Source organism: Daphnia pulicaria, chromosome 1 (genome assembly GCF_021234035.1).
Source record: "Daphnia pulicaria isolate SC F1-1A chromosome 1, SC_F0-13Bv2, whole genome shotgun sequence".
Taxonomy (NCBI): Eukaryota; Metazoa; Arthropoda; class Branchiopoda; order Diplostraca; family Daphniidae; genus Daphnia; species Daphnia pulicaria.
This window is the reverse complement of record NC_060913.1, coordinates 6,747,668-6,891,846: the sequence shown is the minus strand read 5'-3', so window position 1 is coordinate 6,891,846 and position 144,179 is coordinate 6,747,668. Positions and strand designations below refer to the sequence as shown.

Sequence of the window (144,179 nt, the reverse complement as noted above, 5' to 3'; positions counted from 1 at the left end):
GCACGCCAGTGCACGCTCGAGCACGTCAATGCACGCCAGAGAACGCCAGTGCACGCCAGTGCACGCCAATTCACACCAGAGCACGCCAGTGCACGCCAGAGAACGCCAATTCACACCAGAGCACGACAGAGCACGCCAGAGAACGACAGAGCACGCCAGAGCACGCCAGTGCACGCCAGAGCACGCCAATTCACACCAGAGCACGCAAGTGCACGCCAGAGCACGCCAGTGCACTCCGGAGCACGCCAGTACACGCGAGCATGCCAGTGCACGCCAGAGCACGTCAATGCACGTCAGAGCACGCCAGTAAACGCCAGAGCACGCCAATTCACACCAGAGAACGCCAGTGCACGCCAGAGTACGCCAGTGCACGCCAGAGAACGTCAATGCACGCTAGAGCAAGCCAGTGCATTCCAGAGCACGCCAGTGCACGCCGAGCAGGCCATAGCACGCCAGAGCACGCCAATGCACGCCAGAGCACGCCAATTCATAGCAGAGCACGCCAGTGCACACCAACTCACACCAGTGCATGCCAGAGCACGCCAGAGCACGCCAGAGCACGTCAATGCACGCCAGATTAAGCCAGAACACGCCAGAGCACGCCAGAGCACGCCAGTGCACGCCAGAGCACGCCAATTCACACCAGAGCACGCCAGTGCACGCCAGAGCACGCCAGTGCACGCAAGAGCACGCAAGTGCACGCCAGAGCACGCCAGTGCACGCCAGAGCACGCCAATTCACACTAGAGCACGCCAGTGCACGCCAGAGCACGTCAATGCACGCCAGAGCAAGCCAGTGAACGCCAGAGCACGCCAGTGCACGCCAGAGCACGCCAATTCATACCAGAGCACGCCAAGGCACGCCAATTCACACCAGTCTATGCCAGAGCACGCCAGAGCACGCCAGAGCACGTCATTGCAAGCCAGAGAAAGCCAGAGCAAACCAGAGCACGCTAGTGCACGCCAGAGCACGCCAATTCACACCAGAGCACGCCAGTGCACGCCAGAGAACGCCAGAGAACGCCAGAGAACGCCAGTGCACGCCAGAGCACGCCAGTGCACACCAGAGCACGCCAGAGCACGTCAATGCACGCCAGAGCAAGCCAGATTACGCCAGAGCACGCCAGAGCACGCCAGTGCACGCCATTGTACGCCAGAGCACGGTAGAACACATTAGAGAACAGCTCAGCACTTGAAGTTGCTATAATATTTTTTTCACTTGTTAAAACCAATTTTTTTATTACAGGATGTGTAAATCAATGTCAAGTACACCATTTCAAGTCTATTGAATCAATAAATTTATAGAGCAAATCATGAACAAAAAGTTTTAGAAAAACGCACATCACAGAACTTGAAGTTTTAAAAATTATTCAAGTTATTTTAGTTCTATTGTCGGGTAGTGGATTTTTATTGTAAAGCACTTGAGTTCTGCATAGCAGAGCACGCCAGAGCACGACAGAGCACGCCAGAGCACGCCAGTGCACGCCAGAGCACGCCAGTGCAAGCCAGAGCACGCCAGTGCACGCCGGAGCACGCCAGTACACGCGAGCACGCCAGTGCACACCAGAGCACGTCAATGCACGCCATAGCACGTCAGTGCACGCCAGAGCACGCCAATTCACACCAGAGCACGCCAGTGCACGCCAGAGCACGCCAGTGCACGCCAGAGCACGCCAGTGCACGCCAGAGAACGTCAATGCACGCCAGAGCAAGCAAGTGCACGCCAGAGCACGCAAGTGCACGCCAGAGCACGACAATTCACAGCAGAGCACGCCAATGCACGTCAATTCACACCAGTGCATGCCAGAGCACGCCAGAGCACGCCAGAGCACGCCAGAGCACGCCAATTCACACCAGAGAACGCCAGTGCACGCCAGAGTACGCCAGTGCACGCCAGAGAACGTCAATGCACGCTAGAGCAAGCCAGTGCATTCCAGAGCAGCCAGTGCACGCCAGAGCACGCCAATGCACGCCAGAGCACGCCAATTCATAGCAGAGCACACCAGTGCACATCAATTCACACCAGTTCATGCCAGAGCACGCCAGAGCACGCCAGAGCACGTCAATGCACGCCAGATTAAGCCAGAACACGCCAGAGCACGCCAGAGCACGCCAGTGCCCGCCAGAGCACGCCAGTGCACGCAAGAGCACGCAAGTGCATGCCAGAGCACGCCAGTGCACGCCAGAGCACGCCAGTGCACGCCAGAGCACGCCAGTGCACGCCAGAGCACGCCAGTGCACGCCAGAGCACGCCAATTCACACTAGAGCACGCCAGTGCACGCCAGAGCACGTCAATGCACGCCAGAGCAAGCCAGTGAACGCCAGAGCACGCCAGTGCACGCCAGAGCACGCCAATTCATACCAGAGCACGCCAAGGCACGCCAATTCACACCAGTCCATGCCAGAGCACGCCAGAGCACGCCAGAGCACGTCATTGCAAGCCAGAGAAAGCCAGAGCAAACCAGATTACGCCAGTGCACGCCAGAGCACGCCAATTCACACCAGAGCACGCCAGTGCACGCCAGAGAACGCCAGAGAACGCCAGTGCACGCCAGAGCACGCTAGTGCACACCAGAGCACGCCAGAGCACGTCAATGCACGCCAGAGCAAGCCAGATTAAGCCAGAGCACGCCAGTGCACGCCATTGTACGCCAGAGCACGGTAGAACACATTAGAGAACAGGTCAGCACTTGAAGTTGCTATAATATTTTTTTCACTTGTTAAAAACATTTTTTAATTTCAGGATGTGTAAATCAATGTCAAGTTCACCATTTCAAGTCTATTGAATCAATAAATTTATAGAGCAAATCATGAACAAAAAGTTTTAGAAAAACGCACATCACAGAACTTGAAGTTTTAAAAATTATTCAAGTTATTTTAGTTCTATTGTCGGGTAGTGGATTTTTATTGTCAAGCACTTGAGTTCTGCATAGCAGAGCACGCCAGAGCACGACAGAGCACGCCAGAGCACGCCAGTGCACGCCAGAGCACGCCAGTGCACGCCGGAGCACGCCAGTACACGTGAGCACGCCAGTGCACGCCAGAGCACGTCAATGCACGCCATAGCACGTCAGTGAACGCCAGAGCACGCCAATTCACACCAGAGCACGCCAGTGCACGCCTGAGCACGCCAGTGCACGCCAGTGCATGCCTGAGCACGCCAGTGCACGCAAGAGAACGTCAAAGCACGCCAGAGCAAGCAAGTGCACGCCAGAGCACGCAAGTGCACGCCAGAGCACGACAATTCACAGCAGAGCACGCCAATGCACGCCAATTCACACCAGTGCATGCCAGAGCACGCCAGAGCACGCCAGAGCACGTCAATGCACGCCAAAGCAATCCAGAGCACGCCAGAGCACGCCAGTGCACGCCAGAGCACGCCAGTGCACGCCAGTGCACGCCAGAGCACGCCAGTGCACGCCAGAGCACGACAGTGCACGCCGGAGCACGCAAGTGCACGCCAGAGCACGCCAGTGCACGCCAGAGCACGTCAATTCACACTAGAGCACGCCAGTGCACGCCAGAGCACGTCAATGCACGCCAGAGCAAGCCAGTGAACGCCAGAGCACGCCAGTGCACGCCAGAGCACGCCAGTGCACGACAGAGCACGCCAATTCACACCAGAGCACGCCAAGGCACGCCAATTCACACCAGTCCATGCCAGAGCACGCCAGAGCACGCCAGAGAACGTCATTGCCAGCAAGAGAAAGCCAGAGCACGCCAAAGCACGTCAATGCACGCCAGAGCACGCCAGTGCACGCCAGAGCACTCCAGTGCACGCCAGAGCACGCCAGTGCACGCCAGAGCACGCCAGTAAACGCCAGAGCACGCCAGTGTACGCCAGAGCACGCCAGAGCACGCCAGAGCACGTCAATGCACGCCACAGCAAGCCAGAGTACGCCAGAGCACGCCAAAGCACGCCAGTGCACGCCAGAGCATGGTAGAGCACAGCAGAAAACAGCTCAGCACTTGAAGTTGCTATAATATTTTTTTCACTTGTTAAAACCATTTTTAATTACAGGATGTGTAAATCAATGTCCAATACACCATTTCAAGTCTATTGAATCAATAAATTTATAGAGCAAATTGAAACAGAACGCTCGGTCGACTCCCGTTTTTCTGTAACTTTCCCTTTCTACATGACAATCTCTAACGTCGACTACTAGATGTCGCTTCCGCTATACTCCATCTCATACCAGAGGAGGCTGCTACCATTTGAATCTACCGCCAACTCGCTCCATCTCTGCCGCCAACGTGCCCCATCTGCCGCCAACTCTCCCCATCTCTGCCGCCAACTCTCCCCATCTCTGCCGCCAACTCGCACCATCCCTTTCCCTTTTTACTATCCCTTTTCCCTTTTTGCTATATTAACTTTAGGCGTACTTTTATCTTTTATGACACTATATAAATATATTTTCCTTTTTCCTTCAACGCTTTTAAATAGCAAACTCCCTTTTCGTCCGTCTCCGCTCTGACCATGTTTTAACGTGTCTGCTCACGTTTCCCTATACTATCCTCTCTAGGCCTAAACATGTCTGCTCCCTATACTTCCTCTCTAGGCCTATGCTAACCGTGCAGCCAGAATTAGTATAAAAACTGTATGTAAATGTTATTCTGCACTGCATTTTCCCACGGCATTCACACTACCATTGTGTTCCAGTCGCACTCTCCTTTTTGGTATTGTATTAGTTATATTTTCCCTTGTGCTCAGTGCCTGTTATTTAAGATAAGTGCCATTTTCCAACTGTACCTCGAAACTTGCCGTTTCTCGACAAGCCTAACCGCTCAGCCCGCTACCACATTTTCTCCATAAAAGTAGTATTGTCTCACTTATTTATCGTCTCATTTTTTAATATTATTAGTTCACCTTATTGTATGATCTGTCCGTTATCAATACATTGTTTAGCCTTAATTATTCCCGTCGGTCTTAGACACTTTACTTTGACATTGTGAGTAAAGTCGCCTCATAGTATTTAAGTTCTTCGTATCGGTGACACAATGATTGTGTTGGGTCAACCTTTACATCTGGTGGCAGCGATTTTCGAACTCACTTACAATGTCATCGTACGGTGCTAGGCCTAAGACTAAAAGTATTTTTCGTAAAAACTTGGAAGATTTAAACGATATTTCTACTGATAAAACTGTACCGATTCTTCCAACTAAACTTCCTCTTTCTGTCCCAATTACTTCCACTCCGCTCGCATCTACCGTTCAAAAGCGCCAAACAATAGACACTCGTGTTATTAATAGACCTACTCGATCAAATAAGAATTATGTCAAATTAAAAAGTATTCCCGATCCTGAATATTTGTTTAAACGAAACGTAAATAAGGGAACTTCAAAATCTTTTGCTGAAAAATTCGTTAGTTTTTTTCCCCGTCGCCGAAAAAATCTAAAGTTGAATCGACTATTTCTCCGATTAAGAAGCTTGCGTTTAACCGTTCCATTTCTCCAAAAGAAATTGAGCCGATTATTTCTGTTCCTTCAGTAAATTAATCACCAGAGACCGTTCAGTCTAATCATACTAGTGTGGGGCAAATAAGTAAAATTAAAAAATCTTCTGGCACAACCGATACTATTATTGAAATACCAGAAGATCTAACTGTAAACGAAATTTCAAATTTTCCTGTTAAAAATACTGAAAATAAGACAATTTTTATTCAAAATAACGCGGAGATTTCAGTAACTAATCACAATTTAATCACGACTTCTAACGGCATCGACTGTCAATCAGCTGTCGAAGAAGAAGATTCTTTTTTTGAAATTCTTAATCGTATTGGTGGATTATTACGCAAACTTCCCCCCACAGTTTTGCCCACGCCAGTAGCGTTTAATAATTCGACTATCGAGGCCATTCATAACCCGATAACTTACACACCGTATATTCATTTCGATAACGTTATAAGTGAACTGGGAAAGCATAGTATCGCTATAGGGGGAAAGGGAGAATCAGTTGAGGATATTATCGAATTTCCCGTTAAACAAACAATTTCCCATGGAAACGAGGACGGCCAAAATACAATCAATTCGCAGCAAATACGAGTATTTGGTGACGAACGAACTGAAAAAGTCCCGCCCAAATTACTCGACGAGCTCAGAGATAATAAAGTCAATTACGGTTATCTTGAAGAAGGGGCCAGTAGTAACAGATATTTCCCCACTTCGGGAATTTTTCAAAACAGCTATCAGGAATCCGTTCGACCGATTTTCCCACTTCCCTCTTCCTCTTCCGGTTTTCCAAATCCTCCCGAGATTTATCCGTTTAAACGACAAGCCGACGGGGACTTGGACTCGAGCGTTAGAAAGGACAGACCTTTTAGCGAACCGTTTAGCTGTATATGCGAATCGTGTAGTGACCGAGCTAATAACGATAATCGAATTCATCAACGTGACTTGGGAATTCCTACAGGAAGTGGGGATATTCAATACCAAATTAGAAACGATCAGTCGTGTTTGGGTCCCGAAACAGCAGGGAATTTTCTCTCTTTACCACCCACTCAAACAGCTATCGTCGATATTGAGTTGTCACCACCACGCAGCGAAAGAAAATTTAATTTTGCGTTACAATCTGACAATCAACACAATAAATCTGAGCGATTGCAGTATTCTCCCGTAATTTTTGGGAGCGAATTTACTGCGCCTTTTCAGCCTAATTATCCAAGATCAGGAGTGCATTCTTCCGACATCGACACTTCCAATTATCTATCAGGCGCTTGCGCGACAAGCGAAGTTAATAAAAAATCCCCAGACGAAGAGACAGTATCAGACAAAGTATTCTGCAACAATATCGGCAGATTCGACTCGTTCGCTGCACGAACAGAAAGCAGAATTCCAAATACAGATAGAGACTTTGTTGAGAGAAATTGCAACGCCGAGCAATAAAATAGACCAACAGAGCCCAGTAAAACTAGCATCGAAAATACAAGTTACGGGGGGAAAGAAAGAATCGATAAAGGGAAATATAACAAGGAGAAAATGGCTGCCGATTCCACTCGCCCAAAACCCAGCTTTTTCGAGCAACATCGAACATTCGATGAACCTCCCCGTAGGGCTAGAAAGGAAGGAGACTATGAAAGAAGAAGCAACGAAAGAAATCCCAGCGGATGGGCAGGTAGAGGAAGTAATGATTATAGACCAAGAGAGTCTGACACACAATCATCAGATACCGACGAATCAAACTTTTTCGTTGAATATCAGCCATCACGTGACACTATTAAAAGCCTCAAACCAAAAGGCAATAATAATCCTTCTTCAATAAGAAGCCATTCTCCCAAAAAAGCTAGTAGTCCCAATAGACCAAGCCAAAATTTTTCGGATACTCATAAAGGAAGGGGAGCTATGACCATGTTGAATCAGATTCAAAATTATACTGGAAGTCCAGCTGTTCGTTTTGATCGCTGGATTAAATTATTTGACAACGTAGTCGCAATGTCAAATTGGAATAACGCAGATATAGTCAATATGCTATCGACTAAAATGTCAGGAGAAGCATACGACCTATTACAGAATATAATGGAAAGTGGCACCCAAGAATATAGTAGTATAAAATCCTATTTCCAAGAAAACTTTCATGGCGACGAAGATTCCGACTATTATCAGACTAAATTCGATGAAATACAAAGAAAGCCTAAAGAAAATATTTTAAACTACGCGTTTCGTTTAAAAACAATATATCAGCGCGCTTATCCTTCAAACAAACTTGAGTCAGCGGAAGAAAAGGCGACTCAGCTACGTTTTCTCCGTCAGAAATTTTTGCAAGGCCTAGAGCATGAGCTACAACATATTGTACGCTACAAAAAAGTCTTTTCTTTTGAGGAACTTCTGGCAGTAACTCAGAAATATGCGAAAAGAGTACAGTTAGACCAGCACAGCAAAGACCAAAAAGTATTTGTCAACGCAGTAGCAGCTAACGATCAGAAAGATTCTCTCATAGTTCAGGCAATAGAAAAACAAAACGAAGCAATTTGTGCCAACCAGTCTTAAAATGGGAAATAAGCCTGCGGAGGCAAATGTATATAATAATTTGGTCCAAAATTCAAATTTTGATAATCGATTGGACCGATTAACTGAATCGATCATTGACCTTCGAGGCCTAATGCAAGCAAACATGGAAACAAATATTTCTCTTAATCAGAATAGCGTTTGGCAATCTAATCAGCAAAATCATCAAACCTCCGCTCCCAGAAATAATTTTAATAAGCAACGGCCAAACACTAGATTTCAACAACCCGTCGGGAGGGAAACATATCTTTTTGACAGTCAGCCTTCCCATTATCCAAATCCATATTTTCCACCGTTTGACTTTTCCCTCCAACCCCCTGTTCCGCAATTTCCGCAGCCTCTCCGCACTTTCCCTCAGGCTATTCAGCAGCCAACCCAGCAAACGAATCAACGGTTTCAGCAACCGCCCCGTCCTTTTCAGCCCCTCCAACCAACGTTTCAGCAACCAATTCGCCCACAGCAAAGTGGAATGAAATGTACAAACTGCGGGTTGACAAATCATAACATAGAAACATGCTACCGTAATCAACGGCAGGCCTTGGATGCAAACGTTTGCTTTTATTGTAAGAATACTGGCCACAGGACTAATGGATGTCCGAATAGACCAAATATTATTCGACCGGCGCCGCCTGGGTTTTTACAGACTCCGGGAAACGCGTAAGGGCCGACTGTAATAGGGCAGTCGAAATTAGGCCACAATTTCCCCAAAAACCTAGACTAATGGCACAAGTTACCGCTTTCAGCAAAAATTCAGCACCCCGTATTTCTATGAAAATTTTTAATTATCCGTTTAAAGCCTTGTTTAACACGGGCGCAGCAAGAAGTCTGCTCCACATAAATGTATTCAATAAAATTGTTTCGGACCAAATTAATTGCTCTGAATCAGGTGCGATGTCGCCCCAACAATTAATTTGCTCCGAATCAGATGTCGATTTGTTCGATATCAATAATAAGCCCTTATTAACAAAAGGTGTTATTACTTTACCAATCGTATATGGTAATCATGTATTAAATCAGGAATTTATCGTCACGAACGGTATTTCTGAGTTATGTGTAATCGGTCAAGATGCCGCCATTAATCACGAATTTGTGTTCGATGGCCGCTCAAAGACAATATTTTTAGCCCGCGATAAATCAGAGGATCATTTGATTGTTAATCAAGGGGCGTGTGTATCTGTTGAAAAAGAAATATCTGAGACATTAATGACCTCGGTCGGAAATGTTAGGATACTCACTCACCTCTCAGGTGGTGGAGGCTGAGATTCAAGGGCAATCCGATGTGATAGCTCCCCTCTCAATCTTTTTATTCTCTCCTAATGCACAGTTGCCGGAGGGAATTTGCATCCAAAGTTTCGTTAATAATGTTAGTATAGACGGGAAATACCTCATAGAGCTGGAAAATAAAAATAATCAATCGATTCTATTGCCAAGGAAATTTATTCTTGGAACTATTGAGTTCTCTTGTCTAATGGTGGGGAAAGTCTCCACCAGCTGGCAATCAGCTGATGCCGAGCAAGAGAATGATATTAAAATTAAATAATCAAAGACTGATCCAGATGTAGATACTGAATTTAAAGAACCTATTGCTGAATTATTGCGCGATTTTCCGAAACTTTTTGCGACGGAAAATTCTGAACTTGGTAGTACTGGGTTGATAAAACATTCAATTGACACCCAAGGGAAAGGGCCTATTCGACTTCGTCCCTATCGGACGGGGAGGAAACAGAAGGAGGAGCTAGAGAGACAAATTAAGGAAATGATGGCTACGAATGTTATTCAACACTCCACCTCTCCGTGGGCGGCGCCAGTTATTTTAGTTGAAAAGAAAAGTGGAGAACTTAGATTTTGCATAGATTATCGTAAATTAAATAGTTTAACAAAAAAAGATTCTTTTCCTCTTCCGCGCATCGACAGTACGTTGGATAGACTTTATGGGAAAAAATTTTTCACTACACTTGACCTTGCCTCAGGGTATTGGCAGATTGAGTTAGATGACCCGTCGAAAGAAAAAACTGCTTTTATCGTAGAAAACAACCTTTATGAATTTATTAGAATGCCTTTCGGGCTTTGAAATGCGCCAGCCACCTTTCAAAGAGTAATGAATTATATTCTGAGAGACGTCTCGGGAGTTAAAGCTTTAGTCTATTTGGATGACATCATTATTTATTCCGATACGTTCGAAAGCCATATTGAAGATATTAGAGAAGTTTTTACATTAATACAAAATGCGGGATTAAAATTAAAATTAAAGAAATGTCAATTTATAAAAAATCTGTTAAATATTTGGGTCACATTATTTCACGAGATGGAATAGGCCCAGATCCAGAAAAAATAGAAAAGATAACTAATTATAAAACGCCGGTATCAGCCGACGAAGTACGATCGTTTTTAGGGCTTGTTGGTTATTATAGGCGCTTTATTCCAAATTTTGGCACAATAACACAACCTTTAACGGCAAAAACACATAAAGATGCGTTAAAAAATTCTTTTATTTGGGATGATATTGACCAAAAGGCGTTTGACACGCTGCGTACTTGTCTCGTCACGCCTCCCGTTTTGGCATATCCTGATTTCAACCTTGAATTTCTATTATTTACTGATGCATGCGATTATGGAATCGGCTCAGTTCTTTCACAAATACAAGATGGTGTTGAGAAACAGATCGCTTACGCTAGTAGACAGCTAAAGCCGTCGGAGAAAAAATATGCTACAGTAAAAAAAGAAGCTTTAGATTACCGTCGTATTTTCTATTAAACATTTCCGTCACTACCTGCTTGACAAACCTTTTACCGTCATTAGTGACCATCGACCCTTGCAGTGGCTGGAAAATCAAAAAGATAATAATGGGAGATTGGGAAGATGGGCTATTTTGCTTGCGGGCACTAATTACAAAATAAAGTATAGGCCTGGCCGTATTCACCAAAATGCGGTTTGCCTTTCACGCCTTCGCGTTTCTCATATTCGAATAGAAAATTCAGAAATTGATATTTGGGCTAGCCAAGCAGCTGACCCCCTTTGTCAAGCAATAAATAATTATCTTGAGAATGGAGTTCTCTCGGAAAAAGACGACAAGAAACGGCCTATATGGGCGAAACAAATTGAGCTATGTTTTGTAAAGAATCGCATACTCTATCGGATCGATGAACCGATGGAAAAAAGTAGGCGAAATTTGCCTTGCCAGCAGGTCGTTCTTCCCCTCATTCTTAGGCCTACTATTTTAAAAGAAATGCATGATAGCCCACTTTCAGGAGGTCATTTAGCATTTTTACGCACTTATTTAAAAATTAAAACTAGTTATTATTGGCCGACAATTTTGCCTGATGTAAAAGAATATTGTAGAACTTGCGAAATATGTATCGCCAACTCAAAATCTAAGCTGTGAGCTTATCTTTTTCCTCATGAGTTAGCTAAAGCTCCATTTCAGATAATTGGTATAGACTTTTTAGGCCCAATTTCCCCCATCTCGCCAAACGGTAATAACTGTATATGTGTAATGACTGATTATTTTACTAAATTCGTGACGGCAGTCGCTTTGCCTGATCAAACGGCTCGCACAACTGCGGAATGTATATATAAAAATATTGTTCTAATGCACGGACCGCCTCTGGCGCTTGTATCCGATCGAGGCCCAAATTTCACTTCTAAATTAATGAAATACTTTTGTCAAAAGTTAAATACTGAACAACGTTTTACTACATCTTATAACCCAGCTAGTAATGGGGAAACCGAGCGTTTTAATCGTACTATGACGACAATGTTACGAAAAGAATAAGTTGACGGGCAGCATGAAAATTGGGAGGATGTGTTGGGTGAAGTATGCTTTGCATACCGTTCATCAATACATTCTTCTACAAATGAGAGCCCGTATTACAAGTGTTTTGGTCGCGATGTCAACTTTCCCATTAATAAAATTTTAGGGGCGGTCCCAGAACCAGTCCCCTCCTCTAATTACGTCGATTCCCTTTTGGAAAGACTCCGCTATAGTTTTCAAAGGGCGCATGAATATAATGTAAAAGCGCGGGAACGACAAAGAGAGCAGTACAATAAGCGGGCTTTACTTCATAATTACAAACCGGGCGATAGAGTTTTACTAGATATAAGGGAAGTAAAAAAAGGCGATAATAAAAAATTTACTTCCAAATTTAAGGGCCCGTACAGAGTTATCAAAGTAAATAATAATCATACAGTCGAAATAGCTGATAGTTCATTTCAAATTAAACTTGTGCATAGTAATAGACTTAAACCTTTGTTCGAAACGATGTTATGGACTGATGAACCCATGCCTGACATGGAGTCAACAGTCGAACCGAGAGAACGTTTTCGTAAACAAATAGCCACTCAGACTGATTGGGATTCCCATGATGAATCTGATATTGAAAGTATTGAGGAAAATAACTCTGTTGATCCAGTAGAGACTGAACCTGCTCTTGATTTCAATCCCCCTGTAATTAATATACCTAGTAATGATATTTCAGTCGAGCTAAACGACGACGTAGATATTCCTCTTTTCAATCAGCACGAAATAAAATTTGATAACCCACCCGTAAACATACCTCACCCCCGTCCCTTATCTCCCGTCGTCACAATTATTAACAATAACGAAAATATTCCAAACCCTTTTGAACGTCCGCGTTTACGACCGAGGTCGGCTATCAAGCCGAAATCGCGTTTAATTGCGGAAGTTTAGAAAAAAAATGTATTAGAAAGATATGTTCAGTATAGTTCTTCACAAAAAAAAATAGAATCAATATGCATACTTTTGAAAGTATGAAGTGAAAAAAAAAATTCTCTTTTCCTGTAGTCGGGTATTCACGGCCCATATATAAGAAAAAATATCAGTCAAAAACCATTTCAACAACAAAAAAATAACTTCTAAAAAACAGAAAAACTAGAACTAACAAATACTAGAACTAACAGAATTTCAAAAAAAAATCAAAAGAAACAATCCATTACTGGGTTTTGCACTTTTTTGCTATGCGCTAAGCCAGTAAATTATAACTCAGTTGCTAAGTGCTTCAAAATTTGAATTTGTAAAAAATTATTCAATTTGGTGTAGATTTAACTTGTAGCTTATCAGGGTATTATTTTATCATAAAAAAAGCAAACAAAAAAAAATAAACAGTAGAAAAAAAATGATTAAAGTAAAAAGAATAATCAAAATATATTTTAAAAAAATAGCAAACAACAACAAAAAATGTATGCATACTTGCCATTTACAATCAAATGCATAGCGATACCTGACCAAACGAAACAAATCAAAACAAAAAAAAAACAATAAAAAAAACACCCTACTATCCATGCAATCTCATATATTCACATATCACTTTCACACAAATCACGTCAATGAACTTGGAAACATTTTTCTCTTTGTAATCTTTTGGGAGGATATATATTTATATGCACATTTTTCCACATCTCTCAACACACTCCTCCACTCGTCGAAAGCCGAAAAGATACTAAAATCCATATGTCCCATCGGTATATTGTTTACTTCCTTCACCCTCCCATCATCCACCGATAAGTTCGCGGAAAAAATGTCCAACTCCCCAGACAATTGCCTTTTTACCTTCTCTATTTTTCTCTTCCGTATTTTGGTAAAACATTTTTGGGGAAAAAGGAAACAGCCAGGTGTCCTCAATATAGTGTTAATTATACCTTTCACTTTTTTTTTCTATGATAAAAATATGTCCTTTTTTTTCGCCTTGTTCTTTTCACGGCTCTCTTCCCCGCCCCCTTCCTCTTACTATTTTTAACTTACTTATTTATTATTACTTATTCCTATACTTAAAATTCCTTTACTTACAACTACGCTGCATATGTTAAACGCGTATTCCATTAATCCCAAATCATGTTGCTCCTCATCATTATTAACTGTTCATCAAAGAAAACGATTTAATTCGCATCATCCGAAGAACAACATCACATCAAACATGCGCACGTAGTGCTAACAGCACCGGATGTGTCAGCTATTCAGTGCACACCCATTCCTGTCAAATTTACTACTGAAATCACTATTTGTGGCGCACAGCCTCGCTTCAAAAAATTTCACTGTCAGCCGGACCGGATGGGAACTGACAAATTTCACTTCTTGTTATTGAACTAGCGGGACAGTGAATTTTAATGATCGTCTCCACGCCTTTCGCAATAATACTTGGGAGCCTGTTGAGACTTCTCTCGTCGTTCCTCGACGTGATTTGGCAGACGCTTTTCGCTACACTGATGTTACTTTCTTCGAATATCATCAACGTTCAAATCCTGCGTATGCTGACTCACAGACCAGCCCAATGGATATCATAGCCGACCTGACGGCCTCAATCAACGAACATTCTGCAAAAGGACCTTCACAAGATACTACCATTGGTGCATCCAACATCATTGCTACGGCGATTGAAAAAACCAACACAGCTTTTGGGAATTTCCGTCTCTTCCTTCTTATCGTCACTCTAATTTGTGCCCTTATTTTCGGCGTGCCCATTGGCATCGCTACAAATTGTTGCGGAGCTTTGAGACTGCTGCAATATTTAAGAGAAAAATTTGACCACTTCAAAGAATCTTACTATTTGGATGATGATCAGAATCATTCCGAATACGATCCGTCTGCTGTTTAGATTCCGTGACGTAATCTCATAGGGCCGGGAGCGATGTAACAGAACGCTCGGTCGACTCCCGTTTTTCTGTTACTTTCCCTTTCTACATGACAATCTCTAACGTCGACTACTAGATGTCGCTTCCGCTATACTCCATCTCATACCAGAGGAGGCTGCTACCATTTGAATCTGCCGCCAACTCGCCCCATCTCTGCCGCCAACGTGCCCCATCTGCCGCCAACTCTCCCCATCTCTGCAGCCAACTCGCACCATCCCTTTCCCTTTTTACTATCCCCTTTCCCTTTTTGCTATATTAACTTTAGGCATACTTTTATCTTTTATGACACTATATAAATATATTTTCCTTTTCCTTCAACGCTTTTCAATAACAAACTCCCTTTTCGTCCGTCTCCGCTCTGACCATGTTTTAACGTGTCTGCTCACGTTTCCCTATACTATCCTCTCTAGGCCTAAACATGTCTGCTCCCTATACTTCCTCTCTAGGCCTATGCTAACCGTGCAGCCAGAATTAGTATAAAATCTGTATGTAAATGTTATTCTGCACTGCATTCTCCCACGGCATTCACATTACCATTGTGTTCCAGTCGCACTCTCCTTTTTGGTATTGTATTAGTTATATTTTCCCTTGTGCTCAGTGCCTGTTATTTAAGATAAGTGCCATTTTCCAACTGTACCTCGAAACTTGCCGTTTCTCGACAAGCCTAACCGCTCAGCCCGCTACCACATTTTCTCCATAAAAGTAGTATTGTCTCACTTATTTATCGTCTCATTTTTTAATATTATTAGTTCACCTTATTGTATGATCTGTCCGTTATCAATACATTGTTTAGCCTTAATTATTCCCGTCGGTCTTAGACACTCCACTTTGACATTGTGAGTAAAGTCGCCTCATATTATTTAAGTTCTTCGTATCGGTGACACAATGATTGTGTTGGGTCAACCTTTACAAAATCATGAACAAAAAGTTTTAGAAAAACGCACATCACAGCATTTGAATTTTTAAAAATCATCAAGTTTTTGAGTTCTATTGTTGGGTAGTGGATTTCTATTGTCAAGCACTTGAGTTCTGCATAGCATTGCACGCCAGAGCACGACAGAGCACGCCAAAGCACGCCAGTGCACGCCAGAGCACGCCAATTCACACCAGAGCACGCCAGTGCACGCAAGAGCACGCCAGTGCGCGCAAGAGCACGCCAGTGCACGCAAGAGCTGGCAAGTGCACGCCAGAGCACGCCAGTGCACGCAAGAGCACGTCAATGCACGCCAGAGCACGCCAGTGCACCCCAGAGCACGCAAGTGCACGCTAAAGCACGCCAGTGCACGCCAGTGCACGCCTGAGCACGCCAGAGCACGCCATTGTACGCCAGAGCACGGTAGAACACATTAGAGAACAGCTCAGCACTTGAAGTTGCTATAATATTTTTTTCACTTGTTAAAACCATTTTTTAATTACAGGATGTGTAAATCAATGTCCAGTACACCATTTTAAGTCTATTGAATCAATAAATTTATAGAGCAAATCATGAACAAAAAGTTTTAGAAAAACGCACATCACAGCACTTGAAGTTTTAAAAATTATGCAAGTTATTTGAGGTTATTGTCGGGTAGTGGATTTCTTTTGTCAAGCACTTGAGTTCTTCATAGCAGAGCACGCCAGAGCACGCCAGTGCACGCCAGAGCACGCCAATTCACACCAGAGCACGCAAGTGCACGCCGGAGCACGCCAGTACACGTGAGCACGCCAGTGACCGCCAGAGCACGTCAATGCACGCCAGAGCACGCCAGTGCACGCCAGAGCACGCCAGAGCACGCCAGAGCACGCCAGTGCACGCCAGAGCACGCCAGTGCACGCCAGAGCACGCCAGTGCACGCCAGAGCACGCCAGTGCACGCCAGAGCACGCCAGTGCACGCCAGAGCACGCCAGTGCACGCCAGAGCACGCCAGTGCACGCCAGAGCACGCCAGTGCACGCCAGAGCACGCCAATTCACACCAGAGCACGCCAGTGCACGCCAGAACACGCCAGTGCACGCCAGAGCACGTCATTGCACGCCAGAGCCAGCCAGTGCACGCCAGAGCACGCCAGTGCACGCCAGAGCACGCCAGTGTACGCCAATTCACAGCAGAGCACGCCAGTGCACGCCAATTCACACCAGTGCATGCCAGAGCACGCCAGATTACGCCACAGCACGTCAATGCACGCCAGAGCAAGCCAGAGCACGCCAGAGCACGCTAGAGCAAACCAGTGCACGCCAGAGCACGCCACTGCACGCCAGAGCACGCCAATTCACACATGAGCACGCCAGTGCACGCAAGAGCACGCCAATTCACAAAAGAGCACGCCAGTGCACGCCAGAGCACGCCAGTGCACGCCAGAGCACGCCAGTGCACGCCAGCGCACGCTGGAGCACGCAAGTGCACGCCAGAGCACGGCAGAGCACGCCAATTCACACCAGAGCACGCCAGTGCATGCCAGAGCACGCCAATTCACACCAGAGCACGCCAGAGCACGCCAGAGCACGCCAGTGCACGCCAGAGCACGCCAGTGCACGCCAGAGCACGCCAATTCACACCAGAGCACGCCAGTGCACGCCAGAGCACGCCAGAGCACGCCAGAGCATGTCAATGCACGCCAGAGCAAGCCAGAGCACGCCAGAGCACGTCATTGCACGCCAGAGCACGGTAGAACACATTAGAGAACAGCTCAGCACTTGAAGTTGCTATAATATTTTTTTCACTTGTTAAAACCATTTTTAATTACAGGATGTGTCAATCAATGTCCAGTACACCATTTCAAGTCTATTGAATCAATAAATTTATAAAGCAAATCATGAACAAAAAGTTTTAGAAAAACGCACATCACAGCACTTGAATTTTTAAAAATTATTAAAGGTTTTTGAGTTCTATTGTCGGGTAGTGGATTTCTATTGTCAAGCACTTGAGTTCTGCATAGCAGAGCACGCCAGAGCACGACAGAGCACGCCAGAGAACGCCAGTGCACGCCAGAGCACGCAAGTGCACGCCAGAGCACGCCAATTCACACCAGAGCACGCCAGTGCACGCCAGAGCACGCCAGTGCACGCCAGAGAACGCCAGTGCACGCCAGAGCGCGCCAATTCACACCAGAGCACGCCAGTGCACGCCAGAGCACGCCAGTGCACGCCAGAGCACGCAAGTGCACGCCAGAGCACGCAAGTGCACGCCAGAGCACGCAAGTGCACGCCAGAGCACGCCAGAGCACGCCAGAGCACGCCAGAGCACGCCGGAGCACGCAAGTGCACGCCAATTCACACCAGAGCACGCCAGTGCACGCCAGAGCACGCCAATTCACACCAGAGAACGCCAGTGCACGCCAGAGCACGCCAGTGCACGCCAGAGCACGCCAATTCACACCAGAGCACTTCAATGCACGCCAGAGCAAGCAAGAGCACGCCAGAGCACGCCAGAGCACGCCAGTGCACGCCGAAGCACGCCAGTGCACGCCAGAGCACGCCAGTGCACGCCAGAGCACGCCAATTCACACCAGAGCACGCCAGTATACGCCAGAGCACGCCAGAGCACGTCAATGCACGCCAGAGAAAACCAGAGCACGCCAGAGCACGTCAATGCACGCCAGAGCAAGCCAGTGCACGCTAGAGCACGCCAGTGCACGCCAATTCACGCCAAAGCACGCCAATTCACACCAGAGCACGCCAGTGCACGCCAGAGCACGCCAGAGCACGCCAGTGCACTCCAGAGACGCCAGTGCACGCCAGTGCACGCCAGAGCACTTCAATGCACGCAAGAGCAAGCCAGAGCACGCCAGAGCACGCCAGAGAACGCCAGAGCACGCCAGTGCACGCCAAAGCACGGCAGTGCACGCCAGAGCACGCCAGTGCACGTCAGAGCACGCCAGTGCCCGCCAGAGCACGTCAGTGCACGCCAGAGCACGACAATGCACGCCAGAGCAATTCAATGCACGCGAGAGCACGCCAATTCACACCAGAGCACGCCAGTGCACGCCAGAGCACGCCAATTCACACCAGAGCACGCCAGAGCACGCCAATGCACGCAAGAGCACGTCAATGCACGCAAGAGCACGTCAATGCACGCCAGAGCACGCCAGTGCACGCCAGAGCACGCCAGTGCACGCCAAAGCACGCCAGTGCACGCCAGAGCACGCAAGTGCACGCCAGAGCACGCCAGTGCACGCCAGAGCACGCCAGTGCACGCCAGACCACGCCAGTGCACGCCAATTCACACCAGAGCACGCCAGTATACGCCAGAGCACATCAATGCACGCCAGAGCAAGCCAGAGCACGCCAGAGCACGCCAGTGCACGCCAGAGACCGCCAATTCACAACAGAGCACGCCAGTGCACGCCAGAGCAAGCCAGTGCACGCCAGAGCACGCCAGTGCCCGTCAGAGCACGCCAGTGCCCGCCAGAGCACGCCAGTGCACGCCAGAGCAATTCAATGCACGCCAGAGCACGCCAATTCACACCAGAGCACGCCAGTGCACGCCAGGGCACACTAATTCACACCAGAGCACGCCAGAGCACGCAAGTGCACGCCAAAGCACGGCAGTGCACGCCAGTGCACGCCAGAGCACGCCAAAGCACGCCAGTGCACGCCAAAGCACGCCAGTGCAAGCCAATTCACACCAGAGCACGCCAGTATACGCCAGAGCACGTCAATGCACGCCAGAGCACGCCAGTGCACGCCAGTGCACGCCAGTGCACGCCAATTCACACCACAGCACGCCAGAGCACGCCAGAGCACGTCAATGCACGCCAGAGCAAGCCAGACCACGCCAGAGCACGCCAGAGCACGCCGGTGCACGCCAGAATACGGTAGAGCACAGCAGAGAACAGCTCAGCACTTGAAGTTGCTATAATATTTTTTTCACTTGTTAAAACCATTTTTTAATTACAGGATGTGTAAATCAATGTCCAATACACTTTTTCAAGTCTATTTAATCAATAAATTTATAGAGCAAATCATGAACAAAAAATTTTGAGAAAAACACACATCACAGCACTTAAATTTTTAAAAATTATTCAATTTATTTTAGTTCTATTGTCAGGTAGTGGATTTCTATTGTCCAGCACTTGAGTTCTTCAAAGCAGAGCACGCCAGAGTACGACAGAGCACGCCAGAGCACGGCAATGCACGCCAGAGCACGCCAATTCACACAAGAGCACGTCAATGCACGCCAGAGCACGCTAGTGCACGCCAGAGCACACTAATTCACACAAGAGCACGCCAGAGCACGTCAATGCACGCCAGAGCAAGCCAGTGCACGCTAGAGCACGCCAGTGCACGCCAGTGCACGCCAATTCACGCCAAAGCACGCCAATTCACACCAGAGCACGCCAGTGCACGCCAGAGCACGCCAGAGCACGCCAGTGCACTCCAGAGACGCCAGTGCAAGCCAGTGCACGCCAGAGCACTTCAATGCACGCAAGAGCAAGCCAGAGCACGCCAGAGCACGCCAGAGCACGCCAGTGCACGCCAAAGCACGCCAGTGCACGCCAGAGCACGCCAGTGCCCGCCAGAGCACGCAAGTGCCCGCCAGAGCACGTCAGTGCACGCCAGAGCACGACAGTGCACGCCAGAGCAATTCAATGCACGCCAGAGCACGCCAATTCACACCAGAGCACGCCAGTGCACGCCAGAGCACGCCAATTCACACCAGAGCACGCCAGAGCACGCCAGTGCACGCAAGAGCACGTCAATGCACGCCAGAGCACGCCAGTGCACGCCAGTGCACGCCAGAGCACGCCAGTGCACGACAAAGCACGCCAGTGCACGCCAGAGCACGCAAGTGCACGCCAGAGCACGCCAGTGCACGCCAGAGCACGCCAGTGCACGCCAATTCACACCAGAGCACGCCAGTATACGCCAGAGCACGTCAATGCACGCCAGAGCAAGCCAGAGCACGCCAGAGCACGCCAGTGCACGCCAGAGCACGCCAATTCACACCAGAGCACGCCAGTGCACGTCAGAGCACGCCAGTGCACGTCAGAGCACGCCAGTGCCCGCCAGAGCACGTCAGTGCACGCCAGAGCACGACAATGCACGCCAGAGCAATTCAATGCACGCGAGAGCACGCCAATTCACACCAGAGCACGCCAGTGCACGCCAGAGCACGCCAATTCACACCAGAGCACGCCAGAGCACGCCAATGCACGCAAGAGCACGTCAATGCACGCCAGAGAACGCCAGTGCACGCCAGAGCACGCCAAAGCACGCCAGTGCACGCCAGAGCACGCAAGTGCACGCTTGAGCACGCCAGTGCACGCCAGAGCACGCCAGTGCACGCCAGAGCACGCCAGTGCACGCCAGAGCACGCCAGTGCACGCCAATTCACACCAGAGCACGCCAGTATACGCCAGAGCACGTCAATGCACCCCAGAGCAAGCCAGAGCACGCCAGAGCACGCCAGTGCACGCCAGAGACCGCCAATTCACACCAGAGCACGCCAGTGCACGCCACAGCAAGCCAGTGCACGCCAGAGCACGCCAGTGCCCGTCAGAGCACGCCAGTGCCCGCCAGAGCACGCCAGTGCACGCCAGAGCAATTCAATGCACGCCAGAGCACGCCAATTCACACCAGAGCACGCCAGTGCACGCCAGGGCACACTAATTCACACCAGAGCACGCCAGAGCACGCAAGTGCACGCCAAAGCACGGCAGTGCACGCCAGTGCACGCCAGAGCACGCCAAAGCACGCCAATGCACGCCAAAGCACGCCAGTGCACGCCAATTCACACCAGAGCACGCCAGTATACGCCAGAGCACGTCAATGCACGCCAGAGCACGCCAGTGCACGCCAGTGCACGCCAATTCACACCACAGCACGCCAGAGCACGCCAGAGCACGTCAATGCACGCCAGAGCAAGCCAGACCACGCCAGAGCACGCCAGAGCACGCCGGTGCACGCCAGAATACGGTAGAGCACAGCAGAGAACAGCTCAGCACTTGAAGTTGCTATAATATTTTTTTCACTTGTTAAAACCATTTTTTAATTACAGGATGTGTAAATCAATGTCCAATACACCATTTCAAGTCTATTTAATCAATAAATTTATAGAGCAAATCATGAACAAAAAATTTTGAGAAAAACACACATCACAGCACTTAAATTTTTAAAAATTATTCAAGTTATTTTAGTTCTATTGTCGGGTAGTGGATTTCTATTGTCCAGCACTTGAGTTCTGCAAAGCAGAGCACGCCAGAGTACGACAGAGCACGCCAGAGCACGGCAATGCACGCCAGAGCACGCCAATTCACACAAGAGCACGTCAATGCACGCCAGAGCACGCTAGTGCACGCCAGAGCACACTAATTCACACAAGAGCACGCCAGAGCACGTCAATGCACGCCAGAGCAAGCCAGTGCACGCTAGAGCACGCCAGTGCACGCCAGTGCACGCCAGTGCACGCCAATTCACGCCAAAGCACGCCAATTCACACCAGAGCACGCCAGTGCACGCAAGAGCACGCCAGAGCACGCCAGTGCACTCCAGAGACGCCAGTGCACGCCAGTGCACGCCAGAGCACTTCAATGCACGCAAGAGCAAGCCAGAGCACGCCAGAGCACGCCAGAGCACGCCAGTGCACGCCAAAGCACGCCAGTGCACGCCAGAGCACGCCAGTGCACGTCAGAGCACGCCAGTGCCCGCCAGAGCACGTCAGTGCACGCCAGAGCACGACAGTGCACGCCAATTCACACCAGAGCACGCCAGTATACGCCAGAGCACGCCAGAGCACGTCAATGCACGCCAGAGCAAACCAGAGCACGCCAGAGCACGCCAGAGCACGCCAGAGCATGCCAGTGCACGCCAAAGCACGGTAGAGCATGCCAGTGCACGCCAGAGCACGGCAATGCACGCCAGAGCACGCCAATTCACACAAGAGCACGTCAATGCACGCCAGAGCACGCTAGTGCACGCCAGAGCACACTAATTCACACAAGAGCACGCCAGTGCACGCCAGAGCACGTCAATGCACGCCAGAGCAAGCCAGTGCACGCTAGAGCACGCCAGTGCACGCCAGTGCACGCCAATTCACGCCAAAGCACGCCAATTCACACCAGAGCACGCCAGTGCACGCCAGAGCACGCCAGAGCACGCCAGTGCACTCCAGAGACGCCAGTGCAAGCCAGTGCAAGCCAGAGCACTTCAATGCACGCAAGAGCAAGCCAGAGCACGCCAGAGCACGCCAGAGCACGCCAGTGCACGCCAAAGCACGCCAGTGCACGCCAGAGCACGCCAGTGCCCGCCAGAGCACGCAAGTGCCCGCCAGAGCACGTCAGTGCACGCCAGAGCACGACAGTGCACGCCAGAGCAATTCAATGCACGCCAGAGCACGCCAATTCACACCAGAGCACGCCAGTGCACGCCAGAGCACGCCAATTCACACCAGAGCACGCCAGAGCACGCCAGTGCACGCAAGAGCACGTCAATGCACGTCAGAGCACGCCAGTGCACGCCAGAGCACGCCAGTGCACGCCAAAGCACGCCAGTGCACGCCAGAGCACGCAAGTGCACGCCAGACCACGCCAGTGCACGCCAGAGCACGCCAGTGCACGCCAGAGCACGCCAGTGCACGCCAGAGCACGCCAGTGCACGCCAGAGCACGCCAGTGCACGCCAATTCACACCAGAGCACGCCAGTATACGCCAGAGCACGTCAATGCACGCCAGAGCAAGCCAGAGCACGCCAGAGCACGCCAGTGCACGCCAGAGCACGCCAATTCACACCAGAGCACGCCAGTGCACGCCAGAGCAAGCCAGTGCACGCCAGAGCACGCCAGTGCCCGTCAGAGCACGCCAGTGCCCGTCAGAGCACGCCAGTGCCCGCCAGAGCACGCCAGTGCACGCCAGAGCAATTCAATGCACGCCAGAGCACGCCAATTCACACCAGAGCACGCCAGTGCACGCCAGGGCACACTAATTCACACCAGAGCACGCCAGAGCACGCAAGTGCACGCCAAAGCACGGCAGTGCACGCCAGAGCACGCCAGTGCACGCCAGTGCACGCCAATTCACACCACTGCACGCCAGAGCACGCCAGAGCACGTCAATGCACGCCAGAGCAAGCCAGACCACGCCAGAGCACGCCAGAGCACGCCGGTGCACGCCAGAATACGGTAGAGCACAGCAGAGAACAGCTCAGCACTTGAAGTTGCTTTAAATTTTTTTCACTTGTTAAAACCATTTTTTAATTACAGGATGTGTAAATCAATGTCCAATACACCATTTCAAGTCTATTTAATCAATAAATTTATAGAGCAAATCATGAACAAAAAATTTTGAGAAAAACGCACATCACAGCACTTAAATTTTTAAAAATTATTCAAGTTATTTGAGTTCTATTGTCGGGTAGTGGATTTCTATTGTCAAGCACTTGAGTTCTGCAAAGCAGAGCACGCCAGAGTACGACAGAGCACGCCAGAGCACGCCAGTGCACGCCAGAGCACGCCAGTGCACGCCAGAGAACGCCAGTGCACGCCAGAGCACGCCAGTGCACAACAGTGCAAGTCAGTGCACGACAGAGCATGCCAGTGCACGCCAGAGCACGCCAGTGCACGCCAGAGCACGCCAGTGCACGCCAGAGCACGTTAGTGCACGCCAGAGCACGCCAATTCACACCAGAGCACGTCCATGCACGCCAGAGCACGTCAATGCACGACTGAGCACGCCAGTGCACGCCAGAGCACGCCAGTGCACGCCAGAGCACGCCAGTGCACGCCAGTGCACGCCAGAGCACGCCAGTGCACGCCAGAGCACGCCAGTGCACGACAGAGCATGCCAGTGCACGCCAGAGCACGCCAGTGCACGCCAGAGCACGCCAGTGCACGCCAGAGCACGCCAGTGCACGCCAGAGCACGCCAGTGCACGCCAGATCACGTCAATGCACGACTGAGCACGCCAGTGCACCACAGAGCTCGCCAGTGCACGCCAGAGCACGCCAATTCACACCAGAGCACGCCAGTGCACGCCAGAGCAAGCCAGTGCACGCCAGAGCACGCCAGTGCCCGTCAGAGCACGCCAGTGCCCGCCAGAGCACGCCAGTGCACGCCAGAGCAATTCAATGCACGCCAGAGCACGCCAATTCACACCAGAGCACGCCAGTGCACGCCAGGGCACACTAATTCACACCAGAGCACGCCAGAGCACGCAAGTGCACGCCAAAGCACGGCAGTGCACGCCAGAGCACGCCAGTGCACGCCAGTGCACGCCAATTCACACCAGAGCACGCCAGAGCACGCCAAAGCACGTCAATGCACGCCAGAGCAAGCCAGACTACGCCAGAGCACGCCAGAGCACGCCAGTGCACGCCAGAATACGGTAGAGCACAGCAGAGAACAGCTCAGCACTTGAAGTTGCTATAATATTTTTTTCAATTGTTAAAACCATTTTTTAATTACAGGATGTGTAAATCAATGTGCAATACACCTTTTTTTTAAGTCTATTGAATCAATAAATTTATAGAGCTAATCATGAACAAAAAGTTTTAGAAAAACGCACATCACAGCACTTGAATTTTTAAAAATTATTCAAGTTATTTGAGTTCTATTGTCGGGTAGTGGATTTCTATTGTCAAGCACTTGAGTTCTGCATAGCAGAGCACGCCAGAGCACGCCAGAGCACGCCAGAGCACGCCAGTGCACGCCAGAGAACGCCAGAGCACGCCAATTCACACCAGAGCACGCCAGTGCACGCCAGAGCACGCCAGAGCACGCCAGTGCACTCCAGAGACGCCAGTGCAAGCCAGTGCACGCCAGAGCACTTCAATGCACGCAAGAGCAAGCCAGAGCACGCCAGAGCACGCCAGAGCACGCAAGTGCCCGCCAGAGCACGTCAGTGCACGCCAGAGCACGACAGTGCACGCCAGAGCAATTCAATGCACGCCAGAGCACGCCAATTCACACTTGAGCACGCCAGTGCACGCCAGAGCACGCCAATTCACACCAGAGCACGCCAGAGCACGCCAGTGCACGCAAGAGCACGTCAATGCACGCCAGAGCACGCCAGTGCACGCCAGAGCACGCCAGTGCACGCCAAAGCACGCCAGTGCACGCCAGAGCACGCCAGTGCACGCCAATTCACACCAGAGCACGCCAGTATACGCCAGAGCACGTCAATGCACGCCAGAGCAAGCCAGAGCACGCCAGAGCACGCCAGTGCACGCCAGAGCACGCCAATTCACACCAGAGCACGCCAGTGCACGCCAGAGCAAGCCAGTGCACGCCAGAGCACGCCAGTGCCCGTCAGAGCACGCCAGTGCCCGCCAGAGCACGCCAGTGCACGCCAGAGCAATTCAATGCACGCCAGAGCACGCCAATTCACACCATAGCACGCCAGTGCACGCCAGGGCACACTAATTCACACCAGAGCACGCCAGAGCACGCAAGTGCACGCCAAAGCACGGCAGTGCACGCCAGAGCACGCCAGTGCACGCCAGAGCACGCCAGTGCACGCCAGAGCACGCCAGTGCACGCCAGTTTACGCCAATTCACACCACTGCACGCCAGAGCACGCCAGAGCACGTCAATGCACGCCAGAGCAAGCCAGACCACGCCAGAGCACGCCAGAGCACGCCGGTGCACGCCAGAATACGGTAGAGCACAGCAGAGAACAGCTCAGCACTTGAAGTTGCTTTAAATTTTTTTCACTTGTTAAAACCATTTTTTAATTACAGGATGTGTAAATCAATGTCCAATACACCATTTCAAGTCTATTTAATCAATAAATTTATAGAGCAAATCATGAACAAAAAATTTTGAGAAAAACGCACATCACAGCACTTAAATTTTTAAAAATTATTCAAGTTATTTGAGTTCTATTGTCGGGTAGTGGATTTCTATTGTCAAGCACTTGAGTTCTGCAAAGCAGAGCATGCCAGAGTATTACAGAGCACGCCAGAGCACGGCAATGCACGCCAGAGCACGCCAATTCACACAAGAGCACGTCAATGCACGCCAGAGCACGCTAGTGCACGCCAGAGCACACTAATTCACACAAGAGCACGCCAGTGCACGCCAGAGCACGTCAATGCACGCCAGAGCAAGCCAGTGCACGCTAGAGCACGCCAGTGCACGCCAGAGCACGCCAGAGCACGCCAGTGCACTCCAGAGACGCCAGTGCACGCCAGTGCACGCCAGAGCACTTCAATGCACGCAAGAGCAAGCCAGAGCACGCCAGAGCACGCCAGAGCACGCCAGTGCACGCCAAAGCACGCCAGTGCACGCCAGAGCACGCCAGTGCACGTCAGAGCACGACAGTGCCCGCCAGAGCACGTCAGTGAACGCCAGAGCACGACAGTGCACGCAAATTCACACCAGAGCACGCCAGTATACGCCAGAGCACGCCAGAGCACGTCAATGCACGCCAGAGCAAACCAGAGCACGCCAGAGCACGCCAGAGCACGCCAGAGCATGCCAGTGCACGCCAAAGCACGGTAGAGCATGCCAGTGCACGCCAGAGCACGGCAATGCACGCCAGAGCACGCCAATTCACACAAGAGCACGTCAATGCACGCCAGAGCACGCTAGTGCACGCCAGAGCACGCAAGTGCACGCCAGTGCATGCCAGTGCACGCCAGTGCACGCCAGAGCACGCCAGTGCACGCCAGAGCACGCCAATTCACACCAGAGCACGTCCATGCACGCCAGAGCACGCCAGTGCACGCCAGAGCACGCCAGTGCACGCCAGAGCACGTCAATGCACGACTGAGCACGCCAGTGCACCACAGAGCTCGCCAGTGCACGCCAGAGCACGCCAATTCACACCAGAGCACGCCAGTGCACGCCAGAGCAAGCCAGTGCACGCCAGAGCACGCCAGTGCCCGTCAGAGCACGCCAGTGCACGCCAGAGCAATTCAATGCACGCCAGAGCACGCCAATTCACACCAGAGCTAGCCAGTGCACGCCAGGGCACACTAATTCACACCAGAGCACGCCAGAGCACGCAAGTGCACGCCAAAGCACGGCAGTGCACGCCAGAGCACGCCAGTGCACGCCAGAGCACGCCAGTGCACGCCAGTGCACGCCAATTCACACCAGAGCACGCCAGAGCACGCCAGAGCACGTCAATGCACGCCAGAGCAAGCCAGACCACGCCAGAGCACGCAAGAGCACGCCAGTGCACGTCAGAATACGGTAGAGCACAGCAGAGAACAGCTCAGCACTTGAAGTTGCTATAATATTTTTTTCAATTGTTAAAACCATTTTTTAATTACAGGATGTGTAAATCAATGTGCAATACACCTTTTTTTTAAGTCTATTGAATCAATAAATTTATAGAGCTATTCATGAACAAAAAGTTTTAGAAAAACGCACATCACAGCACTTGAATTTTTAAAAACTATTCAAGTTATTTGAGTTCTATTGTCGGGTAGTGGATTTCTATTGTCAAGCACTTGAGTTCTGCATAGCAGAGCACGCCAGAGCACGCCAGAGCACGCCAGAGCACGCCAGTGCACGCCAAAGAACGCCAGAGCACGCCAATTCACACCAGAGCACGCCAGTGCACGCCAGAGCACGCCAGAGCACGCCAGAGCACGCCAGTGCACGCCAGAGCACGCCAGTGCACGCCAGAACACGCCAGTGCACGCCAGAGCACGCCAGTGCACGCCAGAAAACGCCAGTGCACGCCAGAGCACGCCAGTGCATGCCAGAGAACGCCAGTGCACGCCAGAGCACGCCAGTGCACGCCAGAGCACGCCAGAGCACGCCAATGCACGCCAGAGCACGCCAGAGCACGCTAGAGCACAGCAGAGAACAGCTCAGCACTTGAAGTTGCTATAATTTTTTTTGTTACTTGTTAAAACCATTTTTTAATTACAGGATGTGTAAATCAATGTCCAATACACCATTTCAAGTCTATTGAATCAATAAATTTATAAAGCACATCATGAACAAAAAGTTTAAGAAAAACGCACATCATAGCACTTGAATTTTTAAAAATTTTTCAAGTTATTTGAGTTATATTGTCGGGTAGTGGATTTCTATTGTCAAGCACTTGAGTTCTGCATAGCAGTGCACGCCAGAGCACGCCAGTTCACACCAGAGCACGCCAGTGGACCCCAGAGCACGCCAATTCACACCAGAGCATGCCATTGCACGCCAGATCACGTCAATGCACGCCAGAGCACGCCAGTGCACGCCAGTGCACGCCAGAGCACGCCAATTCACACCAGAGCACGCCAGTGCACGCCAGAGCACGCCAGTGCACGCCAGTGCACGCCAGAGCACGTCAATGCACGCCAGAGCAAGCCAGAGCACGCCAAAGCACGCCAAAGCACGCCAGTGCACGCCAGAGCACGTCAGAGCACGCCAGTGCACGCCAGTGCACGCCAGTGCACGCCAGAGCAAAACCAATTCACATAAGAGCACGCCAGTGCACGCCAGAGCACGTCAATGCAAGCCAGAGCACGCCAGTGCACGCCACAGTACGCCAATTCACACCAGAGCACGCCAGTGCACGCCAGAGCAAAACCAATTCACATAAGAGCACGCCAGTGCACGCCAGAGCACGTCAATGCAAGCCAGAGCACGCCAGTGCACGCCAGAGCACGCCAGTGCACGCCACAGTACGCCAATTCACACCAGAGCACGCCAGTGCACGCCAGGGCACGCCAATTCACACCAGAGCACGCCAGTGCACGCCAGAGCACGCCAGTACACGCCAGAGCACGCTAATTCACACCAGAGCACGCCAGTGCACGCCACAGTACGCCAATTCACACCAGAGCACGCCAGTGCACGCCAGAGCACGCCAATTCACACCAGAGCACGCCAGAGCACGCCAGTGCACGCCAAAGCACGCCAATGCACGCCAGAGAACGCCAATTCACACCAGAGCACGCCAGTGCACGCTAGAGCACGCCAGTGCACGCCAGTGCACGCCAGAGCACGTCAATGCAAGCCAGAGCACGCCAGTGCACGCCAGAACAAAACCAATTCACATAAGAGCACGCCAGTGCACGCCAGTGCACGCCAGAGCACGCCAGAGCACGCAAATTCACACCAGAGCAAACCAGTGCACGCCAGAGCACGCCAGTGCACGCCAGTGCACGCCAATTCACACCAGAGCACATCAGTGAACGCCAGAGCACGTCAATGCTTGCAAGAGGACGCCAGCGCACGCCAGAGCACGCCAGTGCACGCCAGAGCACGCCAGAGCACGCCAGAGCACGCCAATTCACACCAGAGCACGCAAGTGCACGCCAGAGCACGCCAGTGCAAGCCAGAGCACGCCAGTGCACGCCAAAGCACGCCAGTGCACGCCAGAGAACGCCAATTCACACCAGAGCACGCCAGTGCACGCCAGTGCATTCCAGAGCACGTCAATGCAAGCAAGAGCACGCCAGTTCACGCCAGAGCAAAACCAATTCACATAAGAGCACACCAGTGCACGCCAGTGCACGCCAGTGCACGCCAGTGCACGCCAGAGCACGCCAGTGCACGCCAGAGCACGCCAGTGCACGCCAGAGCACGCCAGTGCACGCCAGAGCACGCCAGTGCACGCCAGAGCACGCCAGTGCACGCCAGAGCACGCCAGTGCACGCCAGAGCACGCCAGTGCACGCCAGAGCACGCCAGTGCACGCCAGAGCACGCCAGTGCACGCCAGAGCACGCCAGTGCACGCCAGAGCACGCCAGTGCACGCCAGAGCACGCCAGTGCACGCCAGAGCACGCCAGTGCACGCCAGTGCACGCCAGAGCACGCCAAAAAGCACGCAAGTGCACGCCAGATTACGCCAGTGCAAGCCAGAGCACGCCAGTGCACGCCAAAGCACGCCAGTGCACGCCAGAGAACGCCAATTCACACCAGAGCACGCCAGTGCACGCCAGTGCATTCCAGAGCACGTCAATGCAAGCAAGAGCACGCCAGTTCACGCCAGAGCAAAACCAATTCACATAAGAGCACACCAGTGCACGCCAGTGCACGCCAGTGCACGCGAGAGCACGCCAGTGCACGCGAGACCACGCCAGTGCACGCGAGAGCACGCCAGTGCACGCCAAACCAAAACCAATTCACATAAGAGCACGCCAGTGCACGCCAAAGCACGTCAATGCAAGCCAGAGCACGCCAGTGCACGCCAGAGCACGCCAGTGCACGCCAGAGCACGCCAGTGCACGCCAGAGCACGCCAGTGCACGCCAGAGCACGCCAGTGCACGCCAGTGCACGCCAGTGCACGCCAGAGCACGCCAGTGCACGCCAGAGCACGCCAGTGCACGCCAGAGCACGCCAGTGCACGCCAGTGCACGCCAGAGCACGCCAGAGCACGCCAGAGCACGCCAGTGCACGCCAGAGCACGCCAATTTACACCAGAGCACGCCAGTGCACGCCAGAGCACCCCAATTCACACTTGAGCACGCCAGTGCACGCCAGAGCACGCCAGTGCACACCAGTGAACGTAAAGTAAAAAATTAAACATTCCAAAAATTGCATTATTTCCTTTATTTTCTTCATTTTTCATCGCATTCAACAAGAAACATTCAAAAATTTGCATTATTTCCTTTATTATCTTCATTTTTCACGGCATTCAACAAGAAACATTTAAAAATTTGCATTATTTCCTTTATTTTCTTCATTTTTCATCGCATTCAACAAAAAAAACATTCAAAAAATTGCATTATTTCCTTTATTTTCTTTATTTTTCATCGCATTCAACAAGAAACATTCAAAAAATTGCATTATTTCCTTTATTTTCTTCATTTTTCATGGCATTCAACAAGAAACATTCAAAAAATTGCATTATTTCCTTTATTTTCTTCATTTTTCATCTCATTCAACAAGAAACATTCAAAAAATTGCAATATTTCCTTTATTTTCTTCATTTTTCATTGCATTCAACAAGAAACATTCAAAAAATTGCATTATTTCCTTTATTTTCTTCATTTTTCATCGCATTCAACAAGAAATATTCAAAAGATTGCATTATTTCCTTTTTTTATCATTTTTCATTGCATTCAACAAGAAACATTCAAAAAATTGCATTATTTTCTTCATTTTTCATCGCATTCAAAAAGAAACATTCAAAAAATTGCATTATTTCCTATATTTTCTTCTTTTTTCATCGCATTCAACAAGAAACATTCAAAAAATTGCATTAATTGCTTCATTTTCTTCATTTTTCATCGCATTCAACAAGAAACATTCAAAAAATTGCATTATTTCCTTTATTTTCTTCATTTTTCATGGCATTCAACAAGAAACATTCAAAAAATTGCATTATTTCCTTTATTTTCTTCATTTTTCATCGCATTCAACAAGAAATAATCAAAAAATTGCATTATTTCCTTTTTTTATCATTTTTCATTGCATTCAACAAGAAACATTCAAAAAATTGCATTATTTTCTTCATTTTTCATCGCATTCAACAAGAAACATTAAAAAAATTGCATTATTTCCTATATTTTCTTCTTTTTTCATCGCATTCAACAAGAAACATTCAAAAAATTGCATTAATTGCTTCCTTTTCTTCATTTTCCATCGCATTCAACAAGAAACATTCAAAAAATTGCATTATTTCCTTTATTTTCTTCATTTTTCATCGCATTCAACAAGAAATAATCAAAAAATTGCATTATTTCCTTTTTTTATCATTTTTCATTGCATTCAACAAGAAACATTCAAAAAATTGCATTATTTTCTTCATTTTTCATCGCATTCAACAAGAAACATTAAAAAAATTGCATTATTTCCTATATTTTCTTCTTTTTTCATCGCATTCAACAAGAAACATTCAAAAAATTGCATTAATTGCTTCCTTTTCTTCATTTTCCATCGCATTCAACAAGAAACATTCAAAAAATTGCATTATTTCCTTTATTTTCTTCATTTTTCATGGCATTCAACAAGAAACATTCAAAAAATTGCATTATTTCCTTTATTTTCTTCATTTTTCATCGCATTCAACAAGAAACATTCAAAAAATTGCATTATTTCCTTTTTTTTATCATTTTTCATTGCATTCAACAAGAAACATTCAAAAAATTGCATTATTTTCTTCATTTTTCATCGCATTCAACAAGAAACATTCAAAAAATTGCATCATTTCCTTTATTTTCTTCATTTTTCATTGCATTCAACAAGAAACATTCAAAAATTTGCATTATTTCCTTTATTTTCTTCTTTTTTCATCGCATTCAACAAGAAACATTCAAAAAATTGCATTATTTCCTTTATTTTCTTCATTTTTCATCACATTCAAAAAGAAACATTCAAAAAATTGCAATATTTCCTTAATTTTCTTCATTTTTCATCGCATTCAACAAGAAACATTCCAAAAATTGCATTATTTCCTTTATTTTCTTCTTTTTTCATCACATTCAACAAGAAACATTCAAAAAATTGCATTATTTCCTTTATTTTCTTCTTTTTTCATCGCATTCAACAAGAAACATTCCAAAAATTGCATTATTTCCTTTATTTTCTTCATTCTTCATCGCATTCAACAAGAAACATTCAAAAAATTGCATTATTTCCTTTATTTTCTTCATTTTTCATCGCATTCAACAAGAAACATTCAAAAAATTGCATTATTTTCTTCATTTTGCATCGCATTCAACAAGAAACATTCATAAAATTGCATTATTTCCTTGCATTTTCTTTATTTTTCATCGCATTCAACAAGAAACATTCAAAAAATTGCATTATTTCCTTTATTTTCTTCTTTTTTCATCACATTCAACAAGAAACATTCAAAAAATTGCATTATTTTCTTTATTTTCTTCTTTTTTCATCGCATTCAACAAGAAACATTCCAAAAATTGCATTATTTCCTTTATTTTCTTCATTTTGCATCGCATTCAACAAGAAACATTCATAAAATTGCATTATTTCCTTGCATTTTCTTTATTTTTCATCGCATTCAACAAGAAACATTCAAAAAATTGCATTATTTCCATTATTTTCTTCATTCTTCATCGCATTCAACAAGAAACATTCAAAAAATTGCATTATTTCCTTTATTTTCTTCATTTTTCATCGCTTTCAACAAAAAACATTCAAAAAATATAAATATTTGTTTTCTTTTCTTCATTTTTTATTGCATTCAACAAGAAACATTCAAAAAATTGCATTATTTCCTTTATTTTTTCATTTTTCATCGCATTCAACAAGAAACATTCAAAAAATTGCATTATTTCCTTTTTTTTCTTCATTTTTCATCGCATTCAACAAGAAACATTCAAAAAATTGCATTATTTCCTTTATTTCCTTCATTTTTCATCGCATTCATAAAGAAACATTCAAAAAATTGCATTATTTCCTTTATTTTCTTCATTTTTCATCGCATTCAACAAGAAACATTCAAAAAATTGCATTATTTCCTTTATTTTCTTCATTTTTCATCGCATTCAACAAGAAACATTCAAAAAATTGCATTATTTCCTTTATTTTCTTCATTTTGCATCGCATTCAACAAGAAACATTCATAAAATTGCATTATTTCCTTGCATTTTCTTTATTTTTCATCGCATTCAACAAGAAACATTCAAAAAATTGCATTATTTCCTTGCATTTTCTTTATTTTGCATCGCATTCAACAAGAAACATTCATAAAATTGCATTATTTCCTTGCATTTTCTTTATTTTTCATCGCATTCAACAAGAAACGTTCAAAAAATTGCATTATTTCCTTTATTTTCTTCATTCTTCATCGCATTCAACAAGAAACATTAAAAAAATTGCATTATTTCCTTGCATTTTCTTCATTTTTCATCGCATTAAACAAAAAACATTAAAAAAATTGCATTATTTGATTGCATTTTCTTCATTTTTCATCGCATTCAACAAGAAACATTAAAAAATTAGCATTATTTCCTTTATTTTCTTCATTTTTCATCGCATTCAACAAGAAACATTCAAAATATATAAATATTTCCTTTCTTTTCTTCATTTTTTTATTGCATTCAACAAGAAACATTCAAAAAATTGCATTATTTCCTTGCATTTTCTTCATTTTTTATCGCATTCAACAAGAAACATTCAAAAAATTGCATTATTTCCTTTATTTCCTTCATTTTTCATCGCATTCATAAAGAAACATTCAAAAAATTGAATTATTTCCTTTATTTTCTTCATTTTTCATCGCATTCAACAAGAAACATTCAAAAAATTTCATTATTTCCTTTATTTTCTTCATTTTTCATCGCATTCAACAAGAAACATTCAAAAAATTGCATTGTTTCCTTTATTTTCTTCATTTTGCATCGCATTCAACAAGAAACATTCATAAAATTGCATTATTTCCTTGCATTTTCTTTATTTTTCATCGCATTCAACAAGAAACATTCAAAAAATTGCATTATTTCCTTGCATTTTCTTTATTTTTCATCGCATTCAACAAGAAACGTTCAAAAAATTGCATTATTTCCTTTATTTTCTTCATTCTTCATTGCTTTCAACAAGAAACATTCAAAAAATTGCATTATTTCCTTGCATTTTCTTCATTTTGCATCGCATTCAACAAGAAACATTCATAAAATTGCATTATTTCCTTGCATTTTCTTTATTTTTCATCGCATTCAACAAGAAACGTTCAAAAAATTGCATTATTTCCTTTATTTTCTTCATTCTTCATCGCATTCAACAAGAAACATTAAAAAAATTGCATTATTTCCTTGCATTTTCTTCATTTTTCATCGCATTAAACAAAAAACATTAAAAAAATTGCATTATTTGATTGCATTTTCTTCATTTTTCATCGCATTCAACAAGAAACATTAAAAAATTAGCATTATTTCCTTTATTTTCTTCATTTTTCATCGCATTCAACAAGAAACATTCAAAATATATAAATATTTCCTTTCTTTTCTTCATTTTTTTATTGCATTCAACAAGAAACATTCAAAAAATTGCATTATTTCCTTGCATTTTCTTCATTTTTCATCGCATTCAACAAAAAACATTCAAAAATATAAATATTTCCTTTCTTTTCTTCATTTTTCATCACATTCAACAAGAAACATTAAAAAATTGCATTATTTCCTTTATTTCAAAAATTCCGAAAAAATGATGAGAAAAGACGTTTCAGAAGGTGGAGAGGTCCAAGTTCAAAATATCCGAAAAAATGATGAGAAAAGACGTTTCAGGAGGTGGATATTAAAAATTCCGAAAAAATTATGAGAAAAGACGTTTCAGGAGGTGGAGAGGTCCAAGTTCAAATTATCTGAAAAAATGATGAGAAAACACGTTTCAAGAGGTGGAGAGGTCCAAGTTAAAAAAATCCGAAAAAATGAGAATAGACGTTTCAGGAGGTGGAGAGGTCCAAGTTCAAGAAATCCAAAAAAATGATGAGAAAAGACGTTTTAGAAGGTGGATTTTAAAAATTCCGAAAAAATGATGAGAAAAGATGTTTCAGGAGGTGGATTTTAAAAATTCCGAAAAAATGATGAGAAAAGACGTTTCAGGAGGTGGATTTTAAAAATTCCGAAAAAATGATGAGAAAAGACGTTTTAGGAGGTGGATTTTAAAAATTCCGAAAAAATGATGAGAAAAGACGTTTCAGGAGGTGGATTTCAAAAATTCCGAAAAAATGATGAGAAAAGACTTTTTAGCAGGTGGAGAGGTCCAAGTTCAAAATATCCGAAGAAATGATGAGAAAAGACGTTTCAGGAGGTGGATTTTAAAAATTCCGAAAAAATGATGAGAAAAGACGTTTCAGGAGGTGGATTTCAAAAATTCCGAAAAAATGATGAGAAAAGACTTTTTAGCAGGTGGAGAGGTCCAAGTTCAAAATATCCGAAAAAATGATGAGAAAAGACGTTTCAGGAGTGGAGAGGTCCAAGTTCAAAATATCCGAAAAAATGATGAGAAAAGACGTTTCAAGAGGTGGAGAACGTCCAAGTTAAAAAAATCAGAAAAAATGAGAATAGACGTTTCAGGAGGTGGAGAGGTCCAAGTTCGAGAAATCCGATAAAATGAAAAAATACGTTTCAGGAGGTGGAGAGGTCCAAGTTCAAAAAAACCGAAAAAATGAGAAAAGACGTTTCAGGAGGTGAAGAGGTCCAAGTTCAAAAAATCCGATAAAATGATGAGAAAAGACGTTTCAGGAGGAGTCCAAGTGACATATGAAAAATATTTTCTTTGGTATGAGACCAACACTTGGCCGCTTGCATCAGAGCCAGCCGAGGATTGAACCCACCGAGGTTTGAACCCGGACCAACTGAATTCGAATTCAGCACTCTACCAACTGAGATAAGTGACATATCAAAATTATTTTCTTCGGTATGAGACCAACACTTGGCCGCTTGCTTCAGAGCCAGCCGAGCATTGAACCTACCGAAGTTTGAACCCGGACCATCTGAACTCGAGTTCAGCGCTCTACCAACTGAGCTAAGAAAAATATTTTCTTCGGCATGAGACCAACACTTGGCCGCTTGCTTAAGAGCCAGCCGAGGATTGAATCGAGGGTTGAGCCCGGACCTTCTGAACTCGTGTTCAGCGCTAAACCAATTGAGCTAAGTGACATATGCAAAATGTATTCTTTGGTATGACACGAACACTTGGGCACATGCACCAGAGCCATTCGAGGATTGAACCCACCGAGGGTTGAACCCGGACCATCTGAACTTGTATTCAGCGCTCTACAAACTGAGCTAAGTGAACTATGAAATTGTATTCTTCGGAATGAGATCAACTATTGGCCGCTTGCTTCAGAGCCAGCCGAGGATTCAACCCACCGAGGGTTGAACCCGGACCATCTGAACTTGTATTCAGCGCTCTACAAACTGAGCTAAGTGACATATGAAAAATATTTTCTTCGGGATGAGACCAACGATTGGCCGCTTGCTTCAGAGCCAGTCGAGGATTGAACCCACCGAGGTATGAACCCGGACCATCTGAACTCGAGTTCAGTATGAGACCAACACTTGGCCACAAGCTTCAGAGCCAGCCGAGGATTCAACCCACCGGGGGTTAACCCGGACCATCTGAACTCGAGTTTAGTGCTCTACCAACTAAGCTAAGTCACATATAATAATGATATTCTTTGGTATGATACCAACTTTTGGCCGCTTTCTTAAGAGCCAACCGAGGATGAAACTCACCGAGGTATGAACCCGGACCATCTGAACTCGAGTTCAGCGCTTAACCAACTGAGCTAAGTGACATATGAATATATATTCTTTGGTATGAGACCAACACTTGGCCGCTTGCATCAGAGCCAGACGAGGATTGAACCCACCGAGGGTTAAACCCGGACCATCAGAACTCGATTACAAAGCTCTACCAACTGAGCTAAGTGACATATCAAAATTATTTTCTTCGATATGAGACCAACACTTGGCCGCTTGCTTCAGAGCCAGCCGAGCATTGAACCCACCGATGTTTGAACCCGGACCATCTGAACTCGAGATAAGCGCTCTACACAACTGAGCTAAGTCACATATAAAAATTATTTTCTTCTGTATGATACAAACACTTTGCCGCTTGCTTCAGAGCCAGCCGAGGATTGAACCCACCGAGGTATAAACCCGGACCTTCTGAACTCGAGTTCAGCGCTTAACCATTTGAGCTAAGTGACACATGAAAAATATATTCTTTGGTATGAGACGAACACTTGGCTGCTTGCATCAGAGCCAGCCGAAGATTGAACCCACCAGGGATTGAACCCTGACCATCTGAACTCGAATTCAGCGCTCTACCAACTGAGCTTTTTGACATATCACAAATATTTTCTTCGGTATGATATCAACACTTGGCCGCTTGCATCAGAGCCAGCCGAGGCTTCAACCCACCGAGATTTGAACACGGATCATCTGAACTTGAGTTCATCGCCCTACCAACTGAGCTAAGTGACATATGACGAATATATTCTTCGGCAAGAGACCAACACTTGGCCGCTTGCATCAGAGCCAGCCGAGGATTGAACCCACCGAGGGTTGAACCCGGACCATCTGAACTCGAGTTCAGCGCTCTACCAACTGAGCTAAGTGACATATGAAAGATGTATTCTTTGGTATGAAACCGACACTTGGCCGCTTGCATCAGAGCCAGCCGAGTATTGATTCCACCGAGGGTTGAACCCGGAACATCTAAACTTGAATTAAGCGCTCTACAAACTGAGCTAAGTGCCATATAAAAAATATTTTCTTCGGTATGAGACCATCACTTTGCCGCTTGCTTCAGAGCCAGCCGAGGATTGAACCCACCGAGGTTTGAACCCGGACCATCTGAACTCGAGTTCACCGCTCTACCAACTGAGCTAAGAAAAATATTGTCTTCTGCATAAGACCAACACTTGGCCGCTTGCTTCAGAGCCAGCCGATGATTGATCCCACCGAGGTTATATCCCGAACCATCTTAACTCGAATTCAGCGCTTAACCAACTGAACTAAAGGACATATCAAAAATATTATCTTCGGTATGAGACCAACACTTGGCCGCTTGCTACAGAGCCAGCCGAGCATTGAACCCACCGAGGTTTGAACCCGGACCATCTGAACTCGAGTTCACCGCTCTACCAACTGAGCTAAGAAAAATATTGTCTTCTGCATGAGACCAACACTTGGCCGCTTGCTTCAGAGCCAGCCGATGATTGATCCCACCGAGGTTTGATCCCGAACCATCTTAACTCGTGTTCAGCGCTTTACCAACTGAGCTAAGTGACATATGAATAATAATTCTTCGGTATGAGACCAAAACTTGGACGCTTGCTTCAGAGCCAGCCGAGGATTGAACCCACCGAGGTTTGAACCCAGACCATCTGAACTCGAATTCAGCGTTCTGAGCTAATTGACAAATGACGAAAATATTCTTCGGCATGAGACCAACACTTGGCCGCTTGCATCAGAGCCAGCCGAGGATTGTACCCACCGAGGGTTGAACCCGGAACATCTAAACTTGAACTAAGCGCTCTACAAACTGAGCTAAGTGCCATATAAAAAATATTTTCTTCGGTATGAGACCATCACTTGGCCGCTTGCTTCAGAGCCAGCCGAAGATTGAACCCACCGAGGTTTGAACCCGGGCCATCTGAACTCGAGTTCACCGCTCTACCAACTGAGCTAAGAAAAATATTGTCTTCTGCATAAGACCAACACTTGACCGCTTGCTTCAGAGCCAGCCGATGATTGATACCACCTAGGTTTGATCCCGAACCATCTTAACTCGTGTTCAGCGCTTTACCAACTGAGCTAAGTGACATATGAACAATATTTCTTCGGCTCTGAGCTAAGTGACATATGACGAATATATTCTTCGGCAAGAGACCAACACTTGGCCGCTTGCATCAGAGCCAGCCGAGGATTGAACCCACCGAGGGTTGAACCCGGACCATCTGAACTCGAGTTCAGCGCTCTACCAACTGAGCTAAGTGACATATGAAAGATGTATTCTTTGGTATGAAACCGACACTTGGCCGCTTGCATCAGAGCCAGCCGAGTATTGATTCCACCGAGGGTTGAACCCGGAACATCTAAACTTGAATTAAGCGCTCTACAAACTGAGCTAAGTGCCATATAAAAAATATTTTCTTCGGTATGAGACCATCACTTTGCCGCTTGCTTCAGAGCCAGCCGAGGATTGAACCCACCGAGGTTTGAACCCGGACCATCTGAACTCGAGTTCACCGCTCTACCAACTGAGCTAAGAAAAATATTGTCTTCTGCATAAGACCAACACTTGGCCGCTTGCTTCAGAGCCAGCCGATGATTGATCCCACCGAGGTTATATCCCGAACCATCTTAACTCGTGTTCAGCGCTTTACCAACTGAGCTAAGTGCCATATAAAAAATATTTTCTTCGGTATGAGACCATCACTTGGCCGCTTGCTTCAGAGCCAGCCGAGGATTGAACCCACCGAGGTTTGAACCCGGACCATCTGAACTCGAGTTCACCGCTCTACCAACTGAGCTAAGATAAATATTTTCTTCTGCATAAGACCAACACTTAGCCGCTTGCTTCAGAGCCATCCGATGATTGATCCCACCGAGGTTTGATCCCGAACCATCTTAACTCGTGTTCAGCGCTTTACCAACTGAGCTAAGTGACATATGAACAATATTTCTTCGGCTCTGAGCTAAGTGACATATGACGAATATATTCTTCGGCAAGAGACCAACACTTGGCCGCTTGTATCAGAGCCAGCCGAGGATTGAACCCACCGAGGGTTGAACCCGGACCATCTGAACTCGAGTTCAGCGCTCTACCAACTGAGCTAAGTGACATATGAAAGATGTATTCTTTGGTATGAAACCAACACTTGGCCGCTTGCATCAGAGCCAGCCGAGGATTGATTCCACCGAGGGTTGAACCCGGAACATCTAAACTTGAATTAAGCGCTCTACAAACTGAGCTAAGTGCCATATAAAAAATATTTTCTTCGGTATGAGACCATCACTTTTCCGCTTGCTTCAGAGCCAGCCGAGGATTGAACCCACCGAGGTTTGAACCCGGACCATCTGAACTCGAGTTCACCGCTCTACCAACTGAGCTAAGAAAAATATTGTCTTCTGCATAAGACCAACACTTAGCCGCTTGCTTCAGAGCCAGCCGAGGATTGAACCCACCGAGGTTTGAACCCAGACCATCTGAACTCGAATTCAGCGCTCTGAGCTAAGTGACATATGACGAATATATTCTTCGGTATGAGACCAACACTTGTCCGCTTGCTTCAGAGCCAGTCGAGGATTGAACTCACCGAGGTTTGAACCCGGACCATCTTAACTTTTTTTTTTTTTTTTTAATTTTTATCTTCCTTTTTCATTTCATCTTCCTAATTCATTTCATCTTCCTAATTCATTTCATCTTCCTAATTCATTCCATCTTCCTAATTCATTCCATCTTCCTAATTCATTTCATCTTCCTAATTCATTTCATCTTCCTAATTCATTTCATCTTCCTAATTCTTTTCATCTTTGAACTTTTCCTGACCGAACTTTACCCGGACTGAACTCCCTGGGGACTGAATTCCCCTGCTTATGTTTGTTTACGTTATAAATTTAAAAACCATGTTTTAAAATTTGGGTGCTGTTGTATATTTCTTTCTGATTTTTTGAGTGAATTCATAAAGTGCATCATAAAATTGGCTTTCTTTCTTTTTTTCCAGACAATTAGACTTATATTTGCTGCTAAGAATATTGCCTGATTCTGACTGGTTTTAGGGTTCGAAGGAAAGTCAAGTAAATAAATTTGTTGGGTCGTTGGATTAAAATTTTGTTGGTAATAGTTTGAGATTCTCTTCTTAATAAAATTTACTGCTGGTTTTGTTATTCTGCATTCAAATAAGTGATTTACGTTTTCAATTTCATTACATTGGTCACATTTTGGGCTGATGTCTTGCTTGCATTTAATTAGCCTGTCCTTTGTTGTAAGAGCGTTATGTATTTGTAATAACAAATGTTCTTTTAGGTAAGGAGATGGAAAAATGGTTTTGTTGTTGCTATAAATCCAGGTTTGAAATTTGTGTTTGGATATTTTAAAACGATTTTAGGTATTTTTTGCTCTTCTGCAATGAGTAAAGTCTAAATTTCTTTGGATGTTATAATCTGGGTTATGTTTCTTTTCTCATTTAATTTTTTAATTCTTTCTACTACATTTGCTAGAATTTTAGGTGTATTTTCACAATTTGGGGTTTTCCTTACTGGGAATATCTTTCTTTGTCTCAGGCCTAGCCAATAATACATCATTTTTCCATTTTCACTGGGATTTTTCTCGGTTAGATTATTTAGAATAGTTTTTAAAAACAGTGATTGATATTTGGTTTTAGCATTTGTAAAATTCAATCCTCCTTCATGTATTGGGAGGTACAGTTCATTTTTTGCTAAACTTTCCAGTCTGTGTTTCCAAATAAAACGATGTCCTAATTGCTGTATTTTGTCTGTGTGTGTTTTGGGAATTGGCAAAATCTTTGCTATGTGTGAAAATTTTGTTACAATAAAACTATTGAAGAAAATGACTTTTTGTTGGATGGTGAGGAGGCGGTTGAAAGTATTTATAATGCTTTTTTCCATTTTTTCAATAATTTTCGTGCAGTTTTTGTCGATTGTTGTTAAAATATCTTCATACCAGTGTATTCCAAGCATTTTTATGGATTCTTGAGATGTTATCCATGTAACTGGCCACTGGGTTTCAGTTTTCCATGCTCCCAATTTTAAAAGATATGATTTTGTTCTATTAACTTTCGAGTTTGTTGCTTTCTCAAATATTTCTATACAATTTTCAAGTTGTCCGATGTCTGTAAGGTTTTGAATAAAAAAAGCTATGTCATCCACAAAAGCACTGATTTGATGATTAGATTGTGATATTTGTGTTGAATTGATCTTCTTTTTTATGAATTTTAAAAAGGGGTCTATAAAAAGTATGTATAAATACATAGACAAAGGGCATCCTTGTCTAACTCTCCTTTTTAAATAAATGTTTTCTCCGAATTCGTTGTTGATAAAAACTTTGCTGTTTGCATTTTCATACAATGTCTTAATATAATTGATAAAAGTTTCTTCAAAGCCTAGTTTCCTGAGGACTTCAAATAATAATGTTCTATCGACCATGTCATATGCTTTTTCGAAATCTAGACTCACAATTGCTACCCCTCTGTTTTTATACCCCTTAAATTCTGAGATCTCTTCATATTTCTTGTAGTGATTCTGTGATGAAAAATATTCTATAATGTTTCTATATGTTATAAGATTTTGGGTAATGTCTCTATTTTGGATTCCTCCCGTCTGTTCTTCACTAATAATGTTAGGTAATATGTTTTTGAGTCTTATGGTTAAAACTTTTGCTAAAATTTTATAGTCAGAACATAAGAGGCTTATTGGTCTCCAATTTCCCAACTTTTCCTTGGATCCTCCTTTGTGTAACAGTGTTATAATTCCTGATGATTGTGAGGTTTCCTGAAGGTTTTGAAATTTTAAAATATGTCTGTACATGTTTGTAATTTCTTGTTTTAAAAATGGCCAAGCCTTTTTATAAAATTCTATTGGTAGGCCATCTATTCCTGGGGATTTACCTTCTTGAAGTGATTTGATAGCATCCCATACTTCTTCTTCGGTAAGATTTTTTGTAAGTTTATCATTCATTTCTGTGTTTATCATTTTGCCAATGTATTCTAAAATTTCATTTCTTTTTAATGGGTCATGGTTGTTAAGAGAGTATAAATTGTTGTAAAATGAATGAATAACTTTATGTACATCTGGGTTAAGTTTTCCATTTTCTTCTAATTTTTCAATTTTTCTGTTTTCTCCATTTGATTTTTCTTTAATTAGATTTGCTATTGTACAAATTTCATTATTCACTGGGTAGTTCAATTTTCCTCTTATTTGTTTTCCTTCTTCTTCTTTTTTATGAATAGCTTTTAATTTATTTTTAAAATAATAGTATTCATCCATTTCTTTTTTACCCTCATCAATTTCTTTTTTTACTTGTTCTAAACACTTGCTTAACAATTTTTTAACTGTGTTTTATCGTTATTTTTTTTCTTGCAGTATCCTTGACTTAAAATTTTAAAATTTTCCTTTATTTCTTTTTCCCACCATTCTACTATATTGTTGTATTGTGGTAAAAGTGGTTTTGCTTTTAAAATGAACAATTTTATCTCCTCCTGAAATTCTGGGTCTTCTAATATACTGGTGTTTAATTTCCAAATATTCTTTCTATTGAGTGATTGAAGGTTGCTGTCTTTCAATTCCAGTAAAACTGCATTGTGATCACTGTAAGGAAAATTTAGATGCATACATTTTTGAATTTGATTTTTATTTACTTCAGGAATGTATATTCGATCTATTCTAGATTTTCCATTTGGGCTTAAGTAGGTGAAGGAGATTATATCTTCATTTTTTGTTCAGAATGCATCAATTAATTTTAGTTTTTCAATCAAACTTTTTAGTTGATAATTTATTTTTTTTCGAAGTCCTCCTCTGTCTCTTGAATCTATAATGCTGTTAAAATCTCCTAATAAAATGAAATTTTGGTCGCTTGCTTTCAGGAATTTGGGTAAAGCGTGAAGAAAGAATAAGTGCCTGTTTTCTGCCTTTTCATTTTGTGTTGGTGCATAAATGTTTACGATGATAAAATCTTTAAATTTTGCTCTGATGATTCTTCCATCTTCAGCTTTTTCGGTGGAAATCATTTCTAGGTTTTTCTTGTATATAATAATTGTTCCAGATCTGTAGTTTTCAATATTATTATTAATAATTATATTGTAATCTACGTGTAACGTTCTAAATTCATTGATGTTTGTTTCTTGTAAGGCTAAAATATCTGGTTTATATTGACTTATAAATGTGTTTAAAAATTCTTTTTTTGTGTTTGTTTTTATTCCATTGATATTTAATGTGATAATTTTTACCATGTTTTTGTGTGTGATGTTGAGATTTTATAATTACTGGTTTTGTTTGTATAAGTTTGTAAGTAAGATGTAAGGTTGTATAAGTAATATGCGGTTTATATTTTAGGAGGGGTGTTGTCCTCCTCGACTGATTTTTCTTTATTATTTCTATGATACTCTGACTTTTCCCTTCTTTTCTTTTTTTCGTTTTCTTCATTTTCCTCCTCCTCAGTTGAGTTTTCCCCATCATCTTCCACTGTGACAATTTTTTGTTTGACTGAAGTTTTAGAAGGCCTTTTCTTATCAGGCCATTCTTCGTTTAAAATGGATTCAATTTCCATTTCATCACATTTATCCAGATCCTGAGTACCTGGAATCGTTTGGGAATTTGGCCATTCATTGTTTATGGCTTCTTCGGAAGGGGTTCCAAAATCAAGTATGGGATTGCTCCCTTTCTCTAATAATCCATTTTCCCCGCTGCATTTTTCAGTGGCATCATCTTGATCGCCTATATTTTTTTCCCTGAAGCCCTTTTTCTTTCAGCATTTAAGTTTGGTTTTAAACTATGAAGTGTTTTGTATTTTTTCCATGCTTTGTAAATTTGGTTTGATTTTTCTTGATCTTCTGATTCCTTATCTTTTCTTGGGATTTCTTCCCTGTTCTTCTGACTCTTTCTTCTTTTCCTTTCTTTAGTTGTCCATTTCCCTTCTGGGTCTGTTTCTTCGCCATCAGTTTCCACCATTGAAACTTTTCCTTCGTGTTCCTCAATCAAATTTTTCAATTGCTCAAGTGCCGAATTTGCTGCAGAGTTCATTCCTACTGCCTGACTGTATGATTTCCTTCCTGCCTCACAGTTTCTGGCTTCATGTCCCTCTAGATCACAACGGGAACAAGTTTTTGTTTGTCCTGAATATGAGACAGAGTATCTGTTACCCATAACCATAATAAATGATGGGATGTTTTTTTCGATCATCATTTCTACGCAAAGTTTTTCTCTCTTTGTTTTGAGTAACTCAAATATTGGAACTTCAAATTGAACACTTTTTATTTTTCCATATTTTTCTAGAGTTGATTTAATTTCGTTAAGATCAGTTTCGTCTGCCACATATTTTAATTGCACTTTCTTCCAAGGACTTCCAGCATACTGTCATACCATACTGGTATGACATGTATTTTTCCATATTTCTCAAAAGGTATTCCATGGGAATGTCTTTTGAAGAAATTTTCGAAATGTTGCTGTTCTTTAAATTTTGCAACAACACTTTTTGTGTGAAAGTGAAAATCAATAACAGTAAGTTGGTCTTCAATAATTCCTAGCTTCATAAACCATCTATGTATTTCGATTTCAAGAGGAGTGAATTCAAAGTCCTTGAAACTGAAAAACAGAGTTCTTTCTCTTTTGCATTCCATTTTAAATATATTAGACGACAAAAACTGTGAATGTGCAGATTTTGTTTTGTTTTGTTTTGTTGTTGTTTTTTTGTGCAAAATATTAAGGGCTAATATGAGTGTGGTTGTGAGTGAGTGAGTACAAAAAAGTGATTTTTTTTTCTTTTTCCTTTTTTTTTCTTTTTCTTTTTTTTTTCTTTTTCTTTTTAACTCAATTTGAAAAAGGGAAATTTAATGAATTAAAGATGATTTTATGAATCAAAATGATTTAGAGTTAATTGGGAGAGATTGATTTAGAATTTTGGAGAGCTCTAGAAAACCACCTGAACTCGAGTTCAGCGCTCTACCAACTGAGCTAAGTGAAATATGAAAAATATTTCTTCGGTATGAGACCAACACTTGGACGCTTGCTTCGGAGCCAGCTGAGGATTGAACCCACCGAGGTATGAACCCGGACCATCTGAACTCGAGTTCAGTATGAGACCAACACTTGGACGCTTGCTTCAGAGCCAGCCGAGGATTCAACCCACCGAGGTTTGAACCCGGACCATCTGAACTCGAGTTCAGTGCTCTACCAACTGAGCTAAGTCACGTAAATATTCTATATACTACACTTGAAAAAACTTTTTTATGGCAACGCGACAAAAGGGCCGATCGAACACCGATTTTTTTTTTTGATCCCTAAAAATATTTTTTTCTACTTATGAACCATTTTTGAAAAGACCGATGAGGCCTAGAACCAACGGCAAGCGTGAAAATTCTATATACTACACTTGAAAAACCTTTTTTATGGCAACGCGACAAAAGGGCCGATCGAACACCGATTTTTTTTTTATCCCTAAAAATATTTTTTTTTTCTTGTAATGAACCTTTTTTGAAAATACCGACGAGGCCTAGAACCAACGGCAAGCGTGGAAATTCTATATACTACACTTGAAAAACCTTTTTTAAGGCAAATGCGTCAAAAGGACCGATCGAACACCGATATTTACAACATTTTCTTTTACCAAACCTTGTCGTATTGCCTCAGCTTTTTTTCATAAAACGCAATAAAAGACCCTTCAGATCGCATTTTCAGGGTACCACAGTTTACGAACCTTTTCGAACCCCTTTGTTTCAGTTTTTTCATACACAACGCGACAAAAGAGCCTGTCCAACGAGTGTTATTTTATCAAATTTATTTACTCTGTGTGTGAACGTGACATTCTCTTGTTCTTATAATCTAACTCGATTTTTCCTTAGAGTTTGTCACAATGAATGAAATTTTTTGTTCAAGTATGAAGTTTTTCTTAGGGTCTGTCTCACGACCAACAGACTGTTGACATTCACGACGTTCTTTTTGTTCCTGGAGTTGGTGTCAATCTGATTTCCGTCATTTCCCTTTAGAAGAAAGATTTTGCAGTTTCTTTTTCAGGAAAGCTAGCTACGATCACGAGCAACAACAAAATCTTCTTAACAGCATCTCAAGTTAATGATGAACTGTTTAAACTGGATGGCGTTACGGTTTGCAGCGAGTCTACTTGTCTTGCACCCAGTACCACGGCCGCCACTCTCGCTGTTTGGCACGAACGACTTTGTCACGCCAACCGTCGCATAGTACGCACCTTAGCTACCAGCACAGCTATCACTGGCATGGATGTCATCCCTGGTGTCGCCAACTTGAACGACAGCTGTCATGGATGTGAACTTGGCAAATTTCACAAATTACCTTTTCCCATCAGCACAACCGTTTACAAAGCTGTTGGCGAATGTATCGTTTCTGATAGCGTTGGACCCTTTCAAGTCGAATCTGTTGGCGGAGCTCGCTACTACATCTTATTCAAAGGCCTCTTCAGTGGCTACAAAGAAATCTATTTCATCAAATTCAAGTCTGAAGCTGGTTACTGCTTCAATCTCTTCAATACTAAAATCTTCACTGAAACTGGTCATCACATTCGCAAGTTCCGTTGTGACGGGGCCGGCGAATTTGTTAGCACTGAACAACGCACACGATACGCTGAGCTCGGAATTGCTCTCGAGTTCTGTGCAGGCTACACTCCTGAACAAACCAGTAACGCTGAACGTGACCACCGTTATGTTGTCGAAGGCATGAGTAGTGTCCAACAGGGTCGTTGCATTCCTCTGAAGATGTGGGCCGAGTTAACCAACCACACCACCTACGTTCAGAATCGAACCTTACGCTATGGTAAAACTCAAACTCCGTACGAGCTTTGGTCTGGCAAAACACCTGACGTTTCAAATCTGCGCATCTTTGGTTCAGCAGCCTATTTTTGGATTCCTGATGCTCTGCGACAAAAACTCGACCCGAAGGCTAAAAAAGGGGCTTATGTTGGCCAAAGCGGAGAACAAAAAGCCTACCGCATCTACGTAGAAGCCACAGGCCGTACTCACGTAACCTGTCATGTGAAAGTCTTTGAAAGTGAACCATTCAACCGACAACCGAATCGTCACCACCACCCAGCATCGTCCTACCTGACGTCAACCCGGTTCTCGAGCCGTCGGCTTCCATCAAAAAGAAAACTCAACCTGTGGCCCTGCCACCTCGAAAATCGTTGAGAGGACTTGTTCCTAAGAAATATTTCCCAATGAAAACGAAGTCTTTAACTGAATCTTTTCATTCCTTAGCCATGAAATCTCTATCTTTGTTTCTTGAACCAAATAATTTCAAAGATGCCATGACCGGTCCTGAAGCTCCTCTCTGGAAACCTGTTGCTGACGATGAGATTGCTTCTCACTACAAAAATGACACCTGGACTCTAGTACCACTTCCCGCTGGTGCTATCTGCATTCCCAGTTGCTGGGATTTCAAAGCCTTGATTATCTCGATTCCTTTGCTCCTGTTGTGCGTCTTGACTCATTCCGCGTCATTATTGCCATCGCTGCTGGACGCGACTTAGAAATGATTCAAATTGACGTGAAGACCGCATTCCTTAACGGTCGAGTAGAAGAGGAGATCTACATCGCTCAACCTGAAAGTTATATTGTCCCTGGCCATTAAAATGATGTCTGCCGTCTCAACAAGAGCATTTATGGTATCTGTCAAGCCGTAAGGATCTGGTACAAGACCTTACATGACGCTCTTCTCGATTTTGGATTAGTGCAGAGCACCGCTGATCCTTGTGTTTACCACTACTTCACCAAGGAACTCTTTGTCATTTTTGCTTCTTGGGTTGATGATGGATTCCTGACCGGCAACAGTCTACCCTTCATGCACTCAATTATCTCTTTCCTCGACAAGAAATTCGAGATTACCGCTGTCCCAGCCGAACTCTTTGTCGGAATTGTAATCACTCGCGACAGACTTCACAAAAAAAAATTTCTGTCGATTCCACAATTTATAGAAAAGATGCTCACCAAGTTTAATTCGGCCAACGCTCATCCGGTTTCGCAACCTGTGCTCAAAGGCACCCCTCGGCTTTCCAAAGCTTCTTCACCTACCGATCAAGTCGGGCGTGACTCTATGTCTGCCATTCCTTACCGCGAGTTACTGGGGAGCATCTCATACGCTACATGAACCGGCCGTTCTGATCTTGCCTTTTTTGTCAATCAACTGGCTCAGTTCTGTCAGAATCCTGGACCTGAACATTGGAACGCTGGCATTCGCGTACTTAAGTATCTCGCTGGAACCCGCAACCATGGTCTTTGCTTTGACGGTAACACGCCTGACTGGTCTGTCCTCGACGGCTATTCTGATGCTGATCTTGGTGGGGATCCTGAAACCCGCCGCTCAACTTCCGGCTATGCCTTTCGTCTCAGTGGCGGTGCCATTTCCTGGTCGAGCAGACGTCAACCTATTGTAGCTCTATCCACCATGCAAGCCGAATATATTGCTGCTGGCGATTGGTCTCGTGAAGCTGTGTGGCTTCGCACTCTACTTCAAGATCTTGGCTCTGCACAAACCAGTCCAACTTTATTACAGTGTGACAACGAGAGTGCTATCAACTTGGCCTAAAATCCTTTGGCCCACAAAGGTTCCAAGCACATTGACCTACGCCACCACTACTTTCGTTAACTTGTTGAAGCTAAAGTCGTTCGCATCAAACACGTCAACTCCAAAGCTCAATTGGCCGACATGTTAACAAAAGCTGTTGATGCTGGAACTTTCTCGGTTTGTGTATGCGGACTCGGCGTTGGCCCTGTACCATTAGTTGGTATCTAAGCGCACATTCATTTGCTACTGTCTACTCAAAAATCACAAATCAATCTTAATCATTTGCCTTAATAACTAAGCAGTCTACCTGTTCAATACTAATCCTGAAATCTAAATTCTACCTTTGTAATTCCTGTAATACCGTTTCAAATGAAGGGGAGTAATGAAGCCTACTCCGCTTTCCTAGAAGCAGAAGACACTACTCAAACCAAGGCCCCTTGAGGTCTCTCAGCAACCGACGTTTGACAGTGTTCGAGCAGTCGTCAATACGTCGTCGAGTTGTGCCGACTACTCTTGCTCTGTGTCGACTTCTTGGTGTGTCTCTTCTTCACTCGTTCCCTTCTAATCAAGACGTGAATTGTTTTGTCCGTACAAAACTATTGTGTTACAACTTCTTTGTAAGTATTGTCTGCGGCTTTCTAGAGCCCAATCCTAAACAACAATACAAACTTTAACCTTGTCTGATCTTAAACCTTATTATCGATTTGACAAGTTTCAGAGTTTGCGCTTGTCATGATTATATAGTTTTTTATTGTATTTTTTTTTTGTTTTTTCCCTTGTATATATTTGTCAAATCGAGTCAGGAAGCGCCGAATGTTGTCTCCTCACCCCATATATGTATGTGTATGTGTGTGCCCTAAGGGCCTATGTAGTTGTTACCGAGTGAGGGCGTGACGGTGGTAAGCTGGCCAGCGAACGAACAGGTGTGTCAGTTTGACGATCCGCCAGGTAGCGCCCTAACAGGCTGCACCCACAGATCAGTCTCGGTTTTTCTCAATATTTCATTGTTTTTTTGTGTTTTCGGAGTGGTTTTCGTGCAGTTTCCCACACGTAAGAGTGTCGTGCATCTCTTATTGTCTTTTTTCCCTTTTTCCTTCCAGTTTTTCCCCATCTTTTTTCCAAGTTTTAAGTGGCTCATTATCTACTGTTTACGTGCAATGTTGCGCCAGTTCTCACGGGAGGAGCTGATGTCGTTCAACCGGCCGGCGCCACCGTCCATCCCTCACAGTCGTTTCATTCACCTACGCCTCTCCGGCATGTGCCTGTTTCGACTAACAAAGCGCCCCAAGAAGAGAAGACACCGAACCGATCAGAAGCAACACCAACCATCGCAGACGGCCAAGCTCTGTCTATTGAACGCCCGATCAATCGTCAACAAAATTGGGGCTCTAAACGAACTCGTCTCAGACGCCCAACCCGACATCCTAGCCATCACAGAAACCTGGCTCACACTGACAAACATTGATCACGAACTTGCAGCATGCTGTCCATCCGAATTCTCGGCTGTTCACCAACCTTGAGCGTCCAGAAGGTGAGGGGAGTAGCAGTTATCTTCAAATCGACCATCAGCGCCCGTCGACATTCCCACCCACCGTTCAATTCGTTCGAACTGATTGCTCACTCTCTTTCCTCCCCATTGCGATCCGCCTTCTCGTCGTCTACAGACCACCAGCGTCATCGCATTCTGTGTTTCGCGATGAATTCTCATCCCTCCTCGAACAAATTGCCCTTAACAAGCTTCTCATTGTCGGTGATTTCAACCTGAGCATATCCGAGACAAGCCTGACGATGCGGCATAACGATTACTCGACAGCACCGAAGCCTTCGGTCTCTCGCAGCTCGTCACATCAGCGCCCCACGAAGGCGGCTCAATTCTCGACCTTGTTTTCACTAGGTCGTCTGACGACCTCGTGCGTGGCACAAGTGTTCTTGGCTTTTTCAGCGACCACCGACCAGTGCTTGTCTCATTGTCCTGCCGATCACCACGCTTTCCATCTATGCCGATCTCTTTCCGGCGGCTCCGCGACATCGACCCAGAAGCTTTCGTCCACGACATCGAACGTTTGATCATCATCACCGATCCGTCCAACGCTCTTGACGGCCTCGTCGCCCAATACAACGATCCCTACTAACACGGCCCATCCACTTAATGTAAGATGTAGGTAAATATGGGATGAATAGATCCAGGTCGCAATTGGGGGGGGGGGGGGCGGTAGTATAGCGTAGGTATAAATTTATTCGGATCTAGGATGGGATCAAATAAAGAATATTCATCGTAGATCCACCAGCGTATATTCATTAATATACTGATTGTACGTCAAAGTAATATACCCGGGGGTATGATGTTGTGATACCATTTGGTACATACACAGAATGTGCATCACAGGATAACCATATTAGGTACACAGTGGACGAAAAAGCTGAAAAATATCTCAATTTCCGTTACTGCCAAACCTTTGTCCCTAGTTTGTAAGAACAAGTGGTCAAGTGGTCAGAGAAATGAGTTACGGAATTGAAGGTCAGTAGTTCAAATCTGGGGTGAGACTTTTATCTTTTATTTTCTAACAGAAATCCTATGCAAAGATGGATGTTATTTAAGGATACTGTGTATACACAAACCGGTATATTCAAGGGACATACAAATGGTACGTGCGGGGAAGGGGAAATAAGGATCAACATGAAGCATTCCATGGATATGCTGTTTGTATCTCCCTTATCCTTGGGAGTACGCTGCAGTCATATCCATGGTACATCGCTGTGTTAGTAGGGATGGTCTTCGTTCTCTCATCGACAAACATGCACCAGTCGTCACGAAAAACGTCGTTCTCCGCCCATCCGCCCCATGGATCACGGAAGCAACACGGCAGACAAAACGAGCGAAGCGTCACGCAGAGAGGACCTGGCTGAAATGCAGACTCATTGTCCATCTTGAACTTTGCCGCGACAAGCGACGGCAGCACAACTACCTGCTTGCCTCCGAGCGCACGTCCTACGTGTCAACAAAAGTGGCCCACTGTCGGGGCGACAGCAAGAATCTTTTTTCGCTTGTCAACTCTCTGATGGGCACTCAGACCAACCGGGCCGTACCGAATAGAGATTCCGACGCCGTCGCCGCTGCCGAGCTAGCCAATTTCTTCGAAACCAAGGTGTCTCAAATCGTTTCAGCCTCGACACCGCAGCAGACGACGCCGGTCTTTCACCCAGCCCCACACACCTTCTCCAGTCGATGATCCATCTACCTAGCCGATTTTCGCCAGCTCACCACCGATGATGTCCGCGAACTAATTTCCTCTTCACCAAATAAGTTCTGTTGCCTCGATCCAATTCCAACCGTACTACTGAAGCGTTTTATCGATTTTCTCATCTCCCCGATAACAGCCATTTTAAATTTATCTCTCTCCTCTGGAACTTTCCCCAGTGCACTGAAACACGCTTCCATCTCTCCCCTACTTAAAAAGCCTAATCTTGATCCCGACGACCCCAACAGCTACAGACCAGTTTACCTCCCTTTTCTGTCAAAACTTATCGAGAGAGCGATCTTTATTCAACTTAGCGACCATCTCTCCCGTCACGACATACTGCCAGACCGACAATCCGCCTACCGGCAGAACTATTCCACAGAAACAGCTCTTCTAAGCCTGCGAGACGATTTTCAACGGGCCGCCTGTTGAAAATATTCCTTCTTAACAAATAATAAATAGACTACTGTTTATCCCTATTCTAGTATCTACCACCCCTTCCCTAATCTAAGCAGTCTCAGCTCAGACCTTTCTCTTGTCTCCGCTCTCTCTCTCTCTTTGACAGTCACCTATACTGGTTACGACTAAAAAGCTCTCCAAGAAAGTATAAGTACTCTCAGGTTTCTTATCTAACATATTGATCAACCCACAGGTATATGTGTACATGTTTTGCTCTTGTCGTTAGTTATATATATATATGATTGTATTCATTGTGTGCAACTGTATACAGTCGCGGCTGCAAGTTTGTATACCTTGTGCTCAAATACCCGCCTTTTTACTCTGTATTGGCGGGTAGTGTGAGCCTATCACAAGAGAAAGGAGTTGTTATTTTTGCGCATTTTTCCTTGTTAACCCAAACTCCTCTACCCCCCTCTTTTCTTAACTCTACCTTTAAACATCACTAACTATTTTACCGCGAAACGGGAGACGGTTAAGCAACCCTTTTACGGAACGCAAAATGAAATTTACGAACGCTTGATTAGCAAGAGTTCTAGAATTAAACGGTGGCGTGACAGAATAGTGGCAATTAATAGAATTTGTCTATCAGCCTTATTCTCTATTCATTTAGCGTCAGGTAAAAGGGTTGCTTAAGCGTCTGCCGCATCGCGGTAAAATAGTTAGTGATGTTAAAGGGTAGAGTTAAGTAAAGAGGGGGTAGAGGGGTTTGGGTTAACAAAGAAAAATGCGAATAAATAACACCCTCTTTTCTTTACGATAGGCTAAGACTATCCGCCAATACAGAGTAAAAAGGCGGGTATTTGAGCACAAGGTATACAAACTTGCAGCCGCGACTGTATATATGCTATGTGTATTTGTGACAAAAGAACTGCCACTATGGTAGAGCCATATGAATATAGAGAGTCCCTTGCTGAGAAAAAACGGTGTACCTTGTTTATTTTTCAACAGGTTATGGGCCCAGTCCGCAGAACCTGCAGATAAACAAGATGGCAAATGCAAACCAGCAAGAAGGAGAGAACATTTCAAAGGACGTGAGTCACATCCCAAAGTTTAATGGAAAGAATTACCCATCTTGGAAGTATGGAGTATGGCTGCTGTCTCGTCAGCATGGCCTCACAGAGATTGTAGAGAACAACGCCACCAAACCGACTGAAGTAAGATATGAACTACAACACAGTCAATTACAAGCTAATTTATGTTCTGTATTCTCACCAAACAGTGAAAGACCAAGAGGGTGTGGTTACTAATGGAGCTGCCATTGGAGCATGGAATCGAAAGGACATTCTTGCAATTGGTTTTCTGTATGCCACTGTAAACGAGGAGATGAGAGATACACTCATCAACTGTGAAACTGCATCGGGCATGTGGAAACGGCTATCTGACCAGTACATGCAAAATGCTGCCGACAACAAACATCTTCTGAAACAACAATATTTCCAGCTGCAATTCAACTCTGGTCAGGAAGTAATGCAGCATATCACTGCTATAGAATCACTGCCAAAGCAGCTCAAGGACCTAGGGGAACCTGTTCCTGAGATCGACATCGTAAACAAGATTATTTGCACCTTGCAACCCAGTTTTCGAAACTTTCTGTCGGTATGGGCAGCCTGCGTGAAGACGAAAAAACGGTGAGCCTACTCACAACCAGACTTTTGAAAGAGGAAAGAACAAACAAAAGATTTAACAATGGAAGAAGTGATCCCGATGACGAAGCCTTCTTCTCATCACACCACCAACAAAACTCCTTCAGAGAGAGACCACAGAATTATAGAGGCAGCCAACGTGGTCACAGAGGACACAGAGGATGCAGAGGAGGTTGGAGAGGGCCCCCAGAGGCAAAAAGAAGAAAGTTAGAATGTCACTATTGTCATGAAGAAGGTCATTTCATTGCCACCTGTCGAACTAGAATCAAAAACGAGAAAAAATCGCAGTCTCTCAACAATGGATCGCATGCTCACGTGGCAGAACATGAGGAAGATCGAAATAACCAAGATTTCAGCCTTCAAATCTCTACTGAAAAACGTAACGTAAGTTTCTCTGCACGAAGCAATCTCGATTTCTTCGCTGATTCTGGTGCCACGTCCCACATGTCGGACCAACAGCAATTCTTCGACACACTCGAGATGATTGATACAGGGACCTGGACTGTCTCTGGAGTAGGTGGTGTCTCTCTTCCTGTCCGCGGACGAGGCAACATCAGAATCGAAACTACAGTAGACGGAATAACTCGATCTGGACTAATAAAAGACGCACTTTATGTACCAGACCTCGGAACCAATCTATTTTCAATCGGCACAGCAACTGAAAACGGTGCTGAAATTCACTTTAACAACCAGCAAGTCTATTTTTCTCGCCATGGAATCACTTTTATGGTTGGCCAGCGAGCCGGAAGAGGCCTGTATCACCTAAACATCACGGTTGTTCCAAAGGAAAGATCACTGACTGGTAAACATTTAGTAATCAATAAGTTTTTTTTTGGATCTGTATTACCATCATTTCTTCTTTCTTTGGATTATAGCGGAAAATAAGAAGGCAACTCTCAAACTTTGGCATGAACGGCTTTGCCACGTCAGCCTCAACACCATTCAAAAGATGTTTCAAGAAAAAGCAGTCAACGGCCTAAATCTTGAAGTCTGCAGTGACACATCAGCACCACTCTGTGCAGACTGCATGAAAGGGAAGATGACTCGACTACCATTCTCATCCGGTCGTAATCGAGCCAATGAAATAGGACAACTCATACATTCAGATGTATGCGGACCAATACAAGTGGCTTCACCAGGAGGATCGCGATACTATGTGATCTTCAAGGATGATTACAGTGGATGGACTGTAATCAATTTCATCAAACACAAATCCGAAGTGGAAGAGAAGTTTAAGAATTACGCAGCCAGGTTACGTGTCAAAAAAGGAAAATCAGTTAACACCCTAAGAACTGACCGAGGAGGTGAATATGTAGGAAAAAGTTTCAGCGATTGGCTGGACAAAGAAGGAATTCGTCACGAGATGAGCGCAGCCTATACTCCACAACAAAATGGTGTTTCAGAAAGATATAATAGGACCGAAATGGAGTCAACCCGCTGCCTACTATTTGCCAGAAAGGTACACGCAAAACGTTTTTTTATTTTAAGAAAACAAAGCCAAACTATCAGCCAACATGTTTTTTTTAAAGGTCCCATTAGAACTTTGGGCCGAAGCTGCCAATTATTCAAACTACATACGAAATCGAGTGTTTTCAAGTACTGAAACAGTAAGTTTTTTTTATATGTATAAATTGTTGGAAATAGACAAGGATAAGAGTAAGATATTTGCTCAACTAGGCTTCTGTATTGTAACAGGAATTGATTTGTGCCAGCATGTGGGCTTTTCAATTACATAGGTATGTAACACAATAATCTTCCACAATGTGGGCTTCATGTCATATGACATGGATTGAACATAAATATATAATTACCTGAGTCCAATGGACTCGGATGAAATACAAACAGAAGAAACAGATCAATTCAATTTACGCCAGGAACGTGAAAAGGTAAATCAGATTGGAAATCAAAACTCAGGACACAATGTAAATGGTTCTCGATACAGAGATAGCTGCTGAGAAGCAACTTAAACAAAAACCCGCCAGCTACTAGAGCTGGTCTTTGAGAGCTGCTTGTCAGCGTGGTGCCAGGTAGTGTTGGTGATACTGATGTTGATACATCGATATATCACCGAATCGGCATCGTCGGACTGAATATCAAGAATCATGATATATCGTGGTATCATGAAGTATCGAATTAACGCCATCTAGCGGTAAAAATAGAAAGTGTTTTTTTCGTGATTAACTATTTAACTCTTGATCGTTCGTTTTGTCTTTGTCTGTCTACCTGCCCTGATTATCTTCTGCCTATTGTTTGTGTCTGTGATAGGGGTTTGAATTAAAATGTCAGTTCCTCCTCGTCGCACAAGTGCCATATGGCAATATTTCCAGGAAGTGAGAGAGGATAAAAAGTCAAACTGGGTTTGTGTTCTTTGTAAAACTGTAGGTTCTTGCAAGAACACGTCAAATCAATGGAAACATTTAGAACTCCATCACAAAGAGATATGGGAAGAGCTAAAGGGAAAAAAGCAGCCGCCAAAGAAACGAAGGCGGGAAGATGACAATTCCAACAATTTATTGGATAATGATTCTGGGCGGATAGAAGATGATGCCGACGCTGTTCCTTCTACTAGCGATTCTGCCGCTGCCGATGCGGGTCCGTCTGCCACTACTAGTGCTTCTGCCGCACCAGGTTAGATTACAAATCGTCAGTTTGACATTTTTATTATCAAACGTGTTATATGAATATCCGTTGAAATGTTATTTTTCATATTGAAGAATCTGAGCGCTCGTCGTCGCAGTCGTCATTTAATTCCACATATTCTGAGCCTGGGTCGGCACCGTACCCTACAGGTGGGGCTCACATGCAAGCTATTATTCGTGCGCTTGCTCTTTTCATCGTCCGAGGAATGCAACCTCTCTCTCTAGTTGATGATGAACATTTCCGAGCGTTTTTTAAGGCAATCGATCCACGAATAACGCTTCCATGTCGCAGCACTCTCACCAAAACGATTTTGCCGGATCTTTACGCGGAAGCGAAAGCCAAGATGTTAGTGGAGTTGTCTCAAACGGACAATATTGCTTTGACAACAGATTGTTGGACTTCGTTGTCGATGGTCGGTTACATAACTGTAACTGCTCATTTCATCAACGACAAGGTCAAAATGATCTCGCGTGTCCTTACTACACGTATCGTGGAGGAGAGCCACACATCTGAAAATCTGGCAGAAATCTTAAAAGCAATATTTGCGGAATTTAAAATTCCATTGACCAAGATTGTTGCGGTGGTCACGGACAATGCGGCTAACATTGTTAAGACCATCAAGGACATTCTAAAGCTGAAACATGTCCCTTGTTTCGCTCACACCTTAAGTCTCGCCGTCAAAGCGGCCATTCACGATGACCCGCAGTTCTCTGCCCTTATCGAGAAATGCCGCAATATCGTGACTTATTTTCATTCAAGTTCTCACGCTACTACCAAACTAAACATGTGTTGTGGAGGTATGGCGAAGACTAAATTGAAGCAGGACGTTCCCACCCGATGAAACTCGACATTCGCAATGATAAAGAGTCTCTTGGGTAAAATATTTTTTGAATTAATATTTTAATTTGTTCGTGGTTTGGTTAAAATTTTGATTTGTTATTCTAGATTTGAAAACCCAAGTTGACGAGGCTTTGCTGCTATGCCGTAGGGCAGACTTAATGCTTACTGAATGGGAGTGGGAATGTTTGTCCGGTGCCCTTCTACTTCTTTATCCGTGTCAATTCCTCACGGCTGATTTGAGCTCTAGTACATATCCGTCCGTGTCCAAAGTTCTTCCTGCCGCCAAATTATTCAAGGACAAGTTAGAAGCCGTCATCTCTACAAATCATCACGATGCACTCATCGTGATGAGCAGTAATTTGAGGATCAACATCGGTGAACGTCTCATGGAATACCGGCTAAACGTAGTCCACTTGATTGCAACTTACCTGGATCCTCGGTAAGACCATATAAAGTAAAATCAATTGTTTGTTAGTCATTTGTCTTGTTTTTCCTTTAGCTATAAGACAGAGTACCTAGTTAAGGATCTGCCTCGAGTTGGTGCCAGTTGTGCAGAGGAACATATTGCTTACCAAATGAGAATATTGTCCTCATCAACCGCAAATGAGAATGCACCTGTCATGCCCATTCTAACAACTGAAGAAGACATCAGAAGCGCACACAACTCTTTCGTCGACGAAATTAATGCATCCAGGCAAGGTCAAGGACATAACAGCAGCGCAAATGCCATCATCGTCCTCGCAGATTACAAGAAAAGACCGCTTCAACACTGGGATGAAGATCCACTTAAATTCTGGCGTATGGCAAAGAAGGATAGTGTTCTTCTACCTCTTTTCCCTATTGCCACTAAATATTTGTGTGTACCTGCAACATCTGTCCCTTCTGAGGAGCTTTTTTCAGCTGCGGGGGATTTAATCCGAGAAGCACGTAGCAGACTATCACCAGATAACGTAGATATGCTGCTCTTCTTGTATAAGAACGCCTGAGAGTTAAGTTGCCCAATAAGACAGTTAATGATAGAAAGTATATAATAATTTAACAGTCTGCCACATTCAAAGAAGATGACGAAAATTTGAAAATCTTTCATTATGCTCGTTTTCATTCTCCCACTCGTGTCGTCTTCCTCTTTCACCTTTCCGACTGTTATTGATTACATTTATTCTTCTTTCATTTACTACCGATCTTCAACTTTCAAGAAATACCAGAAGGTTTTTCAATGAATAAACTAAAAGCACTCGTCAAACCGATTTCTACTGTATTCGAACTCGAGACTCCCATGTAGGAACCAAATTACATCCACAAAGCCATGAACATGGAGTAGAAACAATCAATGAATGTCACATATTTCCTTTTCTTTGAAATATTTGTCATCTTAATATTTTTATATTCTTTCAAAATATCTTGTAAAATGAAATCGATGTGAATGATTCTGCCTGCACAAGGGATCGAACTTAAATCTTCTGAGTGGAGTGCCGAGATTATACCCACTTACCCATGGCCGTGTACATGCTTTATTAGTTATTTTAATACGTTATTATGTGAAAGCCTAGTATTCTTGATATTTCATGATATTCTTTCAACAGATTTTCTAAATTGCCTGAGGGGATGTAAAATGAATAAACTAAAATTTGACTTCACTTGTCTCTGGATAGATTCGAACCCTGACACCCTGCGTCACAAGCCGAGACTATAGCCATATCCCCATGCCTGTTCGAACAGCTATTTAGTTATTTGAAAGCCATGATATTCAGCGGTTTTTCATGATAATGATTCGACGATATATCATGATACCATGATACTATGTATCGATTAATCGAATATCTTGAAAATCATGAATATCACCAACACTACATGAAGGCAAGAGGATCTGCAAAATTCCCTATCCTTTCCCCATGCAAGAGCCAATCAGAAGAAAAAACGAGGCTGCAACTTCGCCATCTGGCGTTCGATATTGCTTTCTCGTTAGAATGATTAGGTAGCCATTTAATCTTTCAAGTTTTTTACAAATTTTAGGCAATGATAGGCGAGTGGTTAGCGGTGTTCACCACCATGTAATAGGTGTGGCGTTCAATTCTCGATCGGGAGGAAGCTTTTTTTATTTACAGTTTATAAAAAAGGTTGTGTTTCACGGAGTAATTGATTAGAATAATTTTGCGGAAATTATGCAATGTAGTTCTACCCTATTTAGTCGTTTTCCTAAACAACTGCTATTGAACTTAGTACGAAAAAGTGGAAAATTATTTACTTTACAACGAGATTTGCATCTTGAAACACCAGATGGCGAAGTTTCAGCCTCGATTTTTTTTCTGATTGGCTCTTGCCCGGGCAAGGATAGGGAATTTGGCCACACCTCTCGTCTTCATGGCAGTAGATACAAGTCTACAGGCCTTAACTATAGAGTAGGCCATGTTACTATTTCATGATGTCTTCATGAGCTGACTAAATCCATGGACTACTTAAGCCAGAGGACGGGTCACTTCGACAAATCCTATGTCGGCTACCATTTTTTTTTGTTACTTTAAAGAATCGAGCTTCAAAAATGAGCTAGAATCTACTGAATTATCCCTATGCAGGGAATATTTAATTTTGGTGATATTTTAATTAGAAATTGACGTAGGTGTTCGTTAGTTGTCGCTGCCTAGCGGCATGGTCTATGAGGAGATGGTACCGTCACCTTAGTATACCTTAGTAACGCAACGCGTGGTGTCAGTAGCTGCTCTGATGTCGTTTTCTGGACCGTCCGCACTTTCCTTCTCCCCCTCTCCCCCTCTTCCACCCACCCGGGGGATCTCACTTTGAAACACTCCCTCAAAAAACTGTGACGAGGCCTTACTGCCAAATCCTACAAGGAGACGGTATCATCTCCTCATAGACCATACTAGCAGTGATTGTTGCTTGACCACTCTGTGATTCTCTGGTTTTGGTTTTGTATGATTAGGTGCGTCTGCTATCTGTGATTCTCTGGTGATTCTCTGGATTCTGTTTGTTTTCTTTCTAAAAACCATAGAAGAGTTTAGAATTCTTAGCGCTAGATGGAGACAACCAACGAACACCTCTCCCGTCCCCTCAAAATTTTACCGCAAATATATTTTAATTTAACATCTTCACAAGAAAGGTGCTTTGGAGACTTAGAATAGCTTTTTAAATCTCTATCGATTGACCCTTCTTTAAAAATTATGATTAAAAATCCACCCGACAAGCTATAACACGGCGGGATAGGACGAGAGTCCCGTCCGCTAGCTTAAGTAGTCCATGCTAAATCGTGAATTGTCGTCTGCTCTGCCTCGTAGGAGGAGGGGCTTCGGGTAGTTTATGCACGGTTCATCCTTAGCAGACAATACAGTGGCGGTCCAGTCATCAAGCCACCTGATGCAGTGGCCTCATGAGAGGGTGTCACTATTGTTGCGCGATAACGCCCACAAGTCTGCTCTATTCAGACGCAACCATCCCTCACACAAATAAGACACGAATGAAAAATAATCACAGGGGGGGGGGAATCATATGAACTTCATACCGTTTTAACACGACGGAGCCTATCACGGCACCCACATAACGCAATCTCAGCCAAAGGGGGGAGGACGTGCACAGCTTGACGGCTCGAACCAGAGAGAGTGATTCAGAGAGGGTTAAAGAACAAGAAGAGCGGGGGGGGGTCACAGTCGTAACATCTAGCAGCGGGGAAAGGGGCTTGTAGTAATTCCAGCGGGGTATCTGGGATATCCCCACCACATTCGGCCTTTCCTGGCCTGTGACTTTTTCAAGATTCACATACATAACAAACAACAATACCAACAATAATTTCACCCGTGCCAAAAAGGCACTGAACACACATAACACACAAAATAAAGGTTCTCGCCACATCTTAGGCTATTCAAAAAAAATCTGATAAACTAAACTTATAATTAAGCTACACCCAACCCATTTAACCAACACATTTTTACCATTCCCTTCGCATTCATTCAATTCTACTTCTGGGTGGGAGATTCAAAATAAAAGCTAAACAAAAATAGCTCACGGATGGGGGAAACTCTGGGTCGTTGGAGCAAAGCGCAAAAACAAAACAAAAACAAAACCATTGAATAGCTAATTCCGGGATCAGATGACACACATTAATATAAAAATCATAACTATTAATTCAAATCAAAATCTTCAAAGATAGTGGGGAGACGAGAAATTCGTCCGCTTCTTGTTCTCACTGGCGGGCGATTTCGGAATTCAGGGACGGGTAAATGCTGGGCCGGAATCTCTTCCATGACTGGAACAACGGCAACTTGAGTCACTTCGCCTTCACTTCTATTTTTATTGTCGTTTTCACTTCCGGTTGGTTCATCGATCTCACTCATATGCCACTCGTCACTTCTCGCTCAAAATGGCTTTAATTGCACAACATGAGCGATAAACCTTCGTACCACTTTCTTTTTTCTTCTAGACTCGATAAGCTCTTCCACTCGATAAGTGGTTTCTGCCACTTTCTTGACGATCTGGAATGGGCCGATATATTTTGGCAGGAACTTCTTTGTCAATCCTTTTTCTTTAACATCCGACGCACTAGCACCAGGTCACCTTGATGATACGGCTTTGATGCCTTTTTGCGAGCGTTGCACAGCAATTTCGTCCTGTCCTGGCGGCGGATAATGTTAAATCTAACCGCCTTTCTCAACTGTTCCACACGTTTGATGAATCTTCTCCTTGGCACCGGTCCATCTTCCGGCCATTCGAAAAAATTGTTATCCGTTCTACTAGGGGTCGTCCATAGACAAGCTGAAACGGCAAATGCTTCGTTGTTGACTGCTTAGCAGAGTTAATGGCGGACACGGCATCCGACAGCCGCTCGTCCCAATCTCGATGGGTAGGGGAAATAAATCCAGCAATGGCTCTGGTGGCTGTGCGGTTCAGCCTCTCCACTAATCCGTTCGTTTGGGGATGCTCTGCAGTGGCGATGACGTGGCCAATCTTCCATTTGTCCAGATCCGTGGCTAACTCACGGCTTGTGAATGCCGATCCAGGGTAAGAAATAATTCTGTTCGGCACTAAGTGTCGATTGATGATCTCCTTAAGCAGCTTTATCACGTGACATGTGGCTGTACTTGGCACAGCAACCGCCTCGACCGCCGGTGAGATAGTCGATCGCGAACAGAGTATGACGATTTCCAGATGGAGTTTCCAGCAATGGGCCTTGATGATCGATTCCGATCGTGTCGAATGGTCTAGTAGGTGGAGGGATGGGATTCAGAAAACCAACAGGGGCTCCAGTAGGAAAAATGATGAAATTCACATAATGGATGCATGATAATACATATGCGCACACACTCGACTCCATTCGTAGCCACCAATAATTTTCTACTACTCGAGCCAAAGTTTTCTCTATCCCAAAATGATTAGCTTGCGGCTCGTCATGACATTTACTTATTAAATCTCTACGTAAAATTGAAAGGACCATCAAAAGCAATTTCCTACCCGTATTACTTTTACTCTTTTCATAGACAACCCCTTTTCTTAAAACAGAGATCAGGAAAATCAGGGTCTTTTCTGTTAGTTAGGATTCTGTTAGTAATTGGGCGTAATTCTTTGTCCACTTGCTGCAAAAATGCAAGTTTTTTGGCTGTGTAACCATCAGATTTTAATACACAGCTCACGCGATGTTCTGTCGAGGATGTCCGGCATTCCTCCTTTCCGCCAAGATGCCTCGAGAGAGCATCAGCGACCACATTGTTTTTACCTTTAACATGCTCAATTTTAAAATCATATTCTTGAATGCTCAAAATTCACCTTGAAAATTTTCCCGACAACTCTTTCTTGCCCCACAACCATTTTACTGCGGAGTTGTCTGTACGGACGGTAAAAGGGCCTTCCATACACATAACACCGAAATTTTTTCAATGCCCATACTAAGGCCAAGCATTTCAGCTCATTTAAATGATACCTGGATTCAGCGTCAGACAACGCTCTACTAAGAAAAGCAACCGGTTTTACCTCTCCGTCTACTTTTTGAGCAAGGACAGCTCCTAATCCAAAATGACTTACGTCCGTATGGATCTCAGTTGGAAGGCTTTCGTCGAAATGCACCAACACCGGTTCTTCCGATAATAGACGGACAAGGGCACAAACGGCCTTCCTCTGCTTCTCATCCCAATTCCACTTGGCGTTATTTTTTAGCAGAGTAACGAGCGGAGCAGTCAAATGTGAAAACTCCGGGATGATTTTTCGGTAGTAAGGCCCAGGAATGCCCTTAGTGTCTTCACTGAATTTACTTCCATCTTCTCCAAGGCCACTTTCTCTAGGTCTGGCCTTATTCCATCGGCTTTGACTATGTGACCTAAATGATTAACTTCATCTGCTGCAAAAAGACTCTTTTTCATATTAAGGATTAAATTAGCCTTGCCTAGAGCCGTCAAAACCAAATTTAACCTACTCTGATGCTCTTCGAAAGTTTTACCAAAAACAAGAATGTCATCCAAATAGACCAAACATGCCGTCCATTTGAGTCTATTTCAAATCTGATCCGTTAATCTCTGGGATGTGGCCTGCGCATTGGCCAAGCCAAACGGCATTCTTTTAAACTCAAATAGCCCATCGGGCGTTACAAAAGAATTTTTTTACGGTCTTCCTCCGCAACTGGTACCTGCCAGTATCCATTAGCAAGATCTAACGTAGAAAAATATTTTGCACCGGTGAGCCTATCAAAAACATCGTCTATCCGTGGCAGCGGATAAACATCCCTTAGAAATCCTCCGATCCTTTAGAAACAGCATTTAACCTCCTATAATCAATACAGAATCTATACTCGCCGGATTTCTTTTTTACAAGAACTACAGGTGATGACCACGGGCTATTGGACGGCTGAATTACCCCACTCCTTAGCATCTCATTCACCTTTTCGTAGATTATCCTTTTTTCAAACTGTGACATCCTATACGGGGGCTAGTGATTGGACGAGAATTACCGGTATCTATGTTGTGCTGGATATCCAACGCTCTGACTAGCTGGGTCTCTTCGGAAGGGAGACAGCGACGATGCTGGTTCAGCAATTCGAAGACTTTTTCCTTCTCGGCTCCCGATAGATTAGGTCCCGTATTGAGGTCCCCACGAATGGTCGCTCGCAAATATTCTCTCACCACAGCGCAACTCATTCGCGCTGGCTTTGCTGCTCCGTCATTTGATTCCTTTTCCTCTTTCTGTTCCGTTGGAATGACAGCGATTTGAGCATCTAAACCAAGATCAATGAAAATTACACAATTTCTTCGCTTTATGTTTAATTTTACCGATTTTGATTCCAAATTCAACAATGGGACTTTGGCCTTCCCGTTCTTGAAAGAAACTTATGCGGAAGGCACCACCTTGGTTTTTTATGGCTCTGCTTAAAATCCGAACCGCACGATGCCCGTTCCGGTGAAATTAATTGGGATTGATCTTTTTAACATGCGAAGCGATTCGCCTGGAACATCAACGGCCTCCCTTATTTAAAATCTAACGGATCCTTTCCGTCGCACCGCCGGCAAATCTCTAGCCAAATCCTGAAATATTCTTCCGACGGCAGTGATCTTTTTTCTTATTCCGGAATCGATGCATTGGTCTTGGCAATATCAGCTTCCTGCTCTACATCTTTAATAAACACTGGAACAATTTGATTATCCTTACAGACTAAATTTATATTGGCTTTCACCAGCCAATCTATGCCCAAAATCAAAGGAAAGGGGCCATTTCAACAACTGCGGCATTTTCAAGAGACACTTTGGTGTTTTTAAAACAAATTTGTAAAGAAATTTCATCTACTATTTTTACAACCTCATATCTATTCCCCTTATCCCTGGAAGGATACGAGTACTCTTATTTTTTACAATTCGTCTTACTACTGGTAACCTTACTGTTGTTAAGCTGGATCCTGTGTCCAGTAAGGCGTCCGTCTCACCAACTCCTTGAAACGCGGATGACAGGCAGTTGAGTTGGTTGGGACGATTCATCGATTTGTTTTCCCGTCAGCGCTGGCCTAGGCCAGCCGACGGGGCCAGGCCGTTTCCCGCGCCACGAGGACAATTTCTCTTGATGTGTCCGATCGCTCCACACTGAAAGCAACCACGATTATCTGGCTGGTGCTGCATTTGGCTCTGGCCCCTCCCAGCGTCAATCCATTCAGTCGTTCCGTCAATCCAGTGATCTGGTTTCCCATTGACAGCGGTGGTGCTGCAGAAGGCAGGGGTGTCAGAGCTGGTGGTGGATACATCGGCACTGGTGGCAACGTAGACGGCTGAAAAAACGGATTATTTGGAGGGAAGGTGGACACATTTGGCCGTAATGTAGAGAATAACGTCTCAAGGTTTCTTAACCTCGTCATTAATTCGTCGACGTCTGCCAGCGTGTCATTCATCATGGCCACCACGTGTTGCCAATTCGCCAACCCACCAATCAGATACGAAACCTTCTGTGCACTAGTCAAGACATGGGGGAAAAGATCAAGCAAACGAGATTTTTCTACTGCATACGCGATCCCTGGTTTCCCTGCTTTCTGAACTCTTTCTTTGATCAATTTGTAGCACTCTGATGGTGATAAACGTTGTGTAAGGTTAGTCCCTAGCGCAGTGGAGCCTGCGCCTGGCGTAGGCCGGAAAATTAGTGTCGTTTCTATACGCCCCTTAAGTAAAAAAGGAAGCAGAGCGCCAGTGGTGTATAGAAACGACACTAATTTTCCGGTCTACGCCAGCTGATAGAGGTTGTAAACCGTAAATGAAGTCTTCTGCAGTCTCTTATTTCAGAAACTCGGGAAACGAATAAATCTGGGAAAATTCGAAAATAATTCATATCATCATGAAAAACTGACAGTAAATTTATGAAAGGGTATAGTATACACGGTTTGAAAATAAAAATTCCTTCTAGAAAATTAATTATATAAAAAGCAATATGAAAAGCCCATTTGCGCCATATGACAACACGGCCGCCGTCGGAGTGATCCGATACTTTGTGCGCCACTTTTCTAGGCATAAAAAATAGGGGAAAAATCTGAAAAAAATTCAGACAATAGAAAAAACGTAAAATGACATAAATCCCAAGTTTGGTGAATTTATGTCATTTTTTCGATTTTTGCCACCCGAAAAACCCAAATGAAAAATACACGCCGCCTTATGGAACGGCGCGGGGTGATCTCATACTTATGGAGGGGACTGTACTTGGGCTGGATATGGACGAAAAGAATTGGAGATGAAACGGAAGTTGCATACCACGGAATGCATTTGGCGGATAAATGTTTTGAAGTGGATCACGAGACCACTTTACACGAAATACTTGTTAGGTGGCCAGCAAAGCCGCTCCTTGAAAGAAATCCAAGGAGAAGAATACAAAAGATAAAAGCTGAGAGAAAAATCAAAGAATTTGAGACATTATAAATAGCTCGTCTTTCCTAGGTTTCGGAATTATAGATTTTGATCTTAAGTATCTGCCGTAAACGTAAGAATTTTAATTAATTATTCTAAGTATTTTAAATGTGGGAAAAGCATTACCTTAACCGCCTTTTAGTGTAATTTTCAACATCCGGCATATTTATCCTTGTGGTCTCCTTATTCTTCTTCGTTATTTCACCCAGGAAATCCATGATTTGAATTTTTCTAATCCGGCTTCCTTTTTATCGTTCTTAAAATTTGGGCATCATGTCTGGTTGATGATTGTGATAGATTCCACTGTCTTTTTACGGGAGTTTTCCTGAAATTTTCTTCCCGGCCTAATTTTTTGTGTTATTACTGCTTTGCACGGTTCTTGAGGCCATCGAGATGAGTAACGCCAAGTAAATGATTTTCCACTTTCACGTTTTTAAGTGTAGCAATAACTCCCAATATCAGTTGTCATCACTTTTATGATGATTAATTACGTAATTCATTGGGTAATTTAACGTTGCTTTATTAGATCCATCGATGTATATTTTATGCACTGGCTTTGTCGGTGCTTGAAATGAACGTTGCTGTAAAAATAAAAGGAATTAATGAAGAAATTCCACAATAAATTAATTTCCCCTTACTTCCAAAATTGATGCAATTGGTTTTATGGGTGGTTCAGCACGTATATCGTGATTTTTCAAAATTTACCCTCGGAGCAGATGGTTGGGGCAGATCAGCATAGGTCTGTTATCGTAAAAAAAAGAACAGGGTATGCGAGATCTTAGTAAGATGTATAAACAACCTTTATCATAATGAATACTTACTAGAAGTGTCTCTGGTTCGAAAGGACCATTAGGTTAGGCGCGTTACATGCATCGTGTTGGAGCAACAGGCGAAGGAGTAACACATAAATATAAAAGCTGAAATAGCTATAAAAGATAAAAGCTGAGAGAAAAAACAAAGAATTTGAGACATTATAGGTACTAAAGTAGTAATAGGAGATGACTGTGCTATCGGAGATTCTCTTTGACGAGGTAGAGATGGTGATCTCTGCTGATCATTAATAACGACTTATGCTTTGCTTGGCTACAAAGGAGGGATCGATAATTTCTGGACGCTTAGTTCTAACAGCAACCACATCAACTTTGTTGCAATCACGAGTACCACCTGCAACACTTTCCACTGCTTCACCACGGTCTTCATCAGTTCCACTGCTGGTGGCCCGTGTACTTTTCAGATATCGGCCAAACTAGCATTCGTCTAGGAAAAAAGGGGCACGTTAAGAGTTATAAGCATTGATTACTAACTATCGTTTACTCATTATTGGTTACTATTTATGGATTAATAATTAATTAAAGACTTAAAAGTGCTTCCAGATTATCGCTCACGTCATCCGGGCGAATTTCACAGTGGTAGTAGGTAGAAAACTCTTTCCCTGTGCGAGTATCTGGAAACTAAAAAAGACGACTTTGCAACAGGTAAGGGGAACTAGAATTTTACAAACGAGACACCGAAAAAAAAATGCTTTCGGCTGGAAACGACACAATCATAATACGAACATCTAGAAACCGAAGAGAAACCCATGGTGAGTATTATAGTATTTTAGCAGCGCTAGATAGAGACAGCGCTAAAAAAGGGAACAATACCTTTTCTGAAATATAATTTAATTATACAGGAGTAACTTGGACGTGACTTTCTCGTTGTTGCCAATCTATGAATTGCAATGCTGCCTGTCACTCTTCGGGGAAACTATTAGTAGTTATTCAAGGCGAACATCCCTTGGGCCAATTTTTGAAAGCGGTAAAATTATTTTGGTGGTACCGTCAAAGCAAAATGGAATAGTTTTTTCTCTTCACAGAAGTACAGTATGGCACACAAAAATCCGAGGGTGGTATTTTAAAAAATCCATCTGTTGGTGACTTGTATACCTTGTAGTGTTTTGGCTCACTTTGGCGTTATGTAAAAAAAAGAACCCTAAGTTTTGAACGTCAGATATTTTTTGAATCCTCTTCGTGAAATTAGTTTTAAAAAAGATGGTATTTATTTTTTATTCGTCTCATCAGCTTTGTGCAACTGAACTACGACATTAGTCGTGGCTGAATCCAAAAAATTATTACTTTGTCCAGAAATGTTTAGTTCTTATCTCCGAGTAAAAATCTAATAACTAACAAGTGAGAACAAGTGTATAATGAAAATTTATTTAGTGAACCTATATTATGCCTTTTGTCAAGACTATTGAAATCTTAACTGTAAAATTCAGGTTAAGATTTAGGTAAAATCAAAACTGTGAAATAAATAAGTTTTCCCCATTTTGGTGAATTGATTTGATTTGTCGAACAACCACCTTAACCACGGTAGGTTCGTCCTCTTAACCATGCTTAGCAAACGGCTTTCAATGTACTGTAACCACTGTAATAGTATCAATTCTATTCCGTATTAGATATCGAAATCCTTCCAACTTGCCACATAATAATTCCAGTATTTTCCACAAAATTAAAAAAATTCAAATAATAATAATAATAATAATATTGTGAAAATGTTACGGAAACTGATTTCAAATTATCTTGTTAATTTGTCATTAAAGATTTTGATTGATGTAGCAGTGCCAAATATTTACTGCAGATGAGAAATTGAATAAGTACAAATTATGTTACTTCCATCTTCCATCAGGCAACGAAGAATCATGAGATGGCTGAAACAGTTAAAGAAGCAGATATGAATTGCCTCTCGAGCGGTGGAGGTTTTGTGGTTGTGATTACGACCGATGTGATAATTGGTTTCATCACAAGTGCGTCAACTACTGGGGTATGCATTGAATGAATGAAGTAACACAAAATATTGTTGTTTTACTTAATTCATGCCCCCATGACTTCGTTGTTCAAGAATACTCAGCATGAATACTCGCGAAATTATAAATTTGCCAATAAAATTAGTCTATACTCATTAATCCAGTAACGATTATATTTAAAAAAATCTTGTGGACTGGTTTCTGGTGAAAAAAATGCTGAGAACAAACTACAAACAGAATTCTTCAACTTTATACATTGAATGTTAAAGATACAACAGAATGATGTTAATTCATCCATCCTTTCATGCCATATTCAAGAAAGGTCACCAAGAAAACCTGCAGGATTATTAATTAGCAAAATAAATCTGCACCGATTATCTTGTATAGTAATTATACTCAAAATACTGTGTTGTCTGAACTTTTTTAAACTTATTCCTTTTTTTAAATGTTATCGACAAAATAGTGTGTTGTGTTACTTCTTTAATGCCTCCATGTCTTATGCAAAAACACGAGGAAAAAACCTGTAAAATTATTAATTCGTGTGTAAGGAAGTTTTTAAGATCTGATAATTGCTTCCTATATATTGTGAGATCCTTCAAAAGGTTAGTGTACATGGGACTGCGAAAATCAGTTCTATTGTTTGAATGTTGAGAGCTATACCAGTGATCACCAACTGGTGATTTACAAGGCCTCGCCAAACCGGGTAGACATCCATGAAGCAATCGAAAAGCTTTACTACTCGAGTTTGATTGAATGGGTACAGCTGAAAGGCTAATGTTTCCCCATACTTTGTATTAGTTTTAACTAACTATACAGCATGGCTTCTATGAAATAAACCTTTTTACCCCTTATTTATTGCTAGCTTTTTATAACATTTAACAGCCAACCCCCACTCAAGTCGTCCACTCAAGTTCCCACTTATTTTTGGTGGAATAAGCTGTTTCCAGCGAGGAATTAGGAAAAAATTAACTGATGATTCCAGGAATAGGCCCATCCTAAGCAGCATCGCAAAGGCAGGCACGTCGATTTTATCTCTTATAGTTTGGGTAAGAATGTTGAATTAAAATAAAAGCAACAAAACTGAAAGTTTCCCCTTCCGTTTGCATCGCTTTTTTGCCGTATATTATGCTCATAAAAAATTATTGATACAATATTTAGCATTTCTATACCTTTATAAGATTCCAAAATGATTTTTTTTATTACTATTTAAGATGCTTTACCAGATATAATGATTTTCGTAAACTCCCATTTGGGGAATTTTAAAGACATTATATTTATTCCTGCCGTTTGCGTTACATGCACCTTTCGCCCCCCCCCCTAACGTACAGTATCCTGCAAGAAAACCTGACACTGTTGTCAGCTAAAAACGCTGGCAAACCTGTCAGCTTTTTCTGCAACATACTGTACGTCATTTCACTTTTTCCATGTTTCCTGTGTATCAAATCACTCCAGTATTAATACATAAGCCCTTGAATGTCTTGTTAGATAGATTCAACCGGCAATTCACCCGACAATTAAAACTAATTTTCTTTGTTCTTCTGTACAAATAACCTTCGGGATTGGTTAAAATTGTGACTTTTCAAATCTGCTGTTAGTTCAACAATTTTATCAACGGAGCTCATAAATTTCTGGGAGGTATTGTAGATTAGCACTAATTATTGTGGTTTCTTTGTCATTTGCAATGCAGTTATTTTTTGCTGGTTGTTAGTTGAGAAACATCTCTTAAAACTCGGGACCAAAACTCTTCGTGTGTTTCTATTAACTTTCTTTCATGTGTAAAATTGCATGATATTCCTCGGTTGATTCTGAGTTTCTTTTCGCGAAAGACAAAAAATTATTAATAGAAATCCCTCAGTACAATAATTGTGTCGTACGAGAACTGTTCTGATTTAAATCGCATCTGCTCAGAACGCAGTTCAGATTTTCGATAAAATTATGTGCTGTGTTTTGTTCGTCAAAACGATTTGTCAACACAGTTACAAAAACTAATGAAAAAGAGTCTTTTCGAACATATCATGCATTCGTGCATTACGGCTTCATGATTGCAAACTGATATCATAGAGGGTCCCGAATAAACTCTCGTCACAGTGTTCAATCATTTTCTGCATGGCTGTGTTTCAATTTTGCGGATCCTATGACGAAAGAGGCGGCAAATATCCAAGTAGAGGCTAATTGAACCACACCTGGTGTTGACTTTCAAACATACCAGATGGTGATCGGAAAAAAATCTTTAACAGGTAGGTAGTACCACTCACACATTCTGGTATACTTTTGAAATTGCATTATGATTTAGGCCTCAATTGTTAAACTGGACAGCTTAACAACCTCTTCTCTTAACTTGTTCTTTAGTTGAGGATTCCCTTCTACAAAGGACTACAGTGAACTATACATTCGTTTTAGTTTACTATAGTTATTTCTAATTTAGTATGTGTATACCATTGAACTATAGTTTCCATATAGACTTGAATATAAGCATGATTACCTAATATTTAGGAAAAACCATAGTTGAATACAGGTAGCAAATAATATACTTCACTACACTCAACAATGATCGAAAAGTTTTTGAGAAATACCATGCTCATTGTTGAATATTTTTTATTAAGTTGCACCATATTCATTGTCAAATTTCAAATAACCTTATTGTGCATTGTGATTGGAGTTTCTGAGAAATTGGAGCATGCATTTAAGAAACAGTTTTATTTCAGTCAAATGAGTGTCTGAAAAAATCAATACATGGATTTAGATTGGTATGAAATTTAGATGCTAATTTAAGCTTATTTGAAATTCAAATGTAGTACGGTATTTGTAACAAATAATGAGTGTTCGGTTATGTTCCAGAATAATCTTTATGGTCAATAAACATGTATTCAGGTTTGTAAGAAAGTTACAAGTGCACAGTCTTGCCACAAAATCATTTCTCTTCCGATAATTTCCGCTAGGGGATCATCGGTATAGAAATGATCGAAAATCAAATTTTTTAAGAAAAGATTTGATTTTCGATTAATTTTCGGTCATTTTTTTCGATCATTTAGTGACATCTATCAATATACAAGGAAAGCATTTTTGTGTTTTTTCATAGGTATAGAGGGGTGAAATGTGCGAAAGGACAAAGAGATAAGATAGACGGGGAAACTGGGAAAGGTACAAAAACTCCCACATTTGAAGGGAAATGGGTCACAAAATGATCGAAAACAAAAATTCTCAGAAATGATTTTGTGGCAAGACTGAGGGTACTTAAGAAGTATACCGGAATCGTCTGCTACTGATTGCCAGTCATGATTTCTCTCGCTACAAAAACGTCGTGTCCCTATTATCGGTTCATTTGAGGATATTATCCCTTTATCGACATGAGCCGATAAAAGTTTTTAGCTTCTAGACGCAACGTAAACAAGGGTTAAGAGAGGATTCCCTATAGGGATTTTTCCCGACAGGCAATAGAGAGATCCAGAGGATCTTGCCACGGATGTCCCTACGGTCGAAAAAGGGTTATAGTGTATACTTGTGCATTTTGATTGTGCGTGGGTGGGTATGCTCTAAATTCCTCAATTACCCAGCTATTTTTCTTTTGGATCTCTATTTTTTCGATTCGAAACCTGGTTCATTGCCTTGAGAACTCAAACTGTCTAGTGTTTTATTCTTGGATGAGACTGGTGTTCTGAAAGGCCCCTTTTTATATTTTCCCTCTATTAATTCTGATTTTTCTCTTAGTTCATCCCATAATTCATGTTAGTTGGGTCAACAAAGTCAAGTTTGAGTGATTTAATTCCGCCCCGCTGATCGAGCTGTATCACAAAAATTATGACCGTGGTGGTTCCCAATCTGTTGGTGATTCAGAATTTTGCGATGGTTATTCCACCGCATTTCCTTTCATCTCTATCTCTGGGAAGACCTCTTTTGCTTGTTGATTCTTGCCCTGCATGAACTGGGGTGTCGTGACCTCTGGACTCTCTCGCAAAGTATCTTCTGGTTTACGGGTCTTTTGCTCTTCTTACTGTTTCTAAATTTTGCGTTACCCTCATAAAGGGCAACTTTACCACGAAGGTAATTCCGGAAGTAGTTCCGGGCTCCGTTCCACCCATTTTCAGCCCATTTCTTGATCATCACACTGCTACGGTCGAATAGAATAAGACAACCTCAGCGTAGTTTGGTCGTCACGAGACTGAGCCCTAGCTTCTAGCTGTAGGTTCAACAAGGAGGCGCTCTAGCTGCTAAGACGAGTCACAACATGCTCCCACAAACTTTCACAGAGAAGGGAAGCGGACAACAGAAAAACAACAAACTCAAGATCTAAATGAATAATGAAGGCAGCAGTTTACATGAGATAAATATACATAATAATGACGGGGGGTAAAGAGCAACTTGGGAAATGATAGAAAGTAAATGTAAGTTTTAAAGATTGAGGTGATTGGGGGGCTCTGCGTTCACGATGACTGCGTCGCGGGGGGGTCAGATGTCGGGATATCGGTTGCTGGATGTGGAGCGGCTGTTGGGTTCCGCGTCGTGAGGCGGCGTAGGCGGACTTGCTTCGGAGTCGGTTGTACGAAGGGGCATATGCAGCGTGGATGGGACGTAGGAGGCGTTACTTTCGCCAAAGGATGCTCCCGCTAGCAAATATTGCGCAATAAGAGATGAATTTCCTGATGGCTAAAATGACGCTGATTTTTTCCCATAATTTGCTCTTTTCGTCTTGAATGCGGACTTCCGTTCCAAATTTGAGCGGCGCTAAAGGAAGAGCGTATGCGCTCTTGCGACGGTGGTGGCCAGGCGATCACGCTCCGCCGTGGCAGCTTTCCAACAGGGTGCATAAGAAGAATGATGGGCCCGCAGGTTGTGGCCGAAGAAAATCTCGATCGGGGAAGATTCCGTTTTTCCGGGGGTGTTGCGTAGCTTTAGTAGGCCATGGGAAAATGCTACGGTAGAAAAGTCACCGGTGGGAGCGAGTTTAAGCACCAAATTCTCAACGTCAAATTTTTAAAATGAATTACCCATTTATTAAAAAGAAAAACAATTTTATCATGACATGGTAAATGACGGGAACGAAAGGGCACTGATATTTATAAGTCATGGAATAATGCAACAGTAGGGAAATGCACATCGATGCATTATTGCACATAGTTCCACATTTGTTTTATCAAAAGACCACTATCCACATGAAGTCCTATGGTTAAGTGATAATTATTTAGGCTAATAATATTTTGCTAGAAGTGCAATCTTTAGAGTAATATCCCTTCTTTCAAAGTATGTTCATGTCGGGTATGCATTGATGAAGCTATAGGACATCTGTGCTGTATGAGCGTATTATTGAAAGTGTCAAGTTTATAGCAGTTCAAGAGATTGGGGTAGCATTTGAACAATCCCTTATCATATCTGTCAACGACACCGCTATTCTTTCAGCGATGGGATCTAAGTTTTCAAATACCAGAGTTTGAATATGATATTTTCATCAAGGACCAGTAAGAATTATGTTTTAGTTTCCTAACATATGTATGCATGTTTTATCATCCTATGTTAATCTGTATTGTTAATTTTTTCAAATTTTTTTTCAAATTTCTTAACTAATATTCGCTAATATTTATATTGTGATTGTTTTTAAGGTAATATTTCGTAATGCGATCGCAATATTTCGCAATATTTCGAGATGTCGCTTGGCTTACAGAATGTATTCCAAGAAATAAATGGAATTTTGGAACAAACTGTCTGCATGAAAAAGTAGCGATAGGTTTACTTTACCCACTTCAAGCTGTTCAAGGACTAGCTAGAGGTAAATGGGTATTTCAGTTTTGCTATTTTGTTAAAATTATGAGATATTGACTTTTTTGAAGGTATCTGGATTGAGGTGCATGGGTTCGACGCACATTTTATTGGGGGCATTGAAAATTTATTCAAATATATGTAGCACTTTTGGTTCAAAATAATTAGATCTGATCGATTCTTCGTTTAGAATGCCACTGCCAGGAGAGAAGTGAAAGAGGGAAACGGAAGGGCCTATACAGTAGATGAGAGAAGGCCGAGGAATCTCCCGCTTCACGAGTGCTGCCATCTAGGGTGCTGCCATCTAGGGTTGCATGGTTGCATATGAAATCACAACATAAATATGAAAAAAAAAATAATAATAATACCTCTGTGCACCTTTAACCCAGGCTACCCCATATGGAATTTGGTTCGGAGAAAAACCGGATCTGTCACACCTCAAAGCATTCGGCTCACAAGTTTTCATTCATATCCCGGATGAAAAGAGGAAGAAACTTGATGAAAAAAGTATCGAAGATATCCTAGTTGGATACTGTGACACATCTAAAGCTTACAAGATCTGGGATCCAGCAACTCGCACAGTAAAGATCAGCCGTGATGTTAGGATTGACGAGCACGTCATCCCGGAGAAGACATAATGCGACCCCGAACTTGACTCTGAAGTCTCCTTTCTCCGTGTCATGCTACCAGTCTGTCAAATGGAAAACCAAGAACGAGTAGACGCAGACCCTGAAGCAGAAATACCGAACGACCCACCAGCAGAAATTCCAGATGTCGACGTCCCAGTTCACGATGCAGTGCAGTTTGATGACCAACTTGAAGACACACCAATCGAAAACGAACCAGCTGTCGCCAGACCAGACAATATGATACGACGCTCAAGAAGAATTGAAAATCAAAAACGAGGCGTAAGCTTTGTTTCAATGGAGGAATACGACGATCACCCCGAAGAACCAGTTACCTACAAAGGCGCGCTTTCATCCGAGGAGGCACCCCAGTGGAAAAAAGCAGCGGACGAAGAATATTCGTCTTTAATTGAAAACGAAACATGGACGCTAGTACCACTTCCACCAAATCAAACCCCAATAAGAACCAAGTGGGTCTTTACGATCAAACCAGGTCACAATGAAGTCGCAACCCGATACAAAGCTCGCCTGGTACCCAAGGGCTACAGCCAAAGAAGAGGTATTGATTATAACGAAACATTCGCTCCTGTAGTGAAGCACACTTCTCTTCGACTAATCCTAGCCATAGCTAGTAAAGAAGATCTATCTAGATATGTTGCAGTTGGACATCAAGACAGCGTTCCTCTATGGTGAACTAGAAGAGGAACTGTATATGGAACAACCAGAAGGTTATGTCGACAAGGATCAAGAAAATTACGTATGCAAATTGAAAAAATGCATATATGGCCTGAAGCAGGCACCAAGGGCATGGCAAACCAAATTTAACGATTTCCTGTTGAAATTTGGCCTAACACAAAGCTCAGCCGACCCATGCGTACTATTCCGCCATCAAAATGGAGAAGTGACGATTGTTGCAATCTATGTTGACGACGGATTAGTAATGAGCAATAGAAAACCCCTTCTCACGGAAATTACTGAGTACCTTGGAACTCATTTTCAAATTCGATGCCTACCAGTAGATCGCTTCATTGGATTGGATATCGTCAGAGATCGAAGCCAGCGCAAGATATATGTAAGCCAGCATCATCTAATACTGAAAATGTTAAAAAGGTATAACAGTGTCTTCTCCTATCTACATAAATTTTTTTTTTTTTGGTTGGTTATCACTATAAATGGTTCTTCTCTTACTCTTATGTAGATTCAATCTCACTGAATGTAACGCAAAAGTGATACCAGCAGATCCAAACGGCCGACTCACGTCGCTCATGTGCCCCGCTGATGAGACAGCAGCCGAAGTGATGACAGCAGTCCCTTACCGCGAAGCTGTAGGGTGTCTTATGTATGTAATGGTACTTTCCCGCCCGGACATTGCCTTTGCGGTGAGCCAAGTCGCCCAATATTGCCAAAATCCAGGACCAGCTCATTGGAAAGGTGTTCAACGGATTTTCTCCTATCTACATGGAAATTCTCACTATGGACTTTGCTTCAACGGGAATGCAAAAGACGACTTGACCGGCTATACAGACGCTGACTATGCAGGAGATTTAGATACGCGAAAGTCCACAAGCGGATATGTTTTCATCTACCAAGGTGGAGCAGTATCGTGGGCAAGTCGACGTCAGCGGTGTACCTCTCTGTCTACCACAGAGTCAGAATTTTTAGCGGCTTGCGAGACAGCAAAAGAAGCCATCTGGATACAGCGGTTACTCTCGGAAATCAAGAACAGCGAAGTAAAGACCGTCCAAATTTTGTGCGATAACCAGAGCTCAATAAGCCTCATCCGAAATCCCGAGCACCATCAAAAAACAAAACACATTGAAGTAAAATACTTCTTTGTTCGCGATCAGCAAAAATCAGGCAAGATCAAATGTGACCACCCCTTCCCTAATCTAAGCAGACGCTCAGCTCAGACCTTTCTCTTGTCTCCGCTCTCTCTCTCTCTTTGACAGTCACCTATACTAGTTACGACTAAAAAGCTCTCCAAGAAAGTATAAGTACTCTCAGGTTTCTTATCTAACATATTGATCAACCCACAGGTATATATGTGTATACATATATATGTGTACATGTTTTGCTCTTGTCCTTAGTTATATATATATATGATTGTATTCATTGTGTGCAACTGTTTATATATGCTATGTGTATTTGTGACAAAAGAACTGCCACTATGGGAGAGCCATATGAATATAGAGAGTCCCTTGCTGAGAAAAAATGTACCTTGTTTATTTTTCAACACCGCCGCCGACGGAAACGGAACCACAATAGTCCTCCTTGACCTGTCGGCCGCGTTCGACACTATCGACCATGAAGTCCTGCTAGACCGCCTGAACGGATACTGCGGCCTCACTGGCCCAGCACTTAGCTGGTTCACGTTCTACCTCCGTTGCCAAACTCAAGTTGTCAAGATCGGCAGCGTCTCGTCCCAGACGATCGACATCCGTTTCGGAGTTCCCCAAGGCTCAGTTCTGGTCGGGACTCTGCTGTTCGCCATCTATATCTGCCAGCTTCCTTCAGTGACAGGTACCGATGGCGTCATCATCGACGGTTTTTTTCTGACGACACTCAAGCCCGAATTAGACTACCTCTTGCTAAAAATCCCTCTCCTTCATCCCAGCCCACCACCTCTCTCTCTTCTCTCCAAATGGTGCCTCAACTGCGAGCGTTTCTACCTCGAAAATCGAGTCAAACTCAACATCGACAAGACCGTCTATTTCCTCGCTGCGCCTAAAAATAAACTTCACCTCCTCCCCGACACCCCGTTAACGGTTGGCTCTTTGGAAATTTCCCCGGTAACCAAATGTCGCAACCTAGTCCCCGAGTCCTATTCGACGTTGGGCTTACAATGGAGCGCCAAGTAAAAAGTGCCGCAAAATCAGCCTTCTACCACCTCAGGCTCATCGCCCGCATTCGTCGCTTCCTTGACCAGTCAGCCACAAAAGCTCTCGTTCACGCATTCGTGATGTCGCGCCTTGACTACTGCAACTCCCTGTACGCCGGCTTACCCGACAAAACCATAATTTGCCTACAGAGGGTCCAAAATGCTGCTGCCCGGCTCATCCTGCGCAGATCCAAGCGTGACGGTGCCACTCCACTCCTCAAGGAACTAAAATGGTTACCCGTCAAGCATCAATTTCAAAGCCACAACTCTCGCCTTCCGCTGTCGTCTCTCTCCCCCACTCGAACCCGTCTATCTTTCTTCTCTTCTTTCCTTTTACACCCCAGCACGATCCTTAAGGTCCTCTAGCACTACCTCCCTCCTGGTCCCCCGCGCCCGTCTTGCATCATGAGACGAGCGGAAGCATTTATCACGCGCTGCAGCTTAGAGAGCAAAGTGCCAGGAAGACCAGCGAAGAGAGAACAGGCATAGTCAAGAGAGGACAAGAGACTGAACAAGGCACTTTGTAGTAAGAGGACCAAGAAAGCGCCGAACTTTGCCAATACGCCACAAGTGAAAGAAAGAGGACCGACAAATATTGCGAATGTGGGAGGACATCGAAAGATGAGAATCAAAAGTGACGCCAAGGTGTTTGACTTCAGCAGACGGTTGAAGAATGCCGGAGCCCATTTCCAACGGTAGAGGGGCAAGTTTGTGGTCTTGATGAGGTGAGAAGGCGTAGAAGAAAAGACACTTAGAAAGGTTGAGGATGACATGTTGATCAAAAAGCCATCGATCAGTGCGACAAGTCCAGTGACTAAGGTTTGCGATAGCAGCCCGTTGGTCAGAGTGGTTGGTTTTAGAGTGTAGTTGGAAGGTGGTTCGGCCATTTGTGTCATCAGAATACTGATCAATAATGACGCCATCAGTTGCGGTTTGGTCGGGAAGGGCAGAAACCAGAAGAATAAAAAGGATTGCACCATTGACGGAGCCTTGAGGAACACCATAAGGAACTGGAACACTCGAGGAGAAGCAGTCACCGACACGAGCACACTGGGTGCGACCAGAAAGGTAAGATGCAAACCAGAGTAGGGCATCAGCAGCAACGCCACAACGAGTTGAAAGAGAGTCGAGTAGAATGGTGTGATCGATAGTATCAAAGGCAGCTGTCAGATCAAGGAAGCAGACGGCAGTGGCCTGATCGGCATCGACAGTGCAGAGAAGGTCATTGTAGAGTCCAAGAAGCGCTGTCTCAGTGGAGTAATTTGTGCGATAGGCAGACTGACGATCAGGAAGAAGGTTGAAAGCCCCAAGATGAGTAGAGAGTTGGCGGTGGACTACACTTTCAATCAACTTCGAAAGAAAGGAGAGTCCAGCAATCGGTCGATGGTTGGCGAGATCCTCAGGGTCGAGTCCAGGCTTCTTGATGAGGGGTGTGATGACAGCATGCTTTAAGGTGGAAGGAAAGCAGCCAGTAGTGATGGATAAGTTGATGATGAGAGAAATCGGACCGGCGAGAAGGTGGACAAATTTTTTCACCAGTTGTGTGGGAAGAGGATCAAGGCTGCAGGACGTCGTTTTGGAAGAGTTGATGAGTTTGGTAACATCGTCGCTCAAAACCGGGACAAAGCGGAGCAACTGCATGTCGTATCCATGTGTGGAGACGAAGGAGCTGGTAGCTGGTTGCGGTGAGCAGCGAGGAGAACCAGTGTCGGAGTGAAAGCGCGATGTGAGAGCAGAGACCTTGGAACAGAAAAACTGGTTCAGGTCGTCTGCAACTTCTTGGTCACTTGAGCGAGTGGGAAGTGATGGCTTGGTCGTTGAACCCATGAGGTCGCCGACGAGACAATATAATGCGCGCATGTCACCTCGACACTGACGGACTTCGGTGGAGAAAAAAAGAGTTCGAGCAGCCTTGAGCGAGTAGGCGAGCAGATGAGTCTGGAAAATTTCAAAATTAATCGCTAATTGCCGTTCAAATCGAAACTAAAGACCCACCTCCTCCGTATCGCATTTTTCCAATGAAATTTTTTGTTCCAATAACCGATGACTGTACTTCAACGTCATTTGTAGCATGCTTGCATGATAAGTGCGCTATATAAATAAATTTTACATGCATACAGTTGTCTCACGGTTGTCACCTTGTCTCTCTTGTCGTCACTTGTTCTGTCTCCTGTTGGAGACGTACGTATTTGTGTGAGTAACACACTGTAAGACTCTTAAGTTCGTTTGAGTCGTCTAAGGAAGGGTTGAGGCGTTTACCTGGCCACTTCCGCGTGGTGTTAATATATGTGAGTAAAACCCTATCTGTTGTTTTCTTGTTATTATTTATTTATTAGCTACTACTATGCTAAACTAAACTAAGCTACACCACTACACTACACCACACCACACAACACTTTCGACCGACTCGTTTCTTCTCGCTTTCTGGTGACTCACCAACATGCGTGGTTGCCCTGGCGTTGTATGTAGCGACAATGGCACAAATTTATTCGCAGGTGAAAAGGAAATTTCCGAAGGTTTGGCGTGGTTCAATCAAGACAGAATCGAATCAAATTTGGCGAATCGCGACATTGAGTGGCATTTCTCTCCTCCCGTCGCGCCGCACTTTGGCGGTTCATGTGAACGTCTTGTTCTTTCCGCAAAATCCGCATTACGCATCATTCTTGACGGCCGGACGGTGTCCAACAAAATTATGTCGTCTGCCTTAATCGGGGTCGCAACGCTTATGAATGAACGCCCTCTCGAATATTTTCCGGTCGACCCGCAAGATCCAATTCCGTTAACCCCCAATCATTTTACTCTCCTAGAAAGCAAATCCGAATGACCCTCTGGGCGTCATCGATTTGTCAGAAAAACCTTCCACCAAAGGATGGGGAGCAGCTCAAAATCTCATCACTGATTTCTGGTGTAGGTGGCTCCACGAGATAAAAACTTTTCTCGATCAAAATGGACATTTGAATGGAATTTTCTTTCCCGGGACAAAGCGATCCAGACGACAGTCTAGTGGCAAAACCGACACGGTAGAGTTATCTCTCTCCCGATCCTGGCCTTTGCGAGACACAATTCTCATGTGTACCGAACTATATGACCTTTTAGGCCGAGAACCGATACTATAACCACTTCACCTATGGAACTCCTTGACATAGCAAATAGGGAGTACTTTGGGAAGTTACAACGGTGACGACACTTGCAAGATGTGGAAAGGCCGGTGTGTAAATTTCCCCGATTTTGAACAAAGTATTAATACCGGCAACTGTGCTCAAACTTAGGTGTTATGTTTCGCATAGGTTCAACCGTTTTCAGTACAAAAAAATATTTATAAATTTTTAAGCTTAGTTTAATTTAATGAGCTAGTACAAACAATTAATTCTACATGCAATTCCGATTTTTCCTGATTACAAAAAACTATAACAATTGCCAATGCCTTAAATATGGTACTCATATAAGGGCCCATGTTAAAGTAACCCCTCTAGTTACACACCCGGCCAGAGTTGTCAATTCAGAATATTCCAGTGTTCGTCCAATTTTCGCTCTCTCATCAACGCCTACCATAAATCCTATAGGGCTGTTCGACATCTTTTTTAACATTTGTTGCCATCGTGGCAACGCAGCAACTCATGTATTTTCTGTCTGCTACGAGTGACTTGTGCAGTTCTGCGAAATATGAATTTTTTTGAAAAATAGTGGGATGAGTCCCCTAGTAGTTCTTTACTCCAGGCTTAAACTAGTCCATTCAGTTGGCTAATATGGCGTATGAAAATCTCTCAAGTAAAAACTACGCTGATTCGGGGGGAGGGGACAGAATGGCGGGATTAACTTTGAAAATTCGACAGCTAGATGAATCAGAGGCATTTACTATAGTTATATCGGTCTCAACGTTAAAGGCTTCCATAAGCTTTTGTCGTCGTCTTGAATTCCTGCTTGACAACAATCTCTGTCCCCTGGTGGATGTGTAACAACACTATGTCACTACTGCAATGTCATCTAGCAGCTGTAAACCCGTAAGTAAGATAAAAGTCAGTAAGATAAAACAACTTAAAGTTGAGGAAAATACTTAATCGGATATCCTAATTAATATTTTCCCATTACTTAAAATATTGCAAACTATTTTAAAAGCAGCCTACTTGGAAAAAAATAAGTCCCTCCCCCTCCCATTTTTTATTATTTCATAGAGCATTTTATAACCTATCGTTTCCAATAAGTGGAATCATTTTTAAGTTCATCATAATCCCTATAATAATCAAAATAGCTAGCATTGGCTAAATTATTTATTTTCCGAAAAGTTAATTAAAGCTAAAGTTTTGGCATATCGCTCGTATTTTATTTGTTAAGACTAGAGCTAAAATCAGCGATAAACAAAAATAGTTTTTCTCAGCCGCGCCGCCCGCGCGGCATTCATGGTTCATCCAGTCGGCCATTATTCCGTCCCCCCACCCCCTTCAAAATTTTATCCCTGATTTTATCATCAATCCAGTGGGTTGGAATGGCCAGATGTTCATCAGAGCCCCAGAGGCCCGATAGGACTATGATCCGTTTTTCCCCGCTAGAGGATCCGTTTTTCGGAACATCGAGATCAGAGCATAGTCCGTTCTCGGTCGAAGTTTGTGTTGACCGCCTCCGAGAGAATCTTCCGCCATAAGAGACCGATAACCAAAGTAAATGGCTCTGGATGAATACATATCGGGAACAAAATGCTTAGAAAAATCCAGTTTTCAGAAATTTCAAACATATGTCGTTTCAAGACGTTAAAAAATACCCAAAACCAGTGTCCAGAAAACATTAAACGTAAAAGAAAAATAGACAAAATTACCGTTTCTCAAACTACCGTGTGAAATAAAATGACAGCATGTAACTTCACGTAATTTCAAACAAAGAAAATTCCAGCGAACGCGCTCTGGGAATTTAATATTGTATTGGTCCTAGTCAAGACAGAAAAAATGCAATTGGAAGGACATGGAAGAGGTGGGTGACGAGGGATCGCAAACGACTAGCGATCAAATAGGGGATATAGTTGTTGGAATAGTTGTTATTATTAATACAGCCCACGCCCACATGGTACATATTACAGTGAATAATGGAACGGAGGGAGAAGAGTGTTGGAACAGTTGCCAGCCAAGAATAGAAAATTAGACAATTATTGCCTGATTCGAAAATAAACGGGCATCGAGAGAGTGGAATGAGAGTGGAAAATAACGCGCCGCATAGTTTTAGTGCAGTTGCAGCAATGTTGTTTTTGGTTGTTGTTTTGAGAAGCGATGCAGCTGTCGGGTTAACGTTCCTCAAATTTAGTGTTGACTTAAAAGCACTTGCGGTGGACAATAGAAGGTCCAGACTCGTCGTACTCTTGCTTGGAAATCCACATCTGTTGGAAGGTGGACAGAGAGGCCAAGATGGAACCACCGATCCAGACGGAGTATTTACGCTCAGGCGGGGCAATTATCTTGATCTTCATCGTGGAAGGCGCCAGAGCAGTGATCTCTTTCTGCATACGGTCAGCGATGCCTGGGTACATCGTGGTGCCTCCAGACAAGACGGTGTTGGCGTAGAGATCCTTACGGATGTCGACGTCGCATTTCATGATGGAATTGTAGGTCGTCTCGTGGATGCCACAAGATTCCATACCCAAGAAGCTGGGCTGAAACATTGCCTCTGGGCAACGGAAACGCTCATTGCCAATGGTGATGACCTGACCGTCGGGTAGCTCGTAAGACTTCTCCAAAGAAGTGGATGAAGCGGCCGTGGCCATTTCCTGCTCGAAGTCAAGGGCGACGTAACAGAGTTTCTCTTTGATGTCACGAACGATTTCTCGTTCCGCAGTGGTGGTGAAGGAGTAGCCGCGCTCAGTTAGGATCTTCATCAAGTAATCGGTCAAATCGCGACCAGCCAAATCCAAACGGAGGATAGCGTGAGGAAGGGCGTAACCTTCGTAAATCGGAACAGTGTGAGAGACGCCGTCGCCGGAGTCGAGCACGATACCGGTGGTACGACCGGAAGCGTACAGCGATAACACGGCCTGGATTGCGACGTACATGGCCGGGGTGTTGAAGGTCTCGAACATAATCTAAACGTCGAAACGACAAACGTTTTATTATTGCACCTTTACTGCGATCAAGTCGTGAACACTTTTCATACCTGGGTCATCTTCTCACGGTTGGCCTTGGGGTTGAGGGGGGCTTCAGTAAGGAGGACGGGGTGTTCTTCGGGTGCGACACGCAATTCGTTGTAGAAAGTGTGATGCCAAATCTTCTCCATGTCATCCCAGTTGGTGACAATTCCGTGCTCGATCGGATACTTAAGCGTAAGAATACCACGCTTTGATTGGGCCTCGTCACCAACGTACGAGTCCTTTTGGCCCATGCCCACCTACACAGAGAAAAAGATTGCAGTGTTTAAAAAAGTTCGTGATTTCTTTTAAAATTATTTATACCATGACACCCTGATGGCGAGGGCGTCCAACAATGGAAGGGAAGACGGCACGAGGAGCGTCATCTCCTGCGAAGCCCGCCTTGCACATTCCCGAGCCATTGTCAACCACCAATGCAGCAACTTCGTCGTCACACATTTTGTGTTGGTTAGTTGGTTATTCTGGAATCGCAACAAAAAAAAAAAGATGTATAATCAGTCGGTGGTCACAAACAAAAATCTAAGTACAGATCTAGTCGGGAAGACTGACCAACGGAATCGAGAATGCTCCAATGGACAAGAGACTCGGGTTTCTTTTTCCCAGAACATCAGCAGACTAGACTTTCACCCTGCAATTCCCTCACTATTTAAGAAGCCATACTTTTAGTTTGAACTCTTACAAAGAAGAAAAAATTGACAGAAATTGTACAAGAACCTCCTCAAAAGTTTAACTATTATTTCTTTACAGAAAAAATGCGGAAGCGAATTTCTATAGAATCTCCGTTTCTTTTCTTTTTAACATTAACAGTCACGGTTACACTCGGGTAAATCTCGTGCGTGTACGTACTACGAGCGCCGAAACCAGAGATGCCTTTGAGGGTCTTGCTCTGCAACACATGACAAAAATTCTTGAAGACCGTTACATCACATAAAGCGATGTTAAGATTTTACTTGACAGCTAATCTACTTGAATTCGAGTGTTTTTACTTTGCTTTTAAAATTGGACCTCTATTAACAAAATATCTCACAACGTTGATACTAGATTATAAAATTTGGCTAAAAAAGAAATGATAAAAGAAATAGTGTCAAACACAGCTCAAGAACAATTGTGAACCCTCGATTATCAAGAGGCGTCATCAAGCATCAGACTGAGAAAATTGGTTTGTTATGGCAAGTGTCAAATTCTCCTTTATCCAGATGCAAACAGTGATGGTTGTACAAAATTACGTTGCAACACGAATTGCCGTCTTTATCCAGCAAAAATATGCAAATTTTATCCGAGACATGATGAATCGAAACTTACCGAGAGAAAAGTGCTTGTTGGTGAGTAGCCGGTTGGCGAGCTTGTGAAGGCAAAAAGCTTTTTGAAAAGAGGGACGGGGAAGAGAGGGAAGAGGGAGGGAAAGGTCTATGACGCATAAACCAAGTGTTCCAGACAAACGAAATTTTTTCTAAAAATTATTTGAATTTCAAGTTTCTGATGAGTAATTTATATTGTAACATTTAAAACATGTATGTTTTCATTATTTTTATCAATTAAAAGCAGCATTAAATATTTTGAATCATTGAAAAACTGTTGGTTCGAGAGAGTGGAAGCAACCTGGCAATGCTGATTTGGGCATTGTTTTCCATATATGGTAATGTCGACGAATCGGGGATCCGGATTGGTCAGAAAGTAGCCCCACAATTTTCAAACCTACCCGTTTCCCCTATATCTGCCGGCATTACGCCGATTCAGATGTCTAGACTAATGACTCACATGGGCTTGTTGTGATGTCCCAAACCCCATCCACCACCACCGATAGCTGTTCTAGTAAACTGGTAGCGCAGTATTTCTGTATTTACATCATAAATCCTCCCCCTCCGCTCCCTCCCAAGAGTTTTGTTCTCGACAATCCGGATCAATACGGGGTGGGTGTCCAACATAGCCTACGTATACGTCTACAAAGAAACGACGTCTACCGCTGCACGGACCCTTTAAGCTTTAACAGTCGCAACGGTTTAAACCATTAAACAGCTGGTACGGAACTCGGTGAAGTCAACAGTCTTTTGAATGAACGGACTGCTCCATTTACAAGTTCTGCTGTTTACTTCCCCCCAATGTATTCGGCATTATTTCTTATGTCTTAGTGAATTAGTTTATACCATACTTGTGTACATTGTACGGGGTGAAATTGATAATAGGCTACGGCAGTTTTGAAAAGTTGCAGTTTTGAGGCAAAAGCAGTGCAGAGTTCCGCCTCATAAGCTTTTCGAAGTTTTTTTATTTTTAACACAAATTCTGTACCGGTAGCATTTTTTCTTTAAAGCCCTGTGTTATGTGTTTGACTTTCCTGTGGATTTTTTTCATTATTTTTTTTTTTACGTCACGCTCAGTTTAAGTTGGTTGGAGAAGGTTATAATAGTCACCAAAAGATGGCTTGAGTGCGAGAAAGTCTCAGCATGATCTCAGGAAAAACAAATGCGCACAACTTTCAAATGTCTTAGAATTTAGAATTGTTTAATTTAAATTTTTAATGTATTCAATTGTTTTTTTTACTGCCCCCCCCCCCATAAAAAAAAATTTAACGTTTGTCCGCAAAAAAAAGGTTTCGAAATGCTTCACCTTTGTCCTATCTGGTCTAAATAGGAATATTCTCGATCGTTCCAACTTCCAGCAATAACTATTAACTATCACACGTATCGAGTGTGCCATTTGTTTAAAGAGAGCATATCATATTAGGCACAAGCAGACAAGAGAAAAAATGCATTGGTCATGTTGAATAGTGATCAGAAATACAAAGTCTACTGTACAACAAAAATCCAAGGTTAGCACACCGTATATACATTGTTTCGTTCTTTATCGTCATCACGCCATGGTCAAACGACAATTGTTTTCTTATTTTGCCTACAGATAATTCATTTGCAATGTTAACTCAAGAGTTTCCGTATCATTTATATAACATTAATACACATTTTGCTCAGTTTCATTGCTAATTAGTACATGTAATTGTTGAGAATTAATGAAATGAATAAGAACCCGAGCTCAGTTGAAATCTCAGACTTGGACAGGACAGAAACTTGGACTTGAGTCGGATTCCATATAAAAAAAAGCTGCGTGGACGTGGAACCTAATAGTTTTAAGAAGTAATGTCATTGTAAGAGAATAGAAAATATAAAAATACATCGTCATGTTGGCATAAAGATCAGAAAATTGCATAAAGACTTGCACCTAAAAATCAAAGGTTAGCACACCGGAAACATCCCGTCTGTTCTTTATCATCATCACGCAGTCGTCAAACGCCAACTTGTTTCTTATCTTTTCGTTAATTTCTACAAGATAATTTTTATCGTTGTTTCAATTTTTCGTTCTTTTGAAACATGTACACACCTTTTGCTCAACTTTACCGCTAACTCGTATGCATATCATTATTTAAAATGAATTAAATGTTGTACAGAACACGCAGAATTTCGACGTGTCCCGGTTGGACTAACAAGCACTGGTTGGCTCCCAATCCTTGTTTTCTTAATGGTTTCCTCGCGTGACTAATTATGATAACGCTTCGAATCGAACTGTTAAAGGGTGTTGCTTACCTACGACAAATATATTATTGGGCGATCAATATTTATAATGGGAAATCGGCAGACGAATTTATTAGATGGCCAATTGACCACCTACGACGCGCTCGGACATTACAGAATAAAACGGGCAAGGAGAATTAAAAAATTAATAAGAATCGATAAACATTTCTGAGTTGACGGTTTCCCAATATCGTAGGGAAAGAACAATGACAAGAGTCTTTCGTGCCGTTTTAATTGAGATGATGGATCGACGCCCAATCGCCCATATCCCACAAGGAAAAGAATAGAGATGAGTATTACATTTCTTCGGATCACGCACACCAATTATTTAGCCGAGAGACCTCCAGAGAAAAAAAAAATGCGGAAAAGATGTGAATTATTATCGATTACTCACGGCCCTGTAATGTAGAATTGTAGATGGCTGTGTTTACATGTCGGCATGAAGGAATCATAGATATGTTTGATGATAATGGGAGTTGAATTTATACTTCGCTCACGAAGAGTTAAAACAAAAAAAAAAACAAAGCAAAAACGACTGAACGTATCTCTTTTGTTTCTTCTCATACCGATGGGCTGTTCTCACCTGACGACGATGATCAACAACGCCAGGTATAAAATTTACAGTATGACGTGACGAAATCTTAGCTCGAATCGACCCCGCCATTCATTGCGTCAATGTCAAAGGCCACCAAGAGGTGTTGTTCGTTTGCTTATCGTCACCGCGCCCGATTTTTTTGTTAAAGTCTCTCCAGCTTTATTCACTTCACATTTACGCTCAAAAATGGGCATGGTCTGGTGATATTGAAAAGGAATTCATAACGCCTGTCGACAAGACAGAAGGCTATAGCGCGCGCATACATGGGCTGACATTGGATTTCCCCGACAGAAATATTTTGAGAGAGAGAGAGAAAATGATGATACACATACATGAATGTAGAACACATTCAATTTTTAGTCGGTGCCCTGAATACTCCGGCGTGAACTTCGTTTTATATCTGTCCAGTTCGTTCACTAGGCAAATGAATCGGCCAGCCCGGATAGGAGATCGGAGTGGTGTGTTGACTTGTTATGAATTGCTGTTGAAACGCAGCGGGTCGCTTCATAATGTAATCAAAAGTCGTTGATCTTCTCTGGCAGCATTTTTCTCCTTGTTTGTGTATACATATATACTGTGTGTAAACCTTCTACATCTGTCAGCGACTCACAAACGAAAAATGACAAAACTATCGCATAATGGCAGAATAGAAACAAAACGGATGGCCGTTTTCATGCTCTAGTATTTTCTGTGTCTTTCCCGTCTGTTAAAAAAAAAATATATTGAGAAGAAAAAAAAATTTAAAATTTAAAAGAAGATATGCGTGTGGTGATGTTTCCTCGTTTTGAGAGGAGAAATTATCAAGAAGATTTGCTGTCAAAAGTGACGGGTCACCGTTGCAAGACCAAAGTTGAGAGCGCATTTATGTGATGGGCTGATGGCGAAATGACGTGCCGCGTGCTGTTGTCCTCGATATACGTGGGAGTGGGTCGGCTGGGAGATCCAACATTATTATACACAGGTGCATACCTTCAGCCAATTAAAAAAAATCGACAGGGGGTTGGGTCTATTTTGAAAATTCACCGTCCCGCCGGAATGAAACAAAAAATTGGAATTCAAAATGTTATGCAGGTAGATGAGAACTATGTTCGCTATGAAGCTGGCCTTATATCTGTATGTTGACAATTGAAATATTTCTACGGCAATTGAAGAAGAACATTGTTTATTGCGAGTTCACATTTCATCTCCAATCACAATCAGGTAAAAAAAATAATAACTGGTCGTACGTACGTCGATGTTAATAATCCCTTTTGATATGGCGCGAGACAGCTAAGGGGGGGGGGGGGATGTTTTCGTCGACTGCCATCAATTGTTGTGGAAATATAATGACGAAAAGGTCATCCGGATCAAAACACACCACGGGTTTTATATACAAGAAAAGGGTTTCATTTCGTTTCTTTTTCAGAAAGGAAAAGAGCGAGATTTACAGAAAAATCTCCTTTCCCATTGCTTTAACTCCTTTTCCTACCTCCCATGAATAAAATGATGGTACCTTAGTTACAAAGGAGTAACAGGGGGTTGTGTGTGTGGTGAGGGGTAGATCTTTCATCGCGATAGAGATGAAATCACAGAGAATGCCCCTTTTGTACGGTACACAACACATCAGCATATATATTGTTGGGCATACGAAAAATAAGTAAGAAAATCTGATGCAGGTTTCTTGTTGTGGTCGTTGTTGTTGTGTGCAGCATCAGTTTATCAAGGAAATAAGAAAACGAACCGGTAACAAATCTATCGCTTTGGTCACAACAGGACCCATTATATTGCGTGTAACCTGCTGTGTGGGGTACACGGACCCAACGTTTAAAAAAAAAAAGAATCCCCAAAATTCAAAGAAAAGTAAATACGTTTTGGTCTGGCACCGCGCCTTGTGTGTTTCGGCTATTAAACGACGTTCGCAATTTTTTTTTCTCGATTGAAAATACAGGATATTAACGTGAGTTTTCAGTCCTAGTGACTCTGAAAAAGAAAAAAAAAAAAAAAACTGCCAAAAAAAAGAATTATTGTTCCAAAAAAGAATGTATGAGGTACGGTATGCCAGCGAATCGAGATCGTACGTTTTGATAAATCTATACAAACAAGAAAATGCAGTGGATGGATGTAGCGAAAAAAAAAAGTTTTCCCGGACTCGTTGACTCGATCGTGCAGCCGCCGGCGACACTGCTGGCTTGAATCTGTTTCCCAAGCTGCATTTATAAAAAGAGACGACGGCGACGTCGACGATGGATATTCATCTTGAAATTAATTGAACGGTTGGCGTATAGGATGGGAGCTATACAGCGTGCATAGATGCGCAGCATAGGCCGCTGTATAGAAATATGCGCGAGACTGTGGGAAATACCTGCGTGTGCATCCTATTGAACGACACGAAGCCGAAGTGTTATCGGTGTCTTCCTTCCTCTCTCCGGATTGTGTCACGTAGTGCCGGTCGTGATGATCTACTGGTCCACACTCCACAGAGAGAAGAAAAAGGGGGACACGACCTTACCTGACAGCTCATCATCTCTCCTTATCAGCCTCCTAATCTTTCAATGGGGAAAACACAAAAAAAGGTGTCTCGGTTGAGTCGATAGATCGGGCGTCCATTCAAAATATCAGGAAATTGTTTTTCCCACAGCGGCTGGTAACGCTTCGATTCATCCGTCAACTCCTTCATCTATAGGCCTACATCTTAAACGCTTGTGCCCTCATGAAGTCACTCTATTTGACATGTCCATTTTTAACTTGGGATTTCAGATTTCAGTTTTTAACTCCTTCTTCCTCCGTCAAGTGCCATCATCGTTCCGTCTGTAATAAAGGCACTCTGGTTAGATGCTCCATTCCAACAAGATTTATGGTTATTGTGTCGTATAAGGCTGTATAACAGCGGCGAATTGCGTGGCCGCGCGCGGGAGGAATGGATGAAAACGGTTCTTGCGTGTGGGACCGACTTTGGAGCACGCAGGGACCAGCATCAGACTATCCATAATTATATTACATCTCTTGCAATAAATGGTGGAGAGATACTTGGGGAAATTGGAAAGATAGTTATACAGACACCCGCCCATTTCATGCCCAATGCTTCGCGGCGGCATCATCGTCATCCCGCAGTCAGAGAGGATCACATTGAAGAGGGGTCATCATATACGCAGAGAAATGTTCGCTGTTCGAGAGGTCCTCTCTCGCTCTCTGGCCAGCTGCTGGCATGATGATTTTTTACAATATGACTATACAGTATACACGTTCTACATCGATTTCTGTTATGGAAGCGAACAAGCCGCCGCCACTTGGCCGCCACGAACCGCCTCCGTCTAACCGCGCCGAAAAAATGGCCAAAACTCGTTGCATAATTTTGACATCGTCTACAATAAGATATCTACATGCAGGAAACTGATGCTCATTTGTTTTTTGATTTTTTTTCTAAAGCGTAAAATGAAATGTGAGTGTATTTATGTACATAAAATATCAGGTGGAAATATGATGTTGCGTTATTGCGGCTCACGGCTCACACGGGATGACACAGCAAGGATTTCTTAAAAACAATTGAAATTTATCTACGGCAGTTTTCCAGAAATAGAGTCACGTTTCGTCATCACTTCCGTGTCCTGAATTATTAGACACTCCACACCTGACAATATGCAAATAGGCTATGAATAATGCTGCCTTTTGTTTCAATTTATTTTCCAGACAGAATTTTTTGTTGTGTCCCATGATTGGCAAAATGAACAACAGGTGTATGTCTATACTGTTTTGTCATGGTCATGATATTGGCATTATATACAAAAGGCCTTCAAAAGGGGGCTCCACCCATTCGAAAACGGCAGAAGCCCTGAATTCCGAACATACATAAGTTCTTTGACAAACACCAAAAAAAGGTTTACTCTCCCGCCCGACTGTGATGGAAATGATGAACGCGGATTGTCTCACGGAATATACGTGTACATCTTTCTTTTCTTCCTTGTTCACTGTGTAACTCTCACCCTCCTCGGCCCCTAAACAAGACACGCCACACACAGCCCGGTCACCCGGAAAAAAAAAGAAAAAACGGAAAAAATCAAGATTTGGTTTGACTTCTTATTCAAAGAAAAATAAAACACAACAGAGTGGTTACAAACAATACTGAATGTAAAAATGAAGTTATTTCTCTGGAAAATTGTTTAAAAAAAAAAAATAAGAGAAAAATGCGGGTGTAGGTTTTTCTGTATAAGAAACGCAGGGGTGCACGCATACAGTATGTAGTATTATGTATATCCTTTTTTATCCGCTCTTTTTCCCCGGCTGGATGGAATGCGCATCAGGTTCATGCCACCGTGACCAACTTTTTGACGTGTAGCAACGCTGCAGCGTGTGCTTTTCCACTCTCTTACCCAACCACCCCGTATATACTGCACACATGTTATGTATTTATAATACATCCGAGGTTGATTTTTTCGGTTATTTTATCTTCATCTTCTTCTTCTTCTCTCCCACAATCCGATTTCAATAGATCGAGTGGTTTTTCAACTTTGATTTTCTCTTCCCGCTCGCCGATTTCAACATCTCTTAAAAGTCGATGAACATCGGAAACACTCGCTCGTCAAGTCAAGATGGATGGGGATAGATTTTAGCATAGATGCTCTCGAGATTGCCCCCAAGTATAGAGGGGGGGCGAGGCTAAGTAGGGGGCCGTGACCTACTCAGCATCGGTTCCCATCAGCAGCGATCCGTTAGAGACGAGAGTCTAGATTTTTTATTTCAGATTTCTTTCTTTCTTCCTTGTCGACCAAAACACGTTTCATGTTCGCACAATAACGCACGGAGAAGGACAAACGAATGAGACAACAAGACGAGGGTGATATTCCTTCACGGATGCATATATGCCACCCACATATGTGCGACTCTATACGGATAGATGATGGAACGAACGGCAATATCTCAAAAACACAGAAAAGTGCATACACGCGCAGCAACAATAATTTATTGTAACATTGGAGGGGGGAATTTTTGTATTTTTTTAACCGGTATTTTCACGATGCCTTTTTTTTATGAATTGAATAATATGAGACTTTGAAAGCGACTTTTAATGCCGGATATACTTAAAAAGAAAAACGAACGTCTTTTGAGTCTCAAACGGAGAGGAAAATATTCAATAAAATAGGCAGTTATTCATGTCTGTATTTTGGCTGTCGGTGAGGCCCGCTTATATACGTTTCAGATTGCACTCGTGGGACTAAAAGCAACGATTTATTATCCCAACGTGACCACGATGGTTTAAAAAAAAGATAAGACGGAAATAAAAACCTTCTGTCCTCGCTTATATACCATATTTATAGATTCGCGGGAATTATTTGTTTTGTTTGAATGTGTCTTGTGGCAGGTGAGTGGGCGGAGAGGCTATTTAGATAAATGAGCCCTGAAACGAGCTCATTAGAGTCACAGGAACATCCTACCTGTGCATTGTATATGCTGTTGGTATTATTCACGGCCAAACGAGAGACAAAATGACCGTCAATGAAAATCAACTGAATGATGGAGCGTCAGCCAACATTTCCTTCCTTCAAAAAGTAAACCCAAACAAACAAACCTATACGAAAACCAAAAAATGATAGGTTCTGCTGGTGTGTGTACAGCGTTATACCCCGTTATACCGCGCGTGAATGGCAATCGCACAATCTAGGCATGTATGACGTATTGTTGCCTATGGATTTATACGGGACTGTGTGCTGCTGCCCTGCTGGCGCAGTCGCTGCCGTGAGGACCGGTTTCTCTCTCTTATTGAATCAACATTTTGAATGACGTATCACAACATTCAATCAGTCAGCGAGGAAATATATATTCAGTCCCCTGGGTTTATAACCATACAGTATACACACGACGCGAAGAAGAGTGTGTCCATTTTGAATCTTTTTTTCACCGGATTATCTAAAAAGTACTGGTATGTCTGTGCGCACATAGCCAAATATGCGCTGATGCATTTCCCTGCACTTTACACAGCCGAGAGTTCTTGGCGCTTGATCAAATGCGTCACCCACCTGTTTATTCATATATTTTTTTTAAACCCTTTTATAATTTTTTTCTTCTTGTATTTGATTCATTTTGATAAAATTGAAAAAAAAAAACGATATCTGTTTCTCCTTTCAACACATCCGTCTTATTTCTAACCAATTTTGCACCGAAAATTCAATGAAATCCGACACCTGTATGAATGGCGCGCTATTGCCCAAGCTATTGCCTGTAATAAAATCCGAGACTTTCGTGACTTGCGTGCGTTAACTACACATATATTTTAACTACCATAGGCTACGTATGGGGATGTATCCGTTTGGAAGCGCTAATAGCTCAACACTCACCTCACGGTCCAAGTCGAAAATTCTTGGCTTCATTTTGGCTTCTTTTTATAGAAACAATATTCAAATCAGATTCTTTCGCTGGCATCGATAGAACACAGAAGGGGCGAATCATTTTTGTTTTATCGTGCCCGACAATCGCTGTGTGTGTGTGTGTGTTACGAGTTCTTACACATTACAAGGTTGTTTATATGCACTGCGCTCCGACAGCATGCGCTGGATTTGTATAATATTCATTTGCATTAAATCACTAAAGGGCCTGTCGCGGCAGAGATTCTATTCTGTCTGGCCCGGTATACTGACGTGCTGCGATTCTTTCTCGCCTTACATTGCGCTGCTTAGATTTTTTCCCCCGTCTTTCTTGCTTTGCATGGGTCGTTCGGGATTCTTTTTTTTTTTTTTTTTTTTTTTTGGGTTTGCGATGGCAGCAATGGGCGACCACCTCCTGGCGCACGCGGAAGACATAACGACCCTAGGAATTGTGCCCGCACGACGGGAATCTTTTTTTTCCCCCCAATGAAGGAACTTGGTAAAAGACCCAGCCTGTCAAATATTGGCGAGGATTTCTTTCATACGTGTACAACTGTACAACTGTACACACGGGCAGACGGGCAACAAATAAGACGACAGAAGAGAGTCAACATAAGACCGGTCGTGGGAGTCACCAAATAGACTGTGCCAGCAGACACACACAAAAACACGCACATGATATACGACACTCACTCTCGACTCAAAGTACATAAATATATATGCAATGTGAGATGTTTTGCTTACCATTTTTTGTGTGTTGTATCTTGTAAATAGCCAACCAAAAGGAAAAATTTGTAAAAACCGTGAACGCGTCAACCATCGGCCCAGAGATGTTGCCGGTCTGCATAATTTCACGCCGTACAACTCCGATGTTGCACGGATGGAATAAAGGCCAGTCAACATCAATAAATTTCGATTTTTCTTTAACTTTTTTCTTTTTTACCTTTTTTTTTAAAACAGGGCCAACAGTTACGGATCGTATCTGTATACGCGGACTCGTCTATAGAAACGAAAGAAAAGAAAATGCGGAAGAATAGAATCGGATCGTCCGTGTAGCTTCTCGCCGGGACAGACGGACACGGTACGTGAGTCAAAGCTGGGCGAGCAGCAGAAAGAGCGATTCCCTCCAAACGGTTGCATAGGAATGGCTCTCATTACTCTCCATAGTTACTACATAAGTAATCGCCATCATGACGTCGGTTAAGGGCGGCCGGCGGGAGTGCGGATGTGTTTTCTTATCCAAGTTCGTTCCTCGAGTTCTCTAACGGCCAACAGTTATTGCCACCCCTGTGCGCCAACTGGCAGGTGGTACACACACATCGGTAGACTTGAATTTACTATGTTCGTCGAACCCGCGCTGCTAACCGGCCTCTTTTTTTTTTCTTTTTTCTTTATCATTATTCTAGATGGAAAGAAAAGAAAATTGCATCAGAATATTATAAATCTTTCTCGGTATCGGGAAACATTTTCCCGCGGGTCGTGTGTTTTTGTCCCGTGCTTATTATTTAACCTCTTTGGTTTCTTGTGGTTTCTTGCATGATGGAACGCTTGTATTGACCGTCGTCTGCGGTAGGTTTCTTTCTCGTTGTCAATTCGGTAATGGTTCAAGTTATTCCGTTGGTTCATTAATGGCCGTTATTCATTCTCGATCTGCTGTGTTGCTGAAATAAAATGATTATTCAGTTAAGCCGATAGGTCAATATACAGTTAATAAAATAGGCTACGGTAAAATGCTGCAATCAAACTTATATGCGCTTAGAATACTAAATAACGTCTTAAGAGATGCTCCGTGTTCCTTTCGGGTTCTTCTGACAGAACTCCATTAGTATATTCAACATTTTATCTCGTCTGGGACGAGCGAGAGAAAATAGAAGGTAGTGTATTCCTCGATACGATTTGGCCGTTTCTATTTTACTTACTCAATGGAGAACAATTCTTTCGCATTCAGTGTATTTTTAGAGTACTTTTGCGCCCGGCAATCGCCCTCACTTAGAGCGAATACAGGCGTGCAAGTTTATCACGGTAAACCTTCGTCGTCGTTACATCAATGCTGGAAGCTGCCGAGGATTCGAATCCTCGACAAAGCGACAAAAGAATTGATAATGACAAGCGTATGAGATGTGCATGTAGTTTGTTGCTTGGCATTTCTTCGATTGTTGCAGACCGTTCGACATATTTGTTTTTGGCAACGAGATGAAAAAGAAATGCGCTGGGTTTCTATATGGATTCCACAACGCGGTTGCTCAAGCGCCTTATACGAAAAACAGTTAAATCGTCGGCTTTCGTTTCAGCTCGACTTATTTAGTAGTGCGTGCCTGAATTTGGTTGCTTATTCTTTCCCCCAAGCAGCATCCAATCCGAAACTAGAGTTTCGGATACTTTTGAATTCCGAATACTCTCGACTCTATACAAATTTGACTTTCAAATTTCGGGAAGACACACAAACTTCAGCTTGTCAATCTGAATTGAATTTGGTCGGAAATAAAAAGGGGAAAAAGAGTTGTGTATGTAATTGCCAGATCCTCGGCGGAATTGAGCTATACCAGACACCGTAAAAGTGGAATCTCGCGTGCTCTTTCGAAATCAGAGAGTTCACGACTATTTTTGTAGCCCTTTTTGTTGCCCATTGCGAATAAGTGTTTGAAGTGGCCACAGCTGGGCGCCGCATAGTGCCCTCTTCCTTCAAAATCTCTATTGACATTCTTAGAGTAGGACGACGACGAGAAAAGAACCTCTTCGACCAACTCGAAATGAATCGGGGAGTCGAGGTGCCGTGAAATTTCTTATATTGCACTTGGCGGCGCGATCTTTTAAAAAAGAATTTGACTTCATCAAAACTCGAATCTCTCCTCTCTACTCCCGAAAAGGTTTATGGTGAGATAGTCCGAAAGAGATTATTTTTTATACCTCGGCAGTAAACACACTGCAGAGAAAATCACCAACATTGCAAACGTCTAAATTCGGAGGCGATTAATGTCACGCCAATTTATTATGAAATATGTAAATAGTCTGATTTTGTGAGGGAGACAAAACAAAGAGCTCGCGGAGGTTATCATCGCAGTAACATCTGTCTATATACTATGTGTGACGTGCAGCTGGGCAAACGACGGCCTATTATTTAGCAACAGAAATAAGGGAAAATTCGTAAGGAAATTCTTTCCGTCACGTTCAGTCGCGGGAATGATGATGAAACAAAATTGCGTTTTGACAACGTTCCACGCAAGTCGCTGGTTAAACCTTTATGCATTTCCGCAATGATTCCCGAGAGGTGGTAGCTTAGCTATAGGCCAATCAGCCACACGCACAGGACATAAGAAATAATTTCAAATGAAATATAATAATAATGAAAATCTCTCCGTCATTTCAAACTTTACACTGACACTCGTTGAAAGGGCGTGTGTGCCTAGCCGTAAGCAAGGAGGCGGGGCACGGACGTCATCGAATCCCACTTTATCTTGTTTAAATGGAAATTTCTAATTTTCATGCTGTTCTTCTTACATGAAATATGGTTGTAGCAGTTATTTGTGTGGAGTGGATATAACTGGATATAAAAAATCCTTGCGCGTTATATTTGGTGTCTAATGTCTAATTGCTCGTCCGCGTTTTGTCTTCTCGGATTGCGTCCATAGTGATGAAAATGGGAGGTCTAGATGCCTGCCGGGGATTCAGATGCCTGGCAGTGAACAACCATGTACTCACGTCTAGTCTCGACTCTCGAAAGCAATTGATATAGGCCTACCATTGTTTTTACGGACAATTACGGCTGGCAGCTCAATTCTATTTCTTAATTGTTAACAGAATATATCTTTCTCGAAAAGAGTTCTAAATTATATACAGGGTTGAAATTGAACTTTAAAAAAAGCCGTTATACGTGTCAAGAGAGATGCGCTTGAAATTTTAGCGACCATCAACTTAAGGAAACAAGAAAAACGACCGTGATGACAGGGTTCCGCGATGAATAAATGAAAGTCAAGAAAATCGTGAGAGAGAGATGATGAAGAGAGGACCTAAAAACTGACGGCTAAAGTCAACATATTTTTTTTTCTTCTTTTTATTACGGTCGACTGTCGCGAGATCGCTCTTCATTTCGCCATGCTGGTAGTATAGTATATAGTTATGCCGGTGTTTTCGAAATACCCGACCGCTCCTATCGAATCATCTTTATATACTTCTCGTGCGCGCGCTCGCCCAGCCATTAAAAAGAAATTATCTCTTTGTCTATAATAAGGAGAAACGAATAAAACAAGTCCCTTGACGTCCGCGCTCTATACCCTTTTGCCACTTTTCCTGTTTGCTGCGCTGCTATCTGGTCAATTATTAACAAATTCCGGAACTCGTCATCCACTTGTTGAATTTTGGAATTTCCGCAGAAAAGCCTGACGCAACCAAAATGAATATGAGGTCATCATCATTTTGAGTCACTCGAAAAATTTTCGCTATGTTCCTCGGCACTGTGTGTCGCATACATTGTTACCCACAGTGTTGATATTAGCTTCGACATTTATTTCGGGGAATCATTTTTGCCTACATATCGGATTAGGCCAAGTCTAATAAATACGCTCCACGAGTAGAAGGAATTCCGGTTTGAATAATGGGCGATGCGACCCCATTATATGCTACAGTATGCGTCTATCTACCCCCCACCAACACCCGGTGTGTTTCCTATCCATACACTGAATACATCTTCCTTTTTTTTGTGCTATCGACCGCCCGTATCTTCTCGATGATTGGTGTTGTGCATTTTCTCAGGTCTTTTCTGTTGGGGATAACAGTGAAGAGGTACGTGGACGACACTGTTTCTTTTCTCCTTTGAATATCGAAATGTTGTCGTCTGTTTGGGAGCTGGCGTCGACCGGTTTTTTTCGAATAGTCCACCGCGTGTTGCATAGAACATACTTCTGCGCGTTCGATTCACACCCATATGGTGAATACAATATTTTTGAAGAGGCGCCTCTTTGATTTCCCACGCTCCCGCTGCCTGTCTTCGCCTCTCCCTTCTATATACCTTCGTGTATTTAACCATATAACGCAAATTGATTGCCTTTTTCCCGATGAACGTTTATGACAGTGTTAGCTCGGCAGAGAAATTGTTAAAGTTTATTTCTATGGCGTAAACAAAACTTTCAGGCTTCCTATATGTACCGTTTTTCTGTCGACAAATTTTTATTAGCGTTTCGTACAATGCATCTTTGATTGACGTGGCCGGCAAATCCCAATACTATCGACACAGGATGAAATTGAAAAAGAAAATCTTATTTCTTTTTTCTTCTAATTGATGAATTGCTTTGCGGATTTCACTTGCATGCCTGTATATAAGGTTTTCTCATGTTAAGAGAACGAATAGTAGGCGCGGAAGAGTATCCGAATGTTTGACGGAAAACATAAACTCTCGGAATTCTACGGGAAATAATGCACTAAAAAATGTTGACCAGAGAAATCCAATCAAAAAGAGGTCGTTTTAAATGGGTTAAAAAGAGGGCTGGTCCGTTGATCTGTCAAAGAACCGAAACCCATATGTGTGCCATTCCGTTAGCGCGGTGGTCTTCCCATTCCAGGTAGATAGAACATATAAGCGAATACGCACAATTGGCCAATCTAGATTAAAAGGGCAAGGATAGGGGCGGCAGATAGTAGAGGTGGGAAATGGAGACATGGAGAAGGAAGAAGAAATAGAAGACAGGTAGCTCTTGTTAGGAGTTTGTCCGCTACGTATAATGGACCTTGCCCCACCTGTAAGCTCTTGCTGATCCCGTCGACGGATAGGCCGGAATGCAGGTTTTGAAAGCTGTTAGATACGTATACATATCGGACGACTTACTTCCTCATCCGTCACAACGCATTTCATCAGATCCTTTTTTTCTGCGTGATCGCGCACTACTATTTGGAAAATCCAACTAAGCGGTGGAAACAGGCGACCCATATGCCAAAAGGCGGAGTACACAGGAGACGTCCAGCGAAGAGCTCGAAGACTGCCATTGGTCGACGGCGAATTTTTTCTGCCAGTTGTGAATAGAATAGAAGGAGGCGTCAACGAAATCATATTTTTTTTTTAAGGAAAAGAGAAAAATGGGATGTGCCGGAATTCTCGGATTGACGAGCTGAACACCAGGCAGCTTAGAAGGTGTGCCATGTAAAAGTTTATAAGTATACTATCTGAATTGTATGTATACTGCAGTACGTAGTGGTGAGGGTCAGTAGGTCAGTGAGGCCAAGCAGAAGGTATATAAGTCACCTAAGAAACGGCGTACGACACGGTCGAACTCCCAGTCGCCGGCCGAATTCGGAGCCAGCGGGACTATTGAAACCTTCTGCTCAACTTTTTTCGTTTTGGCTATAGCATCCCCCAAAAAACCGTGCTGTTGTTTCAGTTTCAATTTATTGAGAAACTTTCAAATGATGAAGATGAAAGTGAAGTTCGAAAAATGTGTTTGGTTGATGGTTTTCATCGTCATCGTCACTACCGCCGCCGATCCACCAAAAGGTCCGGATCGCGGGAGCGGCCTTAAGATCAATGCAACCGGAAATTCTCCACTGACAGACGCAGGTATTAGTATCTCGACTTCGACTGGTGCACCGACGACAACAAAACCCAACAAATTAAGACGTGACTCTGGACTTTTGACTGACAACGACGTTGACGGTCTACCGGCCATTGTAGAAGGCCCGCCGCAAATCGAATCGGTACTCTATTGAACTTTATTTTTATTCATTGGCACAGCATTTGTTCATTTTCTTTTTAAATCTTAATCTCACTAAAGAAATCATTCTGGTGCTTCATAAATTTCACTTGACTAGATAAAGACTATTGACATTTTTTTTAATGAAAGCACAACCAACCAAACAAGAAATGTTTATTCTGACGAATTGTTGAAAATGGTTTCGTGGCGGAACTTATTATTTCTTAAATATTCACAGAATTAAAATTTTCCGATATTTCTCGTGTACAGAGGCAAGGAAGACTGGCACCGTCCGGATCTGTTCAGACCCACCGATCAAATGTGGCCTACACCAGCAGCGGCGGAGTCAGGTCGCCGCAGGGTCCGACCCGTGGCAGTCCCCGTCCGCCGGCTCCTCCTCCACCCGATGAAGGACCTCTACCACCAGCTCCGCCTCTTGACGTCACCGGTGAGTCTTCATTTTTCATTCCAGCTTTTCCGCTCGAAAAAGCAGCATCCGCACCATCAGATTGTCTTACAAAAAATATTCGTGTCAGCTTCAAATCGTTCGGATACGAAAATGTTTTGTTTAAATCTATTGAAATGTTCAAATTTTTTTTTTTTAATCCCGCCTTTGATTCAAGATAACCCAAGGAGTGACGATATTCTGTTACAATTCATTCAGTAAATTTCTTATTTTAAAGTTACGAGGCCTACAGTTACCGTATCGTTATCATCAAGGCTCAAGGCCATCCTTTTTAATTCATTACCCATGTCCTTGTGCGAGTAGATAACCTATATCCATTATCCATCTCCGGAGTAGAATGGGCGAATTGTTTTGCTCTCCTCTCTGATCTTCGAAATAAATCGAACCTTTTATGGCCAACAGAAATTCGTTGTTTGAAAATGGCATCACGAGAACGCTTTTCGGCCGTTCTTTCCATGCCGGAGGGTTTAGTCGGTTCCAATCCAATCTTCGAAGACAAACCGGCAATCGATCCGATCACGTCGCGAATTTGTCAGATCCAGCCAGCTTCGCGACCCGGCACCTTTCAACTGGAAGTCACCAATTTAGACGCTTGCGGAGTCAAATCTTGCAACCAAAACGGAGAGGTATAATAATGCGCTACTTTTGTTGCTGCTGTTTTAAAAGAGACAAGATCATGTCTCAACGTCGTCTTCATTTTTGTTCCGACAGCCATGGCTCTGCGTGACACTTCGCTTCCCAGTACTAGCCGGACTCAAACTACCCGAAGATGAAATCGTCGAGATTCGGTGCAAACAACAGGACCGAACGGTGGCTGAGAAGAAAGACATTGACTTTGATGGAGAGTACGTATACCCTTTCATAAAAAAAAAAAAAAAAAAAATACAAAGCAAACAAATTGTTTTTCTTTTTCTAAAAAAAATGTGGCGGTATTCTTTTCTTTGTGTCAACTATGACACATTTCTTGACGTCCTTTTTTTTTTATTTAACTGGAAATTTTTTTCTTTGTTATTTCCAAGTCATTTATTTGGTAAGGAATCATCAATTAAAATTTTTGACAGTTTGGATTGATGCATACAAATTATTATGCACGACGGTCAACAATTTTTTCAAGTTTAAAAACGAATTTAATAATGCGATTTGATGTAATGAAACGATAGTACGCGCCTTTCTTATTAGAAGTCGAATTTGTATTTTTCGTCGTGTATCGCTTCAACTTTTGGACCTGCATTTTAAATTTTTCATTGTTGTCTTTTTTCATCTGCGATGAATGGTGATGAGATGCAAATCCATCTGTGACCGTAGATGGATAGATGAACTCCTTTTACAGATTTCTTTATTGTTTCTTTCTTTCCCCCCCTACTATTTTCGTTTGTTTTGCTTTTTTTTCCACTTGCCGTCGTTACGTGTGAATCAGCAGATTTAGTCCAAGAATCGAAGAAAAATCACCCGTGACTTTTACCGGTGGGAAACAAGAATTCCTCTGCGAAATCGGACTGTTTCGACGATTGCCCGGTACGTCGCTATTCTCCCAGAGGATCGGCCCTGGCTCAGCCGTCGAACTTGGCGAGGAGGTCCAGTTGCGCAGCATCGTCCGTTCTAATGACGGTAGAAGTCTTATTTCTTGAATCGGATTTTATCGGAGATTGAAATTGTCGTTTGTTTGAAACAGGATGGTTCTATTCCAAATTAACGGACGTCGTTGTACGTCGTTTGAAGAAACAAACTTCGGCTAGCAACGAAGGATCAGCCATCCTGGTACTACAGGATGGCTGCCGTAATCCGGCTTACAGAGTAAGATTTCTTCGTCGTTTTTCAATAGATTTGATTTTATTCTCTTTTTTTTTCAGTTAAATAATGTTGGATTTTTTAAATTTATTTTAATAGACCATAGCGACACAACATCCGCAAAGAGACGTGCGCTCGTCGTTGCTCAACAATTTCAACTTTCGCGTTTTCCTCTTCCAGGACATGGATGATGGTGACAGTATTGTCATTTCAGCCCGAGTCTTTGCTTGCATCGAAGCCATCGATTGCGCACCTGTACATTTCATTTTTCTCCCATTTTTTTCAAAAAAATTAATAGAAGTTTTAATTTGATTTCATTCATACAAATTAGACGCTGTGCGGAGACGATCGTGGCCAAGGGTTTGGTCGTCGGAAAAGAAGCAGTAGCAGTTGGAACGAGACTCGTGTCTCTGATTCCGAACAGACTGACGGCTCAGGTAAAACTCGTGAAATTCTCATCGAGCAGCTTGTCTTCCCGAATGGGACGGTCGCGTCCGCATCATCTCGACATCTGAAGGGCTGGGAAACCGACCTCGCACTGCGAGTGGCAATGCCCGGAGGTAATCATCTGTCTTATCTGTCACGGGAAAAGCAATTCATCATTATTTATCAATTATTTATTTATCGATAGATTATTATAATGGAGCACGTGCCGTTCCTCTGCATTCGCTAGAAAGCCACTGTTTCCTTTACTTAATGATGACAGTAGGCCTGGGCACAGCCCTGGGTGTGACGACTCTGCTGGTCAGTATTTATTGCATGTGCACCTGCAAGCGCCGTCGAAACAAATCAGTCGCCTCCTCCGAAACACCTTCACGGGCGGTCCAATCTCCCGCCGTTACGGCCGCCGCCTCCACCGCGCTCGAAACTCTGATGATGGAAGCCTGTTACCCGGAGCTGCAGGTGCTGGACGCCCTGTCGCGGACCGTCCGTCAGAAGAAACAAAACGTTCACGACGAAATCATCAAACTTTACGGGGCAGCCGCCGCCGCTGCCGAGGAATCGAAAAAGTCCAACGCCAATGTCTACTCGTCGGAGCCTCGCCCCAGTCTTAAGCAGGTGAAACGTCATCGACAACAAGCGCAGGAGAAGACTAATAACCAAAATGTGACCACAGTGGTCGTGGGCCCAAAAGAACCGCATGGGAGAGGGCATAACGACGCTCTTTACTGGGAGATTGGACAACATCAGCACAGTCATCAAATTCTTCCGCCCACTCCCGTCTGAAGCTCAATCCATGATGTATTACTTATACCTGCATACGCGCAAAAAAGTGTTAGCATCTCCAATGCATTCCAATATTTTCATTTCATTTTTTTTAGTGGGTAAGACAGGGGGATTTGGGAAAGGCATCAAACTGATTGATTGTTAACTCTGGGCTATGTACATAACACGCAATCAGAAGCATCTATTCTGCCCTTTTTCACCTATGCAGGAAAAATTTAGAACAGAAATACGTCTTGACAAAATGCATTTTCAATTGCAAGCTTTTTTTCCGTCTTATTTGATGACCGCGTGACCTCAGCGTTTGTAATGTGTTCCCATAACGTAATTAATAAGATTCTCTCGGTTGTCTTACACACGCATTTTTTTCTATTTATTGCATGTTCACCTCCCACTCGCCATGATTCTGTTCAACGATCCGCAAATGAATAAGAGAAATGAAATACATTTTTAATATTTATGAAAACTGTATTGGATAATAATTGCTCGTTGAAAAAGAGGGGACTGTTATTGTGGAATATAAAAAGAAGGAATGGGAAAAAAACAAAAAAAACATGAGAATAACGTCAGTGTATCGTGCCTATGTGTGCGATGCGATTGTCGTACTGTGATGAGAAAAATATTGGGGGGGGGGGGCGATATATTTGTTAAAAATCCTAAGGCATTATAAGGTAATCATAATATGTATTATAATGGATCCGGGGTGGTGAAAACGGAAGCCACGTGGGGTCCTCGAGGGCTGGAATTCATGTCGAGATTAAAGGCTCGGGTTAACGTTCCTGGTCCGCTTTTCTGGCCGTAAACGCTACGGAACGTCTAATAAATATCACAACAGTTTCCAGTTACAAATGTGTTATGAATAAATTTTACGGGCCCATAAATCATGGCAATAAGTTATTACTAACCACATCGCTAACTGATCCGCTGTGCCGGATCCCGTAAACGGGTTCCGTGTTGGTGATTTTCCTGCTATCAGAGCATTTCGTCCAGCTGGACTGTTTCGTCCGGTAAAAGACGTAAAAGGCGACCAACGTCGCAGCCTGAAGTATTACCGCCACAACAGAAACGGCCACCAAAGTCGATTTTGAACTGCAGTCCAGCGAATCGTCGTCATTGGACGGATCTTGGTTAAAAGACGGCGAGCGCCAACTGGGTCGTCTCCGGTTAGACGCATCGTAATCGTATCCTTCTCTATTTGTGGAGGCTAAAGCTGACGGGAGAATGGCAATGCGGTCTGCTTCCGGTGCTACGATCAACTGTAACTGGAGTGGGACTTCAACTGGAACGTTTTGTCCGGTTTTTGTGGGTTTGTTCATCGGTTCCGTTGTCATCTCTTGAGTAGTTGAGGACGGAATTTTTATTTCATTGTCCTCTGGAGGAATTAAGGTAACCTCAGCGGCGTTTGTCGTAGGAGCGGGACCTTCCGTGCTTCCGGCTGGCGTTTCTGGAGTTGTTTTTCTTTCAACTTTTTCAGTCATCAAAGTCTCAACCGGCGATGAAATGTCCGTAACTTGTTGGCTTGTTACTTCCAGTTGCAATGGAGTTGTCATTTCCGGTTCACTGGTCGACGTGGTGGTATTGGCTTCTCTTCGTCGGCGTCCATACGATTCAAATCCATCGGTGCAACGAACCTTTGATTAAGAGAAACCAATTTAGATTTTCGTTTCGAATGTCTTGCTTAGATTGTTAACAGTGCCCTACTGGTTCGCAACGCTCCTGGCAGAAACCAACGGTAGCGACAAAATTCACCGTTGCCGTTGAAGGGAAACGGAAAGCTTTGAATTCGGCAAAGAGGCTCTTGGTTGTAAGATCCAGTTCTAATGGTGGGAAAACGTTGCCGTCTTTCGGACACCTGGTAATTCACGTTATAAACATTCAAATATGGGTAAACGATGAAAATGATCAATTTCGAAAAGTACCCTGTGGCATCAATGAGTGTCATCACTTCACCATTGTCCGTTCGGGCTTCGACGTTGCGGGCCGTAATGCCAAAAGGTGAACTGGGATCGATTTCGATCCGAAGTGTTAGTAATTCTCCGAGACCGACGACTCGACTTTCTTGCCCGTTGCGTGTCAGTATCCGCATTCTTAGAGATGGAGTAGGTGCCGTGTTGGTCACTACGCTATGTCCCAGTTGCCTTAACGGCGATCTAGGTAGAGATTGGCAAAATAGTTTGAGTTTCCCTTATCGTGTACAAAAAAACAAACAAAAAGAAAAAAAAATGGATAAACAAATAAACACAATCCGAAACTTACGTCACATCAATGCTACCGAGACCGGCTGGACCCACATTGTCGGATCCGTCACGACGATTGCCTGTCGAGCTGTAAGTGATGGTTTGCTCGCTAGCCTCGAATGCGCATTCGACCCGCACGCTGCTGTCGGTGTCTTGCATAATCAACGGACTGTGCTGTACCACGATGTGATTGACATAACGTCCCCGTGACTAAAACCAAATTACATTTACACAAAAGAAAACTGTCAGATAACAAGCAAAAAAACAAATAATAATAAATAAATAAATCATATCAAAGTTGATTACTTGTTGGACAGTTCCGCATTGTCCGGCCAAAGGGACCCTCAGAACCATTTGTTGTTGGCCGTTACCCATCTCGAAACACGACTTTGGGGATAGAAATGTATTTAATTTTTTTTTCTTCAATTCTTTGTACTTTATTTGTTACCTGGTAGTTACCGTTGACATAGACGCGGCCATTGAAGGGGTAACCGAATGCAAGCGTGACAAGCATGTCCGTTTTCGTGCATTCTACTCGCACTTTATATAAATCGGAATAAATTAGTGCTCTAAAAAATCATTTAATTTACAGTAAGTAAATAAACAAAAACAGAATTACTGTTATTGCAGGATGAGCGTTCGCTATAGGTGAAATCTCTGTCCGGAATCAAGACGTTGGCGACGTTGACGCCGCTAAAAGAGACGCTGTCATCCGCGCTGAGCAAACAAACAGGCGAACGCCTTTGTTCTGACACACTGACAGATTTGCAATGAAAGTCTCGCTCCGCGTCGCACATCCTACGGCATTCGGCTAATGCAAGTGTCGGACTTTGCTGGTTTTCAATAGCGATGACGCGATCATACCAGGGTAACATGCGACCAGTCTGATCCGAGTATTCGCAGTGTGGCGGATCTTGAAAATTAATTTTCAAAAAATTATTGAATTGCAATGCCTCATCAATCACGTCTAAGTTATTTCACCTCCAGCGCATTGATTTTCCATATAGATGACATCGGGCGCAGTTGCTCGGAAGCTTCGCATTTGTGTCCGTCGATTCTCTGAACTCATCCGGCAGAGTTTTTCCCGAGGCAGGTACTCAGCCGACCGGCACTGCGAGTTAGGCATGCGCATACAGGCTGCTTGACATTCCTCTTTTGACACGATGCTCCGTGCAACGTGATTGTCAAAACCGTCTAGTTCGTAGCCGTGAACGCGGACAAATGACCAAGCCTTGCCACATCCGGTATCTGCCAATGATTAATTGCATCTAAGCTCCTTCGGGTCACGCTTGCTGTACACGAGAATTTCGAATTTACCTGGTAGACAGGTTTTTTCATAGTAGACGGAATTGGGTGTGAAAGAAAGGGCGGCCGAGTCGGCGGAAGCGGAACGATCGAGGATGTAGCAACGCATTCTCGGTGTTCCACTGGTCCCGTTTCGACTCAAGTCGGGGGAGAATCGATCAGCCATTACGACAACAGATAAACAACGTTCCCGCAGTCGGTCGCATTCCCGTAGACATTCCAATGTCGGACTGCCGTCACCACTCGAGCGAATTTCTTGTCTGATTGAACCAAAATTCTTTAGAAAATCGTGTTACATTTCATTCCATTGAAAATTTTTTCTCACCTTCGCACGCCAACAAAGTCGACATTAACTATCTTGTCGTAAGTCACGGAACCTTTGCATCGCGCTATGTTGCCATCAAACGAATTGGATGTGGGATTGCTATCAGCTGTTAAATAGGAAAATGTGAAATAAAAATTTTAAATCACAATAAAATGCACAACATAATATTAGATGTAAATTTTAACAATACTCGATAAGAACGGCCGATTTGGAACGGAAACAGTGTTATACTGAAAGCCCGAATCGTAGACGCTGGAATCGACTGGACGTCTCACGCCTATGGGTGGCAATCTGAGTACCGGATTGAAGTGTTGTGGTGTGATGCCCGAAGCACCGTTATAAGCATTATTGATCCTGTTGCCAACTTGAGTGCGCGATAAAGCGGCCAGACTGACCCAACCACCCGGATCACCTCCTGGAGGTATAACGCCGGTCGTACCGGGAAGAATTCGGTTGCCCCGGTTATTGCCGCCTAATCCCAGGTGAGCTGTTTCTAACTGCACAGGGATTTCATTGTTGATAACCGTCGAACATTCTTTTTCAGACGACTGAGATCCTCGTTGAACCTGAAAAAAATGAATCATGAAAATGAATTACAACACGGAAGCCTTTTGAAAAAAAAACAAAAAACAAAAAAACAGACAATTCCACACCTCGTAAGCGGGCGAGGCCGAACTACTCATTGAGCATTGCATCAGTCCGAGGACAACGTAGACGGAGAAAGATCGACAACGGAAGTGACGTTCCGAATCACAGGCCGTTTGACAGCTAGCCGCTGTCTGACTCGTACCGGAAACCATTCGATCCGCGTATAAAAGATATCGGTCTGGCTGCAGCGGTGCATAGCGACATTGACGCGAATCTAATACGACATGCGTACGAGAAACATGCGTGTTCATTGAGTGAATTATTTAATTAATTAAAATAAAAAATTATCATTATCTACCTGAGGGAGAGCATTGATTTTCAATGTAATCGTAAATTGGATTCGATTGGAAAGCCCTTGGCTTGGTGTAGCGATCATCCGGACTAAGGTAACATTCTTTACGATTGGTATCGTATGATGCAGAACTGTGCAAAAGTTATGGTATTAAAAATTTGAACATTTTTTCGTTTTAATTTTTATTTAGCCGTTAGTCCGTTACCGACAGACGAAGCGTCGTTCGTCTAGACATCGTTCCGTGCAGCGGAGTCTGGAGATACCGCGGATGATCTCTTGTTCGACACCGCGCATAAAGTATCCCGGTGTCCGTTCGGTACTCCAAACACTGTCGCATCCAACCGCTAATTCAAGGAAGCAAAAATCTAAGTAAATTATTAATTCCATAACTGCATTATAAAAAGTGTCTACCTTGTAGGCAGAGAGATTCGAAATAACCGAAACCGGAATTTGGTCGTAGAAGGAAATTGTCAGAGCCATTGCTACGGGACAATGGCAACTGGACGAACGAGTCAGATGAATCCGACCCGTCGGCTGATTCAATGCCCACGCACGTTTGCTTGATCGAATTGTAATTTATGCCTGAGCAGAGTTCATCGATGTTACACTTGTCAAGGCAGTCAATCAACACGCCCGTCCGTTCAATGGCGGCGGGGGTTGCCGGTCTCAGACTCATGAACCGCGACGTGACAGCCTCATATCCAGTGACCTTTTGATAATGCAGTCGACCAGAACGACATTTTGAAACTAAAACAGATAACAATGAGCGAATGAAATGGCAATAAATAATTGACAAAGAGTTTTACTCGAGGGAATTCGAATGGGTGGATTGTTTTTAGCAGGCAATCGGTCAATGGAATCGCCACCAAACGAACCAAATGATGGGAATCTATTGTTGCCACTATTTACGTCAGCAGCGGTAGCCGAAGGAAACCTAACGATGCCCGTATTGACCGGTGAGTCGGCTGGCATGAAATCGGACATCACGCCAATATCGCTTAGCCCTCCAAATCCACCTTCTCCAGCGAAGAATGAAGCTGAAGAATCATTGCGTTTATTTATCTCATCGATCGTAGCTCTCTTGCTACAACTACGCTCCGTGTAATTTGTTCCAGGTCGGCTCAACAAAGCTGACGGCCCACCTGAAACTGTATAACAGAGAACCAAGGTTAATTTTAGATTCAATTACTAGAATAGTATTGAGCAATACGTACTTCTATCGTCGCTACTGATGAAGCATTGACTGCCTGACGCGTAAAAAGAATAAGCTCGACAGGCGAACGCTCGGTTGTTGGAACATTGGTGTTGGCATTGTTGATCATCCGAGATGTTGGCCACCAGCGAATCCAGGTAGCGAGGATACATATCTACGACGGTCTGGTAAGAACACATCGTATTTCCTATCGAAAAGACTCAATCGTTTTACTAAATGATTTCTAGACAACTAGACCTTCGTTGAAATCACCTAGGCTGACACATTGGTTTTCCAGGTATTCGACTTGACTAGGTGCGTCAACAAAGGCTTCCGGTCGAAGGCGTTTGTCACTTGAACTTAACCGGCATTCAAGGGTCATGGTATCATAGCGAGCAGAACGACAAACGGATCGGGATTCACGTAGGCAGAGCTCTTCGCAGTCGCGTCGGGTAGCTACTAACGGAATGACGCGCTCTTCCATTCCACGCAACTCTTTACCCGGATAGCGCTCAAACGCCCACGCACGGTCTCGACAAGGACCGACATTACCTCGAAGGCAAATCTTTTCAAAGTAGGACATTCCCTCGCGTATGGTCAACTCCTGAGCCCTGCCTTGACTGTTCCGGTCCAATTTAAAGCAACGGCCCTACGGAACATGAATAAATACCAAGTTTACATGACAAAAATGGCTGAAAACGAGAAATCAAACCTGAGCATAGTCGACACTATAAGCTGGACAATCACCGCCCATCTCTAAACAGGTCCGACCACACTCAACTGTGATGCCGCCTCCAGCTGGGTCACCCGTACGAGAACTGGTATCCAGAAATTTCCCTCGATTTATCATATCCTGGCGCGCTGAACGTAGGAAATGGCCTGTCACTTTTTCGAAAGTGAAAATACCATTCTCGCATTGACCTAGAAAATGGATTTTCGAGATGTCAACTTCTCATCGTTGGCCAGGGGAAAATTTAAAAGGAGGACTTACTGATGCTACATAGCTTTTCGGCGTAGACTATAGATTTCTTAGAACTTCCAGAGGGCGTCAAAATTTTTCCGTCCAGTTGTGAGACTATGAATGTTAAAAATTTTAACCAGTGAAAAATGATAGCTGTGACAGACGATGGTACCGGTAGGAGAAGATTGACTAATAGAATCATCACCACTCAAGTAACAACGGTTTTCGTCGGCCGTAAAAGAATACGCGCGGCAGGTAAACACTCTCGCCTAAAAGAAAAAAAATTTATGAAAAGGAGGGCGTTTTATATTTATTGAATTTTAGCAAACATGAATATTTATAAATGTTACCTGATCACAGAGGGATTCGCATTCGCCTTGACTTTGCGCAAATTCCACCTGATCCATCGACACTGTCAGACTTCCGTCAGGTCGCCCGGCGTAACGACAATCAGGTAGTGCTAAGAAAGAATAATTAATACTTAAACTAGATGATTGTCAACGCATTATTTAACTCACTTTTGACGCACTGATTTTCTAAATAATCCCAACTGCCCGCATCCCGACGAAAAGCCAGCGGCTGAGTGCGTCGATCTTCACGGCTCATGCGGCACGTCTGTTCCGACTCGTCATATTCAGCTGATCTAAATGGCCGATCATTAAAAAATAAATAAAAAAAAGGATAAGAATGAAAACGGTTAATACCGGCAGACAAAATTGGTCTGTTCCAGACAAAGACGCTGGCAATCGCTCCGCGACTGGACGCTCTTTTGTTCCATATCATCAAATCCCTGAAGAGAGGCTCCAATAACTCTTTCGAAAGCCCAAAGGCGATCTCCACAGATCGAATTGAAATTGTTCACTGGATAAAATAAAATCCATTAAAAATCAATTACACATTTTTTCCCGTTCACACGAAATCGATTACAACGAAGACAAATCTTCTCAAAATAGTTGACGCCAGCAACGTCCTTTAAATGGTCCTTTCGTTTGACGTCATCAATGTCAATGGACTGACAACGAGATGTCGAGTAATCTAAACCGGAAATACTAGACATTAATCATCTATTGATGATGAGAAATCTTTATAGTCATTTCGCAGGCAATAACAAAAACAAGTTAATGGTGCACAAACCGACAGTGAAGGCAGCACAAGTAGCCGTTTGCTTGCATAACGCGGCACAGTCTCTTGTAACTGCTGTTCCAGGTTGAGAGACGAGTCCTTGTAGATTTGATACGGACTTGAATGCGACTCCAGCTGTTTTTTCATACGTTTCCACTCCACCAAAACACTGGGCTGTACATACACACAGACAACAAATCAAGTTAATATCGCCAAGCAACAAATATTCTTACCCATGAATTTCTACCTCGAGTTTCGGTGACTAAAATCCCCAAACTGCAGAAGAGGATTGGCAAAATTGACATAATCCTTCTTTGGCTAAAACATTTCTGCGAAAGGTACAACACCATCAAAATATCGCTTAACCGGTTGTCTGCAGCGTCTGATACCTTTCTACGTCGCTTGACGGTGAACATTCGTATCCAGTGGTTCAGGTAGTAATCCATCTTGAGCACAGCGGACGGAAGAAAAGGCGGAGGAGAAACGGAATGGCACGACAGGGTCGGGTCCGCAAGACTTACTGTCGCGCTGATGGTAAAAAAGATACGTTTTTAGTCAGGAAGAGGGAAACAGACAAAATAAAAGCTCCCACTGGAGATAGGAAGGGAGCAAAAGAGAGAGAGAGGTAACCGTCACGAGCGATGGGGGATTTGTTGGTCATGATTATCTTTTGTCTTGTTCGTATACTACCGGGAAAGAGAGAGAGAGAGAGAGGCAGAGACAGAGAGTGAGAGGGGAGGTTTGAATTCCCGGGCGCATCAAAGCACGGCATAAACAAAAATAATTCAGAAGGAGACATATAGTGAATCACTGAAGCTAGGATTTTGGGGTGGTTAAATAAAAAGGACTAAGGATAACAACAATAACACACACACACACACAAAACAAAAACATCAACATTCCCTACCGGTCCTTTATGTTGCGTTCAAAAATATGTCCAAAAAAACCACGCCCGTTAGGGAAATACAAGTATGAAGCGCAACAGGCAACTTACATCCGGCTAGCGTGAAGCTTGAACCCATGTAGTTGATTTTATCACGAAGAGTCGAGATAGAGAGGCCGGAAGGATAAAGCTTCGGCTAACGAGCTGGAACCATAGAAAAATCATTGTCAAATTTATGACTGATTCAAACAGATTCTTTCAAAACTAAAACAAACCAAAAAACCCTCCAACTTGTTGATCAAAGAAAAGGATCGAAAGATTTTCTTTGGTTGCTTTTACATTTGCGGAGAATTTTCTCCAAGTGCTTGATGAGAAACCGAAGATCCGTGAGAATTTGAATCACTGGAAATTTGCGTGACAAATCACGCGGGAGCTAACTCCATCCTGTAACGCTATTCGTTCCGTGTACAGTCCGATATGGAGGAATGACACGAACAAGTGAATAACTGACGCCGATCGTGTCTTTTTCGCACTTCGCCCAAGGCCTTGATAACAAATCCCTTTGATGACGGCCGGATGCGCGATTCCTAAAAGGCGATTCGGACAGCAATCAAACGATTTCTTTACACGATGACAGATTCAACCACGATTCAATTAGCCGTGATACACTGGTGTTCAAGCATCGTTACCTTCTTTGGATGCCGAGTTCACCGAGTTGATCGTGTCATCGGTGTCATAACCGCCCACTTCCATCCAACATGATAGTTTTACGACCAGATCCAAAGGAATCACGCAAGCACAAAAAAAAGAGAACGTTGGTCAGTTTCCATCATTAGCGCCAACGCTAGTCGCTCAAATTCTTTCCCAGCTCCCATGACTTACCGAAGAGCAAAACGTATTCATCCGCTGGAAAATGACGCTGTTGTCTAGGTGTAGTGTGGGTTGAAAGTATCAGCACCCTTTGATCCGGATTGTGGGCGAACGCTAGAAAACATCTCTGATTTCTTTCATGGTTAGCTTTTGTTAAGTTCAGCGAATAACAAATCCATCGTATGTTTTAAGTGACAATTTCTTTTGTGGTCGGCCAGTGAACTTGAATGATCAGATGGTTCAATTCAAATTTCATTTGGAAACGAGTTGATTAGGAATAGAATTATTCATGTAAAAAGAATATGAAATGAAAAAGAAAGAGAATTACAGTGAAAGTCTGATGGTACCTTTGTCATCAGAACTAATACATCCGGCCCGGATATCCAAATAATGGGGTGAAATTCATAACAAAATGGCAGAGAAAAAAAAATTACATAAAATGGAAAGAAATATAGCATCACTGGCCAACAGGGATTTTTCGAATCATATTACAGCATGACGTAGCAACCGATGCCCTTAGTATGTTTCCGCTATACTGGTATACTTTACTTTACTTTACTTTATTGTGATTTCTTCTGTTTTAGATTTATCAAATTTACTTATGGATGGTTGGTTCAGGTGTCAACGAATCAATTGATCCATGAGCCCTTACATCCGCTTTATTAAGCACTGCATTATCAGAGTTTTCAATTCATGAGAAAAGAACGCTCCTGGAAAAAAAAGTAAGAAACATGACTTTTGTCTGAATTTAATGGAAGAACTAAGTACCCTCTGTCAGTTTTCGGCGCTTCTAGCTACTCACACTAAATGGAGTCCGTCGTTATACATACCGAAGTTTATTCACATCTTAGTTAAGGTACTTATTCCTACCTACTCATGTGGCAGCAGTTTTCACTGCAAGTTTTATCCAACGTACTTTTCTTTTTAATGGTTTCCACACACTTTTTTTAGAGTACAATTGGGCAGTAAATAAGAAAACTCAAACGAAGCAGAAACTATTGTTATTTTTACGTCATTATCATCATTACAAATTCCTCAATTTGAAATTCCCAACACTTTGTCAAACGTTGCCAAATACGAAAGAATAATTTTTCAATAAATCTCATCAGAAAGAACAACAAACAACGATAATTTTCGATATGGTTTGACAGTTGGACTTCAACGCGTCGCTTCATTCCAACAAGGTACTCATTTAATAAAGAATACAAATGCACTTACGGTAACGTACAGACTTTTGCACCGTTAGTCGGGTGGTAATGATCTTTTGGTAACACAAATTTTTTGGTAACACTATAGATTGCACAACCCATCGAGAATAGATAATTGATAAGACGATTTCAGTACTCCACTTTAAGTAGGGTTACTAAGTTTCTATAAAATGATTATATGATATGGTCACATTTAAATAGCGACTTTAATCAACGGGAACTATGGCAGAATTGATAGAACTTTCATTTTTACATCGATTTGAACTTTCGATTGTCACAACTGCGTCTATAATCGACGGGTACACCTGTGACTTTGGAAACAATTCAAAATAGTCCTGTCGCTGGAGCTGTTTCATTAGCGGTTCAGAACAATTTGTCAAAACAAGAGTAATGCCTCTACTTTTCATTAAATCTTTGTGTAAAGTAGTTAAGATTTTTGTACCGCTTAGATCAACGTAAGACAAAGCAGAACAGTCAAGGATCAGATACTTGATATTCGCTACAGGAACGTCAGGGTTTAAGATTGCGCCACTGGTAAGCAACGTACTTGCAGTTGGATCCAGTGTCCCGTATTTTAATGGCGATACTTCGACATTTGGTGATTCCTTGTCGTGTACGGAAGTGGCAGTACGTGTAACTGATGTTGGAATCCTATGAGAACCTAGATGACTATCTACGACATGCCGAAAAGTCTCGCCGTTTGCAAAGTGAATCGCGCCAGCCTACAAAAAAAGAATAACATTGCTATAGTCTCAAGCTTTATAAAATAAAAGTGAATTCATTACCCAACGGAAAATCTTAATACCAGGAACTTCGACAGCAGCTGAAAAGAGTTCAACGTCGACATGCATTTCAGTTCCTTGCAAATGACCTAGAGTTGCAGCATACGGACGATGTCCACGGTAAATCAGAACAGTAATTGAGGCCACGACTCCGACGAGGAGACCGATATCGATGTCCACAATGACTACCGCTAGGAATGTAGCCATCCAAACAATCGAATCTAGCGGGGAAGTTTTCAGTGCAGACTTAAAATCTCGAAATTGTATGAACATCCCTTTCAGAGCCACGATGATGACAGAAGCTAGAACAGCTAACGGAAGTGATTCGAAAAGAGGGCCAATCCAAAGTAGAATGGTCAACAACAAACAGCAGGACACCACGCTAGCTAGTTGAGTTTCACCTCCGACAGATTCTTGTAACATACTTCGTGAAAGAGATGTTGAGACTGGCATACAAGAGAAAAAAGCGCCAAATACATTTGCAGCTCCCTGAGCAAACAACTCCTGGTTGCTTGATATTTCGTATCCTCGTTTTCGAGCAAAGATCTTGGCCATGGACAAACTGACGGCATAAGCTACGATGGCAACTGGAATCGTGTCAATAATGATGGAGGGAAAGAGCTCGTACGGTGGGCTCCGAGGTGTGGGGAATCCAGTTGGAATATGATTTAGAGTTTTGATGCCGTAGTCGCTAGTCAGATTTCCAAAATATGAAGCCACAGTTCCAATTACGAGAATAATGAGCTCTGTCGGGATGGGGAACTTGATTTTCTTTCCATACCAGGGTTTCAGCCAGTCGTTGTGAACAGCCATTACCGTTATAGCGATGCAAGAGATGACAGCTTCTGCAAGATTGGTTGTGGGAAGAGCACCGAATATTTCAACGGTTGATCGAATGAGCTTAAAAGATCCATTAAAGCGAGGGACTTTCAATCCTAACAGATTTTTCGTCTGTGAGACCACAACGTGTATGGCAGCAGCAGTGGTAAAGCCACTTACAAGGTGGTCGGATAATATGATTCCCAAAATCCCTAACCTGAGAATTCCCATTAATATCTGCCAGAGGCCAACCATAAGACATACAGCAGTTGCCACTTCAAGATTAGTATAGTGGATACTACTTATGTTATCCATTTTGAATGAATGTTCACTTGAAAAGTTGGCATCATCATGGCTACCATACTGGTCAACAATTTTACCAGTCATCAAGGTGGTTACAGCAAAGGTACCTGATTATTTGGGCACATTTCAAATTAAGATTAGTTTGATTTTTTCCCCCCTATGTGAACTTGTTCCTACCAATTGAAATGTGGTGAGAAGTTCCAAGGCACACATAAATCAAAACAGGAAAAAAAGCCATGTATAATCCAATAATAGGTGATACACCACCCAAGAGAGCATAACCCATTCCTAAAAGAAAAAGGGAGAATAGACAATTTTAAAGTATAAACTGGATATTTTTTGTTTGGAAAAAAAAATAGCTTTTTAAAATTAACCTTGTGGTATGTGCATAATTGCAACTGTGCATCCTGACATAATATCCCCCATCAACTGGTCCTTCAATGAATATTTGGACAACCAGCCAATTATTGGAAACAGTCCACACCAAAATTCTCTTGATGCCATTGCAGAACATTGATTGGAACAACTAGTCTTAAGTTGGCTAAACATTCCTTTGTGAACTATTAAAAGATAAAAATCAGAAAGTGAAGTAAAGCTGAGATGAGTTCATACATACCATTTTTATCAACAGGTGGATCATTTTTTTGAAAATTATCATCAAATTGTTCTTGATTGGAGAAAATTTGTCTTTCAACCTTAAGGAGCAGACTCTCTTTTTCATTGGCTACATTATTTTCCATTTTTTTTCAATAGGCTACTATGAATTGATCACAAAATAATACTCTAAGCCGCAATAAAGCTAGAACATTCTTTGGGTTATTGGCACTTACAGGCCAACATTGATCGTGGGATTCCAGTGTAAAGTTGACTTGAGCAGAGATTCACTTAATTTGACTAAAACATTTACACTGTTTTTTTAAGATATACTAGCTAGTTGGCTAATACTTCAACACTGACTTGTATTAAATACTTTTTTGCCCAGCACTTAGCATACATACTAATACAAGCACGGAAATACTATCCAGTCTATACTAAGTTTAAAAGTGCTGAGTCATCTGCAGAAAAGTAAACAATAATAATGATTTAGAAAGAAGGCGTACCCATTCGAACGATAAAACTAATTGGCAAAAAAAAAAGATAACTGTTAATACTATAAATTGTTACTCAGAGCTCTTATCCGCTGATAACTAGGTCGAACACTACAGCTCTTGCTCTCGTGATTGTGAACTTGTGATGATGTCGTCATTTGCTACTTGTTCATATTGGCGACTTGCCGGATAGGCGGATACATGGTATACATAGTGGAAAACGAAAATTTGCATGGGCTCGGGCGATACTAAAACTCGGGGAATGGACTCGGGGTTGCCATTTCCCCTTTCTTTAGCGTTGTCGAATGGGGTCGGGGACTCGGGTAAACAAAAAAAAAAGGCTAAAACTCGAAAAATGGACTCGGGGGTCGTCACGATTTTGTCGTCTGTTCTAGACTGTTATTGTCAATTCTTTTGACATTTTCAGAGCGTTGAGAGCCGTATGACTCGTATGATAAAACAAAAAAAAAAACCAAACAAGTCGATTATAACGCAAGCAAAAAAAAAATAAAATAAATTTGGTCCAAGTTATTATATTATACATTTATTTAAATTCTTTTCCAAATTAAGGTTTTGTTGTTGGATGGCATATCTTCTATTTTCTCTAGTTTTAACCCATATTCACTTGCTACTCTTTTTAGATCATCAATGTCTCTCAAACCCCATTGCTGATCTCGAGCTTTCAAGGATCTGTCAAAATTTATATTGCTCTCAGGACTTATTATACCGTGAAATGCATAAGGTCCATAAGTTAGCAGTACACCTTTTGAACTTAATAGCATACTAGCTTTCTCAAACAGTGACACTGTACATTGCCAAGGGCTAATATGAATCATATTAATATTAATTATCAAATCGTAATTCTGTCGTGCTAAATTCCAGCGATCAACTGAACTTGTGATATCAATAGCTAAAGGTGACAAGATATTTGTTAATCCTGATTCTACTATATACTCTTGAATACTCGGTAAGTTTGAAAGAGTAAACTCTGATGGTTGAAATGTCATGAAAGGCAAGTTCTTGGCAAAGTGAATGACGTGCTGACCGGTACCCGATGAAATTTCCAAACAAAAGAGATTACATCCTTTGCTTTCTTCATAAGGGAGATTTTTTTGCAAGATTTCCAAAATTGGATCTTTATTACGGTCTGCAGATGAAGCAAATAACTTATTATTGCTGCCCATTTTCTGTAAATCAAATTTTGAATAAGAATTAAGTTAGACAACAACAAGTAACTTGAGTACCTTGAGGACCAATTTTTTCGTCTTTAACTTTGCTAGAAAACCCAGAACATGAAATAGTTTGAAGATGATCCCACTGTCTACAGCACTGGATCATTTTTTTGCACTACTGGCAAACAAAATGTTTCCTGATAATTGTATGCTATTAAAGAAAATAAATTAGTAACAAAGAATAAGGGGTCAATTTAATTTAATTGCAGTTACCTTGTAAACACTTCTGAATTTCACAAGCTACTCTTTTGCATGGATCCTTTTTTGGCATTGAACCTACATTGGACGTAATATAAAAAGTCGAGTATTACCACGCCGTTTTCGTTACGCGACGTTGTTTACGTCGTCTATTTCCACGATAAGTTTTCTTGTCAATAAGGCCACTGCTTGTCTATTGACACGAAAGCCTATTGACCCTCTCGTTTTCGTTTCTAGTTTTGGAGATGTGACTTTCGCAACGACATCTTTCGTTACTTTTACTAATTGTTCTGCTATTGCCACGAAATTCAATTGGTCCACTTTTTCCTCTTTTTTCTTCTAATTTTTGAAAATGCAGTTATCGTCTTTCGTTACTTTTGTTGATCGTTCTGCTATTGCCACGATTTTTTCAAAAATTGGATCATCTTTTTCATTGAGCGGCTTTCCGGTGCCTCGCGTCGCTCGTGGGTCTCCCTATATGTCCGGTCTTATTTGCGTTTTTTGAATTATTACTTTTCAAACTAATTTAATAAAACATTTTTTTATTGTTACGTTTTTATATTTTTATTTCTATCTCTAATTTTTGGAAGTATCAAATATGAGTGGCATTCACTTCACTCATGGCTATCTTTTGGCTAGTTCTTGATAAAAAATCTGCATCTTTATTGTTATGCATCATATAACTTCAATTTTTCTGAAAGCCCAAGTAATATTTATTTCGTTTTCTTGGTTTTGAAAACGATTCCGACAATACCCGACAATACCAACCTTGTTGATTACGATTTTTACTTTTGAGTTTAATCTCAGCATTTCTGGAATGGTGCGTAATAGCATGGACTACTTTAACTAAAGGACGGGACTCTTCGCCTATCTCGCCGTGTTAAAGCTAGTCGGGTGGGTTTTTTTTCAGGAGATAATTATTGGAAAACATCAATAATTGCAGTTTTTTTCGCTGATTCCAACTGTGTTAATAATTCTTAGTAAAAAAAATTAATTAATAAGGTATTCTAATTTTACTTTCAGGAGTAGGGGTAATAAGACAAAACGCCGGTGCCATCTAGCAGCCAAGCACCCTAAGCTCTCAAGAATATATGCCACAAGGTAAAAGAGAGTTAGGCAGCTATGCCAAAGCAATAGAGATAAGAGAGTGGTGTCTCTTTCTCTAGGATGCACGAATGGGCATCTGCTTGCAGACTTCCAACATGGTGTATTAGTATGGTGGGGGAACTTTTGTTGGAATCGGCTATCTCGAATGAAGCCAGTTTCCGGACAAGAGGCGGAGCTTAGTGACAAAGGCAAGCCAATTGCAGGGCTGGTCACCTATTCTTGGTTCAATTCTTTGGCATGTCATTGGTTCAATTCTCCAAATTGTCCACCAGGCAGCGCTGATCATAGGTGACCACTGGCTTCAGCCGAGATAGCCGAAGTTCCCCCACCATACTAATACACCATGCTTCCAAGAGCTTAGGAGGTTTGGTTCCTAGATGGCACCGGTGTTTTGTCTTATTTCAAATTTTCGGTTAACCAAATTGAAAATATCTCTATAAAATTAAATTTTAGGTATAGGAACATTAAGTAATGAAATAGTTATTTTTAAATTCTGATTCCGATTTTTCGGGAAAAAATTTTACATGGCCGACATAGGAAATGCCGAAGAATCCCGTCCTTTAGTTAAAGTAGTCCATGATAATAGCCGAAAATGGAGCAGTTACACATCCTGCGTTGCGCATTCTCCGCAAATGCGAAAATCTCATTTGTGTCCAAGCTGGTGTGTGTCGCCTACAGCGTCTTATGGGAAAACCAACTTCTCCTCGGTAAAAAAATTGTTTTCTTATCTATGACTCTGATTTCCCCCCCTTTTCTTCCTAACAGTGAATACTTTATTCATTTCTTTATTACCTAATTTTTATTTCTATCCCCAATTCCATCTGGTTAACTTTTAATTAATTTTTGTTTGTGACTGGTTTTTTTGTTGTCTCCTGTAGCAGAAGAATTTCGTTCGTAGCGTGGTCGATTCTGTCTAGAAACGTCTGCTACAGGAGACGAACAAAAAAACCAGTCACAAACAAAAATTAATTAAAAATTAACCAGATGGAATTGGGGATAGAAATAAAAATTAGGTAATAGAGAAATGAATAAAGTATTCACTGTTAGGAAGAAAAGGGGGGAAATCAAAGTTATAGGTAAGAAAACAACTTTTTTAACGGGAAGAAGTTGGTTTTCCCATAAGACGCTGTAGGCGACACACACCAGCTTGGACACAAATGAGATTTTCGCATTTGCGGAGAATGCGCAACGCAGGATGTGTAACTGCTCCATAGACACATATAGGTTATTTCTGTCTGTGTCACGTTAATCATCGTCATTTTTCGTCTGGTCCTGACGAATTTTTGCAGATTCCTAATAAATAATGCTTCCAATGATTACTGCTGTCCATGACACTTAATTTTTTCCCCATTGTTTCAATTATGCCCATCGGAGAATATCGACGACCGCTAGTAGTACTTAATTTCCGTCTTTTTTTTTACTTCCAAAAAATAAACATTTTTTAGCGTAGTAGCTACTTAATTTCCGTCTGTATATCTTCGAATTATTCTTGCATTTTCTCACCTAGCATCGTTTTCCTTATAGTAGCATTTTTTTCATAATCGTGTTCATTTTCTTAGTAGTACGGCTCATGAGTTTTATTTCGCAACGATTTCTTTCCGAGAATTCTTCCGATAAAACGGTGAAGATTTTTTATGAAACATCATTATCTTTTTCTTGTTTATGCTTTCAGTTTCGTTTTTCCTGTAGTCATAGACACATTGGATCACGCAGTGTGATTTTTTGCTGAAATGAGTTCGATAGTGACATTCCCAAGGAAACTCTTCCACTAGCCGTCGCTTCGAATGTGAGTTCGATCATAGTGGAAATCTCGTGGAAATATTTTATTAGCTCTATCATATCTAAAAGGGTTGCCCTTCGTCAAATTTATTTCACGGAGTGGAAAAGCTTGTGAAAAAGTGATTTTCTTTTAAACTGATACTCGAAACGAGACTCGAAAGTCGTGCTCATCTTTTTCAAGATCTTTTCCGTGTTTGACCTTAGTGAACACGTGCTACACCAATCGTATAAAACCCGGCGAAATTTTGGAATAATTTTGAATGCCCATGCGAGTTTGTTCTCCCGTTATTAAAGAAATGAAGCAGGGTGAACGGCTACTGCAAGCGTACCATAAAGTTCGTTGTGACGGAACCCCGACTGACATGACCGGAAACATAAATTTCACGACGAAAAAATTCGAAACTCGGCGGAATGACCCCGACGTTTATTTTATTTTTCGTGGTAATAGTCGCTGCAAATATTATCGCCACGCAAATTGTAAGCGATTCTTTTCAAAAGGGTAGCTTACAAGCAAGTTACTAGCCTCAGGCACAAATTAATTCATATTTGACAGTTGTACGCCATCTATCCGACGTTTATTTTATTTTTCGTGGTAATTATTAATTAAACACTTATTGCCACGATAAGGGAGACGTTACAGGCTTTCGTGGCAATAAACAGTATTTTATTTGACGTAACGAAAGATTTCGTCGCTATAGCCGTTTGAAAAAAGAATGGTCACGACAACAGAGGACCATTACGCTTTCGTGGCAATAGACAAGCAGTGGCCTTATTGACAAGAAAGGGTTTCGTGGTAGCAGAATATTCCGTCGGTCGCATAACGAAACCCATCGTGCCAATAGATTTAACCAATATTAAAAGGGAGAGATTTTATCACTATTTCAATATTTCATGATGTCATGGTCTATACGCGTGGTGGCAGTAGCTGTAGCCTACTGATGTCGTTTTCTGGACCGTACGCACTTTCCTTCTCCCCCCTCCCCCTCTTCCATCCACCCGGGGATCTCACTTTGAAACACCCCCTCAAAAAGCTGTGACGAGGCCTTACGGCCAAATCTTACAAGGTGACTTTACCATCTCCTCATAGACTTTTTGGTGGGAACGAATATATAAGGCGAGAGAGGCAGAAAAGAAGGAGGTAGAAAGGAAGGAGGTAGAAAGGAAGAGTTAGAGTTAGGGTGACATATTCGGTACTCGCGCCCCTTTTTGCGATACAATGAGCCTACTTACTTAAGTACCCAAATAGGCCAAATAATCTCTTAAATAAGCTCTTTAAGTAGATTTGCACAAACAAGTACATTTTTTTCAGGAGTGCATGTGCATCTCAACTCATTAAGATGCAATTATTACATGCACAAATACATTTTTTACGCTCATTTATAATTTACGTTATTTGTTATGATTGTGAAGATTTGGCAAAAATGTCAAGCAGACAACCATTCGAAATATTGTCACGTTCAGCCTGTTTCGTGTGGTCTAATCATGTTTCCTTTCTTCTATTGTGTCTGCCTGGTGGCCGCTAGATAGTGTTGGTTGCTTGGCTGCTTAGTTAAACCAGATTCGTCCTTCTATTCTTGTCAGAGTTCGCCTGCTGTTGTCCGGACCGGTCGCAAGCTAGTTTGCTCTGTTCTTTTCTGTGCGTGTTCTTTCCCTGTGTGTGTGTGCTTCGCTCTATTGAAGTGTGTGTTGCTCATGTTAGTTTAGATCCACTAGGGGCACCATCGGAGTAGTTAGTAAGTTAGAATAGTGTAGACCGATTGTGTGATTCACTGTCCCGTACTGTGCCAGTGTCGACGGCCAGCGTCTCAGTGATTTACATTGTAGTGTCACATTCAACAAGTGTATTGAAAGCCATTGTGAAATCGCCCGTGACAATATGCTTTGCTAACTTTTTCAGTTACACATTTCTTATAACTTTGAGTTTTATTTCTCAGGCATACGTAATAGTGCAATTGTAATAGTAAGAAAATGGGTAATCCAGTATGGAAACACAGTCCCCCTTGCAAAGCCCATTTATTATTAGTCGAAATATTCGAGAATGGAAAGCTCAATGCAAAAACTACTCCCGAGGAAGCTTTTTTCCTTTCATGCGGAGTTTTCAAAATTTTCATTGGTCGTCTTTTCCAACAATTTTCGCCAGTTAAAGCTACTGAATGGACTTGAGTGTATGTCAGATTTTTTAAAATTTTTTGCTTTTTTATTTCACACACATTCACTTGTATCCTGTTGCAGTAATTGACACAAAGAAAAAATTGACATTAGACGATGCTGCGGGTTGCTCTTCTTCCAACTCGTCTGCTGGCAACTCTACTAAACGGTCTTGCTTTGAGGAAGACGAAGACGGGGTTGAAGATGATTTAGAAGACAGGGATTCGAGGATTACTTTCCATAACTATCCTCTGCTCATCGATATATACCAAGATTCGGAAACCATGGCAGAAAAAGTGTGTGTGTGTGTTTCATTGCCTAGTGGCGTGGTTGAACCTATTCAATTATCGCTTTTAGGCAGTGGCCCGGCTTCAACTACGGCCTCCTTTTGCTACACGTGCCCAAAACTTCTTTACACTGTCGATGGCCTCTTCTCTTCTGAAATGAAAGTCGAAACTGGAAAGCAATCAACAAGTTCAATGATCGTGGGCTTAAAATGCGAATTTAAAATAAATCACAATCACAGCAACGTTCAAAGTATTCCAATGGGAACTAAGAACATAACACTCCCGATTGCAGTCCAACCTTTTCTAATTTTTGGACCAAACATAAAAATGTTTGTTAGTAAGTGAAAAAAGGCCAACTCGAAAAGGCCCTTATTCTTTTTTGGAATTTTGCTTTGACTTTTGTATGGCGCCAACCCAAAAAAATTATTAAATAAAATAAATAAAAATAATAAGAGATTTTGATTTTCTAAGATTTGGTGAAAATCCATTACACCCAAAAAAATTATTAAATAAAATAAATAAAAATAGTGAAATAAAAATGAGTGGTTTTCTGGAAAACGAATTTAATTCGACTTACAAAGTTGGAAAAATAGCGAAGGAGTTATTGTGTGCAGCCTTCCATTCAATGTACAATGTTATGTGTTAAAAAAAAAACATTATTTGACATTGCATTTGCAGATTTCTAAATTTCCATTTGTATTTTTGTTTCTTTGTACAAATAAAAAATGAATAAGGAAAGGACATTTAACTAAATTGCGCTTTTTCCCGTACATCCCTATAGGGCTCTTTACAGTTGTGTTTTCATTTCCCAGATATTTGGCAACGCAGCAGCCAATGTGAAAGCGCAAAACCTACCAGCCAATGAAAAGTGCGCAAAAGGGGGGTCAGCGAGGGTGGCGCAATCCACCCGTTCGGAGGGAGGGGCTTCGCTGCACTTATTACTCTGTCTCGTGTTGTGAGATTGGCTACTGCGCTGCCAAGTGTTCGGAAAACCAAAAAAGGTAACTGTAAAGAGCGTTAAGAGCCCTATAGAGTGGTTCGAGGTTGCCATCTTGGATGGTAATTTTCCCACTTTTGGTGCAACCACAACCCCAAAGCATTGGCATGTTTTTTTTTTCATTAAGCAGAAAGACAAAGGAGAGTGAAAAAGAGGGACTACTGACGACCCCTTTCTTGACGCTGACGTTATGAAAGAGACCACTCCAAGTTAGGGTGTTCTCCCTCATTACGTCAGCCTAAACCTATCAATAGGGGGTGGCCACCCTATCAGACCCCAAAGATCAACAGACTCCCAACAGACCCCAACCCCCTTTCGATAGCTGAAGATTTCGATTCTTATGTGGACATGTGACTGTCAATTATGTTAACAAGGCAGGTGGAACCACGTTGGTCAGTCTCAACGATATTAGCCAGCAAATAATTGTTTCTTTTTCTGAAATCCACTCTATTTCATTGCCTGCAGTCTATCTACCTGGAGCGATGAATTGCAAAGCCATGTTTTTCCACAGCCCGCCAAGACGCGAGCGACTGGATGCTCAACCCGGCAGTCTTTTCGAGAATCAGTTTTCAACGGATTCTAGCGATAGATCTGTTTGCGTCAGCCTGAAATGGACTACTAGAGGAATTCGTGAGCCGAGTGAGCCCAGGGGTTGGCCAAGGCGATCGATGCTTTCAGCTTGGCATTAAGATTGGCATCTGCTGCTAACGTACGCCATCCCGTCGTTTTTCCCTGATCCAGCGAAGTCTGGGGAAAATCAGGAAAGAAGAGGCCGAGCTAACGTTGGTAGCGCCTTATTGGCTAACACAGCCCTGGTTACCCTCGTTGTTACAGTTACCATGCGAAATGCCAATGGTGATTTGTCAGGATTAAGTATGAGGCATCCGGAATAAAGGAGTCAGCAAATATTTGCGGCCAGCAGATATTTGATGTCAATAATATATAGATATTGAAGATCCAAGCGCATGGAACGCTTGCAATGATCTGATTTTGGTCTTTCAAACAGCTAACTTTGAAGTTAGCTGTTCTCCTGGCCCCTTTTAACCTCCCAATGTGGGGTTTTCGAGCTAGCAGTTATTGAGTTTAATTCCATCCCCAGTAAGTGAAATTTACGCTGTCCAAATTGCGTAAAAAAAAGAAAGGGCCTCTTTAAGTCCTTTGCTCGCCCGAATAAATCTCCAAAAAGCCTCGGAGCATTGGTAGCAGCCTAAAACTAAAATCATGCTAAAATATGGCAAACAAGATAACAAGATTTTTGTGATCAGAAGTTTCGGGATTATATTAAAATCTTTCGTGACTTTTTTACTTTAAAATAATCGTCATCATTTACTTTATACGATAATGGAATAATTTGACGCGTAAAGTACACCATTAAAAATATGTATATAGCTTTATATATAGCTTTGAAAAATCACAATGATTCTGCAAACAAAAGTCTCTCAACTAATGCGCTTTAGCGGGGGTTGGCGGTACTTTGCTGCAATTTTTGTTAGCACAGATGGTGATTGGCTTGTTTTCCCACCCTTGATGGTCCACCACAACCCTATCTGTCTACCCCGTGACCTGTGCACATCTTCACCGTATTTCACGTGTAACCCGCGCTGTGTGATGTTAACCGTGTGTTAATATGAATTTGTGTTTCATGACGTCTTGGAATGGTTAGTATCTACGGCTTTACAACCATGTACAGTACCCTACAAAAAAATCTGAACAGCGATTTTTTTGTTTTAAGCCACCTATATCGTGAATCTGTGTTTGGCTTTTTTACATAAATTAAGGGGGCTAGGAACAAAGCGAAAGGTGGGAAGAAAGTAATGTCTGGAATAGCCTTATAGGCTCGTTGTCAATTTTTGGATAAGTGACAAGAAAACCTAAAAGCTGCGGGAATAATTCGTTGTTTATTTTTTCGCGCCATGACAATTCCAGACAGCCTGTCTGATTTTGTTCATATTTTTTGGGGGGATGGGGTGGAGACATGGCCATGGGCTAATTGAGCCTATAACTCATTTTTTCCATTCTTCCCAGTTCCCACCGTTCGCTTTGTTCCTTGACTCCCGAATTTAGGTCTAAAGCCAAACAGTTTTCCGAAATATGGATAGGTGGCTCAAAACAAAAAAATCGCCATTCGGATTTTTTGTAGGATACTGTAGGTGTCCAATGACTTGGCAGTGGAGTGGTTGGTAGCTACAGCCTTACGGCCTAGGGCTTACACGTCCGCTGAATAGCAGAAGAGTAGACTAGCTCTCGAACACGTCCTGCTGCCTTAGTTTGTTGGTTATTTCGACTAGTAAAACAGAGAGGGCTCGAGTATACTGTGTATATATCATTGTTCTTGGTGTGAGATGTCAAAATTGGTTTCATCCTATTACTACTTAATGTCGTTTGCTTAGTCATAATTTCCTAGTATTCTTCAAGGCTGGTGTTGGCTCTGGCGAAGCGGACACCAAAGTTGACATTCTTACCTATTTTACCTAGTGTAATTAAGATTTAGAGTAGTCTAGATCAAGTAGTCAGTCTCTTCAGTCCTGTCCTTTTGTACTTATTTTGTGTGTGCTCTTATCAATCTACTGGTTCGTGTTGGTACCAGTAGTGGCGAGATTATTCATTGACTGCGTCTTTGACCAGCATTCCATTATTTCCCAACTCTTACGTACAATTATGTTTTTACGCTTTTCGTTCAATTCCACCGAGTCTGCTTTAATACTGATTTGCCCTTGACATTTGGTGGAGATGCAGGGTATTATTATTAAAAACAACTCTGGCGGCTTGTGATTGTGCTTTGGTGGTTCGTATCCGAAGTTGGCAATTGACCCTGCATGTGTATTGATTTTGATTGATTGTGTGGTCGACTAGATGGCGAGATTTAATGCTCATCCAGTGAAAAAACTGGTAAAAGAACGTGACCCTATCGTATTTTATGGTGCATTAGGGGAAGATATATTAGAATGGATGTTAAATTTTGAACACATTGTTTAACGGAATTTATCTAATGAGGCAAGATGTTTGAGAGATTTTGACCATTCTTAGCGGTTCAAGAAAAAATTAGTTAAATCCATATACCATGTGAGCCTGCTCAGTTCTGCAACGGTAGAACGAACTAGCTGAGAAAGTATATATATTTATAGTAAAGTTGAGAATATCCTTTGGTTTGGCTCAGTTTCGTGTGTAGATTTTCAGTTATGGCTTCCCAATTGGTCTTCCACAAAACCCTTCACTTCGACTCATCAAAATGAACGCGAGGGGTCAACCCCAACTTGTCGCCTGCTCTGCACTGGTCCAGAGAGAACCAGCTGAATTGGGCATCAATGGGTATGTATATATTTCTTCGAGGTTCTGACATAGAAAAAACTTTATTGGACAAATTGGAGAATCTAAGTCTGAGAAAAGAATATACAGCATTTCTATCAAAATTACAACAAACCAGAAGCGGTGCTTTTTTCCTTTGTCAGAACCTCGAAGAATAAAACAGCCTTCCTTCAACCCATTTCCAATGAGATTCCAAGTTTGCCTTTAACTTGTTCGGGAGTTGTCTCCCAATCATCTTGCAATAAACCTAAAAATATATGTATCATACAAATATCATATTAATGAAATTTTCTCGTTCTGAATCAGAACGCCCGTTATTGGCCTTGACTATTTCTTTCCATGTTGGTGGTTTAGATCGTCGTAGCTCTCATTGGTACGAATCTTTGCAGTCGACATACTTCTGTCAACTTTATTTGGCCCTGCTGTTTTTACAGACTTTTAGAGCAAGTTTGGTTTTGTGTCGCAGGACACGCAAGCTCTTGTCCCACCACGGCATGAGAAGGTACACACGATACCTTGCTTTTTCCTTTGTGGCAATTCTTTCACAAAACTGACTAAAAGTTCTCTCTTCAAGTTTCGGGAATTCATTTGAGATCACATCCGAACCCCCTCAGCTACGAGTTTAAGAAAGAAAGACTCGTTAACACGCTAAATTTGGCTAAATTTGACGGGCCGTTTGACCGAAATTGAGTGGATTTTGGCACGACAAAATTAATTTACGGGTGATTTGACAGTGAAAAAAAAAAACAAGGAAAAAACAACTGATGAGCAGACACTGGCCACGTTGACCCCCTTCATAGATGCGTCCGGAATTATTCGGGTAGGTGGCAAGATTCAACATGCTTGTCTCCCTGAAGACACAAAACATCCCATCGTCTTGTCTTCCGACAGCCAGCTGGCGACGATGATTATTCTCGACCTCCACCATCGGCTGATTCACGCAAAAACGGAGCGTTTGCTACATAATCTCCGGGCGACGTATCATGTTTTTCAGCCACGGGCCACCATCAAGAGAGTGATTCGACCCTGCTTCGAATGCAAGCGACGCGATAGCCAACCGGTGTGTCCACTCATGAGTCCGTTGCCGGCCAGTAGTATTAAAACACACCAGTGGCCGTTTTCTCACGTTGGAATCGACTACTTCGGTCCGCTGTACGTCTCCATGCTCCGACGGACTCTGAAGCGGTACGGGGTCATGTTTACGTGCCTGGATTGTCAAACCGTCGACCTTGAACTCGCTGATTCAATGGACCTCGATTCGTTCATGATGGCGTTCTCCCGTTTTACAGACCGCCGTGGAGTTCCTCTTGTCTGTTACAGCGATAACGGAACCAATCTGGTGGCTGGAGAACAAGAGATCCGGGATGCGATCGCTCAATTGAATCTGGAAGCGTTGGCCAAAAATATGGCTGACCGAAACATCGAATGGCGATTTAGCCCTCCCGCTTCGCCTTATTTTGGCGGATCATGGGAAAGGATGATCAAGTCCGCCAAGCTCGCCATGCGAATTGTTTTAAAGGAGCGAGTCGTCCCTGAAGAGGTGCTTTCTCATGACCGGTGTCTCAAGCTTTGCTGAACGCCCTTCCATTGACCCCGGTGAGCAGTGATCCCACCGAAGTCGACGCTCTTACCCCAAATCATTTTCTACATGGACGGCCAAATATTCAACTGTACTCCGACTTCGACGCTCAACCGCAATTGCTCAGCAAGCGGCGGTGGATGGACGCGCAGGAAATCGTCAACCACTTTTGGAATCGCTGGATGCACGAGTATCTCCCGTCTCTAATTGAACGGACAAAATGGCTCCGCCCTCGGCGAAACTTAGCTGTCGGAGATGTCGTCCTCATGGAAAGGCCCAACCCGAAGAGAAGCATATGGCCAATCGGCCGAATTGTTCGTGTAGAAGCTGGTGCAGATGGAGCTGTCTGGTCCGCCGAAGTAGAAGTCACTCGCGCTGTTCCTGGCAAAAAAGGCCGAAAAACTCTTTCCATCAAGTCGAAAACGACCCGCTACATCCGTTCAGCACACAAACTTTGTTTACTCGAGGCGGATGATCCAGAAAATGTTTTCACCACTGAAAACAGGGCCGGAAATGTGACGGACATCCCTATTCTCCCCGCCGGGTTAGCTGGGGCTTCCGCCAAATGATCCCCGCCATCGCCCCTTATCTTGCCCCTAATACCTCCCTTATACCTCTAGCCCGTATTCCCCAATTCTTTTCTTGTTTAATCATTTGTTTTCTCGCGACACAGTTAATTGTATCTCGCCTGACTGGCACGGTGGCGAACGTCACTCTCTGTCTTGTCGACAATAAAAAACTCTTGAAGCGATTTAGTGGCGAATTTCTATTTTCATTTAAATCTAAAACTTTAGCGACGCGCATTTAGTGCCGTCGCACATCTTGTCACCCCAAGGATTATGTGGAGAAAAGAGGAGCTCGTCAACAATCTCTTTGTATTCGAGTCAACCGCGAGTACAAACAATGGGGTTAAAATAGGGCTTATTTTATTCTGGAAAACTGAGGATATATTTGGGCTGGATATGGACGAAAAGAATCGGAGATGAAACGGAAGTTGCTTACTGCGGAATGAAGGTCGGCGGATATATGTTTTGACGTGGCACGCGAAACCAATTTGCACGAAATACTTGTTAGGTGGCCAGCAAAGCCGCTCCTTGAAAAAAATCCAAGGAGAAGAATGCGACCTGGACATAAAAAATAGCTCGTCTTTCCTAGGGTTCGGAACCATGGATTTTGATCTTAAGTATCTGCAGTAAACGTAAGAATTTGAATTAATTATATAAATTATTTTAAATATAAGAAAAGCATTACCTTAACCGCCTTTTAGCTGAATTTTCAACATCCGGCATATCTATGTTTGCGGTCTCCTAATTCTTCTTCCTTGTTTCATCTAAGAAATCCATGGCTTGAATTTTTCTTTTCCGGCTTTCTTTTAATCGTTCTTAAAATTCTGGCATCATGTCTGGTGGATGATTGTGATGGATTCCACTGTCTTATTATGTGAATTTTCCTGGAAGTCTCTTCCCGACCAAATTTTGTGTGTGATTACTGCTTTGCATGGGTCTTGAGGCCGTCGAAATGAGCAACGCCAAGTAAATGATTTTCCACTTTCACGTTTTTAAGTGTAGCAATAACTCCCAAGGTTATCAGTTGTCATCACTTCTATGATGATTAATTATGTAATCAATTGGTTAATTTGACGTAGCTTTATTAGATCCATCAATGTATATTTTATGCACTGGCTTCATCGGTGCTTAAAATGAAGGTTACTGTAAAAATACAAGAAATTAATGAAGAAATACCGCAATAAATTAATTTTCCCTTACTTCCAAAATTGATGCAATTGGTGCTACGGATGGTTGAGCACGTATATCGTCATTTTCGCAATTTACCCTCAAAGCAGATGGTTGGGGCGGATCAGTATACGTCCGTTATCGTAAAAAAAGATCGGTGAATGCGAGATCTTAGTAACATGTATATACAACCTTCTATCATAATGAATACTTACTAGAAGTTTCTATGGTTCTACAGGAGCATTGTGTCGTTAGTCGCGTTACATTCATCGTGATGAAGCAACAGGCGAAAAAGTAACACTATAGGAGTTATAAGCTGAGAGAAAAATAAAAGAATTTGAGACATTATTGGTGCTAAAATAAGAATAGGAGATGACTGTGCTATCGGAGATTCTCTTTGACAAGGTAGAGATAGTGATCTCTGCTGATCATCAATAACGATTAATACTTCGCTTGGATACAAAGAAGGGATCGAGAATTTCTCGACGCTTGACGGTTCTTTTCGGACGACCGGAAGTTCTTACAGCAACCACCTCAACTTCGTTGCCATAACGAGAACCACCTGCAACACTTTCCACTGCTTCACCACGGACTTCATCAGTTCCACTGGTAGCCCGTGCACTTTTCACATCGGCCAAACTAGCATTCGTCTAGGAAAAAGGGGCACGTTAAGAGAAGAATTATTAGCATTGATTACTAACTATCTTTTACTAATTATTGGTTATTATTTATTGATTACTAATTAATAAAAGACTTACAAGTGCTTCCAAATTATCGTTCACATCATCAAGACGAATTTCTCAGCGGTAGTAGGTAGAAAACTCTTTCCCTGTGCGAGTATCTGGAAACTAACAAAGACGACTTTGCAACAGGTAAGGGGAACTAGAATTTTACAAACGAGACACCGATAAAATTGCTTCCGGCTGGAAACAAAACAATCATAATACGAACATTTAAAAACCAAAGAGATAACCATGGGGAGGTGTATAAATTAATTATACAAGAGTGATGTAACTCGGAGAAGGGTTCACAGTACTTTCTCGTTGTTGCCAATTTATGAATTGTAATGCCACCTGCCACTCTTCGGGGAAACTATTAGTAGTTATTCAAGGGTAAAGATCCCTTGGGAAAATGTTGAAAGTGGTAAAATTCTTTTGTTGCTACCATCAAAGCAAAATGGAATAGTTTGTTCTCTTTACAGAAGTACAGTATGGTGCAAAAAAATCCGAGGGAAATATTTAAAGAAGCCATAATTGGTGACTTGTATATCTTGTAGTGTTTTTATCTCATTTTGGCGTCATGTCAAAATAAAAGCACCCTAAGATTTGAACGTCAGATATTTTTTAAATCTTCTTCGTGAAATTAGTTTGAAAAGTGATCGTGTTTATTTTTTATTCGTCTCATCAGCTTAGTGCAAATGAACTACAACATAAGTCGTGGCTGAATAAAAAAAACACCACTTTGTCCAGAAATGTTTGATTGTTATCCCCGAGTAAAATTATAATAACTAACAAGTAACAACAAGGGTAATAAAAATTTCTTTAGTGAAGGTAACATATATCATAGTAACATATATTATGCCTTTTAGAAAAACTATTGAAATCTTAGGTCAAATCAAAACTTTGAAATAAATAAGTTTTCCCGTTTTGGTGAATTGGTTTGATTTGTCGAACAAACCCCTTAACCATGGTTGGTTTGTCCCCTTAACCATGGTTAGCAAACGGCTTTCAAGGTAAACTGTAATAGTATCAATTCTATTCCGTATTAGATATATAAATTCTTCCAACTTGCCATACAGTATTTTCCACCGAATTGAAAAAATTCAAATAATAATAATAATAATATTGTGAAAATGTTACGCAAACTTATTTCAAATTATCTTGTTAATTTGTTATTAGAGCAATTGATTTATGAAGTAGTGTCAAATATTTACTGCAGATGATAAATTGTATAGGTGCAAATTATGTTATTGCCATCTTCCATCAGCAAAACGAAGTATCGTGAGATGACTGAAACAGTTAAAGAAGGAGATATGAATTTCCTCCCGAGGGGTGGAGGTTTTGTGGTTGTGATCGCAACCGATGTGATAATTGGTTTTATCACAAGTGCGTCAATTACTGGAGTATGCATTGAACGAATGAAGTAACACAAAATATTGTGGTATTACTTCATTCATGCCTGCATGACTTTGTTGTTCAAGAATACTCAGCATGAACACCTGCTAAATTATAAATTTGCCAATAAAATGAGTCTACACTCATTAATTCAGTAATGATTATACATAAGCAAATCCTGTGGAATGGTTTCTGGTGAAAAATTGCTGAGAACAAACTTTTTCGGTATCAGAATTCTTCAACTTTCTACATTGAATGTTACCGATACACAGCATGATGTTACTTCATTCATCCTCTCATGCCATATGCAAGAAAGGTCATTAATAAAACCTGCAGGATTATCAATGAGCCAAAAGAATATCTGCACCGATTACTTGTACAGCAATTATACTCAACATACTGTATTGTCTGAACTTTTTTCAACTTATTCATATTTTAAACGTTATCGACAAAATATTATGTTGTGTTACTTCTTTAATGCCTCCATGCCTATGCAAGAACACGAGGAAAAAACCCTGTAAAATTATCAATTCGCGTGTAAGGAAGTTTTAAGATCCGATAATTGCTTCCTATATATTGTTAGATCCTTCAAAAGGTTAGTGTACATGGGACTGCGCAAATCAGTTCTGTTGTTTGAATATTGATAGCTATACCAGTGATCACCAACTGGTGATTTCCAAGGCCTCACTAAACCGGGTAGACATCTATGAAGCAATCGACAAGTTTTGCTACTCGAGTTTGATTGAATATGTACAGCTGAAAGGCTAATGTTTCCCCATACTTTGTATCAGTTTTAACTAACTATACAGCATGAAATACACTATGAAATAAATCTGCTGTTTACCCCATATTTATTATTACCTTTTTATAACATTTAAAAGCCAATTCCCACCCAAGTCGTCTACTCAACTTCCCACTTATTGGTGGAATAAGCTGCTTCAAGCGAGGAATCAGGAAAAAACTGATGATTCCCGGAATAGGTCCATCCTGTGCAGCATCCCAAAGGCATATATTATAGTTCGGGGGAGAATGGAGAATTAAAATAAAACCATTAAAACAGAAAGTCTCCCCTTCCGTCTACATCGCTTATTACCGCATATAAGGCTCATAACAAATTATTGATAAAATATTTAGCATTTCTATACCTTTATAAGATTCAAAAATAATTTTTTGTCTTACTGTTTAAGATGCTTTACCAGATATAATGAGTTTCGTAAACTCTCATTGGGGGAAATTTTAAAGACATTATATTTATCGTTGCCGTTTGAGTTATATGCACATTTCGCCCCCCCCCCCTATCGTACAGTATCCTGCAAGAAAACAAGACACTGTTGTCAGCTGACAACGCTGGCAATTCTGTCAGCTGTTTCTGCAACATACTGTACATAATTTCGCTTTTTCCATGTTTTATGTGTATCAAATCACTCCAGTATCAATACATAAGTCCTTGAATGCCTAGTTAGATAGATTCAACCTGCAATGCAATCAACAATTAAAAATAATTTTCTTTGGACTTCTGTACAAATAACCTTCAGGATTGGGCAAAATTGTGACTTTTCAAATCTGCTGTTAGTTCAGCAATATTATCAACGGAGCTCATAAATGTCTGGGAGGTATTGCAGATTAGCACTTATTAATGCGGTTTTCTTGTTCAACTGCAACGCAGATATTTTTGCTGGTTGTTAAATGAAAAACATCTCTTACAACTCGGGACCGAAACTCTTCGTGTGTTTTTATTAACTTTCTTTCATGTATAAAAATGAATGGGATTTCTCGGGTGATTCTGAGTTTCTTTTCGCGGAAGACAACAAATCATAAATAGTGTAACGAATTGGACGGATAGGCCGTGTGACCAATTCCGTTCAATCGTCAACTTAAATATTAATTAGAAAGGGACATAATCTGTATTGAATCATATGAGTTTTACGAGACAACATGCGAAGCGCGAGACTTCTCTAGCATGAGCCGGACAATACAATTAACAATTACACAAATATGGTCAGACAGGATAAACAAAGAATCTCGCCTGCATAACTGGTGACAATTTAACTACGGAAAACGAGCTAGAAAGACTGGGCTCTAGAAGGAGTGAGCCAACAGCAGACCGACTGAACAGCCTGGTATTGACTGAACAGGAGCCTAGCGTCGACTGAAGAATAGCTACATTAGGTAGGGGTTTTATACAAGTCAAAACAGGGTCAAACGCGGTCATTGACAGCAGAGTCAAGGTTAGCGTGGGTCATAAAAAGAAGGGGTGTGAATGACTTGTATCGAGGCTAGCGGAAGGGCAATAAACCACTCAGATTCCTTACAATATAAATTCCTCGGTACAATAATTGTGTCGAACGAGAACTTTTCTTATTCTAAATCGCATCTGTTCAGAACGCAGTTCAGCTTTTCGATAAAATCATGTGTTGCGTTTTGTGTGTCAAAACAATCTTTTCTGTCAACACAGTTACAAAAACCAATGAAAAAGAGTCTTTTCGAACATCTCATGCATTCCTCATGCATTCGTGCATTAGGGCTTCATGATTGAAAACTGATATCAAAGTAGAAGGTCCCAAATAAAATCTCGTCGCAATGTAGACTTTTCATTTTCTGCATGTCTGTGTTTCGATATTGCGGATCCTATGACGAAAGTAACGGAAAATATCCAAGTAGAGGCTAATTGAACCACACCTGATGTTCACTTTCAAGCATACCAGGTGATGAACAGAGAAAATCTTGAACAGGCAAGTAGTACCAATCACACATTCTGGAATAATTTTGTAATTGCATTACGATATAGGCAGAAATTGTAAAACTGGACAGCTTTACAACCCCTTCTTTTCACTGTATCGTTAGTTGAGGATTCCCTACTACAAAGGACTACAGTGAACTATAAATTCGTTATAGTTTGCTATAGTTATTTATAATTTAGTATGTGTATACTATTGAACTATAGTTTCTATATAGACTTGAATATGAGCACGATAATCTAATATTTTGGGAAACCATAGTTTTATGCAGGTAGCAAATAATATACTTCACTACATTCAACAATGATCGAAAAGTTTTTGAGAAATACCATGCTCATTTTGAATATTTTTGATTAAGTTGCACCACATTCATTATCAAATTTCAAATAAGCTTATTGTGCAATACTAGCGATTATTGAAGTTTCTAAGAAATCGCAGTATGCATTTATGACACAGTTTTATTCAAGTCAAATCAGTGTCGGACAAAATCATTATATGGATTTAGATTGGTACGAAATTTGGATGCTTATTTGAAGGTTATTTGAAATTTAGATGTAGTACAGTATGTGTAAAAAAGAATGTGAAATGCCGCTGAGCTCGGCAACACCTCGCTGAGATTTCTCCCAGTTGTTCGGCCGGACCTAGAGCGGTTCGATCGCTCAATCGGTACTTACTTTTAATCTCTTTTGGGAGAAGTGTTCTCTGCTTCGGCTGAGGAATATAGATAGGCTCGTACAGGCCTGCAAAGATAAATCAGACGAAGTCAATGAATGTTCGGTTGTGTTCCAATATCATCTTTATGGTCAATAAACATGTATTCAGGTTTGTAAAAAAGTTATAAGTGCAGATAGAACAGATTTTAAAAATCATGACTATCCTAGCAAAACAATGCTGGGTAATAATAAAAAAATTCGCGTTGGAATGATTCAGCATTAGTAGAACAATCTATCTCAAAAGCATCGTCAAGTTAGACTTCTATCAAAAAGATATATTTATGTATCTTTGTACTATATGTACGCTAGCTAAATGTCATGTATATGTTGTTCTCCATATAATTTTATTGAAATTTCTTACGTTGCAATGCCTAATACTGATTCCATCTATTATTTCTTTTTGTTGTTCATTGTTTACTGTAGTAGGGCACTTAAGAAGTATACCAGAATCGTTTGCTACTGATTGCCAGTCGTTCTCTCGCTACAAAAACGTCGTGTTTTTCTCTATTATATCGGTTCTTTTGAGGATATTATAGTGTATACTTGTGCATTTTGATTGTGCGTGTGTGGGTTTGCTCTAACCTCAATTCCCAGCTATTTTTCTTTTGGATCTGTTTTTTGGTCGATTTGATACCTGGTTCATTGCCATGTTGAGAACTCAACCTGTTGAGTGTTTTATTCTTGTATAAGACTTGTTCTGAAAGGCCCATTTTTATATTTTCCCTTTATTAATTCTGGTTTAACTCTTAGTTCATCTCATGTTTCATGTTAGTTGGGTCAACAAAGTCAAGTTTTCTAAAGCAGAAAGTGAGAGATTTAATTACGCCCTGCCGATCGAGCTGTATCACACAAATTATAACAGTGGTGGTCCCCAATCTGTTGGTGATTCGGAATTTGGCGATAGTTATTCCACGGCATTTCCTGGTCATCATTTCGCACTTCATGGTCTGTGGCGACTCTCTTATCATTCTAGCCGTAAAAATTGATTTTTTAAAGTCATAAAGAATTCATCTTCTTTGCAAATTATGTTCGGTATTGTTCGCGATCTCGTATTTTACATCCATCGTTCTCGGCAACCTATTCTAGCTTTGATTCCAGTTTGTCCATGAGCACACATCACTCACTTAGTAAACCATTCTTAAACAACCTACTATTAGGTTTATAGGTTTTAACTTTCGTTTTAACAATTGCTTTAGAAAACTAAATTAAATTATCAGTAATAATGCAAGGGAAATTATTTCAAAAGTCGTAAAAAAGGGAAAGAGTTCTTGATAACTTCCAATCTTATCACTCCCAAGCAAAAGCCATAGAGTGCTTTTGCAATGTTGGTGCCTCATCTAGCGACGGCTATCGTTCCTTCCGTCCCTCGGTGTCGGTGTCTTTTGTATACCATACTTTTATTACATTTTTACTTGATTTCACGTTTAAGTTTTTCTTAATTGATTAACTTATGTCTGATTGAATGTACAAGTCAATGATTTACTTTAGACCCTGCTAGATATTCTGCCCATTGTCTAACGTCATGAAGCAGTGGGCATGGCAGATTTACTCATTCCTGTTGATGTTTATAAGTTCTGTTTGAGTATGTGCTGTCATATATCAAATCTTTCTAGTAGCATATTACACAAATGAATAGATAAACAAAGTTTGTTTAGATTACTTAAATAATTTTTTTTGTATTGCTGTCTATCACTCAGTCTAGGATAACAGAAAGTGCAGCCAAGGTACATTTTACGTGTTAAATTATTTCATTTGTTCAATAATATTTAATATTTATAATTAAAGGATTCTGAAGGAGATCTGTCGTCACTACCTCCATCCTCCACCTTCTCCATTTCTATTTGACGGAGATTTGGCTGAGCTGTCGTTACCACTAACTCCTCCGCGTTCTCCTTTTCTATTGGATGGAAAATTTGGTCCTGCTGGATCGCCACCACTACCTACAGACTACACTGAATACGTTGAAGCTGATGAAGATGCTGAATGTGCTGAATACGTTGAAGCTGATAAATATGCTGAATGTGCTGAAGAAGATGAAGATGATGAAGAAGATGAAAATGATGAATTTGCTGGAGAAGATGAAGATGATGAATTTGCTGACGACGCTGAAGACTCTGAACCAACCGCGGAAGATTGGGAGGCATTCATAGCTTTTAAGCGGCTTGAAAAACAAAAGAATTTTTCAACCTCTGGCCGTCGCCGCTTATCTAGTCGCCATCTTCGTTCATCTAGTCATCGTCGTCGCTCATCTGGTCGTCAGTAGCCTAATCCGTTTAGCACAGCTTCATTTAACCGATGGGAATTGCTCGATAATGTTGGTAAAAGGTATAGCACACATCAATTTTTTTTTAAATACCACCACTAACTACGTTTTAATCATGTTTCAGAAATACTACATTCTTAGTTGATACTGCTGAATACCACAAGTTTGGCCAGATGAAGGAAAATAAAGATTGTTCTGTCTTGTGGCGTTGCAACCATCGTCCACAAAAAAATCCATATAAGTGCTACGTTAAACAGGAAGGGAACACCTTCGCCCTGATTGGGCAACATTCTGTTCATGTCACCCTATTCCTGGCCTTGTTCTTCAACTAACTCTATTGCGTGATGCGAAACAGGCAGCACTGAATTCTAAAGAGCTACCAGCCAAAGCTCTGGAACCTTTTCTTTACAAACTTTTTAAATCCAACAAAAAATGTCTACTCCCCAAAATCGAAAATTGGTGTCGAGTAGTGAACAGATTCAGAGAAGATGAGAGACCACCAAATCCACCCAAAATAGATTTTGAGCTAGTCAAGAAAGTCCTGTCAAAGGAGTTCCAGGTGCACGACATTAATCCTAAGAAACCAGGTCGCGCTTTGTATTTTTCACTGAGCACCAAATGGAGCTTTTAAAAAGAGCTAAACGGTGGTTTCTTGACGGCACTTTTCGTATCGTTAAATCCCTTGGTCCCCGTTAAATACCCCCCCATTAGTCCATACATGCCATGATTCGTGTATCGAATGAAATGAAGTCCCTTTA

The 144,179-nt window shown here is 42.6% G+C and overlaps 7 protein-coding genes and 2 long non-coding RNA genes across 12 annotated transcripts; 4 read left to right on the top strand and 5 right to left on the bottom strand.

Annotated features, from left to right (window-relative positions):
• The first annotated feature begins 57,849 nt into the window (after window positions 1-57,849).
• LOC124330871 (E3 SUMO-protein ligase ZBED1-like) lies at window positions 57,850-60,004 on the top strand. The gene is made up of 5 exons (XM_046788757.1): window positions 57,850-57,868; window positions 57,921-58,166; window positions 58,253-58,975; window positions 59,124-59,457; window positions 59,518-60,004. The coding sequence occupies exons 1-5, from the start codon at window positions 57,850-57,852 to the stop codon at window positions 60,002-60,004; spliced, it is 1,809 nt and encodes a 602-aa protein (XP_046644713.1).
• Window positions 60,005-81,279: 21,275 nt separating this feature from the next.
• LOC124320609 lies at window positions 81,280-93,174 on the top strand. The gene is made up of 3 exons (XR_006914003.1): window positions 81,280-81,359; window positions 82,009-82,015; window positions 93,164-93,174. It is a non-coding gene; the product is annotated as an uncharacterized LOC124320609 (long non-coding RNA).
• On the bottom strand, window positions 85,319-87,964 carry LOC124320594 (actin, clone 403-like). Its single transcript, XM_046783440.1, has 4 exons — window positions 87,850-87,964; window positions 86,851-87,008; window positions 86,556-86,786; window positions 85,319-86,484 (listed from the first exon to the last, which is right to left on the bottom strand). The coding sequence occupies exons 2-4, from the start codon at window positions 86,983-86,985 to the stop codon at window positions 85,720-85,722; spliced, it is 1,131 nt and encodes a 376-aa protein (XP_046639396.1). The 5' UTR covers window positions 86,986-87,008; window positions 87,850-87,964; the 3' UTR covers window positions 85,319-85,719.
• A 4,927-nt stretch (window positions 93,175-98,101) lies between the features above and the next one.
• Window positions 98,102-102,949, bottom strand: LOC124320610. Its single transcript, XR_006914004.1, has 3 exons — window positions 102,768-102,949; window positions 98,548-98,698; window positions 98,102-98,439 (listed from the first exon to the last, which is right to left on the bottom strand). It is a non-coding gene; the product is annotated as an uncharacterized LOC124320610 (long non-coding RNA).
• A 346-nt stretch (window positions 102,950-103,295) lies between these two features.
• LOC124320586 lies at window positions 103,296-107,862 on the top strand. 2 transcript variants are annotated; one of them, XM_046783423.1, is made up of 9 exons: window positions 103,296-103,718; window positions 103,985-104,162; window positions 104,583-104,806; window positions 104,892-105,025; window positions 105,601-105,788; window positions 105,853-105,974; window positions 106,068-106,223; window positions 106,300-106,528; window positions 106,600-107,862. In XM_046783423.1, exons 1-9 carry the CDS (start codon window positions 103,431-103,433, stop codon window positions 107,193-107,195), a joined length of 2,115 nt encoding a protein of 704 aa, XP_046639379.1. In that variant the 5' UTR covers window positions 103,296-103,430; the 3' UTR covers window positions 107,196-107,862. The 2 variants fall into 2 exon arrangements, with proteins under 2 accessions (XP_046639379.1, XP_046639378.1); XM_046783422.1 differs by having other exon boundaries at window positions 105,598-105,788.
• On the bottom strand, window positions 107,795-115,857 carry LOC124320579. Of its 2 annotated transcripts, none has more exons than XM_046783411.1 (29): window positions 115,664-115,857; window positions 115,522-115,603; window positions 115,287-115,448; window positions 115,083-115,187; window positions 114,857-115,013; window positions 114,671-114,795; window positions 114,503-114,612; window positions 114,325-114,421; window positions 114,183-114,266; window positions 113,904-114,112; window positions 113,465-113,840; window positions 113,214-113,399; window positions 112,806-113,147; window positions 112,411-112,746; window positions 112,205-112,343; window positions 112,006-112,130; window positions 111,713-111,921; window positions 111,250-111,625; window positions 111,060-111,165; window positions 110,747-110,994; window positions 110,411-110,677; window positions 110,049-110,342; window positions 109,878-109,969; window positions 109,736-109,816; window positions 109,449-109,639; window positions 109,112-109,342; window positions 108,894-109,044; window positions 108,098-108,823; window positions 107,795-108,008 (listed from the first exon to the last, which is right to left on the bottom strand). In XM_046783411.1, the coding sequence occupies exons 1-29, from the start codon at window positions 115,718-115,720 to the stop codon at window positions 107,880-107,882; spliced, it is 5,793 nt and encodes a 1,930-aa protein (XP_046639367.1). In that variant the 5' UTR covers window positions 115,721-115,857; the 3' UTR covers window positions 107,795-107,879. The 2 variants fall into 2 exon arrangements, with proteins under 2 accessions (XP_046639367.1, XP_046639366.1); XM_046783410.1 differs by having other exon boundaries at window positions 115,080-115,187; window positions 115,664-115,856.
• Window positions 115,858-118,006: 2,149 nt separating this feature from the next.
• LOC124320585 (sulfate anion transporter 1-like) lies at window positions 118,007-121,397 on the bottom strand. Of its 2 annotated transcripts, none has more exons than XM_046783419.1 (6): window positions 120,970-121,397; window positions 120,756-120,896; window positions 120,514-120,699; window positions 120,317-120,427; window positions 119,021-120,246; window positions 118,007-118,957 (listed from the first exon to the last, which is right to left on the bottom strand). In XM_046783419.1, the coding sequence occupies exons 2-6, from the start codon at window positions 120,877-120,879 to the stop codon at window positions 118,442-118,444; spliced, it is 2,163 nt and encodes a 720-aa protein (XP_046639375.1). In that variant the 5' UTR covers window positions 120,880-120,896; window positions 120,970-121,397; the 3' UTR covers window positions 118,007-118,441. The 2 variants fall into 2 exon arrangements, with proteins under 2 accessions (XP_046639375.1, XP_046639376.1); XM_046783420.1 differs by having other exon boundaries at window positions 121,240-121,397.
• Window positions 121,398-121,755: 358 nt separating this feature from the next.
• Window positions 121,756-122,880, bottom strand: LOC124320602 (methyltransferase-like 26). The gene is made up of 3 exons (XM_046783453.1): window positions 122,673-122,880; window positions 122,472-122,610; window positions 121,756-122,414 (listed from the first exon to the last, which is right to left on the bottom strand). The coding sequence occupies exon 3, from the start codon at window positions 122,409-122,411 to the stop codon at window positions 121,776-121,778; it is 636 nt and encodes a 211-aa protein (XP_046639409.1). The 5' UTR covers window positions 122,412-122,414; window positions 122,472-122,610; window positions 122,673-122,880; the 3' UTR covers window positions 121,756-121,775.
• A 4,569-nt stretch (window positions 122,881-127,449) lies between these two features.
• Window positions 127,450-128,450, top strand: LOC124320600. Its single transcript, XM_046783449.1, has 2 exons — window positions 127,450-127,708; window positions 127,776-128,450. Exons 1-2 carry the CDS (start codon window positions 127,582-127,584, stop codon window positions 128,321-128,323), a joined length of 675 nt encoding a protein of 224 aa, XP_046639405.1. The 5' UTR covers window positions 127,450-127,581; the 3' UTR covers window positions 128,324-128,450.
• The last annotated feature ends 15,729 nt before the right edge of the window (window positions 128,451-144,179 follow it).

Excerpts from the sequence above, each read along its gene's own strand:
- LOC124320602 (XM_046783453.1), bottom strand. The coding sequence starts at position 122,411 with ATGGGCAGCAATAATAAGTTATTTGCTTCATCTGCAGACCGTAATAAA.
- LOC124330871 (XM_046788757.1), top strand. Across the intron at positions 58,167-58,252 it reads TAGTGCTTCTGCCGCACCAG|AATCTGAGCGCTCGTCGTCG; the intron begins GTTAGATTACAA and ends TTCATATTGAAG. Across the intron at positions 59,458-59,517 it reads GCAACTTACCTGGATCCTCG|CTATAAGACAGAGTACCTAG; the intron begins GTAAGACCATAT and ends TTTTTCCTTTAG.
- LOC124320594 (XM_046783440.1), bottom strand. The coding sequence starts at position 86,985 with ATGTGTGACGACGAAGTTGCTGCATTGGTGGTTGACAATGGCTCGGGA. Across the intron at positions 86,787-86,850 it reads CTCGCCATCAGGGTGTCATG|GTGGGCATGGGCCAAAAGGA; the intron begins GTATAAATAATT and ends TTCTCTGTGTAG. Across the intron at positions 86,485-86,555 it reads ACCGTGAGAAGATGACCCAG|ATTATGTTCGAGACCTTCAA; the intron begins GTATGAAAAGTG and ends TTCGACGTTTAG.
- LOC124320600 (XM_046783449.1), top strand. The coding sequence starts at position 127,582 with ATGGAAAGCTCAATGCAAAAACTACTCCCGAGGAAGCTTTTTTCCTTT. Across the intron at positions 127,709-127,775 it reads GCTACTGAATGGACTTGAGT|TAATTGACACAAAGAAAAAA; the intron begins GTATGTCAGATT and ends ATCCTGTTGCAG.
- LOC124320585 (XM_046783419.1), bottom strand. The coding sequence starts at position 120,879 with ATGGAAAATAATGTAGCCAATGAAAAAGAGAGTCTGCTCCTTAAGGTT. Across the intron at positions 120,247-120,316 it reads TTCTCACCACATTTCAATTG|GTACCTTTGCTGTAACCACC; the intron begins GTAGGAACAAGT and ends CCAAATAATCAG. Across the intron at positions 118,958-119,020 it reads GTATTAAGATTTTCCGTTGG|GCTGGCGCGATTCACTTTGC; the intron begins GTAATGAATTCA and ends CTTTTTTTGTAG.
- LOC124320586 (XM_046783422.1), top strand. The coding sequence starts at position 103,431 with ATGATGAAGATGAAAGTGAAGTTCGAAAAATGTGTTTGGTTGATGGTT. Across the intron at positions 103,719-103,984 it reads GCCCGCCGCAAATCGAATCG|AGGCAAGGAAGACTGGCACC; the intron begins GTACTCTATTGA and ends TCTCGTGTACAG. Across the intron at positions 104,163-104,582 it reads TCCGCCTCTTGACGTCACCG|AAATTCGTTGTTTGAAAATG; the intron begins GTGAGTCTTCAT and ends TATGGCCAACAG.
- LOC124320579 (XM_046783410.1), bottom strand. The coding sequence starts at position 115,720 with ATGGATTACTACCTGAACCACTGGATACGAATGTTCACCGTCAAGCGA. Across the intron at positions 115,014-115,079 it reads TGAGAAGATTTGTCTTCGTT|TGAACAATTTCAATTCGATC; the intron begins GTAATCGATTTC and ends TATTTTATCCAG. Across the intron at positions 109,343-109,448 it reads CTCGGTAGCATTGATGTGAC|ATCGCCGTTAAGGCAACTGG; the intron begins GTAAGTTTCGGA and ends ATCTCTACCTAG.